This window comes from Camelus dromedarius, chromosome 24, assembly GCF_036321535.1.
Source record: "Camelus dromedarius isolate mCamDro1 chromosome 24, mCamDro1.pat, whole genome shotgun sequence".
NCBI lineage: Eukaryota > Metazoa > Chordata > Mammalia > Artiodactyla > Camelidae > Camelus > Camelus dromedarius.
In genome coordinates, this window is record NC_087459.1 from 29,377,357 (window position 1) to 29,504,705 (window position 127,349).

Sequence of the window (127,349 nt, forward strand, 5' to 3'; positions counted from 1 at the left end):
CTAAGTTGTCTGTGCCTTCCCCAGAGGCACGGCTTCTTACGCTCAGACTTCCAGACCTGGGAGCTCAATCCTGGGGAGGCTTCCACCTTTACCACTCCCAGCCCTTCCCTCCAACACACACTTGAGAAACGTCTCCTGCACGGAGTCGCACTTTTGTCTGGGGACATCACTTTTTCTTTTTAGTATCACTAACTCAGACACCTTCTGTCGTGATTATATTCTGCTGAGTTTTTGTTTTACAAAAGCTCACGTCACTTGATCATTTTGTAATATGCCTCCCACCCACCCTGCCCTCCAGGCTCCAGACTGGTTTTTTGAGGTACGGATTAACAGACATTAGTCATTCTTTTATTGAAAACCCCTGTTCCCCACCCCCCACAACTAAAATAAAAACCACTCAGGAAGTTCAGAAGAATTAAAAAAACTTTTAACAAATTTCAAACACAAGCAAGATAGAGTCCCCGTGAGCAGGGGCGTGGAGGGCCGATCCTGACACCCAAGAGCCTCATCAGAAGTGCGGAGGCTGGCCGAGGCGGGGGCCACCTACGCCGGCCCGCGGGCGCGCGCACGGCCCGACGGAGCGCAGAGCGCAGCCTAGCCTGGGCTAGATCATTGTTTCTTCCTTCAGCAGTGTCTCCTTTTGTATTGTGCTCAGTTCTCCTCCCAGACTCTCCAGGTTTTCCAGGTGCGAGATCCCTTGGGTCTCCTCAAAATTCTGGGAAATGGGCAACAAACGGCAGCGAAGGCAGGCTGTTTCTTGAACGAGGCAGATGGCACCTGGGTAACGGCAGAAGTTGGGGTCAGGAGAGGGAGGGTGCCAGGCGCCATGCCCCGGAGGTCGGAAACTCCCTCCTCTGATGGGTGACTCCCTCTGGCCTGCACCTGCCCTCCCCGGTTCTCCCCTCGTGTTTAGACCACTGCAGAAACAGGAGGGAAAACAGTCTGCGTCAAAGGACAAGGCATACAAATAGATGGACCAGCTCATGGAGCCGTGGCCAGGCTGAAAGGCATCTTAGCAACTGTCTAACCGTTAATAGGTCAGAAAACAAGGTTCAGAGAGGAAGGTCACACCAAACCCTGGGCCTCTTGATGCACGACTTGCTCAAGACCCTCAGTAAAGTAAAAGAAAGGAAGAAGAGAATGAGTGTTCTTAAGAACAGAGATATCTTGAGTGAATAATAAAGCTGTATTAAGGCTACGACTAAGATAAAAGACAACTTCTACTTTCAGCCTTACAGCAGACTAGACACTCTCCCACTGAGAACAACAAAAATCCTAACCATTTCTTCAAAAACGTATTTGCAAATACATCATCAAGCTGGCATCAGAGTAAGACATTCTTAGAGGCCAAAACCAGAGCGGTAACAGGAATCTAGAGTTAAGCAAGCACACAATTAGCCATCACCTTGGGGACATACGCTCAGCCCAGGGGATCCTGAGTTTCCATTCCACTGGCCGCTGGGGACACAGAAAATCAAAGGAAAGCCCGTGATGGGAAATCTAGTAAGAGTCAGCCACATGAAGCTGGAACTTCGAAGTTACCTGCATCGACTCAGAATTCATAAGCACAGGCTAGCTGCTCTGTGGGTCTGCAGCTAACGTCACAGTAGCTATGTATTCTGTCTGTGACCCAGGCAGGAGTACACCCAGACCCTGGGCAGAAGCAAATGCAAGTCCTTTTTTGAGGAAGCACTTTAAACACAGACCTCAAAGAATTTCCAATGATAACAACAAAATTCCAGAAAAACGAGTTCACGGTCAAAACCCACAGAACATTTCCAAAAATCAGGGCACCACAAGTAGGCAAGAGCCTGTAGAAACAGCGGCAAATAATTCAGTTGTTAAACATCTAAGACACAGAATATAAAATAAGTATGCTTAACATGTATAACAAAAATGTATTTGGAGAATAGATTTCAAGTTTAAGGGAAAAGGATATACAACGATGCGATTTAGAGGAAAATGCAACTTCCAGTTACAAAATTGATTCACTGAAATAAGCTTTCATGGCTGGGTCAGACAGGCTGCACGCAGCTAAAAAGCAAGTGGGTAAATTGAAGATACATCTATATAAGGTATTGAGAACGCAGCCCAGAAAGACAGAGACAGAAAATATGAAAGAGAAGTTAAGAGACACGTAGGACAGAGTATCAAGGTCTAGCAGAAGTCTTCCTGAAGCCCCACAAAGGACAGGAAGGGAAAGACCATGGGGAGGAGACAGAAACGCCCTAGAAGTGCAGGAAGATGCCACGCCTGATGCTCAGTTCACACACCAAACCCTAACGTGACGTCCACCCCCTGCAAAATACCACAGACAGTCTCAGAGAAAAGAACGTTGCCTCAAAAAGAACGGTATTTTTAAAGAGAACCAACTCCTCAAAAACAAGAATGGAAGTGGGAAAGGTATAGAATAAAATCTTGAATGCTGAGAGAAGAACTATCCACTTTAAAATGTATGTTCAGCAAAACTTAACTTTAATAAAGAAAAATGAAAGAAATTGCATACAAATAAAATACAAGAGAGTGTATCTCTAATTGACCCTCATTAAAAAGCACTATGGGGGAGGGTACAGCTCAGTGGTAGAGCGCATCCTTAGCACGCACGAGGTCCTGGGCTCAATCCCCAGTACCTCCATTAAAAAAGGAAAAAGAAAGGCTAGATGAAAAAACTCAGTCATAAGCTATCTATAAGAGACATCCAAATCATGAAGACGGAGAAAGCTTTAAAGTAAAAGACATAACAGGCAAATATTAACCTAAGGAATAGAGAGGTAGCTATAGTAATATCAGATAAAACAGACTTTACAACAAAAAGCATTATTAGAAATAAAAAGGGTCACTGCATAATGATAAAAGTTCAATTCACTAGTAAAATACAATTCTAAATCAAACTGTAAACAAGATAATAAACAAGCGTGGTGTAATGTTTATAGTTAAGAGGTTGCATTCAACATGAAACGTGAAAATGGCCCTCAGATTAGGCTATAAACCAAGTTTAAATAAATCTAAAAATATTAAGATTACATAGACCATGATCTCTCATCAAATTGAAATTAAATTAAAATCATTAACACAAAGATACACTAAACATTTTATGCTTGGAAACTTAAAACTATACTTTAGAGTAATTCATGGATCAAAGAAGAAATCGTAAGAGATACTGGAAAGCATTTGATAGAACAGTAACAAAAAATACCACACATAAAAGTGAGAGACGCAAATAAAGATGTAGCCCTTAGAAGGGAATTAGAGCTTCAAACGCCTACTTAGAAAAGAAGAAATAATCGATGAGCTTATTAGATCCTGACTTAAGAAGCTGGAAAAAAGAATAGGAGAATAAATGCAAAAAAAAAAAAACAAAAACAAAAACCAGTATTAGGGAGGAAAGTTGAAAGTAAGAAGCAAAAGTTAATTAAATAGAAAACAAACAAAACATGAAGGGTCAAGAAAGCTAAAAGCTGGTTCTTTTAAAAGACTGAAACATTTATAAACCTCTGACAAAACTGGCAATAAAAAAAGAGAAAACTAGGCATGAAAAAAGAATTCAGATGTAGCACAGATTAAAAAGTCAAAAAAGAAAACATTTTGAGTAACTTTATGTCCATAAAATTTTAAAACTTAGATAAAATGTACACATTTAAAGAAAAATATAAATTAGCAAAACTGACTCAAGAAGAAATAAAATACCTGAATAGTCCTATAATCATTAAAGAAACTGAATCATGAGCTTAAAATTCTCCCAGAGAAATGCCATGCTCCTTTCACAGGAAAGCTTAGGTATACAATTAAGTACTCAAGGGGGTAAAAATGAATGAACCTGAGTTCCTCCCATTAACATGGAGGAATCTCAAGGTTATAATGCTGATCAAACATAGCAAATTCCAGAAGAATAAATACAGTGTGATTATATAAAGCTTTAAAGCATGCAAAACTAAATAATACATTGTTTAAGGATGTCTATGCGTGTAGTAAACAGGACTGCCAAGAATTTCAGAATGACTGACTCCTGAGGGGAGAGAGGAAGGTGCAATCAGGGACAGCCACATGGTGGAGGGGGAAGGCTTCAGAACACTTAATGTTCTACCATATCTCATTAACCTTAACAAAGCCCAAAGCCCTTTTTTTTTTTTTCACATTTTAACATCTCTGAAATGAGGATGTGCCTTCCAAGCTACATACGGCACCTTAGAATTAGATTTGGCATCAATTCTTCTGTCTCTGTGGTACATAAAATAAGTGTGTAACTTACAATCGATGCATTCGACAAAATGTGGCTAGTATTTAAATTAGATGGTGGAAGCAACGGATGTATCCTTTATTTATAAGTAATTGTATTTTACAGAGGTATTCTCTGTTATATATTCAATGTATAATAAAATCAAGTTAAAATAGATTATGATTATGGATCTAGGTATATAGTGGGAAAAGGATTCAGAGGAGGGACAAAATTAGATGGATTAAGAATTTAGATGATGAGGGTGTGTAAAGATAAAGGGGTCAGAGTGAGGAGTAAGACCAAAGATTTCAAGATAAAGAAAGAGATAGGAACAGAAAGTCTTAGGAACCAGGATGGTGTAAGGGAGAGTCTGAAAACTTGGAGGTTTGGTTCTAAAGCCAAGGTGGATAAGATGGGGAGGATGAGGACGGGGCTGGGCTGAGGCTCTAAGCCGCGCTGCCCAGTAGAACTTTCTGCATCTGTACCATTCAACATGGTGGCCACTAGACAGGTAATAATGTGGTTTTGAACATATGAAGTGTGGCTAGCATGACTGAGGAGCTGAATTTCTAATTTTATTTTATTTTAATTAATTAATGCTAAATAGCCACAAGTAATGACGCCGGTCTTGAACAGCGCAGCTCCAGAGTATCCACAGCTCCCGAACGCAGAGAGAGGGCACGGAGAGGGACCCCTGCTGCAGACACTCACCGGCCACTATGAACAGGAGGATGCTAAAGCCCATGACGTAGTAAGGCCACTGCACGGAGAACTGCGGGGGGCTGGGCTTCATCCTCAGGTTCTGGATCTCCAACGCATGCAGCAACAAGGCCAGGAAGGCACAGGCCCCTGCGGGTCACAGGCGCCCTTGCTCTCCTACCGTGGCTCCCACCTTGGTGCCAGCCTTCCTACAGCCCGTGTGGCTCCTGCGTGGAGGGTCCTGTCTTGTGCCCGCACCCCTTGCCCTTTCAGAGCTGATGACCTCCACCCCACGCGCCTGTCTCGTCTTCCTTCCCAACTCATCTCAAAGCCCGTGTGCCTCACGTCCCAGGGGCCCCTTGAGCAGACATCCCTCTCCCGGGCACCCTCTGTGCCTGTTCCCTGGCTGACCCCAGGCGAGGCCCCTGGGTGTGACACTTTGGATGAAACTCAACCTGATTTTCCCACTGTGGGCGTTCCACCTCCTCCACCTGCTGGGAGCCTCCCACGGTAGGGCCTTGGCCAGCCTTTTAAAGTCAAAAGGTTCCAAAGGGCAGAGATGGTCTCTTCCATTCGTTCATCCAAGAAACATTTATATTTCACTTATATTATATAGTTCAATTATATCATCACTCTGTACCAGACTCTGTGACAGTCGCTAGGACAGAGACTATGGGGGAAAGGCCCCCGGGCAGATGCCGGAAGGGCTGTTCCCGCTGGACGTGCAGAGGGCCCAGAAGCCCCAAAGGAGCGGCATCACAGTCCCGGGGCGGGAGGAGCTACTTCACAGAGAAGGCAACAGGGGAGGCGGGCCCTAAAAATTCCCTCTCTCCGGACATCGCAAACCGAGCCCACCCGGCTCCCTGCCTTGGGACCCCTCCCCAGGCTGAGGCCCGCCGGCCTGCTCCACACCTGTGAGGAAGCTGACGGAGGCCGACACAAAATTGTGCTTCCGGGTCCTTGGGAAGAGCTGAGATGCAAAGGACACCATGATGAAGGTGGTGAGGAAAGACAAGACGACCGCAGACAGCAGGAAAACGCGGCCGAGGATGATGTAAACTGCAGGGGAGGGAGGGAGAGCGGGCTGGCGCGGGCACCCGGACCCGCAGGGCAGCACCCGCAGAGCCTGGGCAGGGCCCCACGGCTCTGCTAACCAGGCTGTTCCCCAGGCTAGATGCCCCGCCCACCCAAAAGGGTACCGTCTGCAGAGACTAAAGGCAGCCCATCCTCGGCGTAGCCACTCCCACCCCAGAAAGAAACTTCGCTGCTGAGGCATTTGCTCCTGACCCCAGTGTTCCACCTCTTATTATTAACCCCGTCCCAGCTGCCTACTTCCCTCTGACCCCAAGAGAGTGGAGACTCAGAAAAAATGTCCTGACGGGCGTATTAAATTCTGTCCTATCTGCCCCAACCAGTCCTGTCACCCCCTCAACTCCCATGCTGGCCCTACCTCCCTCTCCCCAACCCCCGCCGCCCCACCCCTCCCGTACCGGATAAGGGTCGAGGCTTCCAGCACTTGATATGGAAGCAGTTCTCGAACAGGCCACTGAAAAACACTTCCTGGGACTCCTCGTTCACGAGACGCACCCAGAAGGGAAAGATGGAGGCCAGCAAGATGAGCAGGTAGCCCAGGGAGGTCAAGGCAGGGGCCGTGGCCCAGGTGAATCCCTTCATGTCCTTGTCCTCTAAAGTCAGCATCACCTACACAGGGGAACAGTGAGGGCGTCTCACGCAGCTCGGTGTGAAGGAGATGACGACGCCTGCGGAAATGTCAGCTCGCACGTGAGGCTCAGGAAATGCTGATTTCTTTGCCCTGATTAACCTTACAGCCTTACAGATCTCTTCGGCAGGCCTAAAAATGCACAAAACATTTTTTGCCGCTAACTGATGGGGCAATCTTGAGTGTGCGGAGGTCCCTTCTCTGAGCCCCAGTTTCCACCTCTTTGGACTAGGCCATCCCAGACCTCTCCCAGCTCAATGGCTCTAACTTCTCAATTCTGTTAACACCTGCCCACTGGCCGCAGGAGAAACTCTCAAGTCAGCTGTCAGCTATTTGCCTTTTGAGGTTTCAGAGTGAGGATCGGGGGAGATACTAAGACCAGGGTGTGAAGTGCCTTTACTCAGTGACTATCCTTGTCTCAGGACCTACAGTTTTGATGGACAAAGGTCCACCTGGCCGGGAGGAGCCCTCAGCTGAAAAAGAAAAGATCATATACACACAGAATATTTCACAAACAGTTTTAGAGTTTACAGACCCTCCTGAAGTCCTAGGTACCCTCTAGGCCTGGAGGTCAAGGCCCTCAGCTAAGGATAGCTTCTTTGTCACCACATGTACTGAAGGATGTCTTTTTTGGAAGGAGCACTTGTGATGTGGGAGATAATTTGCTGGCTGGATTTCAGAATCCTGAGACCACATCCCAGCTTATCACTTGCCAGCTGGGTACCCTCAGGGAACTTCTAAAACTCTTAGTTAGGCACTTAGGTCCTCCAAGCAAAAAAGGGAGGAGATAACACCTGCCCAGTGAGGTCACTGGGAGGGGCAAATGAAATCCTGCAAACTGAAGTGCTTAGGGCCCAGGTGCTTGGTTAAAGTTGTGGGTGGGAGGGGGCTGACTTCTCCTAAAATGCAAATATGCCTGAGGGAAAGGAGTGGCCATTCACAACCTGAGAGCAAATGCAGTTAACTAGTCTGCTCTCCTCTCTGCCTCTGCCCAGAGGAATGAGTTTTCCAGAAGGGGAGGGGGACAAGCATGGAAGGGGAGGGGTGGCCAGAAGCCTGGGGTGCTGCAGGGAGGGTAGGCATCGTGATGGCACTGTGATGACCCTGGCTACCTGGTGGTGCAGAAAGGAGGGCGTCACGAGGTGGGAGAGAGACATGACACGGGAGGTGGAGGGCACTCCAAGACCACAGCCCTTCTTTGTGAGTCATGCCCAAAGCCAGGCCTGGAGGCTCCTGCCTGACCAGACCACGCTGGGCAGCACCAAGCTTCCAAGCTGCACCTGTGAGTGGGGAAGACAAGGCCCTGGGAGTGAGGGCACTTCCCTCTCCTCTCCGCGCGCAGGGCCGGGCACTGGGGCCTCTCCACGGGCCCCATGCAGGCCCCCTCACTGCAGCTGAGGGCAAGGAGTGTCTCTGAGACTTTGACAACTGCTGATCACCGTAGCAGAACAAGCCTAATGGCAGATGGCAGAGGAAATACGCTGTTTATAAAAGGACTAACAACTGTTCCTCTTTGAATGCTGTCAACAGTGCCTGGCAACTTTCTAAAGCACTTTCTCCTCTTTTGTTCACCAGTTTCTCTTCTTCCCACCTGAAAAATGTATCCTGCCCTCTCTCCAAAGCTCCCCTTTCGATCTTCCCTCCACCCTCTGGGCAGTACTGACAAGTCACCTGAACTTCAGGGCCTCAGCTTCCTTCACTCTAAAAGGATGACATCGGTATAGAATAGGTAAACAACAAGCATAGCACAGGGAACTACAGTCAACACCTTGTAATAACCTATAATGAAAAAGAGGGATATATATGTGTAATGAATCACTATGCTGTACACCAGAAACTAACATGACATTGTAAATCAACTATACTTCAATTTAAAAAAAAAAATTTAATAAAATAAAAGGATGAAGTTGGCTGGACTGGAGAGCACTGAGTCCTGGGTCTAAAGCTCTCCAGATAAGAGTGCCAGCTGCATCTTGACCCCCACCCTCTGGATGGAATGGAGGACACTGGACATTTCCATTTGATGGTCTGAGCCCCGTCCTGTTCCCCACCCCACCCCACTGAACCTCAGTTTGTCTAAAACCGACCTCAGTGTCTTCCCTATTTCAGTCATTCTCTCCATCACCCGCGTTAGCCTGGAGCTCATTCTGGCTTCCCCATTTCTCCCACACCTTAATCTCATTAGCCTTCCTTATCATCTCAGTTTTTCTCTCATAGTTTCCCAAGCACTCGCCCGCCCGCCTGCCCCCACACCCACCATGTCTCCCTCCACTCATGGAACACCACAGTCATCCCCAGCCTGGGTTCTTTCCCTAGGGGGTGCCCTTTCTTCTCCTCTAAACCTTATCAGTCCCACATCTGCAAAGCTCAGCTTGGTCCTGTCCACTCCATGTACCCTCCCAGTCACCAGCCACTTTCCATTCATTTCACAAAATTTAACTATGTACTTACTGGGCGCCCCATGCCCAGCTTAGGCCAATGGGGAGAATCAGGAATGAAAAAAGACAGGAACTTGCAGGCTCTTGGTAACTACTGGGGAGAAGAGACACATACATTTGTCACACGATGCAGTGCTTTCCTCTCCCTGCCTGGGGTTACTGACAGGCCAGGCACATCCCCTCCTGTCTGTTCGTCCCCCTCACCCACGCCAGGCTGCTCTCCAGGGATAGGTCAGCCTCCAGCATAGAACATCCTGAGTGCCAGTACTAGACGACTGTGTGCCAAGGATACACAATTTTGGGGACACACTGATATAATCTAGACTCATAGGACCACAGACATGTTAATATAAAGGGGGCTTCGCAAATTCCCTTGTCCTGATGAAGAACCAGAGCTGGAGAGAAGAACTGATTGGTCCATGATCTCTTGGTGGGTCAGAGCAGAGGCAGTGACCAGAATCCTGCAGGGCTGCCCTTCGCTCCCCACCAGCCGCCACTGGCCAGCAGTTCAGTTTGGGATTCCCAAATGTGCAAGACAGGGAGAGAATGGGGGAAACACAGGATTGCCGACGTTTGACTTTGCCAAAGGCATGCAAAACAAACTGCCATCTACTATCACTGATGGTTTTAATTATTATTTTTAAAAAGGGCCTTTGCTACGGGAAAGTAGAAGACTTGCATTCCCCATGGGGCCTGGACTGGCATCTGGCAGCCTGGGCCCTGGGTTCCCTCTGGGAGAGTGCCCCTGAGGCATCGTGCAGCAGCCCAGGGGCAGCCCTGTCACCAGCCCAGGCCCTGTGCACGCCAGCCGGGGGCAGCTGAGAACTACACTGGGCAGAGAAAGAGGGGCCAACACAAAGTGTATACCAGGCTAGAATGGGGCAGGGACCCGGAGGGAACCATCTGGGCCGCAGGGAGCCTCACTCCCCAGCCTTCCCGCCAGTAATTGTGGCTACTTGGGCTGCAAACTGACTTAGGTTTGGTCAAAGGTTCCTTCCCTCTGACAACCCTCCTCGGCCCTTCTGTGGCCCCAAAGCCCCAGTGACATTTTCTAGACTCAGAGATGCGCCCTGACCTGGCCATCTGCCCCCAAACCCCGCCCCGCGGGTCCCTACAGTCGTCGGGTAATGTTTGGCCTGGGGGCGGGGGGCGGGATGCTCCACACCCTCCCCTTACCGACCGGTGGCGCCACCTCGGCTCCCGTCCTCCCGTCGCTGGTCTCCCCTCCCTCCGCCGGGGCACTGTCGGCGTCTCCCGGGCGGCGCTTCCCTCCCGGCGGCCGCTAGTCCGCCCCTTTGGCCCGCGGTCCGGACCTTCCGTTGGCCCTCGAGGCCGGGCGAGGGATTGCTCCGTTTCCTGGCAAGGCCACCGAGCCCTCGGGGCCCTGCGGAGGAGGGCGGGGGGGCTCACCTCTCGGTCCGGCCGCCGCCGCCGCTCACCGGGCCCTCGACTGGGGGAACCTGGCCTCCGGGTTGGTTCGCGGTCCCGGCCTCGTTCACCGGTGCCGGGAACGGGTTGGGGCTGGAGAAACCTGAAGTCCGCTGAATTCGAATTCCAGCTCTGCCATTACCAGCAGGGTGACCTTGGATAAGTTACTTCTTCCTGGGTGTCAGTTTTCTCATCTGTGAAACGGGAATAAGAATAGTAAGTCCTCCTGTTGGGCGGCTTAAAGGGGCTCGTGAGAAGTGCCTGGAAGAGACGTCGCTGCGGACCCCGCACAGGGGCTGCACAAGCAGCAGCCTGAACCCGGAGCCTGGAAGAAGCCGGAGTTTCCTGAGCCCCCAGGGCCCCGCCAGTTTGCTCCCCTTCCCCGAGACCCTCGCTCCTCCCCCATCCTCCCCGCTCCCGGGCCTCCCTCGCCCTTGCCCTGCGCACGCGCTCTGACCCCCTTCAGGCCCCCCTCGCCCTCACATTCCTGTCCCCTGCTCTGTCCTCCAGTAAAAAGCTGTTTGCACCTCTCACAAAGCGGGCAGGTTTTAAACTGGGTTAGACTCTTCAGAGAGGCACTCTGGCTTATAGGCGTAGGGTTCGGGCTGGAGGATGGTTTGAGTGGCAAGAGCGGCCACACCGACCCCCTTGCTTTGAGTCTACACCCACCAAGGAAATGCATTTATCACTCATAACATTAAAATTTTAAAAATCCAGGACCGTGTCTGGCACCTCCTCACACCTCTCCACTAGCCACCACGATTTCAAAGACAACAGGAAGGGATGAGAGCAGGTGAACCATTAATTTCCTGAATCACCTGGGAGAGGCCCAAGACAGGTCTTCATACTAGTCAGGATTCTGTGTAAGCTTCAGACCCCAATTTGTAAGCGCTCAGGCAAGACAGGGTCTTTATTGGCTTAGCTGGGGCAGGGCAGAGGTACAGCTGGCAAGGACTGGAGCCAGGCCAGGGAGACCCCTGGATAGCTCCCCTCTGCCCTGATCTCAGAGAGATGGCTTTGATCCCCTGCACCCCACAGGCTTTCACTGTCTGCGTGGCAGGGGAAATGGTCAACTTCCAGTCTCACATCCTCACATTCCCACCCCTATTTGGTTGGAAATTTCCCAGGGAAGCATTCTGATTGGCTCAGTTCTGGTCACAAGTTCATTCCACTCTGGCCAAAGAAGATGAGTCCAGTGGCCAGGCAGGTGGGAGCATCTCAGAAGCCAGCGATTTGGGCCATCATCTGGAGCAGTGTAAGAACTTTCTAAAAGGAAGGGGGATGGTGTTCTCAGAAGGAGAAATTATGGCAGACCCATGACAGCATCTTCATACACACTCTATGTAATACTTTGAAATGTCATTACACAGCAAATCCAAATCACAGCCATTATTTTACCCAGATTGCAAATGAAAAAACTGAGTCTCAGGTTAAGAACATGCCCAAACTATCACATGGATAGCTGCTAAAAGATAGTGGATGATTCCTAAAAACATTAGGCTGTAGAAAAACAGATTCTTCACATGGTGCTGGAGTTCACCATCCTCACAAATTACTAACTGCAAAAGGAAAACATAGCTTTACACAGGGGACCTGGCAGCCACTACCTGGGGTGGAATGATCTGACAGCATGTGCCTCCTGAGGTGACAACAGTATGAAGGATACATCACCCGTGAGGTATTCTTGTCAAAAATTTATGTAATCGAACCTCTAAACCTTGTTCCAGTTTAGAGAAAACACAGAGGGCTGAGAAGGAAGTTAAATACCACCGCAAGAACACAAGGGAATCAATTTTGTGGAAAATTATAATAACTGTCCTTGACATCTCCAAAAGTCACTGTCATTAAAAAAAAAAGTGGAACTATTCTAGATTAAAATTCTAGATAAAAAGAAACTAAAGAGGCAGAAAGCCAAATGTAATGTGACCCTTGATTTTTTTTTCCCTCCGATTTGAAATAATATAGCTATAAAACACATTCTTGGGGCAACTGGGGGAAATCTAAATAGAGGCTGCATTTTAGAAGGTAGTATGGAATTAAATTCTTTTTCTTAAGTGTGTTAACAGTGTGGCGATTGTGCAGGAGAATGACCTTACTCTTCAGAGAAGCATGCCATAGTATTTAGGGTGCAGGTATCTGAACTTACTTAAATGGTTCAGAAAAAAACATAGATATGTAGAAAGCAAATATGGAAAAATGTTCATAATTGTTCATCTAAATGAAGGATATACAGGGTGTTCATTACACTATTCTTTCAACTTCTCTGCATATAATCTTTCAGATAAAATCAGAAAAAAATAAAAAGAGAACGTGCCTAAGAAAACACACAGCCGGAGCCTGAACCCGGGTCTACGGCTCAGTCGCTCAGCACAAGCGCTTCCTCTAATGACAGGTAAGATGCTCGCTGTCCTCATCACGCCTGCAATCAGCACAGAAGACAGGCGACTGAATTAGTCATTTTTTTAAAGTGTGATTGGTACACAAAGGAAGTAGAGCATGCTATGGGAATTGCAGAGCAAGAACAATTCAGTCCAAGGGAAGTCCTGCTAAGGAGGCCCGTCTAGACAGAATGTAACTCCCAGGAGGGGACTGCACTGCGCAAAGACTCTCACCTGCTCTACAGCGAGAGCCACCACTCGTGTGCTTTGCGCACATGCGCCCTTGCGCACAGATGGAACAGAAGTCTCACTTACCTTTGTAATGGGTGTTTTCCACGCCATTCTAATTCTGCCTACTTTTTTCTTTTACCCTTTGCTGGTTGCCACTCTTTACAACAAATTAACTTTATGACCCCCTCCTCCCCACCCTGTGGCTCTTGACCTATGTTTGAAAAATTCTGTGTTCTAGGATCCAGTGAATTTCAAAGTGACTGGGAGGAGTGGCCACAAGAGGGCTGGAGAAGTCAGTGGGCAGAGCTGGGATGTGAAGGGTCTTGTGATTTCATCCTGAGGGCCACGAGGGGCCTTCAGCGGGATTAAAGCAGTCACATCTGGGTGCCACTGCCAAAGTTCCTCTTCCCATTTCCTCTTTGCCCAAAGACTCTGACCTCTTCAACTAAAGCACAGGAAATGCCTCTCACCCAGGGCACCCAAAACTGTGTTCAAGGCATGGCTGGGGACTGCCAGGCCAGCCCCTCCCAGGACAGGAAATTTTAGAAGGTGTGCATAAGTTTAGGTGATAGCCTCCTCCAGAAGCGTTTTCATGTTTTCCTAGATTTAGGGTAAAGGGACAGGCAAGGGAAGAAGGAACTGTCTGCTGGAAGAGGGAGTGGAGTGCCCACAAGCTGGGGCTGGGGCCTTCAGAATTCTGACTCCCCCAGACTCTGCACTTCCTTGGTCCAAAGCTCCAAAGGGAAAACCCAAGTCCCCCACATCGTAGTTTTACTGCCCGTAACAGAACCAGAATCTGGCAAGGAGCAGGCCCTTGCTCCCAGCTGACTGCCCTCAGAGAACCCACCCAATAGCTGGCTCCACCCAGTGCAATGGTCCCCTCCCATCGCTCCTTCCACCCAGCCTGGGACCCCCTTTCCTTTCACATGGGCCCTGGAGGCTCTCTGTACCCCCAGCCCAGCCCTCTCACTAGCCCTCAGTGACAAAGCCATCAGATCCTATGTGGCCTCTTTGTGTCCTCTTGGCACTGATATCCTCTACTGTGAAGATTCTCAGCCTCGGCAGCACATTAGAATTACCTGGGAACCTACGAACTCCCAATACCCAGGCCACGCACCACACCACACACAGTCTCAGGACTGGGGCCAAGGCCTCGGCACTTGGAAAGCGCGGGTGACTCCAGCATGTGACCCAGGTTGAGAATTTCTGCTCTGCCGTCTCTTGCTGCATCTAGGAGCCGTGACGTGGGGGGGGGACGAGGTCATGACAGGTTCAGGGGATCAGCCACGCCGGTCTGTGGAGGACTGAACATTTTACAGAAACTTTCAAGGCCAAGACCGAGACGGTCCTGGCAAACTGGGATGAGCTGGTCGCCTTGTGCTCACCTGAGCTCCAACAGCTGGATGAACTAACATATCCATTAGTGATATTTGTGCCAAAGAACCAGAGTCCTGCTTTAGTGCTTCTGATACTGCTAGGCAAACTTTCCTCCCCTTTCCTGACCTCTGTGGACACCTCCGCCCTCGAGCCCTGGCCTGTGACCCCACACACATTCACCTTGTCCTGGGGTGTCCTTCTCTGTTATTTCCTCTGCCAACCAGAATCCTACCCTGCCTTCAATCCCAACTCATCAAGCCCTGCCTCACCCCTGAGGCTTCTCAGACACCGCAGAAAGGGCCCTTTCTGGGTACAAGGGGGTGGGAGGGACTTGAGGAGGGTCGCGTGCCAAGTGGATTAAGTGGGCTCAACGGCGGCTCAGAGCTCAGACCCGACCTCACAGAGCCCACACTCAGGGCATCCAGACGGCAGGGTGACCCTTACTGAGAGCTGATGATCACCTGTAGGAATGGTGGGGGAAGGCAGTGGAGTGCAGAGAGGAGAGCTGAGACAAACAAGACTTTGGTTTCCAGTAAAACAGATTCATTCCGCAGCCACTGAACACCTCCTGTGTGTACAGCACCAGACCAGGCATGGACAAGGCTACAAAAGAAAGGCAACTTTCAATGTCACGTCTCCAACACAAGTACAGTTTTCACTGATAGTTTAGATCATCATTAATCCATACCAATGGGAGGAACCATTAATCTGATTTTTTGCAATCAAAAAATAAACATTCACAACAAACTAGGTATTTCTCTTAGACCTAGAATAAATCTAACTATGTACTGCCTGGTAGTTATTCTGGAATTTCCTTTAATAAGTAAAATGCTCATGATAAACGGGTGCTCAGAAGTTTTGATTTTTTTTAATTTTTATCAGTCAATTACATATCATACTCTTCAACTGCTTTGCAAACTTTTCCCTCGACAAGTACACGGTAGGGAAGCTCTGCCTCGAGCTGTGATGGAATTTTTCTTACAAAGGAGTCTGAACAGTAGATGCTCCTGATAGCAAATCCTGAGACTTATTATTATTGAGGTTCTTTTTAAGAAACAGCCAGACATTTACCACTTTTCTCCACCCAAACTTGAAATAAATAGGTATTTTTGGTAAGTTAGCAAGCAGGTGTATGACCAGGATTCAGTTAGAGAAGTAAAGCCATAAGGAGAAACACACACACACAGACACACAGCCCAGGCAGGGAGACACACACACACACACACACACACACACACCTGGCCCAGGGAAGGCAGAACGGAAGCCGGGGCAGGCAGACCAGTGTCAGGCCCAGCTGCCGCTGCGCCCCAGGGAGGAGAGTCAGCACCTCAGCAACAACAGGTGTGGGCTGCGAAAAACTGCTGCTCCCAAGCATCTCCCTGTGGTTCACACCAACACAAAGGCAAAAAGACAGGACGGGGAAGTCTGACAAAAGCAGCTCCGCCCACTAAAGCCCACGACGTGGTATACTGAGAAATTAACTGGCTTGGAAAAGGTGCCCATTTATTAAAAGCATTCATGTCACACAAGACAAAAAGAGATCCAGTAGCCTACAGGACACTGAGGTGCAAAACACTGGTCCAAGAAGACTCCCAGAGCCATTTCCAAGTATAGTTACAACAGGTCAGATGACACAGGAGAGCTATTGGGTTCAAAGGTCAGCCCACCGCTTTCCTGATCTCTGGGCCTGAATCCAGAATCCCTGATTCCTTCTTCTCTGGAATGGTCCTAATTTGTTCCATTTTCAAAAGATGACTATGGAGATCTGACAGACAAACCAGGGAATCTCCCTCTGATGTAGATCCTCAAAATCAAATAAAAAGCAGAGCTACCTACAGGCTCTCCTTTAGTCACCCCCCCGGAGTGTCACACCGTGCCCCTTTCATGTCCCCCCGACACATGGCAAGGCTCTCCTCATGGCCATCATTCCTCCAAAGTGAACCTGCTGACGCTGAGTAAGGCAGGAACTCTGTCTAAAGGTCTTCCTGCATTGAACACGTCCAAAATACTTGGCCACTGTCAGTTTTCAGGTCTTAGTAAGACCTGAACTAGGACTGAAGGCTATCCACACTCACTACAGCCAAGTTTTCTTCCCAGTGCACATTCAATAAAAGCTGAATTCCCAGCAAAGGATTCACTCACAGTTTCTCTCTTGTATGGATTTCCAGGTGATCAGTAAGGTATGGACTATTCTTGAAGGTTTTCCCACATTCTTTACATTCAGAAGGTTTTACTCCACAGTGAGTCTTCTGATGCTGAGTGAGGTGGGAGTTCCGACTAAAGGCCTTCCCACAGTCACTACATTCATAGGGTCTCTCTCCAGTGTGAATTCTGTGATGTTTGATAAGGAGTGAACTCCTACTAAAAGATTTCCCACACTCATTACAATCATAAGGCATCTCCCCTGTATGGACTCTCTGATGTTCGATGAGGTGTGAGTTACGACTGTAAGTTTTCCCACAGTCACTGCACTCATATGGTCTCTCTTTGGTGTGAACTCACTGATGTTCTATCAGATGTGAGCTCTGGCTGAAGGCCTTCCCACATTCGGCACATTCATAGGGTTTCTCCCTAGTGTGGATTCTCTGGTGTCGAGTAAGACTTGAGCTCCGGCTGAACGCTTTTCCACATTCATTACACATATAAGGCATCTCCCCCGTATGGGTTATCTGATGCTGGATTAAGTGTGAGCTGCGCCGGAAGGTCTTCCCACACTGACTGCATTCATAGGGTTTCTCTTCAGTGTGTATTCTTTGATGCTGAATAAGATTTGAACTATGACCAAAGGCTTTTCCACATTCACGACACTCGTAAGGTTTCTCTTGCATGGGGATTTTTTCATGCTGAATAATGTATGAGCTCTGCCTGAATAATTTCCCACACATGTTACACATTTGGGGTTTCTCTTCAATAAGAACTTGTGGCTGGTGGATAAAGTGTGCGGTATTACAGAAGTTTCGTCCACACTCAAAGGGTCCCTCACGTTTGTTTTGTTCACATTCATCTCCTTCATGTAGTTGTGTCCCTACTTCAAGAGTTTTCTGCTTTATAATTAATTGATCCTCAGTCCAGGTCTCACCATCTGATAGAAAATACAAAAAAGGTATATGTAACAATAAAAACTCCTGGTGGGAAATGGGATGGTCAAAGTATTCCAGGCTATTTGGTTCCAAGAGGCATGAAAAATGGCCCTGCAACGTAGGGAAAAGATGGGTACAAGTGGAGCAGAGCTGGAGACGTGGAGGGGAAACCGAAGCTGGGGTTTACACACGAATACCTGACCGGACAGATACACTGGAATTAGCAGAACAGGAAAGCAGAGTCTGAGGGAAGCGGAGTTAACTCAGAATACAGGAAGGCTGATGCTGGGGGCTACGTGTGGGGAGGCACAGGGACTGAGCGGATAATAAGAGGGGAACCTCACAGCAGAGGCTCTGTCCACATGGTACCCTGGCCACATGGATTGTCACTGTGGTAACAGGAAAGGCTCCCTTCCCATAACCAGATCCCAGTGCCTTCCTCTCTCCTGTTGAGAATCTCTCTCTACACGCAGATGCTCACTTACAAACGTGGACATACTCGGACTTTTTATGCACCTTTTGGAAACTTTTTGCAAAATGGGGGGATTTGATAAAGGGAGGGGAAGAAGAGGAGGAAAGGTTGTTTACAATATGAAGCATAGGGTAGTGAGAAATACTTCCAAATCTTTTCAACTCTAAGAGAACACACAAAAGCCAATTCTGCACCCTGGCTGCATTGAAAGGAGATGACAGAAAAACATCTCCTGTTTACTTTAATTCTTTTCTCCTCTTAAGTTTTATTTATTAAGCATGGCTTACTAAAGTGCAGTGATACTAGAGAAAGCAGGCCCTCTGCTTACAGGGATCTTTCTGGAAGAGGGTGCCGAGAAATATCCAATGCAGCATTTCCATCAGCAGTAAAAGCCTCAAACATAGGCAGCCCTGATTTTATTGGGGGAATGGAAATTGCCTTTAAGGAATTTATTACCTGTGACATCTTATCACAGAAACATATTTACCCTTGTTCTCCATCTCCAGATATGCCCTCATCTTCTGTACACTCAGTCTAGATATTGTTTTGGTTTTGCTTTTTTCACACTTTTTTTCCTGTGATGAGAACTTTTAAGATCGACTCTAAGCAACTTTGAAATATACAATATAGTACTGTTAACTATAGTCACCAAATTGTACATTACATCCCCGGGACTTATTTATCTTATAACCAAAAGTTTGGGCCCCCTTCATCCAATTCTCCCACTCCTCACCCCCCACCTCTGGCAACCACTAATCTCTTCTCTATATCTGTGAGTTTGGACTTTTCAGGTTCCACATACAAGTGAGGTCATATAGTATCTCTCCTTCTCTGACTTATTTCACTTAGCATAATGCCCTCAAAGTCCATCCTTGTTGCAATGGCAGGAATTCCATCTTTTTTATGGCTGGATAATATTCCACTGTGCACATCTATAGCACATTCTCATCCATTCATCTGTCGATGGACACTTAAGCTGCTTTCATGTCCTGGCTACTGTAAATAATGCTGCAGTGAACATGTGGGTGCAGGTATCTTTTTGAGATAATGATTTCGTTTCCTTTGGATAAACACCCAGAAGTGGAATTGCTGGATCCTATGGCAGTTCTATTTTTAATTTTTTTGAGGAACCCCCCTACCATTTTCCATAGTGGCTGCACCAACAGTGCACGGGGGTTCCCTTTTCTCCCCGTCCTCACCAACACTTGTTATTTCTTGTCTTTTTGATGACAGCCATTCTGACAGGTGTGAATGGATGACTGGCTTAATGTTTTCACATCCCCTTGCACATGTGTCACCTTATCTGTCAGACTGCAATCTCGTGGGAGCAGGAACTAAGGTTTCTTTGATATGTCCCTGATCTGGTCCCCACCTGTCTTCCAGCCCCATTCTGATCTCCTTACACAAAGTTCTTTACCATCTGTTGAACCACTCTATTCATTCTCTCCCACAACATGCGAAGGCTTACATTCTAAAGGATGTGCCCTTTATTTGACCCACTGCCCGAGATTTGGCCGCCTGCCCGTCAAAGTCAAGAATGTCAACCTCGTTGCTCTCAGGCCCTGTTCAGTATCACCTTCTCCATGAAGCTGAAGGTGGCCCTTCTCCTACAAATCCAGAAATACTTCTCATCTTCACAAGTCATGTGACACTTGGCGCATTTTATTGAGCACCAGAAACATTCCATGTACAGTTCCAGACAGTGAGATACATCAGTGGCTGAAACAGACAAAAAAGCCTCTAAGATCTTTCATTTTAGTAAGGGAGATAGATAATAAACTACGTAAATTACATACTGCTGAAAGGTCATAAAAGTGCTATTGAGGGGAAAAAGCAAGGAACAAGGATTAGGGTGCAGGGGACAGGGGAGTACGCCAAAACGTTGCAACTTTAAACATCACAGTCAAAGAAGGACTAAGAAAATGGCATAAGCAAAGACTTGAAGGAGAGAAGTCTGTCTGGGAAATAGCTTTACCCACAGAAGACACAGCAAGTGCAAAGGCCCTGGGTGTTCAAGGAGGCAAGTGTGACTGGAGTGGAATAAGCAACAGGGAGAGTAGTACGAAATGAGGTCAGAGACATAAAAAAGGGGATCAGAGGACCCTTTTATGGGCTGTAGGTACAGGTCTGTAAGAGGTTTGCTTTCACTGAGTGGCACAGGAAGCCACTGGAGGTTTCCGACCAGAGGAAGACAAGATCCGACATTTTAGCGGGATCACCCTGGCTGCTGTCTTGTGTAGACCGCGGGAAGGCGTTGGACGGAGAACCAGCCAGGCTGCTGTAATAATCCAGGTGAGAGATGACAGCGACCTAAACCCAGGCGGTGGCAGAGAAGGTAATAAAATGTGCTCAGACTCTGGAGAAAATGTTGACGGTCGCACTGACGGGATTACTGACCGATAGACATGGATACGAAGGAGACGAAGGTTTATCTCTGGGTTGAACAGCTGGACAGACAGTGTCCCACTGACCAAGACAGGGGACATCTGTAAAACAGCTGCAGCACTTCCAAGAATCTAGGAAGATCTCCATGTGGCGGCTCTCACACCAGTCTCCCGAGAGCAACACGTCCCCACCCTGCACAGACACTGGCGTGTGAGTATTTGGTAGCGTATTCTTGCAACTCATCTGTAGCTTTAACATTCTTCAAAATGAAAAGTGGGGTTGGGGTGCGGTTACAATGATCAGTGACTGGGCCCCCACGTCTGTGCAGTAAACAAGTGCTACTGCTTCTACCTCCAGCACAACTTCTTGATTTTGTCCCTGCCTCCCTATTACCACTGCTCATACCTTAAAGTCAGGTCCTAATCACTTCTCGCACTAAACAAATCAGATTCTCTTTCTTGATTTGCAACATTCCCTGGCTATCCTCCTGTTAAGCAAAGCTAACATACTTCAACTTCTGCCAAACAAAATCTCAACTCTTTGGCCTGGCCTTCATTTTCCACGATCTAACTCCACTCTGCCTGTTTCACAGTCTCATCCTCTGTCACATCTTCTCTGCACTCCAGTTAATCTGAACATTTACATCCCCACACACCTGCTTCTCCGCTGAGCCTCCTCTCTCCACCCACAGGAGCCTTCCCTCCAACTTCACCTCTCAAACTCCTATCCACCCTTCAAGACCCAGGTCACAGGCAGCCTCCTTCCTGAAATCTAACCCTGCCCCAACCCCCAGCTGGAAGTGACCTCTTTCCTTTGAATCTCTAAAGCGTACGGTTCCTGCCTCCCTCATGGAGTCTAACCATATTGTCTTCGGACCTCTCCTTAGAAATGTTTAGTTGTGTGTTTGTGTGTTCCCTTCAGTATTTATACTGAAAGCATCTCTAGAGTAAAAGATATCTTCCTTTTCCTCCAATCCCAGCATTACACAAAGAACTCTGCACACATTACAGGCTTTTAAATGCTCTTGATTATTTCCTAGCAATCCATTAAAAGGAAGTTCTACTCCATCAAGGGAAGAATCTATAAATCACAGAGGGTCCCAAAAGGACCATTTATAAAACCTCTTCAGGACTGAGACTTAAATAGAATTCAGAGAGGTATTATCTCCTCATGGGTTTGAGCCATTTGCAGAAGAAATATCAAAAACTTGGATCCAAACTCTGGCAGGTGGCAGGACCCCCAGGAATGCCTCGACAGACAGTGGCCAATCTGAGACAGAGCGAGACAAGCCCAAGAAGAGAGCAGCTGCCTCTGAAAGAGTACGCACGTCAAATGTGTTCCTGTGGGTGAAGGTTTAAAAAAAATGTTTCTAGACTGATTTGCTTCTCACTTAAAGGGAGGGGGAGATCTACACAGCTCTTCAAGTGGTTTATCTACAAAACTGTGTGACCCCAAGCACACTGACTTCTAACAGCAGAAGAAATGAGCAATGCTTCCTGTACTGGGTCTGACGGTGCCCCACCTCCCCCAAATTCATGCGCACTTCAGAATGTGACCTAATTTGGAAATAGGGTCTTTGCAGAGGTAAATAGTGAAGATGAGGCCATAATGGATTAGGGTGAGCCCTAAACCCAATGACTGGTATCTTTATAAGAGAAAGGAGAGGAGGACTCAGACACAGAAACACGGGAACGAAGGCCCTGTGACAGTGGAGGCAGAGACTGGAGAGATGCAGCCACAAGTCAAGGAGCACCAGGGATGGCCGGGAGGCACCAGGAGCTAGAAAGAGTCAGAGAAGGATTCTCCCCTAGAGCCTTCAGTGCGAGCCTGGCCCTCTTGGACTCTAGCTTCCAGAGTTGTGAGAGAAAACAGTGCTGTTGTTTTAAGCCATGCAGTTGCAATTTGTTCCAGCAGTCCTAGGAAACTAAATACTTCCCTTCTGATTTAATCACTCAACAACCATATGAGCCACTTAGCACGCATAAGACACTGGCAGAGAGATGATAATGGTGCTTCAAAGCACAATTAGGAACGACAGCCCCTGCCTGGGTGACTTGGGGTTGGCATCCTCCAAGAATGAAACTGAGCTGCATCCTGAGCTACAATGAACAGGATCAACAAGGTAAAGAGAATTCCAGGCAGAAATAATAGCATATGTTAAGGCTCAGAAACATAAAAAAGGAATACTAAGTTTAAGGAGTAGTGATAAAAAAAATTCAGTGTGACCAAAACATCTACTCTAAATGTGTGGCAGAAAAATAAAGCCAGATAATGAAGAGACAAAAAAATAATAATTCACTCTAACCAATTTTTTTTTTAAAACACACAGATAATGAAGAGCGATATGCCGTACTCAGGATTCTGAACTTTATTCTATAGGCAGAGAATCAAATCATCAATTTGTTCCTGGGGAAGTTCTCTCCGGCAGCAGTACGGAGGGCAGCCAAGAGTGGGGGAGCCACCAATAGCTCGTCAACAACCCGAGAGAAAGACAACGTCCTCAGCGAGGAAGTGGAGGTGACAGGCGACAGACTCGGGCCTTTCTGAAGTAAAACTGACAGGATTTGGTAGCCAAGTGAATATAGAAGAGAGGAGAATGTAGGGGATGACGCCCAGTTTCCTGGCTTGGGAAAAGCACTTACTAAAATTAGCCAAGGTAGTCACTGGAAGGGAGGGAGGCGGGGGTGGCAGAACAGACTGGCCCGGAAGGACGCCTAGGAACATCCAGTTCAGTGGGAAGCAAGAGCAGCATACAGTGGACACTAAAGTCATAAGAAGGGGACAAGATCACCCACAGGAGGAAAAAGAGAAGAGGGCCGAGAACAGTCTTGGAGAAAATCGATGTTTAGGAAACAGGTGGAACAACAGGGGTGGGAAAGGCCCTGAGGAGGCAAGAGGCAGGACCAGGATAAAACAGTGCTTCCAAAACCAAAGAACAAGAGTCACAAGGAATAGTGATCACATCAACAAAAATATCATGGGGTCAAACAAATTAGGGGTGAAAAAAAATGTGTCCAGTGGATCCATCAGTCAAGCCACTGGCAATCCGGATATAACCTGTTTCCTTGGAGCAAAAGAAGTGCTCCGCACTGAGAAGTGAAGGGGAGTCACAAAGATAATAGTGACTGGTGAAGATTTTTTTTTTACGAGGTGTGACAGCAAAGGGAACAGAGGCAAGTGCACCCAAGTTCCCACAACTGCTCCACTACCAAGTCCTGCAGGTTTCCACGTAAATGTCTCTGTTTGTTTCCTTCCTCCAACGCGCCCAGTCTGATTCAGAAGCTTCATGGAGGAGGCTGCCCTGTGCCGAAGTTTCAAGCATGGGGGGCTGGGATGTGTGGGGTTTAGGTACAGAGAATGGAGAGGACGGCAACGCAGGAAAAGGGCCCAAAGGCACAACGGTGGATGGTGCAAAGTGTCTTCAGCATCACCATGTGCAGACACACCAGTCTTGCTGGTCTGTCTGGGGAAACACTGAGATGAAGACTTTAAAGTTGGGTTGAGACCACACCGCGGAGAACCCTGAATGCCAGGCTATGCAGTATGGACAAATATAAATAAGTGAGTATTTCAGGAAGGCAAATAAGGCACTTGGTCTCTTAGACTCACAGCGAGAAGCCTGTGCTAAGGCCTACCCCTCTCACCTAAAATCTGATTCTTCTCTTACTCTAAATTCTTTCAAGACCAAACTGTTGACTTTCTAAGGCTTCCTGGGCCAATACCCAGTTCATAAGGACCTCCTCTTGTGAACTTCTACACTGTTTACTGTCCTGTAGCCTCTCACAGGTAAAACTATTCCAACTCAACTCCAAGCTGGTAGGTGGGCAGAGATTAGGTTTTCTTTCATGTTAGTCTCAGCACCTTCTAGTAACAACTCAATAAATACTTGAGTTAAAAATCAGCTGAAAGCATCATTAGAAGGCTAAATGTGTAAAAGAAAACCCCCAAGCGTAAACCATCTCAAAACTCACGATGAGGGTTATATATGCCTTTGTCTCCCAATTAAATAATCCAAGTCCATTTTTTTTAAAGGCCAGGCACATACCAGGTAATCTTGGGACAGCAGATTGAAATTAAAATGCTGGTATTTACAGTTTAACTTCATTTTCCATCAGCAGGTGGCTGGCCTGTCTACTGTACTCCACAGGCAAGCCACCCTCTTGAAGTTTACACCTTGGGTGGAAAACATATCTTCCCTAATGATGAAACACAACTCGGGAGGCACTCTTTTCCTGGTACTTGGGGTATGGGACACACGTGGCTGGGTTCATTCATTTATTTATTCGCACATTTACCGAGCTTCTCTAAAGACCAAAAAAACTACCAGTGGGAGGAGAGTATAGCTCAGTGGTAGAGTGTGTGCTTAGCATGCACTAGGTCCTGGATTCAATCCCCAGCACCGCCACTTAAAAAAAAAAAAAAAAAGTTAACAGGTGTTGGAATGACAGATCCTCAAGACGGTGCTAGGGACAGTGCTGCTGCAGGTCTGCAGGTTTGTTCCACACAGTTAGAGAGGAAACAGTTATTGGCTTTATTTACGTGGTATAGAGCTTTGAATTAAAAACAAAAAAGAATCAGTGTCTGGCACCAGGACAATTCTAAGTGTACGGTTAATCGTGTCCATCTGATCTGAGGGCTTGGTGGGAAGGACAAAGTTTAGACAAAGAAAGTCAGCTAGGTCAGCTCCTCACCCTTGCTCTTTCCAGGCTCCTGCTCGGGGGATGGACACAGGGACTCCGGAGACATATGCTCAGGCAGCTTCTCCATGGGCTGGGTCCACTCCCCGGTGCCGCTCCAAGGCCAAGATCTTGTCTAAATGCTCTTCAGAACCCGACACGAGGGACCAGCAGTCACTTCAGGAAAGAGCGACAAGGGGGCAGATGTAGGGAAAACGGTGGGTGGCGTCTCCCGGGAGGCTCCGTCCGCCTGGCGGGCTGGCTGGGCCCCGCCGCCGAGGAGCCGCCCGGCCCGCAGCGCCCCCCGCCCGCGCCCCGCGGAAGTCCCCGCCGCCGCCGCCGCCGCCGCCGCCGCCGCCGCCGCCCCGCGCCGCCCGCCCGCCCGCCCCTCTCCCGCCAGCCCGGGGTCGCGGGACCCCGACACTCACTCTCTGCCCGCCGAGCGCCCAGTGCCGGCGACCTGGGCCTCCAGGGGGACGCCTGGAAACGCGGGTTCCTGGGCGCGCACTTCCGGGTCCCATCTAGGCAGCTCGGAGGTCTAATCTCGATCGCGGGTTCTCTAGGGGCCGCTGGGGAGCTGGATGGGGACCTCCTTCGGCGTTTGTCCTCCTCTCAAGGAAGGGTTGCAGGACACAAGATTTCTCCACTTGCCCCTCATCGCCCAAGTGGACTTAGGATCTAAACCGGTTGTTGCTTCCTCATCCCCACTGTCCCGTGTGCAGCCCACTTGCCTGCTCGGCTCTTCTCCTGCCCTGCTTTACCACCCACCTCCACATCCTTTCTTCATGATCACAGGCCACGCTGACCCTGCCGGGCCAAAATCCGTTACCTACACCCTCAGTCCAGCCTGTCCTTCTCTCCCTTTGCCGTTCCAACCCAGCTGGTGTCCCTTCCATACGCAGGCCTCCCAGTTTTGCCTGGAGCATGTACCATGGTACCAATGGGTTTAAAGAGAAAGAAAAACCTTAGAGATAGGGTCAGGGTCCCAACACCTACTGCACCTGGAGTACAGGGTTGCTGAGGCACATATGATACGCTGAGCCAGGAAAGAAGATTAAGGAAATGAGTTGTTCACGTTAAAGAGGACTTTCCTGCTAAACTCAAAAATAACTACTGAAACTAACATGATCTCATGAATACAATCCCGTGTAGCTGGTACTTTTCACTATCTTACACGCCAGAAGCTGCAGAGTTAGTAAGCAAACTTGAGGCAGGATTTGAACCCTGGCCCATTGAAACCAGAGCCTGGCAGCTAACCACACCTGCCAATGGAAAGACAATGGAGGAAGACTGCGGGAAATTTTGTAAATGAGCAACTGTGGGCAAGAAAAAAAGACAGACACCTGTAATTATGCCTCAGATGTAACTTTATAAACATGGGTGAAATACAAATATAAGAGGTTAACCATTTTCTTAAAAGTGAAGAGAGTGAATGCTATTGAGCAACAAAATAAAAAATTCCAGTTTGTATTTTCTTGTTGGTTTGTACAGGGTACCATCTATTTGAAACCATTCTTAACAGCCTTAGATTTAACATGTGGTTCCTTCATGCACTCCTGTTTTGAAGGGAGTGTAAGATGTGATGTCATAGGAAACAAACATTAGAAAGAAGGGACAGGTCACAGTTTGCTGACCCCAGCAGGAAGTGCCTGCCAGGAGGCAGTTACCACAGCCCACGATGCCTAATGAATGATTCCTCTAGTCATATTTAAGTTCTCCTAACCCAGGGTATCCCTCCCTGGACAATGCTAGTCCTCCACGGGTAAAGTCTGGCTCATTCTCTCTTTTTTAGATTTTATGCTAAGTGTCTCTCCTCTTACTTTAGTGGTTTTTATATTAGTATGTACATGAATCACTTGCTGGCACTCACTATATGACCAGTAGCTTTTACATTACCTCATTTAATTTTCATGCTATTACTAACTACGTTGGATAGACAAGAAAACTAGAAAGGCTAAGTAAAATGCCCAAAGTCATACAGCTAGCAAAGAAAGTTCAAACATAGGTATATCTAATTCCAAAGTCATTGCTTTGACTAACCAGTTTGTCTTCTCTACTCAATAGACTGTTTGATTAGGTTAACTGTACCCATCGGCTAGCACTAAATATCACAGTGCCTGGTAACTGTATTACTGAATGAGTGAAAGGACATACGAGGTTACATTTTTGGATGTGAGAACTCCATAGTGCTTTGATGACATAACACCCTAGGGGCTTCCTCTGAAGTTTGTTCTTAAACCCTCAGTTACTTAACATACTATTTCCTAGGGTGAGGCATTCTCCAAAGAGCTCATTTATTATTGCCTTGAAAATGCCATACTCTTTCATATGCAGGCCTTCTGACATGCTTTGCCTGAAATGCTCTCCCTGCTCCACTTTCAGTGCTCTCTCTCCAGTCTACCTCTATCTACTCTTGCTTAAGCCAAAAACCTAGGAATCAAACTTAATTTTCCCACTATCCACTTTGCTCCACTGCTATAATATAGCCAGAGGTAAGAGTAAATCTTGGTAGGAAAACATCCATCAGCAAGTTCTAGTTCCCAGAAAAAAAAACTAAGAGCACATCTGGCGCACTGAGAAATGGAAATACCAATCTAGTGATGGCAGTGGAGCTGTCTTGACAGGAGACAGTAATTTGGGAGCTTTGACCTATGGCCTGTCATCATCAAAATTGTCTAAGCCTGTTTCAGAGAATGGTGCGGGGGTAGGGAGGTTCTGAGTGGCTCCCAAAAGATAATGGGATATTTTCTCCCAGCTTCCCAGAAAGCTCTGGGAACATTTAGGATCAGCTGCAAACGAACAGTAAATCACTGGGTATGTAACAGGGAATGAAGAGCTATCAAAGAAAACATCTCTTCTCTGGGTTCTGGGATGTGTCTGATACCAACACCATGATGATGGAAAGCTTTGGAGTCAAACAGCTCCGACTTGGAGCCATTAACTTGCTGTGTGACACTAACAGGTTCTTCAACCTCTCTACACCTCAGTTCCTCTGTAAAACAGAGCTGGCTCCCTTGCAGAGGTGTTGTCTGCATATGTGCATACATACATATATGTAAGTAGGCAAGTGGACAGATGCATAAAATTAAGTGTCCCAACTATTAGATTTCTTCTCCTCCCTCCCCCATCTTCCAAGACTAAAAAGACTAAGAACACTAACTCATATTATATTGGACCGATTAAATATCAGTAAGCTTAAAGGGACAAGTTACTTGCCCTCAAGGATTGTTCTGGTTTCTCTTTTTTTTTTAATGTGGGGCTTTTATTTTTTAAAAAATTCTGCCTAACTCCACTGAAACCTCAAACTATTTATTCTTACTCTATGTTTGAACACCATCCCAATCGAATGACCCTTTAAATCTTGAACATTTATTAGACTTTTTTCAAGAGGTCTGTGGAAGAGCAAACTTTGTATCCATATGGAGAGTGACCTATTCCTGCTGTGAAGCAGGTTTCTAGAAGGAACTGAGTCACAGCCAGGAAGGTGATTCCAAGATTCCCAAATGCTTCTGGCTGAGGACTTCAGATTTTATTTGAAACAGATTCTCAGAGTATCAAACACACCTTTATTCAAGTGGAAGTATAAAAGCACATTCCTAAACCAAATGCATACATGTGATTTTTACATTTTCTTCTATTTAGAGATTACTTAATCCTCTGTTTCATAATCACCAGAGGTGACACTGGTCTCTATTTGTAACGGTATACATGTTCATAAACAGGAAAAAAAAACATGCATTTTTTTCATTTGCTTTTACATTTAGATCAATTCATTTAGGTCCCTGCCTTGCCCTGATGAGACCTTATGCTTGCTGATGGCTAAGAGGTCAAATATGGCTGGAGAACTATCCTAGAGGTTAGCCACAAGAGGCTTACAAAGCAATGCATTTCTATATATTTGTTAAGGACTCCCCAGTGAATATTTTAACATATGGACTATGAAAGCCTGAATCGCTGGAACAACTAGAATTTTAAGTAACACTTGTCTTATTCACAAAATGTTATGATGCTTAAGATGGGAAAATATAACGAAATGCTTTGACATCATCTAAAAAATCATGAACTCTTGCTATGTGTTATGACAGTGACCCTGAACTCTGGAGCCAACATCTGTGATCAGTTTCATCAGCCTAAAAAACCCATGTTCTTTTATATGGCCTCTAGACTCAAGCAAAATACAAAAAATATGCATGTAGAAACAACTATACACTTCAAATACTGACCTGAATTGATGAGGGGAGACTGAGTGCAGAAATCCAAACAGATAATAAAACAAATTTTGTTAACAGTTAAATTTTACAGGTATTTCCGCCATTCTTGAAATACGCTCTCTGGAAATATAAGAGCAGCAACACCTTTGATGGAAGGCAGCATTCCCTTATGAAGATCTCTGATTTCTTAAGTGTAAATTCTTTATGTTTTATCCTATCAAAAATAGACTTAAGCATTTTGCTGGCCTTCAGTGGACATAGATAAAATAATTCTAAACTTAGGCATGCAGAGTAGGTGCTGAATATAGCTAAGTCACCACCAGTCTTGTTGGCACAGATTGTTAACACAGCTAAGAACTTGGGTGTCACTTGAAAATGTTTAGCTGCCTCCACAAACTCAGGGGAAGCAGAATCCTTCATACTCATGGATGGACAGGATGTGTAAATCCAATTCTTTTAAAGGAAGATGCTTTACATTAGGAAAGAAGACACCATAACAGTAAGTAGGGATGGCATACCTGCTAGCGTAAAGCTTTTTAAAACTAGGAAACCATCACTGAAGGTGCTTGAGAGAATGGAGACATCAACAAGAATCCAAATGTTGTGGCCGGAAAGGAACAGGGTCCTCAGGAAAGAGCAGGCCTAAGAGTCTGTTTTGGAGAGATCTTTGGCTGAGAACAGCAGAAAAAGCTAAATGACAAACTTTTCAGAAGTTGGTATGTTTTAACATTGGTGTATTAACATATCTTAGGGAAGCTGTGAACAGTAAGAACCAATTTCAGGAAAAATAAAAATGTTTATAGGCCACATTAAAATAAAAATAGCTTAAATGAGATCCATAAATAAAGTATACGTACCTACTTGTAACACCTATTAAATAAAAGAATGCCATGAGAAAACAGTCACTCAGACTAGATTCTTCTGCAATGAAAAAGATTGGGACTATAATAATTCCATACACAAATAATAATTTTCTCTTCAATATTTTGATGTTGAGTAAAGCCTTAAATATGGTGCTAAATGTTTCCATTTACATCAGCTTCTGGTCTGGTGTGGATATTCTGATGAAAAGACTTGAACTCCTACTGAAAGATCTGTCACGTTTACTATACCCAAATGATCTCTCTTGGGTACAGACTCCGATGTTGAATGGCTGGAATATGGCTGAATCTTCCCACACATACACATTTATTACATTCGTAGGTATTCTGCATGGAATGAGTTTGATGCTCAACAAGGTAGTTTCTTTGACTGAAGGCTTTTTCACATTCATTACAGAGATGGAATTTTTTTACAGTATGAATCCTCCAATGGTGACCAAGGTACGAAAATAGCATGAAGCATCTATCACATTCAATATATCTGTAGGTTTTCTCATTGGTTTGGGTTTGCAGGTGTCAAGAGTTTAACACTGACTAGTAGCCTGCCTACATTTGTCACATTCAAAGGGTCTCTGGTGTGAATCCCCCAATGCTGAATAAAGGCTAAGCTGTGACTGAGGCTTTACCACATTCAGTCCACACACGATTTCTCCCTGGTGTGAGCTCTCAGATGTTGAATGAGGCTTGAACTTGACTAAATGTCTCCCCACTCTCATCACATTCATAAGGCTTCTCTTTGGTATGAATTCCTTGATGGTGAACAAGGTGTGCTCTCTGACTGAGGTTCTTTTCCCATATATCACAATCAAAGGCTTTTTCTCTGGCAAGGACTTCTTGTTGCAGGACGAGATCTGAGCCATGACTGAAGCTTTCCTCATAATCATTACACTCATAGGATTTCTCTTTCCTATGAGTTTTGTGATGCTGAATAAGGCATGAGGTTTGACTGAAAGCTTTTCCACATTCATTACATTCATGCGGTTTCTCTCCTGTGTGAATTCTTTGATGCTGAATAAGATGGGAATTCAATCTGAAGTCTTTTCCACATTCATTACACGTGTAGGGCTTTTCTCTGAGACGAATTCCGTGATGTTTAATAAAGGTCAACCCACGTTCATTGTAGTCATAGGACTTGTCTTCACGATGGACCTTCTGATGTTCGGCTAGGTACGAGGTATGGCAGAAGTCACTGCCACACACAGTACACTTACAAGACATCTCTCTGTGAACTCTCTGATGTTGAGTAAGGTGTACGCTACGACTGAAGACTCTTTCACAATTGCTACATTTATAAGATTTTGCTCTAGTGTGAATTCTCTTATGTTGAATAATGTCTGAGCTCTGACTACATGACTTATCAGACACGTCACAGGATTTATCAGATGCTTCACATTTGTAGGGTTTTTCTCTAGTGTGTATCCTTTTATGCCGACTAAGGCTTGAGCTCTGACTGAAAGATTTTTCACATTCTTTACATTTGTAGGGTTTCTCTCTAGTATGAATTCTCTGATGTCTAGAAAGGGCTGAACTCTGATAGAAGATTTTCTCACACGCATCACATTTATAGGATTTCTCAGTGGCAGGCATGCTCTCACATTTGTTAAGGTGGGAGAGTTCCATTAAACTTTCCTTATATTCACTACTATGAAAATCCTGTGTCAGATTTACTTGTTCGTGTTTACCAGCTGAATTCTGGTTGAGGTCCATGTCATACTTATCAATGTCATCAATATTCTGTATTCTAAGAACTCTCTGATCTGTATCAAGAGTAGAGTCCAGACTAAAGTGTTTTTCAGGTTCATTACATTCACTGTTCTTCTCACCAGTGAAGGTTTTCTTACTGATTGTTATTTGCCTAAACTCTCTCTCCAGGAAGAGAAATTTCCTTAGGATTTCCTGAAGCCTTTCTAATCTGTCCTCAGGCTTAGACACTTCTCTAGTCTCAGGAACCTGGGCAATATCCTTTTTGAGTCTTCCTACTCTCACTTTGTATGAATGTACTTCTTCTGGAATTTTCTGCTTAGCAATCAACAGCTTGTTCTCTTCTCTGGTCTCTCCATCTGATTCAATACATAAATAGAAAATGCAAATGTAATCTGTACCTGGCTTAGAAAAAGAAAACTTAAAACTAAATAATCTACAATCTACCAGGGTAAGTTTATTTACTCTAAAACACAGGCACAAAATCTCAAAAGCAGCTGTAAGGACATGAATCGGAGCAGGGAGGTAGGAATCAAGTGGTTCAGGTTGTGATAGAAACAGAAGGATGTTCAGCAGAATAAGAAGATAACCAATTAAGGTGTCTCAAAGGAGGTAATAGGGAAATAGTTCAACAGAATTACAGATAAGCAATTTGAATAGGGTCCTAGTACAATTTACGGATAAGGGATGAAATAAATGGAAAGAGCTCATTAAAACTGAAGGGAAAGAGCTCTCCACTCTGGGATGCAGACAGAGCTCTACACTGACTGCCAAAGCAGCTACAGCTTGGCTCAGCAACTAGACTTTAATCCTCTACTAATTCCATGTGATTGATCCTGCCTTACTCACCTGAGTAGTCATCTCTTAAGACTTCTCTATTCTTAGTTTCCAGATCAAAGACCTGTAGATCTTGTTCCAGCTGAAAGATCCCATCAGGCTTGGAAACTGGATATCCTGCTCACAAAGAAGGAAATGGGATGTGGCAATTTATCCGCAGATACTACACCAGCCACTTCTTCTCTTAATGGTTAATAGAGAAAGTAAATTCTTAGAAGACATTAGGAAGGCCTGGAGAGAAAGAAGGGCAAAGACCCTCAGGGAGCTCACATTTGTGCTCTAGAAAGAAGTGTGCTTAAGGGGCAAGTTGATGACTTTGGAGAGCAGAAGTATTCATTTAAACATTATTCAGACCAGGGAATCTGTACATGTGTGTACCTGTTTTCACAGAAATTATCATTATCACTCTTCATCTCTTGCCAACAGATCAGTCTTTGTATTAGACCTGGTCAAAATGGAGGTCATCAAAATAGAACTCTGCTGGACTGGAAAAAAAGGTGAATACTCAGGCACCTGTTGTGTGGTGAGCTAAACTAGCAGCAGAATCAGTGACTACTGAATAAATATTCCAAGGACCAATCTCAAGAAACAACTCATTTCAGAACACATGAGGAAAAAAATAGTATGACACCTCCTTACCCATTAGCTTATATTCTTGTTTATTCAACAAACATTTGTGGGCTGCCTCCTACAAGCAAAGTATGTAGGAGATAAAGAGCCCAAGCAGTTAAGGTCTATCCCCTCAAAAACCTTACACTCTAACTGCAGAGACAGAAAGAAAGAATGTGTTCTAACATGACATACTGAGGCAAGTGCAATAAAAGTGCGTTTTCACATAAAATGGTCTTTCTCTGGCTTGCATAATGGATGGCTAGGATCTAATTTCCTTTAAAGCAAAAGCAAGAAGCAGTCTGCTTCTGAGTGAGGCAGAACTATCACAGTATCAAAGGGGCAGTTTTCATCTATATTCAGCCCATAAAGCTTCTAGTAGCACACATACAAGGTCTAGTTCAAGCCCCTCACCTCCAAAAGCCTTTCTCTCTACTTACAGAATATCTACAAAGTGTATTATTTGTTCCTCTTACCCTGACATGTCTGTATATAATGGAGTTTATAGATTTCTTTAAAACTGTTTTCAGGTATTATCATCATTACTTGACCTATAAACTCTCTGATACCAGACTATGTATCTTGTATCTTGCACTTCATCCAATTCACTTACTCAAGAGATATTCATTGAGTGCCAATTTTGTGCCCAAGTGTGTCAACAGATATTCACTGTTTTAAAAAGGGCTCTGGGTCTAAAAAATATGATAAACCAACAGCTGCCCTATTGGGATTCCACGTGAGAGCCTATGAGCAGGGATTCAGAACAGATATAAGAAAGGCATTTACTGTGTTTCTGAATGGGCATTACTAGAGTCGCTTCTCTTTTTGGAAATTTATTTTAGTTAAGGACCTCCATGACAAATTAAATAGTTTTGCAAGTATATAAAAAAAGTATGGCATGAAGCAGCAACTATTCTGCTGAGAATTCTGATAACCTAATTTGCAAATTTTAACCAAGATATTTATTAAGGTGTTTCTAAGTATTTGATAATTAAAACAAATCTTTGTTATTTTCTCTATGTATACACTTAAAACCACATATGCACAATAAAAAGATCATCTACATGTGGGATGAGGGGTTGATTTTAGACACATGTTTAAGACAATGTAGGAAGGCAGGAGAGAGAATGCCTAGGGGGCAGTCAGAGATCCAAGACTGCAGTTCAGGAGAGAGAACAGAGTTCAAGAGATAGACTTAAAGTCACTTGTATTATCATTATCATCAAAATATTAAGCTCAGATTTACTAAGCATTTGGTAGGTAAGAAATATCACACCAAGAGCTTTATAAGCTTTCACTCACTCAATACTCACTATATCTTCATGAGGTAGGAGTTATTGTTTTTACCAATTTTTCAAATGGGAAAACTAAGACTCAGAAAGATTAAGTAATTTCCTCAAGGTCATGGTAACTGGTGAAGCTAGGGCTCAAATTCAGTCTTATTGCAGAAACTGGCTTTTAAATAATCTATCACCAAAAAATAATGATTGTGAATGAAATTGATCCCTTCCTCTAAATTTGTACAGAATGAGAACAGAAGACTAGCATATCGACAACGGAGCAAAAGATGAAAATAATAAAAAGAACAGAGAAACGGTAATTAGAACAATACATGGAGAGCCAGGATCCAACAGGCTTGGAATTATGGCTATTTTAATAAAAGGGATCTAAGAAAACATTAGTGTCAAACAAATGAAAATCTCTTTATAACAAAAATCCAAAACCCTAGACACAGTCTGAGTAATACTCAATCCCAGAAAATTCCATCGTAAGGAAATAATTTGAACACTCTCTCGAAATTTTTGTTTGTATTAGGGAATCTGGTCTGTAGCTCGTATCACTTGCTGTCCTTTCCAGAAAAACATTCAGTAACTACCACAAGCCAGGTTCTTACATACATAATCTAATTTAATCCTTGGCACAAGACAGAAAGTAGACATTATTTTTCATGTTTTATAAATGAAAAAATTCATTATAATCAGCTGAAATAATCTGTTCAATCACAGATGGTAAATGGAACCCATAGTTTATATTGTTTCCTATCTATGCTAAGGATCACAGAAAGCATTAAAGCAGGTTTTCTTATCACTGGTCTGAATGCCTTTTTCCTAAATTTAAATCAAAACTCAATGCTTTCAAAATATGTATTTGCTTTAAATTTTTATCTAAAATTACTTGATTTTTTAATTAAAACATTAAATCTTTTAAATTTAAACCTTGACCGTTTCCTAATTAGATTTATTTTAATTTAATCTGGTCTCTAAAAATAACATTTAAAATTTACCGCACTGTTTGTCGCCTGTATCAGTGTTGTGCTAAGATTTCAGCCATCTGAAAAACTTCATGCGTTTCTTCCTGGTCCTTAATAAACATACAAAATCTCTCCTTAGCAATATCATTCTTGTGTAGATACCAATATAATGGAATGGATCCCTTGACAATTCTACTTCTTGAATGCATACCCTTTCTGCTCCTAAATTGTACAACCTTGTGCCTGTCTGTCCAATTCATCATGGCCATTTAAAATTATCACTGGAATACAGGGCCATAAAAATATAAAAAATACCACATGTGGGTGGACTAACTGACCTAAGGCACCAAAGAGTAAAAAAGAGCATGGCCTTCAGAGACAGGTCTGAGTCCCAAACCTGGCTTTGATCCTGAGGGACTCACTTAACTTCTCTTAGCCTCAATTCCTCAGGTATAAAATAGAACAATATCTGCTCACAGGCTGTATAAGGATTAAATGAGATATATGTATAGTACCTAGTAACATACTGGCTGCTCAGTATATAGTAAATAGCTGTGGCAGTGAAAGACATTCTACACAAAATCATTCCTATCCCCATGAACTCAACTTCAAAAAACAAGGGGTATGTGCCAAACAGTCCTGATTTATCAGCTCACTCATCATTAAGCAGAATTTTGGTAAGCACGTTTCTAATGCCATCCTCTAACAGGGCACCTGCGACACTGCCCATGTGAAATGTAATCCGGGCCTTTTTCCCGGTCTTAATTTCCAACACTAAGTCACAGATAACTTCCCTTCGGGTGTGACCATCAAGCCAGTAATTCACACAATAGTATATGCTTCTTTTAAGATTTGGTAATGAAAATTGTGACTTTTTACCTAGTTTTTTATTCTTTTACTCTGTATATTTACTGTTATATAGTGAAAGCATTCAACCAAAGGGCCAAAGCTCTGATGTCTGTGATAACTACAACTCAGAGCTACCACCTTGGGAAAAAGATATGAACTGGAAAACGGGGCTGCTAAGTCAGAGACTGAATTATAAAGTCCTTATTTTACAATACCAAAGATTAAGCTAAGTTAATTAAGTGTATAAACTTGAATTTTCAGGTGGAATCTGCTGAACCCACAATTATAAAAATTACTTCCCAAAGACTGTAAAAAAAAAGTACTAAGGACATGCTGCTGACTTGGTCACAAAAGCAAGCTGAATAGGAAAGTTTCTTGTATGTAATCATGCCCAGTAGGTGTGAGTGTGTGTTTGTGTCCTGTGTGTGTGCAGAGATGACAGAGGAAATGGGATATAGTTCAGTCTAACAGCACACTGTGCTATTGGGCTGACTGAACTATGAAGTCTCTTTACTCCAAAACGTAGACAGGTTAATTGTTGGAAATTATGTAATTATTAGATAAAATTAACAGTAGTTTACAATTACATGTCACTTTACAGTTTACAAGTTGTTAAATACACATTCAATTTGTTAGCCGGAATAAAGAAATTGAACTCTTTTACCCTCCCATGTTCCCTCCATCAAGACCAGAGCTAAGGAACACCTGATCAGGAAAGGTCATATAAACATATCAATCTGTACAGTACCACAAAGAATAAAGGGGACGAAGGCAGGACCCTGGAGGGGGCTACAGCAATTTAAAGGAAGGAGAAGACTAGAATGTTAAATATGAGGAAGGCCCAAGGGTCCCAGGATATTTAGGCAAGAGAACTGGCAGCTCGTGTTCACTTCAGAACAGGAGGGGCACACAATATATGTCCCACATTCTAAAATAACATGAGAAGATCATAACCGAAGAGCTGGAGTTGAACTTTGTGGTTTCTGAGAACACAAGTAGATGACCACCAACCATGGCTTCTGAATGACCTCAGAATTCAGGGTTCAAAATTTTGGCTGCAATGGAGGGCTTCCTTGGCCCCCTTGAAATTTATCAAAGGTCACTTGAGGAGCTGCGATTTTACATAGTGGTGGCATCCTGGGAAGCATCTACTCCGTCAATCAATGTAATATCTCACAACCGTGGAAAAGGAGTTTCCGAGCAGGAACGAGCACTATCGATGGGAAGCCGATACCTGGGCCATCTCTTGGAGATTCCTGCTGAAAGGACTGCAAGTGTTTCTCCAGAGAAAGCACTTGCCTGGGTATGACTCAGGGCCGGGCAGGAATTCACACTAGGAATCCGGGTGGTGGGAAGGCGGAGAAGTATGCCTACAAAGATCAAAGAGCCAGGAATGGAAAACACACTATAAACCTGCCCAGTGGGCAGGCTGCATCCCCACTAGATAAGAAGACCTCTTTAATCCTGAGTGTAACCAAGCAGACAAAGCAACGCCCTGGATGCCACCAGCATACGCAAAGCAAAAAAAAAAGAGAGAGCGAGAGAGAGAAAGGGTAATTAAGTACATTTATATTTAGAAAAAAAAATGCAGCAGAGACAGGCAAAATAAGAAAAAGGAAAAGAAGCAATGCTCACATCAAGGGGGATGCCAACAACTCCCACTGATGCTTTTCTCCAGCATCATAGGTTGCCTAATCTCAGCAGCCAACTGCGCCACCCAAATGGCAAAGGAGAGACTCAGTCTAAGTCTGCGTCTTCCACCGCTCGGGTGACGTTATGCAGGATAACCATCTGGGTGACTCACTGAAATGTACTCACAGTGAGTCATGTCTTTAAATCAAGTCTCTCAAATTCTGCCTGGTTGCAGATGAATTTAGGGATCTTAAGAGGTGAGAGATTATTCAACAAAGACTTCAGTCTATCTTTAAAAAAGGTATTTCTTCTGAGAAAAATGGGAAATTCTGATACAGGGGCACTGAATTACCAGAAAGGAAAGTGTGTGGTTGTGGGCTGGGAGGCCCTAGAGTCTCTCTCATAAAAAAGGAAAAGATAAGGAAAGAGAGAACTTAGGCGAAGCACCAGCAGGTTTCCCTTTTCCAACAGGGAAACCAAAGCGCCACAAAAGCAGGAAACATTAACTGAGGAGAAGGAGTAGAACATCTCCTCCTCCTGAAACCCCCAAAGGAAAACCACTCCCAGACAAGATGACCTTAAAGATGGAGGATTCGGAGGCTCTAAGACCTGGAATCTGAGCCACCCTCAGAGACGTCACACTTACTGAGAAACAAGCAAGTAAAGAAGTCCTAACAAGTAAACTGAATAATAAGAAAGACAATCCTTACCCAGTGAGACCAGGTTCCCATAATTCTCTAACATCACTTCTCTGTAGAGATCCCTCTGAACAGGGTCCAGGCATCCCCATTCCTCTCGAGTAAGGTGCACAGCCACATCCTCGAATGTCACAAACTCCTGAAATAACATAGCCTGGCTGCTCTGGGGAATGAGGCCGCCACAGCATCATGGCCAGGGAATGAAGGAGATGGTATAGAGAGAGTCTACAGTGCGCATTAATGTTGGAGAGGAGGGAGAACAGAGTAGAATCTAGGGAATAGGTTCCACAACCCTTTAACATCTCATAAGCACCCATGATGGCACCAGGGATAAAGGAACAGTGTTTGCTGGTGGTACTGGGGAGATGGAAAGGTGGTTTGGGTGAAGTCCAGGTCTCTGAAGATGATCAGTTCCCAAACTGGGGTCTGCTACTTAAAAAAAAATAGAAATCCAGACAAGGTTTATGGATGGGATGAGGAAAGGGCCACATTCAATCAGCAGCAACAGTCCCTGAGGAAAAGCAGAGGGTTCCTCAGCTCACCTGGTACCTGGCTGTCAGGAGCGCAGCTGCCTGGTCTCCTGGGCTTCCCTCATGGGGAAGAGCAGGCACCTGGGGAACAGGTGGAGCTGAGGGAGGAGAAAGGAGCCAAGAGTGAGAGCAGCCCTTTCCCAGGGCTCCCTTAAAAAAGAGAGTCAGTGGGACCCTTCTTCAGGTCGACATTATAGTAAAACCAGTGAACATTTACCAAGTACTGTGCTCTCCACCTTCTCAGCACTTGCATGTCCTACACGTTTTGACCCATGATACACGGTTTTATTATAAAATCTCACATTTCACTATATCCCATGACACGACATTCCTCTAACAAAAGGATAAGCACTGTTACCTATTTGGCATTTGGGCAAAGCAAAGCTTAAAGACTTGCAGTGACTTGTCTGGGGACACGGTTATTTAGTAGACCTTTAACCCTTTCCCAGATACTGTTCTGTAAAGTTCATTAATCCTTCCTTTTGAGAATGGGCACTGTCTCTGCAACCAGCGTGTAAGGCCCCCAAGAATAAGGAATGGTCATCTACTTCCTCATAATCCGTTCTGCACTCTCGGTGTCCCACAGCGCTCTACACACTGTGGCACTGCACCGGTATTCCTGACACGCAAGTTATTTCAGCACTACCGTTGGCCACAAGAAATCTAAGACAAAGTTCATACAAAACAAAGGAGGTACAAGACAGATCAACCTATCCATACGTCTCATAAAATGTTATTTTATAGTCAATATGTGATACGTGTCCATTGTTACAGGCACTGGGCTCAACCAAAGAATTAAATGGTTGCTTTCTTGACCAAAATTAGCTTAGCCACAAATACTGCAGTTGCAACAGAAGGGCAGGTGGCAAAGCACAAGAGGTCAAGGAGGGAATAAAACTAAGTTAAGGGAACCAGGGGAGGGACAGGCCCTAATCTAGGAGGAAATGAAAGCAAAGCAAGGATTGTGAGACATGGCAAAAGCAGATCTTGGAAATTATTCTGAAATGTGCTAACTGGGATGAAGTGAAGGTTGTATGAAGGAAACACAGCCAGAGCAGAGTGAGTGAGTATCACTCTGCCAGCTGATCTCAACAGAGGGGCCCAAAGCAGAACTGAACTGAGTCACGTCTGTCTCACCCTTCCAGACCTCCCTGTAGGGGCCATCGTCTCATTGGAGTTCTGGCCTCTCTCATGCCAGGCCCAGGTGCCCCACTCCCAGTATCCTGGATTTAAGTGCTCTCTATGCCTTACCCCCGGTGAGTCCCTGCTCCATGTCGGTGTCCTGCACGAACTGAGGCTCTGGAGACAGACCCTCAGAGTGGGTGTCCAAAGACTGAAACTGGACCCTTGGAGATCCCGCTGCTTCTTGGGCCGGTATGTCCTCCATCCCTGTTCTGAAGGACTGTGGGGTGAGATCAGGAGAAATGATTGTCATAAGTTAAAACAGCTCATCATTTTACAGCCTCAGGACTTTGCAAAGTTATCTCACACACTGTAGATACTTAACGAAAATAGCTGATTAACCACCTAAAATAAACAGCAGAAAGAAAAATGGATTATTCAAATATTTAAGAACCAAATCATATGGTCCGAGTATGCAAGTTTATTTGAACTCCACTAATTCAGACTGTGTGGTATTTAAAAAAAAAATCAAGTAAGTACAATTTAATAAAAATTTGTGTGGAAATTTAAAATACTTAAAATGTACAAACTTCTTTCAAGGCTCAAGTATGTACCGAGAGAAACATGCTAGTTCCGATTACCCATTTTTTAAAAAGCTGGCCTCTCAGGAATTACGTGGTAAACACTGTGTCAGCCCACTTTGAATTACTGAACGGGCCTGATTAATAATTCCACTTCGGGGGTCAGCCCCTGCAGTAACTCAGACTAGGTAGGCAGGCCTTTCCCCTGATCCTGACAGTAACCCAGGGAAGGGCTGCGACTCAAACAGGTCTGACCGGTTGTCCTTCACTCCCAAGGACGCCACAGGGTTCCAACCCCCTTCCACACGGTCAGGAAGGGCCCTGGCGCCCGGTCCTCAGAAGGCCTCGCCTGGCAATGCCCTCCTCCCACTTCCCTGTGAGGTCAAGACACGGTCCCAAAAGGGCGAGGAGCGCCACAGAAACCCAGCTCACAGGAGGGCACGGTCACCGGGTCCGGATGGCTCGGCCCTCAGTCCGCGGGGCGTCCGGACGAACCCTGACTGAAGAGAAACGGGCCCTCGCACCCCGGCCCCGCGCGTTCCCGGAGACAGGAGCCACCGTCAGCCAGAGCCGGGCGACTCTTTCTCCTCCCGGGGGTGCTAAACAAGGCGCTGGCCCACCGCGACCCCAGAACGGCTTCCGGGGACTCACCCGAGCGGAGGGGCGGGCCAGGCGGCCGTCCCGTCGCGGACACCCTGACTCGCGGGGCCGCCCCAGCCTCTCGAGGGTCGCTCTAGACCGCTTGGAGGCCTGCGCTTCTCTGTGGTACTTCCGGAGGCGGAGTCCGATGACCGGGGGCAGGGCGGGCCCCGGATGAGGGCCCCGGATGAGGGCCCCGGATGAGGGCCCCGGATGAGGGCCCCGGATGAGGGCCCCGGATGAGGGAATTGAGGAGGCTCTTCTGCGAGGCTTTTTCACTCCACTTCTGTCGGCCTCACCTTTCCTGCTGATCCCGCTGGCTGCTCTGTAGCCAGTATACCGGTAATGACCGCGACAGCCCCGGACCTGGGAAAGCGCCCCCGCTGGCCCTTCCCTGGCTCCAGCCAACCCGCGAAACACCCCGCGGGTGGTGGCCCTCCCGCCTGGGTGCCTGTCGGGGACGAGGACGCATGCAGACCTAATGGTCCGACCTCCATGGGTCCGCCGGTCGGGAACTAGCACAGGGGTACAAAATATGCTGATTTTTAAAGCGAAGAGTTGAAGGTGCTTCGGTGATATGAGGACCACGGAAATCGTGAGATCGGAATCTACCAGGGTTCTTGGGGGAAGGTGTGGGCGTTCAGCACTTGGAGTGGAAGAAGGAAACAGACTGGAAGAGAGCTGCATTCCTGGTGGAAAGACTGGACTACAGGAAGCAGGGATGGGTAAAGCACGGAGCAGGTGGACAGGCCGGCGCGGGGCTAGAACACAAGACCCTAGGGCATTATGACGTCCTGGATCCTTAGAGAATGTGTTGTCCTGTGGTGGAACTAGACTGGCAAGCGCCTAAAAAATCAAAAAAGTGATTTGGAAGGGACTTTAGATACTACTCCTTTATTTAAGCTCACAAGGCAAATATTATCCTTTAATGATACTTGACATTTCCAATTAAGTATAAGAAAAATCAAGTGAAAATCAATACGCTTTTTCAAACCACATGAGCCCCTGGGAGATTCTGATATAACTGCTCTTTCTTTCTTCTTTGGGTAGCATTGATCTAAAGCAACTTCCTACCATAACACAATTGCTCTTAGCTACATTGTCTGTTCACAATGGTGTCAGCATCACAGATTGAAAACGCACTGCTTAGAAAAAAAAGAAAATGAAACGCTTAGTCAATTGCTTGTTGGACAGCTCCAGTTAGAAACGTGTGTGCTGCACAGAAATATACCTCCTGGCGATGTCTACTGTTCCTGTGTTGAGATCCCTGGGATAACAGATGACACATTACTTTCTGCTTTTCATTACCAGCTTGTTGCCAAACCTCGTTTGTTTGCCTGATGGGCAGGAAGCTGAACACTGAGACACCAAGGTTTGCAGCACAGTATTTATTCACAAGGCAGCCATGTGAGGAGATAGGAGCATGCATCTCAGATCCACCTCCCTGAAGGTGAAAGGCTTGAGATTTTTATAAGATAAAGAAACAGGTTGGTCTGAGGTGTGGGGAAAGGTGAGGTAATCTGTGTTATGCATATAGAACGTGTATAGAATGTCACATTTGATTTTTCTTATATTCAATTGGCGTATCTGAGTTACATACTCATGAGATGCATGTTCAAAAGTGGAGGCACTTTGCATGGTCTGAGGGTGGAGTTTTTGGCCCTCTGATGTCAAAAGTTCATTCATCAGACACCTACACTGGCCTGGTTTTAGGATCAGTGGCCCCAACGAGTCTTAGCCAGCTTGAACTGGACGAGAGCTGACTCCACGTTTCTGAAAAACAGCTCAAGCCCCCGTTACTATACCAACCCATGTCAGAGGTGTTAATCAATAGGGGTAGTTGAGTCTTATGGTATATATTAACTAGGCTACATGAAGCTTGGAGGATATGCACTGTGAAAAAATAATTAAGGCAAGCTTGTTCAGTGAAGGCAGGCTACAAGCAGAGGGGTTTTTTAAACAAGCTGTTGTTCTGTAAGACAAGCTTAAGAACTGGGGCACCATTTCAGGCTCTTCTAATGTTCTAGGATAGCTATAGGTTTGAAGTTCTTTCCTGAGTCACCATTTCCCCACAAGCTGTACCTCTTAGCAGAGTGTTGCATTTCTGCGACAGAGATGAGCAAACTATGACAGTGGTGCCTTTGTGTCTAAGTTTTAGCTGACTCAGCAGTTTCCTCCAGCGAGAGGACCATAGGAAGCACCCATTTAAGAGACCCCTTCCCTCCAATAGGCACAAATCCCTAACAAAGACTAGTAAGAAGCAGTAGCCACTGTTTTGCCCTTGAGCAAAATTTTCTTTCAACCATTCTTCAGATAATACAGGTGGAAACAACCAACTCAAAATTTGTGCTTTTGAACTTAAACTATATTGCTTTAAAGAAAATGTATGAGCAACTATTCCCAAGGGATTGAACACATCTTTCCCACATGCCCACCCCTGCACTAGGCATGGATACAAAAGAAGGAAAATATCACACCAGAATTGATACACAATCTGAATACGGGTTTGTCTTCCCTGACTGCTTTGCCTCCATCAGCACCATCATCTGAGGGCTTCCAAGATGGCTTACCCATTGGACATACCTTAAACCAAGGAACCTATTTTGTAGTCAGAGAGGTGTGACAGTGATCTTTTAACCACAGAACTCGTGGTACTTACTTATCTCCCAGAAGCAGCTAGCATGATCAAACTATGGAATGGCATGTTGAAGACTCAGCTAAATTGCTGATACATGATACAGCACCTTGCAAAGTTGGGGAGCTGTCCTCCAGGATACAGTATATGCATTAAACCAATAACATATATGCAGTAATGTGTCTCCAATAGAAGGACTACGTGGATACAGGAACCAAGGGGTGGAAACAGGAGTGGCCCCTATTGCTATCCTAAGCAGTAACCCAATTGTGGAATTTGTGCTTCCTGTCTCCAATCTAGAGTTTACTGGGTTATGGGTCTTAGGAAGAACATTTCTTCTAGGAGCTACATTAAGTGGTCTACTGAACTGGAAACTGAGAATACCACCAGCCCACCTTAGCCTTGTGCCAGTATATAAGTAGGCAAAGAATAGAGTTATTATAAATGCCCCCTACAGTCCCTTCCACACACACATCAATACAAAAACATACCCAGCCAGCTGCATTCAATAACCTACCTTCCTGAACCCTTTAGGCACTTTAACGTAGGGAAAGGGGTCAGAGGAGAGGGCAGGTTTAGACAAGATACAATGCACAATACAATGCTTTTAAAGATGACTTGCAACACTGGAAGGAAATAGGAGGAAGTATCTGGAGGAAGAAGTTCTGGGAATATAATGTCTTCTAAGAGGACCACAGGTCAGGTGGCCAGCCAGTGGTAAAGGAGCAAAGACCTACTCAAGTAGATCATGGAAGAGTCACGGAGAAGGAGAAAACGGTGGCAACCACAGCAAGGTCAGCCCTCATGAGGTGGAACGTTATTCAGAGCTGGGAAGGTTAGTCAGAATACCACCTAGTCATTGGTGGCCTCTGTAGTTGGTGGCTGTTCCTTTTGTGGGCTTTCCATTGTGGCCATCAAGCTTGCCTCAGAGCTTGAGTCATGTCAGATCTTCGTTACTGTTTTATAAAAGGTGAGGTATTAGTAAAAGATGTAGTTATTGTGATAATATTTTGACAACAGAAATGTCTCAAATTCGTGTTACTATAGTAATTCATTATGATCACTCTGAAAACTACCTGGGAACATTAGCCAAGCTCAGAATCTTACAACTATCTGATATTGGACCGAGTTGCCTGTTGCCTACTGAACAAATACTTGAAAATACTGTCCATGCAAGTAATATATAATCAAAGTCCTCGGAGACCCAACCATGTCGGTCTTGTGAAACCATTCACCCTTGACTTCACTGTGACCTTCTGTCTACGTTTTTCTTTCAGTTCCTCTGCCACAGACAATCACTATTATTGATAGTAACTAACTAGAATTATTACGGTTACTGGCATCAGGAGAAAAAGGAGAATTGTATAAGTATCTGTGTAAGGTGGTATCAAAGGAAACTTAACCCCCCTTTTCCAGGATGGAAAAGGATGAGCGAAGGAAAGGGCTCCCAAAAGCCAAACCCAGCGACTGGGGAACATGGTTGTGAAGCCCTCCCACTTTCCTAGAGAGGACGGCGAAGCGCGGCGCAGGCCCGGAAGGCGGGTGTGGACGCACTTCCGGTTTTTGTGACACTCTGGGTTTTGGCGAGCGGAGGACCTGGGTCTGGGTCCACGTCCCCTGCCCTTTAATCCCCACAGTCACCTCCCTGTTCTGTCCCAGCACCCCAGATCTCGCCGGGGCTCATGGTGAGACGTGGGTCCGGCCGGGGAGGACGGGCGGGGACACAGGTGGATGTGTACGGCCGTGTTCCGCGATTCCCCTCGTCACTACCGTCCTCAAACCGAGTGGCGGGTCCGTGTTCCCGGCCTTCGTCCCAGCCTCGGCCGTAGGAAGCGCAGTCGCCCCGGAGGGACGGCTTTGGATACAGGCGGGAAGGGAACGACGTTTCCGTTTCTGGGCTGGGATGAGATCCCTGTGGGACCGGGAAGAGGCAGACTGCGAGCCCCAACTGCGCCGCCTCATTCTCGGTTTTCTCCCCAGAGGGACAGATGACCCTAGTCTAATTTCTGTGCCCCCCAGTTGTCCCCATTTGCTTTCCTTGGGCCATGAAACTGGTCACCCACACACTCTCTGACACTCATTAGCGGATGCTCCAAACCTCACCAAAGTCTCATATTTATCAAACAAAACAGCAAGTCTCATATTTATCCTAAGTAAAATAAACTAGACTGTCTCAAAGGGCCCTTCCAACTTGGATATTCACTGATAAAGGGAAATTAACTGAACCATCCAGCTAGTGCCCCATCACCATTTCCTGAAGTGCCACCAGCATACACAAAGATGCTTTCATTACTGAGAGAGGCTGTTAAGTAGCAGAGGACCAAAGAAAACGGTTATACAAACCTGTACTAAACAGATCATATGCAATCAATAAATAAGTTGTGGAGAATGTATTTCAAGCAGATCAATTAAGTGTTCTTCCTCTTTGCTGGAGATAGGTTCATTACACAGTGTAACAGGAGACATATAAGTAACTTACCCATGGACGCAATATTTATTTCTGTATTTTAAACCTGCACTTCTATAATACTCTTCCCATTCTTCCTCAGATGTTTCATAAGTAACTTGACAATTTTAATGCAGTGGAATCTCTTAATTTATAAATGACATGCCCTTGCAAGTTTTGAAATACCAGGCCTATAATGAATTTATTGAACTTTCTACAAATGGGCAAAAAAATGTTGACATTGTATTTATTCAAACAGATTTTTTAAAAATATCTCCTGGTTGCAAGGAACTATGTTAAGTGACCTAAGGGCCACAATAAAAACAAAAGACAGTCTTTATTCTTGAGGAGTAGTCTAGTTGAGATAAGGCATGAAAGCATTAAAAATTAAATTTCAGGGTGAAAGCTATCAAAATATGTACCAAACTAGGGATGGAGACATATGAGCATAAAGTCAAGAGATGATTGGTACTGTGATCATTCAGGAAATATAAAGTAAAACCCAGTCTGCTGCTACTTGCCCAGAGTATGAGTAAGAAAACACTCCCCAGGAGGGCCTGTCCAGATCCTGACCTCAGTCCTGTATTTTTGAGTTTCACTTCCTTGGGGTCCCATCATTTTAATTCCTATTGCCGCTGGGAGGGAGGGCCTCTAGGAGTGTTTTTCCCCATCCTCCACTTTTAAATCTTTGACCCAGATGTCAAAAACCAAGTTTCCTTTTGCTTGATCTTAAAATATCTGAGATAGAACAAGATTTTCAGACAATATCAATATCACTAACAACGAATGAAAATGAGCAAAGAAAATACAGTTGTTGGAAGATGGGACCAGTAGCACAAGTGATGGCAGAGAATGTAAATGCTTTAAGATGGCTATCAAAGCTTAAATGGGTTTAAATATTTTTAAAATACAAATGCAAGGTTTAATTTTTTTCCCCTGAATAGTGAATAGTCTTGTGCCCCCTACTTTGGTGGTCACTTTTTAAGAGTGACTAGATGGTTATGCTCACTGCGGCAGCACATGGACTGAAAAAGAGTGACTAGATGGCAATGTAGCAGCTTAGTTAGGACTCTGGGCTTCAGACTTGGGTGTAACAGCGGGACCCACTACACTATGTTGTTAGACACATGATTTACTCTTTCTCAGCTTTTAAACTAGGAATAGTAATGTGTACTTCATGAGGTTTCCATGTGTATTAGATGAGCTGTGTATGTAATGTACTAATGTGCTGAATCTGCCTGGTACACAACTAACAGGAATGACAGTCACTCAACATTCACTGTCACACCACTGGATTTAGTGAGCTGTCTTTATGGATGAGGTGTTAGTAGTGTAGGAATACAAGGTTAATCTGGAGGAGAGGGTATAGCTCTGGTAGAGTGCATGCTTAGTACGCACAAGGTCCTGGGTTCAATCCCCAGTACCGCCCTAAGCATAAATAAATAAACCTAATTACCCCCCCCCAAAAAAAAACAAAACAAGGTTACTTTTTAATACTGCTATTAAATTTTTCTACCCCGTGGGAGAGCAAAACTTGCTCTCATAAAACGTCTAGAACAGAAAGGACAGTCCTGCAGACAGACCTTGTCTGGATCAAGTGAGCCAGTTCTCTGAACCCGAACAATGACTGCTGAGTCAGGGGATGCTATAGGTTTGTCTCCCCAGCCTACCCAGAAGATGGAAGGCATATTGATAGTGAAAGTGGAGAAGGAAGACTATAAGGAAGACCATTTTCAAAGGGAAAGAAAGAACACAGAATTGCCACCACAATTTCTTAGTCATTCTACAACTATGAATGAGCGAGCCTTGCTATCATCATATTTAGTTGCATATTGTGTGGCAAAAGAGAAGATGGCTCACACGGCTGCTGAAAAAAATCATTCTTCCAGCCTGTATGGTTATGGTATAGACAATCTTTGATGACAAATCAGCTGATAAATTAAGAACTATACCTCTTAGTGACAATACAGTATCTCGTCAAATCTGTACTATTGCAAAGCATTTAGAAGCAATGCTTGTCACACGGCTACAGTCTGGTATAGATTTTGCCATCTAGCTTGACAAGAGCACTGGTATTGCAAGTTGTCCAACAGTCTTGGTATATAACAGATATGTGTGGCAAGGTGATTTTATAGGGGATCTGTTGTGTTATTTATATTTAAATTCACAGCTTCCTGGATTAGATTTACTCACTGAATTAGAAAAGGGCATTGTTGGTCAATATAAATTAAAATAGAAAAACTGTTAAGGAATTTCAAGTGATGGGGCAGCAAACATGACAGGAAGACATAGCAGAGTTATTGAAAAATTGTTAGAAGCAACCTGTAACACTGATCTTTGGAATCACTGTTTTATTCATCGAGAAGCTTTGGTATCCAAAGAAATTCCGCCCAGCCTCATGGATGTATTGAAAAATGCAGTGACAATTGTTAATCTTATTAAAGGAAGCTCACTGAATAGCCGACTTCTTGAAATATTTTGTTCAGAGATTGGCGTTAACCATACCCAGTTACTGTTTCGTACAGTAGTCCATTGGTTGTCTCAAGGAAAAATACTGAGCAGAGTATATGAACTCAGGAATGAGATTTACAGTTTTCTCACTGAGAAGCAATCTCACTTGGCAAATACTTTTGAAGATGATATTTGGGTAACAAAATTGGCATATTTAAGTGATATTTTCGGCATTCCTCGGGAATTAAATGTAAAACTACAAGGGAAAAACAATGATATATTTCAGTATCTTGAGCCATATTCAAGGATTCCAAAAGACATTATTGTTGTGGCAAACCAGACTTAAAAGTAATCGCCCTAGCTACTGTATGTTCCCAACACTGCTGCAACACATTGAAGAGAACGTAATTCACCAAGACTGCTTAATAGAAATAAAATTAGAGACACTGTTGCATCTCACTCCCTTGTCTCAAACCTTTAATCATTACTTTCCGGAAGGGAAATTTGAATCGTTAAAGGAAAATACTTGGATGAAAGCTCCATTTGCTTTTTAAACCCCAGAATCAATAACTGAGTTAAATTTGGTGCCTGAAGAGGAGAATGAATTACGGCAGCTCAGTTCATCATTCACATTCTGTACAAGGAAGCAGGGAAACAACGAGCTTCTGACAGATTTGAGCACTGCGTAATTGTGTTCTGCATGCATGATTTCGAGCTATATTGAGAACAGCTGCTGAAACTGTCCATTTCAGTTCCAGAGAAGTGTTAGGGGTTGGTGGTTTGGTTTGGGAGTCACGTGGGTCCCATGAACTAGAATCCAAACCGGCCAGGATGGAGGCAAGAGAGACCAAGTCTCATCTCTGTGTCCTTAAGGCTTGCTTTGTTTGGTTTCCCCTGCCCAGCATCAAGATCTGTTTGGCTCCTGACTGATGATGGCTCCTGACTGGCCTCTGGCCAAGCTGTAAGATACAGGTTTGCACAAGCATCGTTCTTATGCCCCATGGCAGTTTTTGTGGGGTCTTTTCTGTTTAAAATCTTGGCAGAGCTCTGATGTGCCGGCAGAAGACCATGCTGGAGAGAAGCCCTACCAATGTAAGGAATGTGGGAAAAGTTTCAGCCAGACAAGGGCTGGGAGTCCACACGCAGGACAGGCTCTAAGTGTGCGGCAAGTGTAAGAATAACTTTACTTCTGGCTAATGCCTCACCATGCCCCACATGAGGGAGAGGCCATATCATTGCCTTGAGTTGAGAAAACCTTACCTGTATCACCCAGAAGGTTCATCAGAGAACCAACACTCAAATGAAACCATAAAAAGAGTGAGAGTGGTAAAAAGCTTCAGGCAGAGCTCAGCACCCTCATCACCACCAGGGGGCCACAGTGAGGAGAAATCCTGTCCTTGTGGGGAGTGCCGGGAAGGCTTCAGGTTAAGCTCACGCCTCACCGTGCACCAGAGAAACCAACTGTAGGAGAGCCCCTACAGTGCGACGGGTGTGAGGCTTCCAACTTCAGCATAACCTTTTTGATGCACGGGAGAGAGACCCTGCAAATCCTGGATGTGTGGCCCTAGCTTCATTTTACATTACCGCATCTACCTGGGAGAGAAAACTTCCCAGTGCTGTGCACAGGAGGTTTGACGGCAGCTCTGATCTTTTAAGTACTGCACCAGAAAACCCACAGCTCAGGAATGGTTTGACAGGGGAAAGTTCTATAAGATTAGATTTCCTTGATCATAAGCAACTACACTGGGCAAAGGAAATAATCAATCACCCAAAGGCGACTTGTCTTGTGAATAAGATACCACAGGAGCAAAGCTACCTACTGTCTTCCTTTACCCTGGGATGAACGGCATGGTGTTGGATAGATAGCCCAGGTGTCCTCAGGTAAGAGTATGTCTTCTCCGTCCCCATTTCCTATCTTTACATTTCGACCAATAGAGGAGAAAATACTGAGCAAGTGTCAGGGATGTTGAGACCAAAATCCATGGCCTGATACCCCAAGAGAAAAACATCCAAATTCAATTATAGACAGTTCACTAAGAAAGTGCAAATGGAATTTAAATGTATAAAAAATTTGAGTGCATTCATTTAAAAAAAAAAGCATGTTAAAATTATACTGAGTTTCCTCTTCCAACCCTGATGCAGTTACTACAACTGGACTGACTGACTAGACCCTTAAAAAAACTATCAAACCAGACAGAAGGTATGAAAAACTGTTTTCAGACCTTGGACAACAGTCAGTGCAGACCCATGACCCCCGAGGAAAAGGAAACAAGTCGGGTGAGGCCTGCGTTTGCCCTGACTTTCTAACTGGGCGCACTTTCCAGACCACAGTGCAGGGGAGGGGGATCCCACAGACCACAGCAGGCTCTCTGAGACATGGAGACAGAGATTTGAGTTCAAGGAGGCAGAGGTAGCGGGGTCTGGGTAGCAGAATCCTAGACAGCTAGAAGCCGCACACAGAAAAAGCTCCAGAAATCTCCATAAGGGTCCTCCTGACTTTGCTCCTGACAGAGCGAATGCCGGGCAAAGAAGGAGCAGGAAGATAGAAGCTAACAATCCCCAGAGCTCACACACAGCTGGGGATGTTCACGTCCTGACCAGCCATGACAGAGTCCTCCCTGGGCCCCCGAGGCGCTGAGCAGACACACAGAGGACAAAGGCCGAGTAAAAGCGCCAGACAGGCCCAGAGGGCCTCGAGACTTGCTCCAGCTTTCAAGCCAAGATCTCACCTTTCCTGGGGGTGACGCACCCTCACAAAGCTTCAAAACAAGCCTTGAAAGAATCCAGCTGAAGGTAACTTGAACTGCCAGGAAAGAAAAGCTTTTACTGGTAAAATACACATACCATAAAATTTACCTTTGTTAAGTGTACAGTTCAGTGGCACTAAGTACATTCACACTGTTGTGCAACCACCACCACGGCCCATCTCCAGAACTTTCTTCATCTTCACAAACTGAAACTCTGCACCCACTGAACAGTAATAAAAACAGTAACTCTGTTTCCCCGCCCACTCAGCACCTGGCAACCAGCCTTCCACTTTGTCTCTATGAATTTGACTAGTCCAGGTAACTTATATAAGTGGAACCATACAGTGTTTATCCTTTTGTGTCTGGCCTATTTCATTTGGCGTAGCATTTTCAAGGTTCATCCATGTTATAGCATTTGCCAGAACTTTCTTCCTATTTAATGCTGAATAATATTCCATTGTATGTAGACCACCATTTGTCCATTCATCCGACAAGGACACTTGCTTCCCCTTTCTGTTTTTTGTGAATAATACTATGACAAGAGCAGATGTACAAGTATCTGTTTGAGTTGCTGCTCTCAATTCTTTGGGGTTCTTACCCAGAAGTGGAATTTCTGGATTGTATGGTTCTAGTGATTTTTAAAGGAAGACAACAAACTCTAATACACAATGAAAAATTCATAATGTCTAGCATCTGATCAAAAATAAGTAGATATGTAAAAAAGCAAAAAAAGTAATCCGAACCCAGAAAAATAAAAAGTCAATAAAAAAAAAGATCCAGAAAGTACAGAAATTGTGGGGTTTAAGACAAGGACTGTAAAATAATTATTATGGATAGGCTCGATTTAAAAGAAAGCATGAACATAATGAACAGAAAAACACAACATAATAAAAAGAAATATATTGAACTTAGACTGATTTTTAAAGGCACCAATATCTGGAAGGATCAGTGAGCTTAAAAAGTAGCAGTAGGAACTACTGCTTACAGGACTTACAATTATTGATCTCCACTCCATAGTGGTCTTTATCTCATAAGCACTGGGAGACTGGAAAATCCCTCTCCCTTTCCCGGTGTTCCAGCATAGGTCTGTAGCAGTCTGCTCCATGTAGCTCCAGGTATCAGTAAATGTATTGATAGGAGAACTGTCCCTGGAGTTCGAGGCCCTCAGGTCTCCCAATGTTGACACCTTAGCATAGCATGATTGTCAGAAGCTCGACTGTGTGAGCATTTTTCTGCCTGAGTCAGCAGCCTTTCGCCTGGACCAAGCCTGAAATGCTTTGAGTCACATTTAAATGCATAATATTTAAAATTAAACAGTGCCTGGCACATTCTAGGCACTCAATATTCATTGAATTAATGACTTTCATTTTATTTCCTGATTTTCTTAATTCTCCTATGGAAACTTCAAACTGCTGCAACACTGAGTCAAAACTGTATTCATCTAAAGATGTTTGGAAAACTGAAGGTTTTCTAATACTTGAGGAACATTTATTATGTACCAGGCATTGTTTTAAGCACTTTCCATATATTAATTCATGTAAAACTCAAAACAACCTTATGAAATTCTTTTTTTTTTTTTTTTGGTGGGGGAGGAGGTAATTAGGTTTACTTATTTATTTACTTGTTTAGAGGAGGTACTAGGAATTGAACCCAGGACCCTGTGGATGCTAAGCAAGCACCCTACCACTTGAGCTATACCCTCCCCCCTTGAAATTCTTAGTACTGGTATCCTCATTTTACATGCATAGAAGATAAGGCACAGAGGACCTAAGCAATTTGTCCCAGGTCCAACAACTAGTATGACACTGGTAAAACAAACACTATACATACAGTGTTTTGGGCCCACAGGAATCAAGACTTGGAGGGAGATTTCACACAATACCTCAAAAAGTTTTGTTTTTATTTTTAATCTGTTTTCTCTTACTTTTAAAAAAAGTAAACATATGGAATCATAGCAAAGATTTATTAGCCCTACTATCAATTACAACTAATTGTCATTAAGTAGTCCTCTGTTGCTTTGTTCAAATACGAGCCTTCATGTGCAGAAAAGTAAATATTTTTGAATCACATAATTTCAGATAAATATCTATTCTCATGTTTCTATGTTAAAATGATACATGCATGTGTATTATAAATCATTATATTCAACATAGTATTTTTTGTCTGGTAGGGCTGTTGACGGTTGGCTCTCTAAAAAACTGGTCACCCTACATTAAACCACCAAGAGAAGCTTAAAAATACCCAGTAGCACGAGGGCTCACCCCTAGAGATTCCACTACAATTGACGCGAAGGGAGAGGGCTGGGAACTCGCACTTTCAAAGCGCCTAAACCATTCTTACTAGACTCGGGACCTCCGGGGTAGGCGGGACCTGCCGAGACCCGGCCTGGAAGTCACGTGGCCGAACCAACGCCCTCCGCGGCCGATGATTGGCCCCTGGCCAGGTGCGTGAGACGGGAGCTCCCGCCCCCTCCCTTCCCCATCTCCCCTCGGCTCTTACCCGGACCAGAGAGTTGCGAAGCCTCCGCGATTCCTAGAAGGTACGCGGGCTGGAACGCTGTGTCCCGCGCGCGCCAGTGAGCCAGGCGACAGGGACGCGGACCTTCCGCGTCGCGCCCTCAGGTGGGGTTTAGGTGAGAGGCTCCGACCAGATTCCAGGTCCGGCCCGGCACCTCCAGAGGGGACCCCAGCCCCCATGGCAACCACAGGTACATCCTGAGGACTTCCTGGAGGCGGCGGCGCGGCGGGAGTCAGAGGCGCCGAGGTTTGGGGAGAAGGGAGCTAGTGTGATGGGAGGGGTGGGTACCGCGAAAAAGCCACGGTGGTCTCGCCACAGAAGGTGTCAGGGCTCGAGAGACGCTCCCTCCTCCGTCGCCCTCCCCATCCCAGTCTTAAGAGGAAATCACAGGGCATTTGCGGAGCGTCTTCCTGAAGAGGCCAGTTTTTGCGTATTGAGTGTGTCAGGTCTTCAGCATTAGGGAAGAACAGAGTCCGACGAATGAATGTCTGGTTAATCCTATTGTTTGCTTTGGTTTTGTTATAGATTAACAAATTAGACCAAAGCTTCTGACTTCTAGGTGCACAATGATCACAGCAGGTAACCTAGTTTAGACAATGAAAGGGTTGAGATCCCTTCTTCAGCCTTGGAGCCGATGATCTGGACCGCCTGGGGAGTGCCTCCTTGCTTTAAGAGGCAGGAGGGCTTAGAAACAGTGTTGGGGGTGGGGGGCTTCCTTAAAGATGCACCTACATAAAGCAGAGTTCACTGACGGCCAGAAAAACACAAGAAAAAAATGAAACCCCCCTGTATCCCATCATTTGTGCACTCCCTGAGAGTAACAACACTGAATTTAGGTTAAAGAAGAACCAAAATGGAGTCCGCAGTTTGGGTATGCCCCGAGGCCAACCGCCCAAAGCTGGGGAACCAAAACTTAAACTGTCCTAATTTCCCTCAAATGCTGACTCTGTCCTTAAAGGAAACATGCTTTATTCATGTCAGGGTGGCCTTGCAGCTTCCCAGCCAGTCAGCTACAAACAAGTAAACCTGTACAGTGCTGCTATTCTAGAAGGAATGGAAGTTTCTAGTAGCCAGTACCAATAGAAAATAGTGTACTTCCTCACGCGTGTGCGTGGGAGGAAAGTAATTTTCTCTCTATCCTTCTGAATTCTTAGCTGAGACCCCTGTGATAAAAAGTTGAAACAAATTTCTTAACGTGTATACCCCATGTATATATGGGAGGTACCGGAGGGAAAATGATTAACTCCTGAGGTGTCTTCTAATTCAGGCCCACATACCATCTTCACAGGGAAAGCAGAGGCCGGAACTGCAGTTAGGTGAGGTATTTCAGTCTTGGTTTGCTGACATCGGGCTTAGCATGCGTGAGCCCCTTTTGGGCCTGGTGTCTCTTTTTAACAGCTGTTTTTTGAGTGCGTGCAGCCCAAAATAATCAGTATTCCACAGTGGCATATTGTGGGGTGGCTTCTTCTATTGCCACCCTTTCACATGCTTTATAAACTAAGCGGTAACGGTTGAGAGCCCAGCTTCTGCACACTTTCAGTTTTGAAGCCTCGTTCACGGTTTGGTTTTCGCTCAATAAAATGTTGCTATCAAGTGAAGTCCTCTGAATTTTCTCTTGACCATTACCTCTTTGTATATAATATGTAGCCTGAAACCTCTGACAGCTGCCTGAAAATCATTCTCACACCCTTTGAGCTGATTCTGTGTAGTGCAGAAATAAATGAAGACTCCCCCCTCCAAATGAGAACAGGTAAAGGTTCTTCATTCAGAGCTGGCTGTACCAAGGGACTCAGCCACTATCACTTGTGTTTGGCAGAGACTCGAAGGAAGCAGGGGAAGCTTTATAGTGGAAAAAAGGGAAAATTCAAATATGCCGTGTTTGGAGGTTATTGGCTTGGAAAAACTGGAAGCAGATTAAATAAATAGAAGCGGTACCTCCTGTGTGATTGGGAGGGGAGCATATTTGACTTTTCTGTCGGTTCTAGATGGAGGAGGGGTAGACGTATCAGGGATAAGCTGACATTGGTTGACCAGGTCCTGACTTGGGACCTGTTGCTGCATTGCTTGTGGTTTGGGTTCCAGGCTGGTTGCTGGGGGTTTCAGGTCAGAGTTCTGTTTTCTCCCATGGTCTGGTCCCTTGGTGTACTTGGTCTCTTGGCGAGTGCTGCAGAATATGTTCTAGGGAGGAGCAGGGGCAGAACCACAGGATTCCTTGGATAAATGTTGGAAATTGACCTAGCTTTAGAATCTCCTAAAATGACTATTCTAGTGGTTGCTTTCATTTATCACAAACACAGTGACTGTGCATTACTTGAGATTTGTTACCTCATTAGAATTTCCTGTCCCAGGGCTGCCTGGTGAGAGAGCTTCAAATTGGGGCTGGCCTTACTGGTTCTCTTTTTCTTTCCTTCAGCCTAGCCTGATGGCCGGGATCCTGCCCCGTCTCAGTGACCAGGCCATGGACGCTGTGTTCCTGACAGCCTGGTGGAAGGTGAGCTGGTTTCCTCCTCCACTTCCTTGGGTGAGTCCCTGCAGCTGGGTGATGGCCTTCATGTGGCTTTGACTCCTTCGTTCAGGGTGAGCCACTTTCATCAGTTAGGGGACTTTTCCTCCTTGGAAGCTGTGATGTAAAGAGCTTGAACTCCGGGGTCAGAAGATTCAGATCCAGGCTCTGTTCAGGATGTGTTACCTTCACAAGTTACATAATCTCTGTGGGCCACAGCTTCCTTATCTGTAAAATGGGATAATGACAGTATCACAGAATTGTGAGGATGAGATGGAATGAGGCTGGAGTACTTTGCAGAGTACCTGTGACATTTTGAGCACTCTGTTTTAACTGTTGTTACCGCTCCTTGTGTCAGTGAGCATTCTTGTGCACCTGCTGTATACCAGATAGTACCGTCCTTTGTGCTGGGAGATAAACTCTTACCTAAGGAGCTTACGAGCCGTTTGCAGAGGGAGATATATAAACCGACTCTTGCAATACAGGACAAATTCTGACTTCTTGGTATTAAAGGGTACAATGGAAGCTTAGTTATTGAATTTGTAACATTACAGAGGGGGATCATGAGAAGGTGAGTTGAAAAGTCAGGAGATACGTTAGGAAGCCACTGGGACAATTTGGAAGGAAGAGTCTGGGACGGGAGGGAGGGGGTTGGAGGGGCAGCAGTCCCTAGCGAGGCCCCAGCGTGTCCGAATTTGCTGAGCAATCGCAGAGCCCCGCCTGCCTCTCCCGTGGCATCTCCAGCTCCTCTGATGGCCCAGAATCTTCAGGCAGGGATGTGTTCGCTCCTCTTGTCCCCCATCCTGGTTGTATCCTGTTCTCTCCATCCACAGGCAAACTCACCTCTTCCTGTTTTAAGACTCAGTTTAGAAATCAGCATCTCTCTGACCTCCACTGTATACTACATTCTTCCTCCATGTGTTCCCAAGTGGGAGGGCAGGGCTGGGGCTTAGAACAGTCTCAGAGGAGCTCTGAAGGCAGAAGCCAGGGGGGAGGCTTGTGGAGGGACTGGAGGTGAGTGTGTAGAGTGTCCTTTACAGAAGCTGGTCCAGGAGGGGAGGAGAGAGAGGGGCAACCAGAGGAAGGAAGGCACAGGAAGCATCTTTTTAAGGACAGGAGAGGGTTCAGCCTCCTTGCTGGCTGAGAGGAGGAATGAGGGGTAGGGAGTGCTGGGTGAGCACTGCTGTCTTTCTCTACTTTCCCACCATGCTCACTTCTGACGTCAGACATGGGGGGGTCCCCCACACCAAGCACGTCTGTGACACCAGCAGGGCGCCCTGCAGTATAACTCAGTTCTGTCACTCTCCACCTGGCATTAGCAGTGGACCCACTGGTTAAGGGCTCAGTCCAACCAAGACCATCCAACAACCCCCCATCCCCATCCCCACCCCCGGCATCAGACACCAGTCACCAATTTGGGTTGTCATCTGTGCTTCTGACTCACTGGCTAGAAGTTGGGATTTCCACAACCCACTCCCTGGGTTCCATCGATTTGCCAGAGTGGCTCACAGGACTCAGAAAACAGTTTACTTACTCGATTGCTGGTTTGTTGTAAAAGGATGTAACTGGAGAACAGCCGCTGGGAAGGGATGCACAGGGCGGGAGGCGGGGCGGGGGGAGCAGAGCCTCGTGCCCCTCCCGGCTCCACACCTCCCAGCACCCTCACGATGCAGCAGCCATTTCTGGGTTCTCATGGGGGCCCTACGTGGGCGGGACGGGTCCAGTCATCAGCCTTTGACATGACTGGTTCGACCCCAGCCCCTCCCCTCCCCTCAGGGGGTGGGGTGAAAGCGCCCCCCTCTCATCACGTGCTCTGTTACCCAGGCCTCCAGCCCAGCCTGGGTGTTTTCCACGGTTGCCACGTTAGCATAAACTCAGGTGTCGTTGAAGGGACCTGTCAGGAGTAACAAGACATTCCTCTGACCTGTGCTGCTCGGGAGCTATTTCAGAAACCAAGGACAAAGCCTAGATATTAAAAGACACTCCTTTGCTGTTACAGGAAATTTCAAGGGTTTTAGGAACTCTGTGCCAGAAACAGGCAGGAGGATCAAATATCTGTTTCTTATATAAATTCCAGTGTCACAAGGGGAGGAGGGTGGAGAGAGAAAAGGGAGCATCATGGTCACTGGATCAAGGCCCTGGAGGAGACAAGAGAGGATGAGAGGATGGAGCCTTGACTCTGCTTATAACTTACGAGCTTCACCCACTGCCTCTTCAGCCCTCACCTGTAGAGCAGTAACCGCTCAGGAAGTTGGGTAAGAACCACGGATATAATTAGCACTGTGTTTTCAGGAGTCGCTGTCCTTTGAGGATGTGGCTCTGTACTTCACCAGAGAGGAGTGGAGCAGACTTGACTGGGCTCAGAAGGATCTCTACAGAGACGTCATGCTGGAGAATTACAGAAACATGATCGTCCTGGGTAATGGTTTGGCTTGAAGATTTCACTTTGAGTGCTTTGAATGTTGACACAAGTCTTCAGTCCCTTATCTGCAATCCCAAAAGCAGAAAAAGCTCTGAAAAGCAGTTTTTTCACAGCTTGTGTGGCTGTAAGGCCCAACCTGCAGTCCTCAGGTGGTAAAACCTGATTTCATCCTATAGGAAGCTGTTCATCACCTGCCATTTATCACCCTTTTTCTCATCTGTTCTTTGTATCTATACATACAGCCTCAGACGTATCAGTGTGCTTAATTAAGGTTTCAGGTCCAAACCCTGTTGGGGGTGGTCATCGTAGAAAACACACACCAAGTCACCTTTAAGAAATCTGGAAAGATTCCGAGTCCTGAACCACATCTGGCCTCAAGGTTTCCAAATAAGGGGTAGTGGGCGGTGAACAGTTTCCTTTTGCTTTAGGGCTCAGGGACATGAGTCCATTCCCCACCCCAACTCCGGCCCTCCGCATCTCTAAGTCCCCTAGGGGTTGAAAAGATTGTGGCCGATTTGGATTCCGATGTCTAGCATCTTACTCTCTTGCGAAGTCTTTTTCTCTCATCTCTCTGACAGTGGTTTCCTCTCTTGTTTACAGCATCACTGGGTGCCCAGGAAATGATTCTTCATCTCTGAACCTTCACAGCCTCCATCTTCCCAGGGACCCACCTCTGTCTTATTCCCACGCAGAGTCCCGTACTCTGGGAAGTTCCTGCATGAACTTTTCTGTCTGGGGCACATTTGACCCCACACTGACATTCTTGGCACCGAGTCTTAACCCCCTCTTGTGGGACTGTCCACCCATAACTGGATGTTTTAATGTTTATTTTTGTTTTAAAAGCATTACAAGAGCATACTTGAATACATGAAGGCATAGGAAAGCATGAAGGGAAGGGAAGGGAAAACATTCAGGGGTAACACTGTTAGTATTCTGGAATACTTTCTTCCTGTGTTTTCCCTATGCTTTAAAAATTTAAAAACAAAAAAGCTAAGCTGAGCATATTCTGTGTATAATTCTGTAACCCCTTTAAAATTTATTATAGTAGCATTTTCCCTGTGTCATTTTAAAAAACCCATAGAGCAGAAAATTAAAACCATCTGCATGTCCACTGCCCAGCACGAACCCAGTTAACATTTTGGTTTACTTTTTCCTACTCTTTTCATATATATATGAAGGGCCACATATACATATGGTACAATTTCTGATAGTTCAACTTAAGATTTTCGACTTTATGATGGTGGGAAAGCAACACATGTTCAGTGGAAAGTGTACTTGCATTTTGATCCTTTCCCGGGGTAGTGATACACAGTACCACACTCTCCGGTGATGCTGGGCTCAGAGCCATGACAGCCATGTGATCACATGATCACGAGGGTAAACAACTCTTACAGCCATTCTGGACCCAGACAGACATTCTGTTTTTCACTTTCAGTACAGTATTCAGTAAGTTACATGAGATACTCATCACATTATTAGAAAAAGCGCTTTGTGTTAGATGGTTTTGCCCAATTGTGGGCTAATGTAAGTGTTCCTAGCATGTTTCAGGTCGGCTAGGCTAAGCCATGATGTTTGGCAGGTGAGCTATTTTTAAATGCATTTCTGACTTAGGAAATGTTCAACTTAGGATGGCTTACCGGGATGTTACCCTGTCATAAGTAGAGGAAGATCACACACACATGTAGTTTTTAAAAACAAAATCTGGATCATAATTTGCTTGAGTTTTGAATCATGCTACCCATGACTCTTGTACTCTGCTTTAAAAGATCTAGGGAGCATTTTCCTATTTTAAGAAATGTCCTTTGAACACGTGCATTTTCAGTTTTTGCCTAAAACTTCTGCGTCCATTGTGTTCACGTGCTACACTTTAATCATTCCCCAACTGACATTCAGTTTATTTCCAGTTTTGCACTGTTAGAACTCTGCAGACGCCTCTGGTACCTTAATCTTTGTCCCAGTTTTTCCCTAGCCTACATTTCTAAGAGTGAAACTATCACAACCCAGAGTGTGGATATTGTTCAGGCTTTCAGTAAAGATTGCCAAATTTTCGCAGATTTGTGCCAATTTCTCACCTCACCAGCCCTCTTGATTATTGTCTTACCTCTGCTTGTCACTGTAGACCCACCACTTAGACCCCAAGGGGTAAATTGAGCTCTAGGACATCTGCAACTCACTAACCACCACGTCCCATTTACTTCCCCACGAGTAGGATTTCAGTTTCCCAAACCTGAGGTCATCTGTCAGCTGGAGCAGTGGGAAGAGCCATGGATCCTGGATCTACCAAGAGCTGGGACTAGGAAGGCTTCCGGTAGTGCCTGCCCAGGTGGGTGAGGAAAGGCCCCGCCCCGTGGGACTCAGGCAGAGGAAGGGAAGCCCCACTAACGAGCCCCTCCTGTGCCCCAGACACCAGGCTGGTGTTTGGCACGTGTTCTGCTGGTTCATCCCTGTTGCCCTCCGAAGGTGGTAGGTGTGATCGTCATCCCCTTTTCCAGGTGGAGAAAGTAAGGGGACACGGTAACTGTGACACCACTAGTAGGCTGTGGTTGGGATTTGACTTCAGTTCTGCAAAGCTCATCCTCTTTCTACTGCAGTTGAAGTGCCTGTGTGAAGCAGCCGGTCTGGTGTCTTCTGACAGCTCTTCTGCCATCCTAGGGGCTCCTTTGTCCTGACCTCGTCACTCACCCTTTCTCTCCACTTTCTCTTGTCCCCTTGCTTCCATTTTGTTTTCATATCCCCTCGGTGTTTCTTGATGTACCTACTTTTTCCTACTTACTATGTCCTGATCGCAGCTTGTGCCCTTGCGCACATCCCTCTCCTCCGTGCTTCCTCGGCCTCTGCACTGGAGGTTTGGCGCCGGGTGTCCTTTGTTGTGGGCTGTCCTGTGCATTGTAGGGTGGTTAGCAGCCTCCCTGGTTGAAAATCACTGCTCCGTTCCATTGGCTTTTGTATCTATTTCTCTCTGGTTCCTTTTCTCTCCTATCTTACATACTGAATCCATTTTTAAGAAGGTGTTTCTCCCAGAATTATTAAAAACATGCTCATCTAGGAAGTGTGAGATGCCATCTCCCCTACAGTTCTGTGACGCTGCCGAGGACCTAGAGTAGGTTGTTTTCCCCTCAGTGGTGATGGGTGGATTCAGGCCCACATTCTCTGACACACACTATCATGCATATTTTAGTTGGTCAGTTGATGTCAAGAGCTCTTTCTGATATGAAAGCTGAGAGTCCTGTGAGATTCCAGATACCGGTCTCTGCAGACAATGATGTCATTAGGCGAGCAGTGCTTGGCCTCGTCTGAGAGTCTTCTATCACAAACAGCTGGCTTCTTTCCTTCTCTTCCTTCTGTGGCGGTCAGGTCACTTATGTACTTCCTTCTTATTTGGCTAGGTTCCGAAACCAGATTCAAGACGAGAGAGCTAACTCCAAAGCAGAACATTTCTGAAGACTTAGAGTCACATAAGATATCAGTGGTAAAGCAGAAAAAGGCCAAGAAGCCTTCAGAAGAGTTGCGTGAATGTAACACATTTGTGGACATTTGTGGACTTTCGCTCTCTCCTCTTGGTGACGAATGCTATAAAAACTACTTCCAGAACTTTCACCTTATTCAAGATCAGAAAGCTCAGACAAGGACGAAGCAGGGCAAATACGAGGGGTATGAAAAACTTCTCAGCCAGAGACCACTGCTTTTGAGGCATAAGCGAATTCTTACAAATGCAAAATCCTATGAATGCAGCGAATGTGGAAAGATCTTCCGGCGTCAGGCAAATTTCCTTCGACATCAGAGAATTCACAGTTCTGAGGCTCCCTTTGAGTGCGACATATGTGGGCAGGCCTTCAGACAGAAGTCCGCCCTGATGGCCCACAAACAGTGTCACTCACAGAAAAAGCCATATAAATGTCACGACTGTGGGAAATGTTTCCGTCAGATGGCGTATCTTGTCGAGCATAAGAGGATCCACACCAAAGAAAAACCCTATAAATGCAGCGACTGTGAAAGAACGTTCAGTCAGAATTCCACCCTTATTCGACATCAGTTAATTCACAGTGGAGAGAAACCCCATAAATGCCATGAATGTGGAAAAGCCTTTGGCCGGCATTCAACCCTTCTGAGCCATCAGCAAATTCACGCCAAACAGCACACCCATAAATGCAGTGAATGCGGACAGTCCTTTGGTCGGGCTGTAGATCTCATTCAGCATCAAAGAATCCACACCAAGGAGGAGTTCTTTGAATGCAGAGAATGTGGGAAAACTTTCAGTTTTAAGGCAAATCTTCATCGCCACGAGGTCATTCACACTGGAGAGAGACCCTACAGATGTGACAGATGTGGGAAAGCTTTCAGCTGGCGCACAAGCTTCATTAAGCATCAGGGTACTCACCGAGAGCAGCCGTCTACGTGATGCTATGGGAAAGGCGACCATTTAAAGACCAGAACTTAACTCCTATTGCGAGTATGTATAACTCAATTGTTTTATGAAAATTAATAAACAGGAACTGAAATGGTTTCTCTGTGGGGACCCTCTTTTTGTAGCTAACCTTGCCGTCGTTAAGCATTACCTAACAGAAAAGTCACAGGCTCCCGAGTCCAGCCTCCCTGAGCTCCCTGTACCTGCATTTCCCCAAGTCAAGTTAAGGCAGGTGGGAGGCATGGAAGCTTTGCTCTGTGGTCCCCCAGGCTGGAGACCATTTCCTGGACCGTGAAAGATTTGAGGATGCCTTTCTTGGTTTCACATAGAAACATTATTTGAGGTTGCATCAATTTTGTTAAAATAAAGGGCTACTCACTAGTACTATTGAGGCAGTAAGAATTACTAAAATGTATCCAGCAAACTAAACTGAGCGCGCTACCAGATTCTACTGAGGGTCCCTGGTCAGCGTTCACAGCAGACGCTGCTGGTGCCCAGCCCCTGCGCCCCTGGCCTCACCCCTCTGTGTGCTTTATCTGCCTTGCACTCTCTCTGTCTCGGCCTGCAGGCTTTTTCTAAAACCATGAAAGTCCACTGATGGCGTCCGATGAACACCAGCTCTCCCTACCCCTAGAGTGGGCTATCTCTGAAGCACATGTTCACGCCGTCTTCCAAGGTTTCTCATGCTCCGTGGCAGCTCCCTTCTTGGCGCTCTCCCCTCCTCTGTGTCCCCTCACTCCCCTACCACTGTGTCGGCACCTCGCCTCCCCACAAGGACCTTGCTGCCATTTAGACCCTCTCATGTTAACCAAGAGTTTCCTCTTGATTGTATTATTTTCTTTCCTACCAGGACCATGATTTCTTCTATAAAAGAAATATAACTACAAAAACATATAAAAACAACAAAGTTCCACCGGGAATGAGAAAAAAGCAAGTGGCATCCCATGAAACAAGGGAACCTTGAGCCTTGCAGGAGGAAGACAGTAGGTGCTGGATTATACACGGGGCTCAATATGCCAGCACTTCTGTACTGGTCAGCAGGGCCCGGCTGGAAGGAGGGGCTGCCAAATTGTAGTTCCCTCAGCAAAATTAACAAGTGGAGACCTCTGACTAAGGAGGAAATAGTAAGCCAGTGAGAGAGAATTCTTGCTTACAGCAAACTTGGGAGCTGGGGACCCCTGAAAAGCAGATCTGGGCGTGAGTACCCAGAAGTCTGGCTCAGGCTTTTAAATCTACTCTGTGTAGAAAACGTACCTGTTTCCAGCTTTCCAGAGAGAGAGAGGGTCCAACCAAGGATAACGTGAGGTAACGTGAAAATGCCTACCACCAGCCACATCTGTCCCAAGGAGGAAAAGAGAGTTGCATTATTCAGTGTGGTGGCCACTCGCCGTATGAGCCTATTTAAGTTAAAATTTTTAAAAATTAAAAAACTAAGTGCCTCAATCAAAAGCCACATTTCAAGACCGGCACAGGTACAGGATGTTGCCATCCCCTCGGGCTGACTGGACAGCACTGTAGAGAGACCCCAAGGACTCCTGGTGGAGGAACCAGGGAACTGGTATTTGGTGCCACTTACTTCTCTACAACTGAATTAAATGGACTTCCTTCTCTATAAGTGGCCCCAAATGTTTGATTTGCTGAAAATATTTTTTTCAGTAGAATTCCTGGGACACAAAGGAGAGGGGTGGGGCTGGTCTGGAAGCCTTGCTGAACTAACTTGCTTTGGGAGGAAGGATTCCCCGGCTCAAGAGTGCCCAGAGTGCAAGCGAGACTTCCTGCCTTCCCCAGAGTGCGGACAGTCACCAGGCCAAGAGCACAGATTAGTGATGTCAACATCAGTGTATGGTCTCATCTGCCAACATTTAGCCAGAGGGCAAGAGCTCCAAACCAGGATGGTGATGGAGAAGAAATGCTCAAGTTTTGGCTTTCCTGTTTGGCTAATGGGCTGGACCCATTGACCCTCACGCCTGGCTGGACTGAGCAACCATCAGCTCAAACCATCAGCGCAAAGGTCACAAGAGTCTGGCACCAAGAGTCTAGAATACTCCACTGGACTAGAAAAGGTGCACTTTTTTTTTTTTTTTGACAAGACCAGTGAAGCTTTTTTCACCATATTTAAATCAAAGTGAAAATTTAATAGTACAAAAGCTGTTTCTTTAGCTAATAGTGCTAAACTATAAATTAAAAAGCAGGCTGTGTTAAAATTCGAATGACTGAAAAAAAAAAAGATTAAAAAATCACTGAATGCTTTCATTTTCTCCTATTTTCACACCCTGGGAATACAGTTCACTAAGATGTCACGTGGTCATATGCCTGGTGGGCAGCTTACACCTTTGACGACACCTGTGAGTCTAGATCTTGTTCAAGTTCATTCTCGACTACAGCTCTCATCAAGGTGGCTTCTTTGTCAGTATCTCTTAGCTGGTGGAAGTGTGGAGGGGAAGCATAAAGCACAAATACTACATGAAATTCTAAGTTGTAAAATAAGTTAGAAATGGATGACTTTCTGGCAAAATGTAAATTTTCAGGTAAGCTCTTCGATTTTTTCCAAATAAATTTATGGCCAGTTATTGTGTCATTATCATAAAGCGGTATTTTCCCCACTTCCATTTCCAAGTGTGTATTGCTAATATAAATGACTCAGTAGTGATGTTGTTGTTCTGAAATAATTTCCAAATTACAAAAATAATATAGAGAATCCTTTACACCATCTACCCAGATTTACCAAGTTTAAATTTTTTCCAGCTCTCTCTGGGACTAATTTATAGCAGTTTGAATCAACTGGGTCTATATGCATAAGCATAAATCAATCTTAAAATGGCAAAACTGGTTCCAACGTGACATTAGGAGTACAGTTATGTTCTGCATAACATTTTAAATCCTGTAATACTACATATATTGCTTATGGATACAAGATCTTGTAATTTATGTCTGGACAATATATTACCTGGTTCTGTTTTTTCTGGAACTCACATATGTGGAATCATACTCCTGTTCCCTCACTGCACGTATGTTTTGAGAATCATGCATATTTCTGAGTAGCTGTGGTTCAGTCACATTCACTGACTCTGAGTATCCCATTGCAGAAATACAGCACAATTTACGGATCTTTGGTTGATGGGTTTTCTGGATGTGTCCAGTTTGGAGATTTTACAAAATAGCATGTCACGCACAACGTGCCTCTTGGTTCCCTATGAAAAGAACTAGAAATAAGATATATACATGTTCAACTTTAAGAAGTACTGCCAAACTGTTTTCCCTAATAAATGTAACAGTTTACACACCCGACAGCAGCGGGTGGGAGTTCCCATCTCTCTACATCTTTGTCAGTACTTGGTACTAACAGATTTTGAAAGATCTGATAATCTATGAGGTGTGAAATTTTGTCTAATTGTGGTTTGATCTGTATTTCTCTTCATTACTAATGTCACTGAGCACCTCCATCTTCCTGAGCTGTGCTTCCTGTTTGTTTACTATAACACAGTTGAACTTCTCAACCTAATATAGTCAGTGCTTTTTGAATCTTGGTGCAAATTGCTACTAGTTTATCAAAAATTTGTTTTTCTCCTTCTGGACACACAGCCAGAGTACATTTCAGAGCTTGTATTGTTGTTAAATGTGGCTAGGCAGCTGAGTTCTAGCCAGTGGAACGTGAGTAGAGATGACGTGTGCCACTTTTTGGCTTGGCCCTTAAAGCCCTCTCACACCTCCGGGCCTTGTCTGCCAGTTGACTAGGTTAGAAAACCCCCAAGGAGGTCTTGGAAGCCATGTGTGAAGATGGCAGGGCTGCCATCAGATTGACTGCTTGGAGGAGAGCCTCCCTGCCAGTCATGTGCGTCTGCCTGAGGCGGTTACAGGTCTGAAAAACAAACTTCTATTGTGTTTGAGCAACTAGACCTTTGTAGGTCTATTTGTTAGAGCTGTTATCACTAAACTGACTTAATATACATTTAAGATATTCTTCACTAATCCGAGATCAGTACTTCCTGCATTTTTTCCCAAAAGTCTAGAAGAATCTCAATCAAGAACTGGATGAATTATTGTACAAATAACTAAACCTGGTCTTTTGGCAACTGCCATACATGTTGGGCTGAGTTGTGTCCCCATCTCCCAAAATTCATATGTTGAAATTCTAACCCCTAGTACCTCAGAATGTGACTGTATTTGGAGGCAGGACCTTTAAAGAGGTGATTAAGCTAAAATGAGGTCATTAGAGTGGGCGCCAATCCAAGCTGACTGATTTCCTTATAAAATGAGGAAACTTGGATACAGATCTACACAGAAGACCATGTGAAAACATAGGAAGAAGACAGGCATAAGCCAAGGAGGCTTCAGAAGGAACAACCCTGCCTAGACACCTTGATTTTGGACTCGTAGCCTCCAGAACTGTGACAAAATAAACTGTATGGCTGATTTCATTTCTGATGAGGTCTCTACCTGGCTACAGCCAGCTGGCCTTTCCTCAGTCAATGTGTGGGGAGGAAGAAAGCTCTCTGATGTGTCTTCTTATAAGGACACTAATCCTGTTGGATAAGGCCCCACCCTTATGTCCTCATTTAACTTGATTTCTTTAGAAGCCCCCGTCTCCAAATACAGCCACACAGAGGGCTTCAATACATGAATTTCAGGGGATGCAAACCTTTAGTCCGTAACAAATGTCTATGACTACATGCAACAATATGGATTAATTTCAAAGATGTAAGTAAAGCAAACCAAACAGAATACACACTGGGTGATTCCATTTATATAAAGCACAGAAGCAGGTGAAACTAATCTGTTGCTTGAAGACAGGCTAATGCTTCGGGCTGGGAGAGAATGACTGCTGTGGAGCCCAAGGTGGAGGGGCTTCTGGGGGCTGGTAGTGTTTGGTTTACTGATCTGGAAGCTGCTTACATGGGTATGTTTAGTTTGTCAAAAGTTGATTTAATTTGCTTATATTGTAAATTGTACTTCACTAAAAACTTTTTTTAAACCTGAGGGGTCCAGTGAGACAATGAATGAGGCACTTCCAAATATCAAGAACTTAAAATGCCCATATGCTTTAACTTCAGTACTTTACAAAAATTATAATTATTTGCTATTTCTTCAGGAGTTGCTGTCCTTTGAGGAAGTGGCTGTGTATTTCACCAGAGGGAAGTAGAAAGACTGGAACTTGATTCAGAAGAATATCTACAAAGATGTGATGCTGGGAAACTAGGGAAACAGAACTTGCTGGGTAAGGGCCCTCTGTCCGTACAATTCGGCCTTGTTTGTGTGTGTCTGGATACCTATTTAAATTTTTATTTAGATAGGTAGCTACATGTACATTTATACTTCTAAATATACATATGTAAATTTTCAAGGCCTTTGTATATGAATGTCCACAATCCCTTTTTTTCAATTTCATATTTTAAAAAAGCTCTTTCATCTCCTTAGGTAGGTTTATTCCTCGGTATTTTATTCTTTTTGATGTGATGGTAAATGGGATTGTTTCCATAATTTCTCTTTCTGATACTTCACTATTAGTGTATAGAAATGCAGATTTCTGTATACTAATTTTGTGTCCTGCAACTTTACCAAATTCATTGATGAGCTCTAGTAGTTTTCTGGTGGCACCTTTAGGATTTTCTATGTATGGTGTCATGTCATCTGCAAACAGTGACAGTCTTCCTTCTTCCTTTCCAATTTAGATTCCTTTTCTTTCTTTTTCTTCTCTGATTGCTCTGGGTAGGACTTCCAGAACTATGTTGAATAAAGTGGCGAGAGTGGGCATCCTTGTCTCATTCCTGATCTTGGAGGAAGCGCTTCAGCTTCTCTCCATCGAGTGCGATGTTAGCTGTGGGTTTGTCATATGTGTTCTTTATTATGTTGAGGTATGTTCCCTCTCTGCCTGCTTTCTGGGTGGTTTTTATCAGAAATGGATGTTGAATTTTATTGAAAGCTTTTTCTGAATCTATTGAGATGATCATATGGTTTTTATTCTTCAGTTAATGTGGTGTACCTTCAACTTGTTAACGTACCTATACTTAGAAAACTGTAAGACACTGATAAAAGAAATTGAAGACAACATAAAAAGATGGAAGGTTATACCATCTTCTTGGATTGAAAGACTCCATATTGTTAAAATGACCACACTACCCAAGGCAATCTACAGATTCAATGCAATCCTTATCAAAATACCAACAGCATTTTTCACAGAACTATTAACAAATAATTTTAAAATTTGTAGGAGATCACAAAAGACTTCGAGTAGCCAAAACAATCTTGAGGAAGAACAGAGCTGGAGGAATCACACTTCCTGACTTCAGACAATATTACAAAGCTACAGTCAAAACAGAAACAGTATAGTACTGGCACAAGAACAGACCCATAGCTCAATGGAACAGGATAGAAAATGCAAAAAATAAGCCCACATGCTTATGGTCAATTAATCTACAACAAAGAAGGCAAGAATATACAATGGAGAAAAGACTCTCTTCAATAAGTGGTACTGGGAAAACTGGACAGCTACATGTAAAAGAATGAAATTAGAACATTCTATAACACCATATACAAAAATAAACTCAAAATGGATTAAAGATCTAAATGTAAGACCAGATACTATAAAACTCCTAGAGGAAAACATAGGCAGAACACTCTTTGACATAAATCACAACAGCAGTATTTTTTGGATCCATCTCCTAAAGTAAAGGAAATAAGAGCAAAAATAAACAAATGGGACCTAATTAAACTTAAAAGATTTTGCACAGCAAAGGAAACTATTGACAAAACAAAAAGACAATCTACTGAATAGGAGAAAATATTTGCAAATGATATGACTGATAAGGGATTAATATCCAACATATATAAACAGCTCATGTAACTCCACATACAAAAAACCAAACAACCTGATTTAAAAATGGGCAGAAGAACTGGATAGACATTTTTTTCAAAGAGGAAATGCAGATAGCCAACAGGCACATGAAAAGATGCTCAACATCCTTAATCAGGGAAATGCAAACCAAAACCACAATGAGATACCACCTCACGCCTGTCAGAATGGCTACCAACAAAAATGTTGATGAGGATGTGGAGAAAAGGGAACCCTCCTACACTGTTGGTGGAAATATAAATTGTTGCAACCACTGTGGAAAACAGTATGGAGGTTTCTCAAAAGGTTAAAAACAGAACTACCATACAACCTAACAATTCCAGTCCTGGGTATATATCTGAAAAAACCTAAGACATTAATTTGAAAAGATACATGTACCCCAATGTTCCTAGCAGCATTATTTATAATAGTGAAGATATGGAAGCAACCTAAGGGTCCAACAACAGATAAATGGATAAAGAAGATGTGGTATATATATACAATGGAATAGTACTCATAAAAAAGAATGAAATTTTGCCATTTGCAGCAACATGGATGGACTTGGAAGGGCATTATGATAAGTGAAATAAGTCAGAGAGAGAAAGACGTACTGTATCATTTATATGTGGAATCTAAAAAATACAATACACTAGTGAATATAACAACAACAAAAAACAGCAGACTCACAGATACAGAGAACAAACTAGTGGTTACCAGTGGGGAGGGGGGTTGGGGCAATACAGGGGGACAGTGTGAGGTACAAACTATTGGCTGTAACAGGCTACAGGGATGTGTTGTACAACACAGGAAATAGAGCCAGTATTTTGTAATAACTGTAAATGGAGACTATTTATGGTGAAATAAAGACTATTGATCCCCAGTACATATTCACATATTCACACATTTTGTTCCAGAAATATTAACATGCTGAGTTATGGTGTACCAGCCCAAATCCCTAAATGATGTTGCATAATATATCTTACTTTTTTAAAAACGGAAAATTTCTGATTTTTGAAACATATACTCCCCAAAGCTTTAGATCAAGGATATCCGGCCTTGAGAAGGGCACGTGACAACTCAATGAGGAGCAGCAGCACCACCAGGGGATTGACAGTAACAACACCCCCCCCCCAAACCCGCATGCAAGAACCTTGTCAAGAGGAAGCCCTGATAAAGCAAAGGAAAAAAATGGCGGCTTTGTTTCTGATGGCAGCTCTCAGTTGTATGGAGGAGACCTGATCTGGAAATCAGCAATCTGGCCTGAGGAAGAGTCAATTATAGGCAGTAAACTTAGCTACAGGAGACTAGTCACATGCCCTAAAGGCTATTCTTAGGCTGTGGCCAAAAGCTAAGCCATATAATCATGCAAGTGGGCCTTGGACAATTTAAAAAAAAACATTAAAAATGGGGAGCCCAGTTATAATAAGCCCTTTGCTCACCAAAAGATTCCAGCATGGGTTCTGAGGACAGGATGCCAAGACAGACAGACGCTCTAATCCAGTCACTCGAAGTGGCAATGTGACATCTGCACACCAAGATGAATGGTCACAGAGGCCCCCTGTGGCCACATGCTGTGATTATCCAGTCATCCCACATCCATTGTGGCACCTGCTGGGGCGATAATGGTTACCACAGACTGTTCAGAATCCTGCCAGAGGGTAAGCATGTGAGAAGCACGGGCTCACCGTTCCTGCCTTGGTGGCCCCCAGTGCACCTGCCAGATAGCCCTTCCCTGAATCCTCTCTAGTAACTACGGATGCTTGTTACCCCGGGGTCGCTCCCTCTGTTGGGGTTAGTGGGAGGGCACAGACCCCACCCCTGTAGTTCCCACCCCGAGGCCCCAGAAGCTTCCCTTTTACCTTGGTGCCATTGCCCTCCAGACCCTGAAGTCCCACGCAGGGCCTAGGGCCTTCCAGAATAGAGCTCAGAAATTTTAAAAACCAAGGTAGGCTAAGACAATAGATTTAAATGACTTTATAACTTCTCTCCCGGCTCCAGTAAGGTCTTTTATCACTTTGTTTACAAAAATCTAAATTTACCATTTTGCAGGACACTGTGTTGGGTGCCACAGGAAAATACAAAGAGCAGTAAGATAGTTCCCAATTGTTCTGGACCGAATTGTGTGTCCCTCACAAAATCCATGCATTGAAGCCCCAACCCGCAGTGTGACTGAATCTGGAGACAGGGCCTTTAAGGAGGTGATTAAGGTCAAATGAGGTCATGAGGGTGGGGTCTTCAGGGATAGGACTGGTATCCTTACAAGAAGAACGGACACCAGGAGTGCATATACACAGAGAAGTCGGCCGTATACAAGCTGAAGGGCGAGGGCTCGGAGAAACCCACCCTGCGGACACCTCGGGGAAATGCTCCTGTCTTCTCTCCAATGCCTTTCCTAATGATCGCCTCACTTAGGTTAAGCCGAAGCACAAGGCTGCACTGGGAGAGGGGGCGGGAAACGAGGGAGAGGGGCTTCTCCCAACATCCTGCCGGGGACAGCAGCGACGCATCGCGCGTCTCCTCCACCACCCGGACCCGGGAACTGCGAGCCGCAGGGATAACGCGGGAAACTGAGGACAAGCGGACGGAACACCGAACCAGCAGGACAAACACAACAAGTTCCGGAAACGCTACCGGAAGCGCGTCACCGTTCCGCCCCCTCCCCGGGAGCTCACCCCCACCAGTGTTCTCTAGGAATCCAGGAGGTCTCGCGGTCTCGGTGGTTCCTCTACAAATCTAGGGAATTTAATCTCCTCAATCTAGGGAAAAGACCAAGATTCAGAAGCAGCTCCTCACTAATGAGAAGGAAATAAGGAATTGATGGGGAATCTAACCTGAGTGGAAGGTGCAGGTCACAGGTTTTGAGAACTAGACATGGCATGTTTCTAATTGTTCCTTCTGCAGGGAAAGGATCCGAAGCTGATGACCAGACTGGTCGTACTCAGATGGCTCTGGTACTTTTGTAAAAACAACAACGAATTTTGATAGCATCTATCACAGGCTTCCTCCCTGCCCCAGTACCTAGCATACACGTCTGTAGAATTCAGCCACGTTCTCCGTGCACCTTTACTGATACAATTGGAATGCAAATTCTACTGTTCCGTTCCTTTTTTACCCTTAGTCCTTTCCAACATTTTAATGTTAAAAAGGATAATGAAGCAGCGTCTTGAGCAAACATATCTTGATCTAACTCGCCCCAAATTGAGCAAAAAAAAAAAAATGTTTTGTTTCCCTTTCCTTTTGGAGGATGGATGTGATGACTGAATGGCAGCAAAAATCTTTGCCATCAAATGTTCAAATCATGAAACTCAACTTTTTCCTGCAATTAGAAGCAATAAGAAAAAGATGTAAGACTACAAATGAGAGTAGTCTTCAGCTCATTAAGAAGTTTCTGACAATCAGTTGTTTTAAAGAAGAGGCTTTAAAGAGGCTGCTTTGGGAGGCAATAAATTTCCCATCACTGCAAGTGTTTCATGTAGAAACTGAATAATCAAGATGCCACGAAATGTTTTCTCCAGTTCAACACAGTTACTGTTCCAGGCACATGCCTACAAACTGAATGGGGATTCCTCCATACGTGGGCAGTTGGGTTTTTATGGTCCCACTGAACCTTTTTCAACTCTGAGATTCTATTATTGTATGATTTTATCATATCTTGGATCAAAACTTTTTCACACAAACTGACAAGAACAGTTTCATCACTTCTTTAATGTTTGATGTTTAAATAATATGACATATTATAGTTTGGTGCTGATGAGCTTAGCATTTGGAGGCAAAGTGATCTTGGTTTAAATGCTGGTTCTGCCACTTATTGGCTGTGTGACTTTGGGCGAGTGAATTAACTATTCTGAACCTGTTTTTCCCAACTGTAAAATGAGGGTACTAGAAGTGAAACCACTTCATAATGGGAGGATTAAGTGAAGTGATCCACACAAAACACTCGGCATGGTGTTTAGAACACGGTTAAGTGCTCAACAGACATTAACACCATGTTTTGCTGAAGCTGTCATTCTCAACTATACCCGACCTTTAGCTCTAAGATTCTGTTTGCAGGTGACAAATGTCTTCTTAAAAGCTACCAAGGAGGCCCTCTGATACTCAAACGTTGCATTAAGTTGGTGGATATTTGTCCTGAGCGTGTCATTTTCTCTCTGCAACTCAGTGGCTTTCAGCAAGAAGCACTCGAGTCCATAATTCTTTTCATTTTGTTCCCCCCAAATTACCCAAGTCAGTATATCCCTTTCCACCTATATTCCATCCCAGTTCACCAAAGTGAATGTCTCCTAATCAAGCAGCCACCACACGCCGGGGACTATCAGTGCTCTGCCCACCACAGTGGTCCTCATTGCCTCTTGGTGAGTGGCCAACTCCACAACTCATTCTTACAAGACCACTCATGGCACCATCTCTTAGATCAGGCTCCCTAAGGCAAAGCTTGAGCCAGGGATTCAGAGCCACGTTGAGTTGCTGAGGGCATGGAGGGAACGAGACAGGATGGAGAAGGCCAAGAGCCTGAGTGGAGTCTGATAAAGCCTGTCTGATCAAGTCTAGCCTTGGCCTGATCCACAAACTGCACAGCTTCCCACCCTGAAGCGGGTGATCAGCCCTTGGTACCCCCATATCAATCAGTCATGGGCTGGGGGGCGGAGGGCAGCTAACTCCTGGGTGAGGCAGCTCCCACCCACTGAGGGTAATTCTCCAAAGGAGAAGGGGGAGAGTTGTGAGCACTTGGCAGCCAAAACTCAGAGCAGCTGGGGCACGGAGACACCAGCCTGTAATGGGGGTCTGCACAGGGGACCAGTGTACAACACACACAGTCAAAGTGTTTCTTGGGTGTTTATTGTTAAGCCAGGCAGTCAGCAGAAGCAGGACTTACTTCAGCAGCGCCCAGAAGCCTGTGTCCCTCTCTAGCAAACAGGCTCAAGTTAACCCTCATCCATGTAATTGTCTTTCCCCCACAATCCCACCCAGACCTTCCCACAAGGCAGGGCTCACCAGACCATAACCTCCTGGCTCCTAATTAATGTTTAGTTTCAAATCCAGCTGCAACTCAAATTGAAGCTCATTCTACACGCCATTATCCTATGGGAGAGCTCTATCTCCATGGCAACTGGGAGCTGGTACATACACTGCTTGGACCATAATTCTTCACTCAGCGTTGTCCAATTCCTTCTATGGATGTAGCTGCCCTCATTCTTGTGGGTAATAAGACTAAAAACCAGTCCACAGTTCTTCTCTTCTCTATGCCCCTAAGGTCCCGCTCCCCTCTCCCCAAGAAGTGACTGGCCAACACAGTTTCTCCTGAATTTACAAACTTGACTTCTCTTTCTACTAGCTAAACTTGATGCTAGGGAGAATCAAAACAAAACAAAAAGGTAGAGGGTGTTTCACGGAGAAGTTGTAGATTGAATAAGGCAACAAGAACACACCCCCGTCCAGCCTCCAAACCTCAACTTTACCAAAACATAAATACCTTAAGTCAGTTTCTTTTTGAAGGGTTTACTACTCAAAGGGAACGGAGCCTGGAGCATTCTAGTGGCTGGGAGGATCATACCTCGGAGATTCATTGCCGAGGTACCAAAATCAGGATCATGCTGAAGTCCTCTCTTCCTGTCACCATGCTCTTCCCTGAATAGATAAACTGTCAAATGAGGCAGAAACTACTAAAGCTTATTTCTACTGCATTCGTGAGGCCTTCCCCAGTGTCAATGTGCTGAGACTCACGTGAAGAATGAGTGTCATCTGAAGGTTTCCCTTCACCCCCTGTATCCCTAGCTTCTCTCTTGTCTAGATTCTTAAGCATGAAGATGCTAACGAAAGCATTTCTCAGTGGGAAGAGCAGCTACCTTTGTTGTGGATTCTCCAGTGTTCCTAAGTTCTAACTGAAGGATTGCAACACATCTGGAGGTTTGATGGTTACGTCAGAGAAGATGCTTGAAGTTGCTATTACGTTCATTACAGGAGTGGGGCTCCTTCTCAGGAAGGCTTCTCTAAGACTGTGTACGAGTGCCTCTACGAGAGAAACACCTACACACTCAAGGTGTTTATGGGATCTGTCCTCTCATGACTTCTCAGATGTTTAAAGAGGCTACAACTCCAGCTGAAACTCATTCCACACTCTTTGCACTGAAAGGGTTTCTCACCAGTGTGGGTTCTCTGATGTTGATTGAGATGTGACTTGAGAGTGAAGCCTCTGCCACACTCATTACACTGATGGGATTTCGGGTTGGAGCAGCTTTTTGGATGTTGCTTTATGTGGGAACACTGGCCAGCGATTCCTCGACACGTCTCACACTTGGAGGTTTTCTCTGCGGTGTGAGCTCTGTAATGCTGAATCAGGTCTGAACTAAAGCGAAAGGCTTTGCCACACACGTCACACTTATAAGGCTGCTCCTGTAACTCCATCTTCTTATCTTCAATCACGGTTAAGTTCCAACTATACGCTTCCTCACACATGCCGTTTTTTTCATTTTTCTGGCCCACGTGGAGCACCTGATGTTCAATGAGGCTCACGTACTGAAAAAAGATCTCCCCACATTCGTGACACTGATGGGATTTCTCTCTCGAGTGGAGCCTCAGATGCCCGGCGAGGTGCGAACGCCTCCCAAAGCCTTTCCCGCACTCACTGCACTTAAATGGTCTCTCCCCGCTGTGCACGCTCTGATGCTGAACCAAGTGGGACCTCACTCTAAACGCTTTTCCGCACAAGGGACAGGTGTAGGGCTTCTCCCCGGTGTGGACCCGCTGGTGCTGCGTCAGGTGCACGCGCTGGTTGTAGCTTTTCCCGCACTCGTCGCACCGAAATGGTTTCTCCCCCGTGTGGATGCGCTGATGCTGAATAAGATGTGCGCTCTGGATAAAGCTTTTCCCACACTCGTTGCATTTATGTGGTCTCTCTCCTGGGGAGGACTTTTTGTGGACGTACGTGACTTCGTTGAAATTCACCCTCTTTGAAGAGGCTTGTCCTAGTCTCTCTTTCATGGGAATTCCCTGCTTTCTCTCCAACTTGCCCTGCTGTTCATGGCCTTCTCCAAAATCTTGAACTGGAGGAACACTTCTCTGGATTCTTCCTGTGAGTTCCACGTCTGCCGCTGAAAACTCTGAAATCTTCTTCTTAACATTCAGTTTTGTATTCTTACTTCTTTTATCACTGCCTGAAAAAATAAAGAGGAGACACAAAAGTTATCAGTTCTTCTACAGAAGAAAAATGAACTACCGGGGGAAAAAAGGATAATCAAAAGGAACTATGATGTAACAGGAGTAACGAAGTGGGGGTGCAGGCATGTGCGTGAGGCCAGCAGAAATGAAAAGAATCTTCTGGGATCTGTCCGGTGACGAGAACAAGACAAAGAAGAGAGGCTTACTTGGGAGGGTGATGAGAAGGGTGGAGGTTAGGTAATCACAGGGAAAAGCCAAACAATGATGACACAGGAAGGACAGGACGGAATTCCGACATGGGAGAGGAGGTAGGAAACGTGGAAGGGTCATTGCCCCAACAGAAGCCCAGCAGACGGAATGAGATAGAACAAAGACGCACAACTGGATGGTGAGAACGGACAGAACCCGGAGGAATGGGAAGCAAAGGAGTGTGAAGGGGTGATGGAGTTAGAAGAACATCTGAATATGAGCCAGGAAAGATGAGAAATGAGCCAATAAAAACTATTGTCAAGAGGGGATGTGATGCACCAATCTCTGTGCTCTCGTCCCTCAGCCAATGCCCCAGCTTCCGTCCCTCCCATGGTGCCCAACATTCCTCATCTGGGAACGCCCATCACCTCTCACATCTGTTCCTCCCGTCAGACCACCAGCTCCACGCGGGCATGAACTGTGTCTGCTGTTTCCTGCTGTACCCCAAGCACCCAGCCATGGAGGCTCTCAATAAACATGGTTGGCTGAGCACACAAACTACCCCTCCTTCAGTCAAAAACATGGGGGAGGCAGGTGAGTGGTGGCTAGGAAACGAGGCCTGAGGACAGTTACTGGGGTGATGTGAAAGAAAAGATCCTATTTAAAAACAACTGCTTCCCAGGTCCAGGGTGCTGCTGGATTGGTTTCCCCAATGATGCAGTCGCCAAGTAGAACGAGATGGACCTGGCTGGGGAAACAGCTCAGCTCAGCTCAGCCCAGAACATTAAAGACACCGTGGGCTTCCTAAGCTTCAATTCCATGTTGGAAGAGGGGGCAGTGGCTGTTGGTGTGAATGACAAGTAGGTGGGCTTGGGGACATCAAAGGCATAATTTAAAAATAAACACTTTGGGCAGTCTTTGCATTTTCTAAAGAATATTAATAAGAACCTTTAAGTTCACAGCACAGTTTATGGTGAGCTCACCATTATGTAAATCATGTGAGCAGATAAAAAAATAAGGAAACAGGGAAATTACTCAAACTTACTCATCACCAAATTAATGAAAATGAACATAGCAAAGAATTCTCTTCTGCTGACTCAATTTGCTAAAAAAATGTTCTGATAACCCCGGAAGAAATGTCGTGCAACTGAAGCTCCCACATGCAGTATAACTGTTTTAAAAAGCAATTTGGTGATACATAGCAAGAGCCATAAAAATGTTTTTGGCTTTTCATCCACTAGCCTCGCTTCTGGGCACCTATCATAAGGAAATAATCTTAAATACAGAAAAAAGCATAAACACAGCTATCGGGACAAAAGAGGAAAAAATGAGAATTTCAACTGGGGAACAGCTGAGTAGATTATGATGTCCCCACACAACGCCAGGCTGTCAGAAATAACAAACAGGAGGGCCAAGCAACACCACAAAACGTGCCTAGTATTTAACTGTACACTATGAACACCTCGATATAAAAATAGGCTTGTGAAAAAAAGATGGAAATACACTAAAGAATTATAGTTCTATTAGTTAAGGTGGTGGGATTATGAGTGATTTATTTCCCTCCCACTTTCTTTCCCCCAAACTTCCTGAACAGTTGACCTATGAACAAGACTGGTTTGACCTGTGAGGGTCCACTCAGATGCACGATTTTTTCCAATAAACATGTACTGCAGTCCTACACGGTTCACAGCTGGGTGAATCCAAGGATGTGGAACCGGACACAGAGGGCTGCGGGTAAAGTTACACGTGGTCTGTGGACTGTGGAGCGGGGTGTCAGTGCCCCGAACCCCTGCGTTCTGCAAGGGTCAACTGTACTATTGTCTCATTTTAAAATAAATGAGGCAGGGGATACAGCTCAGTGGTAGAGTGTGTGCTTAGCAAGCACGAGGCCCTGAGTTCAATCCCCAGTACCTCCATTCAATACATACACAAATAAACCTAATTACCTCCCTCCCTGCCCTGAAATAAAATGAAATGAAATAACTCAATTGGGAAAAGGGGAAAGAAGCATGTAAGAGAGCTCAAATCCTCATTTACTAAACAGAAAGTCAGTAGAGGATGTCTGAAATTGATGAGCAGTATTATTTTAAAACATGGAATTACCAGAAGAAACAGGGGACTGCTGAGCCCAGGACCTCCGGGGAAAGGGAAGTGGGGGGTGGCAGGGAGGGCAGAGCGTTCTGCTGACTAATTTGACGGCTAATTCAAGCACGAGTGATCCCAGACTGTCCATCTCCGCCCCTCCCAACTCCTGCTCCCTGGATCTCAACCCGCCCGTCCTAGAGTTCTAAGCCTATAAGGCAACGTCTGCCTCCCTTTCCTCCCCGAAGGCGCGCTCCCGACACCTACATCTCTGGGATTTCTCTCTGAAGTGGCGCTTGAGGTGCTCGATCAGGTGCGAGTGGCGGCCGAAGCTCTTGCCGCACTCGGAGCAGCCGTAGGGCCTCTCGCCGCTGTGCACGCTGTGGTGCTGCACCAGGTGCGAGCTGACGCGGAAGGCCTTCCCGCACACCTGGCACTTGTAGGGCTTCTCCCCGGTGTGGACCCGCTGGTGCTGCGTCAGGTGCACGCGCTGGTTGTAGCTTTTTCCGCACTCCCCGCACTGGAAAGGCTTCTCCCCTGTGTGGATGCGCCGGTGCTGAATGAAGTTGGAGGCTTGGAGGAAAAATTTCCCACAGTCATTACATTTGTGACCCCTCTCGCGGCTTGGGTTCTGCTGACGGTGAACGTCCGTGATGGCACCCAGACCTCTTTTCTGAGGAGGGTTCTGCCTTGATCGCCCCACCGTGGGGTTTACCTGCCACCTGTCTACCCTGCTGTGAAGGTCACTGACTTCTGCAAACCCCTGGCTCGGGGGAACATTCCTTTCTGTGCTTCCTGAGGTCATCCATGGCGATTCGGCCTCCTTGGAAATCTGCTTTACCAAGACTTCCATGCTGTCATTCCTGGATTCATAATCTGAGATAGTGGAAGGAAAATGGAAAAGTTAGCTTATTCCCTGCATTCAAAGAAAAGAAAAATGACCGAGGAATACGGGATAATGATATGAAACCAACAGGTTCTGGCAATGCAGGACCTGGTAAAGTCGCCTGCAAAATGACTTTACAATACAGGGATGGGAAACACAATGCTGAAGCAGGAAACTGAGGCAGGTTAGGGAAGAAAGAGCCGGTAAGAATGGTTCGGAGGATGAGACTGGGAGTGTAGTCGTTCTATTTAATGAAGATGATACCCTCTCGGTGTGGTATTTCCACAGTCCTTGTTTGTGAATACCTGTTCACTATTGGGGGGGGGTCTGGTCATTTATCTACTTATTTATTCTCTAATGGAGGTACGGGGGATTGAACCCAGGACCCCATGCGTGCTGAGCATGCACTCTACCACTGAGCTGTACCCTGCCCCTTCAATGTTAACTGTTCTCAATCAAATTTGATATTGGGTTATGCAGCTAACCCGGGCTTCACTTTCCCCTTCCTGTTTATTCACAGCCTGGAGAAGAAAGAAGCTCTTTCTCACTTTTTTAATCCTCAAAGAATCTCAGTTTGGTGTGAATTCATATAAAGGAGAAAAGGCATTCTGTCTATACCCAGAGAAGCCCTTCAACTGTCAAGAGCTAGCTTAGCACACAGCAGTCACTGATGAATAGAGACCTTTAAGAGACTGATCAGTTCCTTGTGGAACTAGTTTAGCAACATACATTTCACTCAAAACACTGACATTTACTAGGGTTTGCAAAGACAAGCCTTCAGCAGTTAACAAAAAATAAGGAATGTTTTTTAAATGCTGGGGAGATAGATCATGGCCTACTGAGAACTTTCTAATAAGATTTTCTTGTAAAAGAAAAAAAAAGCTGTTTTCAAGTCTTAACACAAAAACGGAACTAAAGCACCAACAGTGGCTGAGTGCGCACCACGCACGAGGCACTGAGCCCGCAAGTGCTTTCCAGTTTTACGGCTTTCAGTCCTTACGACGACCCTCTGAGGTGGATGCTGTCCTTTCTTGACATAGTGAGGAGCTGTAAGTCTTGTACCATAAAGGCAACTTTAATTTATCTTACAACTATTTTTACTCAATTCTCTTCCTAAAAAGACATTTTTAACAGTGGAAACAAATAAGCATATAAACAGAAGAATTCTATCACAAAACCAGACTTTTGACATGTTTTTTCCTCCCCCATTTAACTAGGCAGGTAATCTCAGCTATCACAGTATTTCTCTCTTATTCACAGCCACTTATGCCCACACATTTTATTCATACTAGAATTCTCTCCCATTCAGCAAGTTGAACAAGCTCATGGCTTTCTTTTTCTAGGGGTGGACGTGAAAAAAATCATATGTGCTCAGTGCACCTCTTTGGGGCACTTAACGATCACCCTTTTCCAGAGAAGGTGATTATACAGGTTGTTTTACCAACTGGCTTACGGATTCGCTTTTCTCCTCTTTCCCCACCTCTTCTCTGAGGACATCATAAGCTTCCTGCTGACTCTCCTGGCTAACTGTATGTCTGACAGAGAACTGTGGTCCTTGCTCAATGCTATGCCTGGGTGCTTAGTGCTTGGGGGCGAGGAGGGGAAGTTGGTACAAAAAATGCCCAATCAGTGGATTTACTGCTTTACAAATTCACACTCTTCAATCTCACTGATACCCAGCTGGCGTTCTATGTGTCTAAGGGTGACTGGTTTCCCACTCATTCTTCTCAGTGCTTTCCCAGTAGCATTTAAGTAGGCTTAAAACCTCCCCCATTAATAGAGACGAAATACAAAATCATCCATCCATCTAAACCATGTACCCTTTCAGTGATCAGCCCTCTTTCACCTTCCCTTCACAGACAATGCTCTCGAAGGTTTTTCAAGAACAGCTTCCTCAAATTCCTCTCCTTTGCAATCTTCCAAGAAACTGTCTCTTGTTCCCCAACACCCCAGCCACTCCACTGAAATGGCTGTCTCCAATATTCATTCGCTAATTTTTAAAAATCTCGTTTCTAAATCTGATGGATACTTTTAGAATCTTCACCTTCTCTGGTGCTGTCAGGAACATACAGGCATGAAACTAATCTAATGCGACCTTCCCAGAGAAGTTATTGAGAAACCACTGAGTATGTTCTTAATGTAGAAAAATATGCTCAAGTTGTAAAGCTACTGTAATGAAGAGATGGATAATGAGAAAAAAAAAATCAGAAAGCAAGAATTCAAAACAGCCTGGAGAATGGTATACAAAAGAACTATGCCAAGTTCTGAAACTCTGAAACCCATTAAATACCTATAATGTAATAGAAAAAGATTAAAAAAATACTTATTGACTCAAATCAGACCAGGAAGGTATTTGAAATTAGTTTTAAAAGGAGAGAATGAAAAAAATTGCATTAAGTATAATATTTACACTACATAGATAATTCCTTGAGACTACCACTAAGATTCCAACAGATAAACAAGCAGAGGGCATGTACCTATAAATGAAAGAACACAAATATATACCAATAGTAATAAAAGAAATGGAAAATTTTAAAAAGCAGAAGTCAATTTTATTTTTTTTAAATAAAAGCCTGTGAGTGAATGAACACGTAGTTCATTTCAAAAAGAATGCTCTTCAAAAGAAATTTGGCATTATCATGTATGTACTTCTTCTAACGTCTGCCAGTGTGCTTGCTATATAGTCGTTCTTCCAAAATAGTTCATTCAAAAGAAGCTAAAAGCCTAAGCTCCAAAGTGTTGGCCAAGTGCTGAGATTTTTTTTTATAATTGCTCCAGGCAGCACAATCAAATATTAGTTTCCAGGATCATAACTTAGCCAGAAACAGGTTCAAAAATCTCATCTGGGGCGCAAAATTCAAGAAGGGATAAGATGTGTAAAATGCCAATGTCAAGGTGAACAACACAAAATAGGTACCAGGGATGTGAGAAAGGTAATGGGGTGGACCACTCACCATCCACGCGTGAGAAGAAAGGAAAAGAATTAACGCTATTGAGATACTGTAATAACTACTGTAATCAACGGTTATGCAGCGAAGTCTGAGATGCTTTCACACCTGAGAATGACTCAGTTAACAATTATTCAATTTGTCAAGGAGCAGAGCACAATAACTACTATAAATCTGTTAGAATCCAATCCTGTTAGCTTGAAGCTAAACATGACATTTGCTGGACTGCAAATGAGATCCCCAAAGCATTATCAGTCCTCAATCATAAACATATTATGATGGAAATCATCAGAATAAGCTGAACAAGGAAGAAAAGAGGGAGAAAGCTGATTCTCTCTTTCATAGGATAAAAAAATAAGCAAGGTCATAGCAATGAAAACATACACGCTTTTATATAGGACATGCTAGAAATATTCTTTCGAAGATAACAAAATTAAGATGTCCTAATCCATGCAGACGAAATAATTCTTACCCATGGAAGTAACACTCCCATAATTCTCCTTCCTGTCATCCCTATAGAGGGACTTCTGGGACTGGTCCAAATGTCCCCATTCCTCCAGGATGAAGGATACAGCCACATCAGCCACATCTTCAATTTTCACCAACTTCTGAAACACAAAATCACCACTAAATTCCCTACGTTCAAATTTGGAGTGAGGGGAGGAACAGGGGTTGGGGGTGGGCACTAAGGAAAGTAAAAGGGGAGGGACAATGCTTCACAGAGGCCAGAGGTGTAGACCAGAAAAAGACATTAAAGCACAAACGCGATGGGCCCAGTCTCTGGTTAAAGAGACAGAACTCTGATAAAGATTCAGGCTTAAGGCAGCTACTGGTTGAAGAATAGACATGGGTCCTCAATGTGGGCACAGGGATGCCAGCTCACCTGGGACCCAGCTGAGAGAAGTGAGGCTGTCAGCTCCTGGCTGTCCTTCAGGGGAAGGGAGGGAACTTGGAGAGCAGGAAGGGCTGAGGGGGGAGAAAAAGAGGTGTCAGTGAGCATCTCTCTGCCCAGTTCCAACTGCCATCATGTTCCACTTTTGCTCAGGAATCCACAATGGCGCCCAGTGGCATCAGGGCTTGGCTGTCAAGACCCTCTACTTTTTAGCTCCCCGGCACCTACCGTATACGCACTCTTCCCCTCCAAAACCAGACGCCCTGCTTTGGTCAGGCTAGTCCTGCTGCTGACCGCATATGGTGCCACTCCCCTACAAAGGATGCACTCTGCTCTGCCAAGGTCAAATCTAGTCGTCTCAAAGAATCTCCAAAGTCCCACATCTTCCACGAAGCTGAGAGCCTGAGGCTTCTCAAACTTTACTGTGCAAACAAATCACCTGGGGGTCTTGGAACAGGGCAGATTCTGCCTCAGAAGTTTTGGGGTGGCCCTTAGTCATTTTTTATGGCTTTTATATTATCCAAAGTTCCTTGATACAGAGAGGTTTAATTCTTACTAAAATTTCTTTTAAAATTCTTTTTCATTATCCTTTGACTCTTCTGTAAATTATTCATAAAATGACTTAAAAATATTTTTAAAAAATAGGATCCATCGACCCCAGCTATTAAACGGTGAGGACTATTTTCCCAGTGCACTGAGGGTTAAATGAGTTCATCCAGGTAAAGCTTAGAACGGCCCCTGACACACAGTGAACACCACGTAAGGAGTAGCTGCTGCCGCTTCAGTTACTGTTACCACAGGGGAAGGAAAGCTGGAAAAGCTTAGAGCCCCGGGATGTCAACTGAAAGGCCAGCCACTCCAAGAAGCCTGGAAGAAAGCCTGGGGCCAAGTAGGAAATACGGGTTCACAATTCTTATCCACATTCTGAAATCCCAGAGCTCAAAACATCAAGTTTTTTTGTTTTGTTTTTTTCATTAAGTTGGCCATTGAACTAATTTGACAGCAAAACCTGACCAGACCTGATGTGAAGCTATTTGAAGTTTTTATTTAATGCACTTACTGGAATTATGCATACATTTCACTGCCGAAATATTAAATTAATGTGTGTGATTAAGGGGTCCCACCTCAAATCCTGTTGGGAGTATGATGTACATATGTAAATCATCTCATCTCTCTAAATCTGAAAAATTCTAAATTCTAAAATGTATCTGATACCAAGAGTTTCTGATGAGGGACAGACTTGTGGAATACATCATCATAAGTGGGGTATTCATCAGGATCTGCAGATACGCACGACTGTATGTAAAGTAGGTAAACAACAAGGTCCTACTGTACAGCACGGAGAACTATATTCAATATCTTGTAATGGCCTATAATGAAAAAAAGTATGGAAAGGAATATATATACGTGAATCACTGTGCTGTACACAAGAAATGAACACATTGTAAATCGCCCATACTTCAATTTAAAAAATTAACAAGATATTTAACTGTTCACTTTTGTTCCTTGATGGATCTAACACAGTTTAATAAAAGCGAGAGCGAGAGCGAGGGAAGGAGAGACAGAGAGAACAGATGCTCTGAAGGTCATTGTGAAGCACAGCTTAAAACAAGATTTTGCAGCGAAGGTCTGAGCAGCCACAAGTGCTGTCAGGAACTGGAGGGCTCTGTCTGTGTTGAGTGTGAGGATGGCAAAATGCATGCAGCAGGGTCAGAAAACTGTTGCAAGACACTTAGAATACTTTTGTAAAAGACTTCTGCCAATCTTTTAACAGTACCTGCACTTAGAGTTGCCATCAGCTGCGTGACAGCTCTCAAGTGTGGTCAGGTGGTTCCTGGCCAGGCCTGTCTGCTGACCAGGGACTCGATTCCGGGTCTCCACCCCTTCCCAACCCCCAGATCAGGCTGACTACAGAGGGGCTGCCCCGCCCAAAGCCTCTCTCTACAGACACTGCTGACCGCGTGGCCTGGGCACCCACATCCGTTCCACCGAATCCCACGTCCTCACCGTCTTCCTCCAGAACATGAGGCTTCTGTGGCTCTTGTTCGGGCTGCGGGTCCACAGGCAGGAGCTGGTGACTGAAGGACTCGGGCCTGGCTCCAGGGGGCTCTATCTTCTGAGGAAGCCCTTCGGGAAACGCCACAATCTAACAACCACAACCACACCTGTCAGCACGTTACAGGAAAGGCTGCAGGAGAATCCAGTGAGCTCCCGTTATTCCTGCATCCCTCCCTTTGCCAAGTATTTACTGTGAATCTCCAGCGAGCCGGGCATTAATTACACAGTGGCTTGGTAAGCACGGTCTATGTCTAGTTGAACACAACTTCTATTAAACATATCAACACACAGATAAATAATTGCAAACAGTGCTATATGTTAGAAAGGAGAAGAAATGGCACCAGGAGGCAGAACAGATGAGACCCGTTTTCAATTGGGTGGCCAAGAAAGGCTTTTCTAAGGAGGTGCCACTGAAATGAACACCTAAAGGATGTAAGAAGCCAGCCAGGAGAAAGTAAGGGGTGTCCCAGGCACACAGCACGACATAAGCAAAGGCCCTCAGGCAGAAAGTGGGTGCTGGGGACGGTCAAGGAAACATAAGGCCGGTGTGGACCATGTTTAGTGAAGGGGGGTGAGGGTTGAGAAATGAGCTTGGAAAGGTCAACCTAGGACTCAGGAAGCCACGCTCAGCGCCCTGGCAGACCAGGTTCGACTAGGACAGACTGACACCAAGACCAGAGCAAGTTCACGCTGGTACATCCTCCATCTTTCTGTTCTTTGCTCTTCTACAGCCTGGGGACACACAGTCACTCTGCCACACCAGGCTCTAGAATCTGCCTCTTCTGGAAGGTACTAGCTCCTAGCAGGTAATAAGATCCTGCTTTGAGATAGAATCACCACCTCCCTCCCCCCTCCTCCCCCCTCCCGTAGGTTTCAAAGCACTTTCAATGTTAATCCTCTGAGTGCTGGCCAAATGTGGTCCAGGTGTCACATTAAGAGGCAGAACACTTGTGCAAGTATGACTCTGCAAGGGAGTGTCCTTGGGGTCCCACTCAGAACAAGAGTTAAGACGATGCCAAGTATGTCAAAGGGTAGTGGGGCACCAAAGAAGCAAAGCAGCCCTTGAGGTCCCCTGAGACCAGGACAGAGAAACCAAAGAGGAGGGGTAAAGGATAAAGCCTGGGAAAGGCTGGCCAGAGACAAGACCTACCTGGAGATTAAGTTGAAGGATAACGTCAAAATATGAAAATGAATGTATGTATGTACATACATGACTGGGACACTGTGCTGTACACCAGAAATTGACACACTGTAACTGACGGCACTTCAATTAAAAAATAAAAAAAAATTTTAAAAGAGTAACATCAGGATTCTGGAAGGCAGGCAGAGAGAAAGGCAAACACACTGAGCTTGGAGGCCCCAAATCCCTGACAAGAACTCAGAAATGATCGTTCTCTGTGTTCCTTCCACAGATGGGGTGTGTATCAAAATAGAGCGGTCAGTGTGTAAGATCTGCTGTAAATCCTCTATTTAAAAAGTGCTTTTTGTTTTCCACTATGCTTTTGAATATTTATTACTAGAAAAAAGTAGGGAAAAGTCTGTCCACTGGTGTCCCAAATGAGGCGTAAGAAAGGATAACTAGACGCACCACCGAACTTCGACTTCCCATCCTGACAGAAGCAAGGGAAAGGTTCTGACACTCCTGTTTGCAAGACAGGCATTCAGCACAGCTGCAGGGTTTGACAGCAGGGCCAGAGCAGCTCCCTCTGCTCCCCACTTGCCTAATGGGTGAACTAAACCAGCCAAGAGCCTGGGGATGTTCTGGAATACTGAAGTACCCTGGACCCAGAGGGGAAGAATAAAGATTCAGATACCTTACCCTCAAATGCAATGGCTCTGAAAATGAGGGAAATTCTCTAATTGGCTTCAAACTCCTGCAGACCTATGCTCCCACGATTTTTGTTTCTTTGCTATTAAAAAAAAAATTAAAGTTTAAGAGTGTGTGAGCCTAACAACAAGAGGGAGGTAGAAAGTCAGGTGATAAATGAGAGAGAAGGGACAAGAAGACAATAGCAACAGAAAGATAACGATCCTTCTTAAATTACTATATGATTTCATGCAGTCCCAACAAAAATACCAACTTTGGGGTGGTGGGAACTAAGTAACTCTCAAGTTTATACAGAAGAAAGGAAATACTGAAAAAAAAAAACTGCAAGGGGGAAGGGCAGACCTACTGAATACCAAATACTTTTCAGAGCTCAAATAAATACTGACATATGGACAGTAAGATCAATAAAATACAATAAAAGGACCAGAAATGGAGCCATACATGCAGAAATTTGGAATAGAATAAAGATAGCATTTTAATCAGAGAGGAAAAAAAGAGATCACCATACAAGTTGCTGGAACAACTGCACGGACATGTGAGAAAAACATTAAGCTACAACCACCCCAAACATCCTACACCAAAATGAATTCCAGATGGAGCAGTCATTTCAAAGAGTAAAACAAAACAATAACAACAAAAAAACTATGGAGAAGAAACTATTAGAAAAGTTTCTCGTAACTCTAGCAGAGGGGGCCTTTCAAAGCATGGCACAAAACCCAGAAACCATCAGTTAAAAGACTTCAACAACAAAAAAAAGATTTCAACTAAAAAAAAAAAAAAAAAAGATTTCAACTGACTGCATCAAAATAAAAAATCCTGTAAAGTAAAAATTTCCAGAAGCAAAAGCAAGGGGGAAAAATAACACTTGCGACTCAGATGACAGACACAGTGCTTACTTTATCTAAAAGGTTAGTATAAACGGATAGTTCAAGAGAAAGGGTATATGCATAGCTTTTTAAACTGTACTGTGGTCAAACTCATTCATCATAAGAAAAATGCATATGAGAATCACAGAAATGGAATATTGCATCTTTCAGATTGGCAATAATCAAAAAGTTGGATAACATCGTGTTATCACACTGCAAGCAAAAAATTTCTCTCCTCCATGGCTGTTGGGAAAATAAACTGGTCTGACCTCTACAGAGAATAGACTGTCCACAGCTGTCCAAATTACAAATGCGCATGGCCTCTGAGCCAACAATTTGACTTCTAAGCTTTTATTCTACAGTTAACGATGTACGTAAAGGATAGTCATTGCAGCAAAGTTTGTTACAGTAAAAATTCAGAAGCAATCTAAAGGAATAATTTAAATGGCTTTCACCAGGAGTTAAGTTACGGTACATCCACTCAGTGGAACAGAATGGTGAGACAGCTCTATCCACATTGACACAGAACAAGCCAAGATATATTCTAAGAAAAAAGCAAGAGGCAGAAGTGCACAGTGATATAAAAAAATCTGTTTTTTTAAAAAAAGTCATACACATAGATGCTAATATCTACAGAATACAGTAGATCTCTGTAAGGATACACATGTATCACGTGACAATGGTGGCCTCTGGTGAGAACTCAGGCAGCCAGGGACTCAGGGGTGGGAGGGAAACTTACTTTTCATTACAACCTTATGTACCTTTTGAATTTTGTATCATGTCATTCAAAAAATAAATACAGTGATTTAAAACACAAATAAAATCGCAGACTGTCTTCTCCAGGTTAACACACTGGATACTGCTTCTCTTTGCTGGAGTGGCAGGAAATCTCCACAGTGGACCTAATCCCAGGAGAACAAAAGAATATGAATGAAGCACCAGGGCGCTCAGGCTCTCACCCCTGCTCAGCAGCTCCTTAACTCTCTTCCTCTCCTTCCTCATTGCTCCAAGATCTCCTCTTTCACTCACCTGTTGTCTGCGTTCCTCTAGCTCTCTCTGGATATTTTCTACCACAGCCACAGCCTCTTCTCCACTTTCAGGGTGATGTTCTCTCACCCAGGTCTGGAACTCTTCGGGCAGGATGGTCAGGAACTGCTCCAGCACCAGCAGCTCCAGGATCTGCTCCTTGGTGTGCAGTTCGGGCCTCAGCCACTCGCAGCAGAGCACCCGGAGCTGGCTGAGGGCCTCCCGGGGGCCTGACGCCTCGTGGTACTGGAAGTGTTTGAAGCGCTGATAGAAAGTCTCAAACACTGGCGGGTTGTACTCTTGCATCCAGGTGCAGTCTTCTTCCTCTACCTTCACGATCAGAAGGTCTTCCTGCTCTTGTGAAGTCTCAGCCGGAGGGTCTAAGTCTATAACTTCCCCAGTTTCTGTCATTATCATTCCAACTGGGATAGCTCTCCAGGTAAGCTGGGTTACACTGATCAAATTTGCCTTTTGCTCTTTAAGATCTTCTGAAGGACACTCTCATTAGCGTGCAACCTACTGATACATTGGAAATCATTATCAGCAAAGAGATGATCGCTCAACAGAGTAATTTACTTAAAAATGTGTCCTGCAAGACAGCCAGCACTCCACTCACAAGATAATTACCAACAGGGGATATTTCCAACATTTAAAAAGGATACAGGAGAGCAATAAAAATCTGACATCTAGCCTACTCAAAGACAACCTTAGTAGTGAAGAAGAATAAATTTCATATAAATAGTAGGACAAGACTTACTAACTAGTTAGTCCAGACGCAGCCGCTCCTTTCTCTACCACAAGCCAAACTTAAGTCAGAACAGAGGTCAAAAACATTACAACGGTCAAAACTGGACCTGTCCTTCAAGCCGTAAGAGCTTGACAGATCAACGGGGGACTTCATGGGTCCCGAAGAGAACCGGGGTTCTAAGTACAGATTCTGCACTCGGATTCCCGACAATCGCCCCTGACCCCGAGCCACGGAAACCTGCCCGATCAAGGTTAGGGACAGGACCCTCGTCTGGACACAAAGGGCATCCCCCTTGCTCAAGGTCCCAGCCCCGGGGAGCTCTCCTGGAAGATCAAGCTCCCGCAGCCAAGGCTGGGAAGATGGGTTTCTTCTTACAAACAGAGAGAAAACCGAAGCCGACACTTCGCAACACTTCCTCGCCGGAAGTAAGCAAGTCCAAGCTTTCCCTGACCAACGGGGTAGAGCCGTAGATCCCACCCCCGAGAGCACTTCCGAGTCCTCTCTAGGAATCCCGGAGGCCCTTGCCTCGCAGCGGGCGGGACGTGCCTGCCCCAGGTCCCGCCCCGAGCCCCGCCCTCAGGGGCTGCGGGCCAATCGGCGGGGAGATAGGGCGCCGGCCTGGGATTCCAGTCCAACCTCCGGTAACGCGGCCGTTCCCCGCCCACCGAGCCGCAGGTATAGCGTTCCCAGAGACAGGGAGAAAACCGAGCCGCCCTCTTCCCCAAAACCACTTAAACAGCCCGAGCCCGCCCCTTTCCTTAGGGGCCTTGGGTGTCAGGAGCGCTTGCTAAGGCGACAGTCGCTTGTGTCTAGTTGGCCGTGGAACTTGCGCTCCCTCAGCCCCAACGCTCTGCGTCCCAGTTCAAAACAGGTCCGTACCTTTCTGCGAACCCGCAACCCTTACTTCTCTCTAATGGACCCTTCGATTTCTTCTCCTGAATCCTCGCCACTTCCCGCACCCTGTCTCCAGACACACCCACCTCCTTACCACCGCCGTCAGCTCAGACGGCAGAAATCTCCGACGTCAGACCCGCGAGTCGCGGGAGCCAGCAACTATCGGGACTACATCTCCCAGGAAGCCCCACGCGGGCCACGCCCTCCAGCCAATAGGACCGCGGCTCTCTTCGCAGCCTCGTCTCGCGGGCCTATCAGAATGCGGGAGGTCAGGGAGACGTTTCCTCGGCGCCTCCAGTGGGAGGCTGAGTGTCGGGACAGGGTCTTCTCCTGGCTGGAGACAGTGGGGACGGAGAGAGGAGGCGTCTCCTCAGGGCTTCTCTAGCCAAGGGGATCCCAAATTTAATAGTCTCTCATTTTTGTATCCGTTTACAAAGCTGTGCGACAGGCAGGGCGACAGTCACTGTTTTACATGTCACGAAGAAGGATGAGGCTCACCGACTCTACTCTGAATCAGAAGGCTTATATCCTTAGATACTCCAGGAGAGGTTTTGTTTGTTTTTTTTCTGTATGTTGTGAATTTTCACTCAAACCAGGAATGAGGTTTGGGGACTGTCTTGCCAGCGCCGTGGTCTACTTTATGGGAATGAAGAAACGCAGAAAATTCTCTACTATTTCCAGAGGGACCTATAGCGGGAGACGCTTAAACTGACACTGCGGTATGTTTGGCGCAATGTAGTATTTGTGTGGTTTCACTTTTTACAGTTAGAATTGTCAAAAGTTCAAACAAACAAACAAACAAACCCAGAAGTAAAACCAATGAATCACTGAATTAGTCATTAATAGTTTATTGTGCAGGCACCAAAAGGCAGAATGCAAACTGGGAGCACTCAAACCAAACTACGGAATGAGGCTCAGAAGTACATTGTTATAAAGCATCTTACATAATGTGGAGGCAGTGACTGGTTATTCTTCACGGTGATTGGTTACAATTTAGAATTTTCTTAAACGAAAGGAAATTGGGTAGTGATTACTTCATATCAAATTGGGGGAACAATTTAAGTTTTGCTGATGATTTTTAGAGGCATAAGCAAGAAATTATCCAGGTCAATTTAGCCTGGCTTGTTTTGCAAAATAAGCTAAATTAAGCTTTGTTTTTATGACTAAATTAGCTTTGTCTTCTCAGGGAATTTTCAAGTCTGATGTATGTTTATGTTTGATTTTAATAGAACATTGCATGGTTTCATTTTTAAACGTTGAGTCTTTGGTCCATTAAAAATTATCTTGGTGTATGATGCAAAGTATAGATCCAACTTTATCTTTTTCCAAATCATTACCCAGTTCTCCCAACATTTATGAAAAATTGTATCTTTATTCCTTATTTATTTGTGATGCTGCCTTTATCGTATGTTAAATTTGCCTGTGTTTTGAAGTTTGTTTCTAGATTTTCTATACTGCTGCATTGGTCTGTTTGTCTACATGTGTGATAATTCTATGTTGTGTTAATGTTATTGAGGATTAATAATTGGTCTTAATATCTGTGCTTTTGTACAATCTTTGGATCCGGAAGAGACTACCAAGTACTATGAGGGCGGTAGAAGCATTTTTCATCTCCTCCCAGTGAGAGGAGATACAGGTTCTGTCTGCTTTCCAGCTGATTAACAGTCTGGCTCCACCAATTCCTGTTTCTGGGTTGTATGACCATGGACTCCGATCATCATATAGTTATTTGCTTAGGTCTTATCTCCCTTTCTCCTGTAATGTAACTTTTGCCTTCATCTGCAGAATATCAAGTGCTTTCATCTTCTCTCACTGCTATCACTGAATGATATATTTCTGTGTCCCCAAAGCCTTTTCTGGTGCTTTGTTCACAGAAGTTAATTGAAAAATGCTAGCAGCCTCATCTTTTAAAAAAAATTAAGTGATAAAATAAAGTGAGAAAAGAAAAAATAGGGAAGGGATAAATAAGATGGAGCCAGGGATAAGGGGTTTACAAATTGCCTACTGTATGTAAACTCCTATACGCTGGCAAAAGATAGCCCACAATTTGGCTCTGAGAAGCCTCAGCAAGCAATGCAAGAAGGAAACAAGATCAGTTATGATTTGCAGTATATCTTGGGTAGAAGCCAAGTATTCATATTGACTTAGGAGAAATCAAGCTATTCTTGGTACTCAGAGGGAAGAGAAATTTCCACGACTGCCCAGGAAAAGGACACTATATGTATGACACAGTGGACAATATCTTAATAAGATCTCTGTAGTAAATAAGATTAATAGGTTTTAATGACCCTTCAATGTTAGCCGATGGCAGGTATCAAAGCACAACTCAAAAAAGCTGATTCTGTGAAGGAAGTAGAGTGTAGTTTAAGTATTAGGGTCTCTTGAGGTCTGGTTTGTTTGTTTGTTTGTTTTCATGGAGATACTTGGGATTTGATTGGATTGAACCCAGGACCTCATTCATACTAAGCACAGACTTTACCACGGAGCTATACCACAACTCCCTGCATGATTTGTTTTTCTGAACACTGGCACAGAAAAGGTGGGGCAGTGTCCATGCTGATACTTTAAAGTGAGGAAGAGGGAGTAAATGACACAACAGGGGAGTTGGTTTTAGAAGAGGACAAATCCTTGGCAACTTGGATAGCAAGTTCAAAGCGTTGCAAGGGAGCTTGGTGTAGAAAATCATAAAATTGGAGGGAATGATACAATCTACTATGGATTGATTGCCTATAAATTTAACCCATTTTTTAATTAAAAAAATGTCTTCAGTCCACATGGACTCTTTAAGCTTTAATCTCTTCTCTGAAGTCTCTTACTGTACCCTCCTCATCAGGCATGGTTGATCATTTCCACCTCTAGTTAGACAAATCAACACTGTATTCACTTCAAAGCATTTACTACACCATCCTGTAAGAATTTTTCTGTCTCCTTTAGAAGACTGTGAGCAACTTGAGGACAGGGACTCTGTCTTCCCAGTTGCGTATTTATACTGTTAAGCACGGTGCCTGGCATATAGATACGCTACGACACCTTCTTGCATAAATGAATATCCAATGAATTACCACTTGTACCGTTGGATCTTTAACTTTCCCTAAGACAAAATTTACAAAACTTTATCCACAGATAATGTGTTAAAGAATGACGTTCATTTTTAAAGGAAGAATATCCTGTAGTTCTGTAACCTTAAGGACTGCAAGCTCCACCCTGCAAGGTACACAGGTAGAGTCCCTCGCTAAGTGTGAGGACGGCAAACCACCGAGATGCACCTCAGTCCTCCGGGGCGCCTAGAGAGGAACCGGAAATGCCCGCAGGGATGTGCGCCACAGGGAGTCGGTGACGCACTTCCGGCATGGGCTGTTAGTATATTTTGTCACGGGCTGTAGCGACTTCTGGGGGCGGGTAGCTGCGGGTGGGAGTAGTCTGGGCGGGGGCGGGCCAGGTGGGAGCCTGTTTGGGGCGGGGCCGTCCTGAGCCACCGCTCTGGGGAGGTCCGATTCGTCCCGTAGCATTTTGTTGGGTTTGCTGTCTTCTCAGCGGAAGGCAGAACTTCGGGGAAGTCAGCGCGTGCGGGTGGAAGATGAGTTGGAGCTTGACCGCAAGTCCAGGAAGGGTCGCCGCGCCGCCCCTGCGTGAGGGACCTTGGATAGTGAAAGTGGAAGAGGACTCACCTGGAGGGCGGGAGGCCGACCTGCCCGGGGACTGTCAGGATCCCGAAACTTCCCGACTGCGTTTTAGGCGGTTCCGTTATCAGGAGGTGGCCGGACCCGAAGAGGCGCTGAGCCGGCTCAGGGAACTTTGTCGTCAGTGGCTGCGGCCCGAGAAGCACTCGAAAGAGCAGATCCTGGAGCTGCTGGTGCTGGAGCAGTTCCTGACCATCCTGCCCCGGGAGCTCCAGGCTTGGGCGCGGAAGCGCCGCCCGGAGAGTGGGGAGGAGGCTGCCGCCCTGGTGCGGGCTCTTCAGCGAGCACTTAACGGGACCTCACCCAAGGTGAGGAGTGAAAATGTTCTAGTGGTGGGAGGATGGGGAGTGGAGGTGTGAAGGATGCTGTGGGCTTCAAAAGTTGTCCTTATTACGTTTTGTGTGGACTTTAGGATGTGCATGAAACATTTTCTTTTCTGTAGGAAACAGTGACCAATAAATCCATCCCGGAAATGGTCCATGGGTTGTAGACATTTAGGCACAAAACCACCACAGGAGTATTGTTTACCCATTGTAAGACACCCTCTTGTCTAACTAGATAATTTGGGAAGAAAGAGGTCAGGAAGGAAAGTGTGTTACACTATGCTGTAACAGTTCACCACCGCTTCAAAAGTGAGCATCCGTTTTACTCCCACAATTGATAATGGTACTCCAGAGAGGAAAGAGAGGCTGGAAATGGAGTTAATACTTAATCATGCCTACGTGATGAAGCCACCATAAAATCCCAATAGTAGGGGTTTCAGAGAGCTCCTGGGTTGGTCAACACATCCACTTAGCGGGAGTGTGAGGAACCCCAACTCCAGGAGGACAAAAGTTCTTGTACTCGGGACCTCCCAGACCTTACCCTATGCATCTCTTCCATCTGGCTGTTTCTGACTTATACTTTTATCATAAACTGGTAATCTATTATGTAAACTGTTTTCCTGAGTTCTGGAGCCACTGTAGCAAATTAATCGAACTGAGAGAGAGGTCACGGGAACTTCAGATCTATAGCCAAGTGGTCAGAAGCAGGTCTATAGGTGACCACGTGGACTTGGTGTCTGAAGTGCGGCGGGGGTTGGAGGGGGGTCTTGTAAGACTAAGCCTTTAATCTGTGGGATCTGACACCATCTTCAGGTAGGCAGGGTCAGAATTGTTCAACTATAGTTCACCCAGCTGGTGTCGCAGAATTGCTTGACCTATGAAAGTGCACACCTGTGGTGTCAGAAGTGAAGGAGTGTTGTAGAGAAGACTTCAGAGTATTGAGAGGAGACACACAGGAGTGTGGTCGTCCTTTACAGGGAGAGAAGAGGCTCAGGAAAAAACAAATTTTATTATACTCAGGTGCTGGAAACAGGAGGCACCAAATGCCACTCAGAGCCTCATGGGAAAGATACAAGGGTGGTCAGGACGTAGATGACAGGAGGAAGGGGAAAGGTGAGGCCAGAGGTTATGTCGGGGTTTTGGAAGGAAAGGTAAGGCAGGGCGGGAGAACAGTTTAGAACTGGCTGGTGTGAATAATTTCAGTGCGCTCTAAATTATAGCAGTGGTCCCTGGTTGCCTGTACCCTGCCTTGGGGTGATTGAGGCAGGGGAATGTTACCTCCTGGAGTGTACAGGCCGGACAGAGGAGATGTGGCTCAGGATTAACTAGTTTTGGCTGATCCTTTTGCTCTTAAGAATTTGGCAGTCTCCACAGCCAGAAAGATTTGTTGTTGTTTTTAATGATGTCAAAACATAACAGAAAATTTTAAAATACATTGCTCTTAAATTGATGCAGCCACTATGGAAAACAGTACAGAGGTTCCTTAAAAAACTAAAAATAGACTTAATCATATGATCTAGCAATCCCACTCCTTGGTATATACCTGGAGAAAACTCTTAATTCAGAAAGACACATGCACCCCAATGTTCATAGCAGCACTATTTACAAAAGCCAAGACATGGAAACAACCCAAGGGCCCATCAAAAGATGACTGACTTAAGATGTATAAATACACACACACACACACACACACACACACACACACACACACACACACACACACACACACACTGGAATATTACTCAGCCAATAAAAATATTGACATTTGCAGCAACCTCAGTGGACTTACAGAATATACTTAGTGAAGTAAGTCAAAGACAAATATTACATATCACTCACGTGGAATCTAAAAAATAATACAAATTAATCTGTGTACAAAACAGAAAAAGACTCACAGACATAGAAAAAAAAATTAATGGTTACCAAAGGGGAAAAGGGAGAGGGGGGAGGGATAAGTTAGGAGTATAGGATTAACAGATAGAAACACGTAAAATTGATAAGCAACAAGGATTTACTGTATAGCATAGGGAATTATATTCAATGTCTTGTAATAGCCTATAATGGAAAATAATCTGAAAACAATGTAACTGAATCACTTTGCTGTACACCTGAAACTAACACAATATTGTAAATTAACTATACTTCAATTTAAAAAAAATACATTCATCGTCCCTGTCATTGAGAGATCCTTGGAGTCAGTTTGTGACCCGTTGCTGAAACCTGGACAGCCATCTCCCTGCACTATTTTAGAACCTTCCCTTTGTAAGAACTGTGGCATTACCTTCTAGGGATGATCAACATACATTTAAATAAACCATCTCAAAAGGTCATCTCGTTGGCTAACTATCTTATTGTGCAGTGTGGTCAGTGGGAGGGAAAGCACCTGCTGTTACCTTCATCTTTAGATAGATCTTTGGATCCATCTCTTACATGAGAAAACTGTCTGAAAGCCAGTATTGAAACTCGGGACTTGGGTTACCTGTATATTTTTAATCCATATCTGGTTTCCATTTTGATAAATCACAGTGATATAACTCAAATGAACAGTTCACTCTTACCCCAGATTAGCATAGACAGCCCACAGAAAGGCTTCTCAGGACTACCGGGGAATGCCAGCAACTGCCCCATCAGTACCAGGCTCGCCGGTAAAGACTCAACAGCCATGGTGGGGACTCGATTTCTCAGTGCTGCAGACTCCTCTCCGGAGTCCGGCCTCATCCTGACACTAGTAATGCCATCTGGGGACAGCAAGTGCTAAAGGGGGATCTCATGTTGTTTCAGGGGTTGGTGACAGCCCGGGATGTGGCTGCATCTCTCACCTGGGAGGAGTGGCAGCATCTGGGCCCAGCACTGAGGGACGCCTACAGGGAGGGCACGCTGCAGGGTTGTGGGAACACAGCCTCGCCAGGTAAGCGCCTGCCTTTGCTTGTTTCCAGCTGGCTGAGACTTGTGAGGGGCTGGCTTCAGTAAATCTGCGAGTAATCTTCAGTAAATGCCACTCAGACACAGGTTGAGAGCCTTCGGGTCCCTTTTGTGACCCCAGCGAGACTTTTCTGTTCTGTATTGTTAGGTGATAGATTCAGCTTTTTATTTTGGTTTATTTTGAATAAAATACATACAGAAAGTATTAAAAAAAAAAAAGTACAGTGAGCACCTGTGTATTTACCACCCAGGTTTATCAAATTTTAATATTAGCCATATTGGCTTCATTTTTTTTTTCAATGAAAGACTATATTACAGCCAAAACTGTAAGTAAAGCTCTGTGTACCCTCCCTAAAAGCTGTCCCCTCGCTCCTTCTCCAGATGTAACTAATATCCTGATTTATCATTTCCATGTTTGTTTTATATTCTCTCTACAAATGCACTCTCTCTATATAAATGTATGTAAGCATGTAAACATATATAGTATTTTTACATGTTTTATGGGATATAAATTATGTTACCATATATAATATATATAATGTATGTAAATATATATAGCATTTTTACATGTTTTTATGGGATATAAATTATATTGCTGTATAGTCCTTTCCACCTTGCCTTTTTTCTTACATTTTTGGGATTTAGCCCTGTTGATGTGAGTAGCTATAGTTTATTTGTTTGAACACCTGTATGTTTCATTGTGTGAATGTTCCAATATACATTATCCATCCTCCTGCCAGTGGACTTGCAGGCTTCTAGTGTTTCACCACTGCACGCAGTATTACACCAGACGCTCTCGTATCTTTCTCCTGGTGTTCCTCTGTAGGGGTCTCTGAGGAGAGTGTACTTAGGAATGTTTGCCCGCCTTGCTGTCCAGAATGAATGATTGGCACCAGTGTGCCCTCCTACCAGCAGTGCATGAGAATTCTTTCCCCACATTCTTGTCCACATTTGGTGTTCAGCTGATGGCATGATGTCCTAACACAGTCGCCCAAGTATTCCTTTTTTCTTTTTTGGGGGGTGGGAGTGGGGAGGACGGGCGAGGTAATTAGGTTTATTTATAAGGAAGTACTGGGGATTGAACCCAGGACCTTATACACACGAAGCTAAGCATGCACTCCACCACTGAGCTGTATCCTCCGCCACCAAGGATTCCTTTTTAAATGCTGGGCTGCGCCCCGCCTCTGCCCAGAATGTGCGGTACTCCTCATTTCACGCGGAGTAAAAGCCTGTGATGCCCAACGTGGCACGGCCCTCGTACCTCCCACCTCCCCTCACTCACTCAGCTCCAGCCTCACTGACCTTGCTGCTCCTTGGACGTGGCGGGCATCCTGCCTCACGGTCTTTGCTCTGATCACTCCATATGCCTGGAACACTCTCCAACCAGGTCTCCACCAAGCAAACGCCCTGACTGGCTTCACCATAGAGAGATTCATTCCACAGATACCCTATAGTGTCTGCAGATAAGCCAGGTGCTGTTCTAGATGGGGATACGGTAGGGAGTAAAGCCTGTGAAATCCCTGCCCCAGCCTGGAGGAGGTAAACTTTGGAGCCGACAGTTTGAGCCTGAACAGAGGACAGTGCCCTGAGGGTCTATCAGTTAGTGTCAGCTTTCACTTGATTCTCCAGATGGGAGAGTGGTGCCTGTCCCCTACTCTTAGGTGTGCCTGATGGCTCTAGTCCAGCGCTGATCTGGTTCAGCCTTCCGAGAGAGTGAACTGCAAGAATTCTAGACTGAGGGATGGGATCCCCTACCGACTTCCATCAGTCCTAGATTTATTGCCTACCCAGATCCTGCCTTCACACAGGAGGCACTTGGTATGTCTGTTACTGTCACTCATCACATGAATAGAATTTCTCCTGTTAAACCATCCTTCATGCATGGGATAAAGGCTGTACCATCTCTCTCCACCCCCCTTTCCTGATTTGCCTTCTGTGACATACTGACTCTAGGACAGCGGCGGCGTGGGGGTGGGGAGAGGCGGGTCGGAGGGAGTAAGCACAAGCTTCAAAGGGAAGGTGCGGGGTTTGTGCAGGAAGCGTGAGCACACCTGACAGGTTAATTAAAATACTTTCACTTCAAGAGTGGTTTTGTGGAGAATATTAAAAGGGTTTGGGGCGGGTGGTTTCTCTGCTGCCACTTTCTTATTCACTCTCCCCCAGGGACGGCCTGTCAGCAGTCTGTGTTTTAATGTTTCAGGTTCGGAAACCGGAACCGAGAACAGAGAGTTGATTCCAAAGCAAGAAACTCTAGACGAAGTGGAGCCCCAGGGGCAGCTACCAGGGTCCCAGGAGCACCTGTCTTGCGAGTGGGGTGAGGCGCATGAGGACAGGGCAGAAGAGCACTCAGGGAAGCCCTCATCGCTGAAACTTGAACATTCTCCTGAAGAGCCGGGAGTCCCCGGCATCTCAGATCTCCAGAACGGCCCCAGAGAAGAGAGAGACTCCAAAATCAGTGAATTGGGGAAGAGCATCAGAAGTTCAGACTCTGTTCTTTGTCAGCACGTGCAGACCGCAGAGAGTCCCCTGCTGGGTGACGGCCGTGGGGACAGCTGCAAACACAGCTTAGCTGTGGTAAAACCCCACAAAAATATTGACCAGGAGGGAAATTGCCAGGGTCCGGGCCTTTTGGAGACCCCAAGACGGTTCCCAGAAGAAAGACCTTACAAATGCGATAAATGTGTGAAGGGTTTTAAACAGCGTTCTGACCTCTTGAAGCACCAGAGAACCCACACCGGGGAGAAGCCCTATAAATGCCAAGAATGTGGAAAGCGCTTCAGCCAGAGCGCCACCCTCATCAAGCACCAGAGGACGCACACGGGCGAGAAGCCATACACGTGTCCCAGGTGCGGGGACCGCTTCAGGCAGAGCTCACATCTCAGTCGGCATCAAAGGATCCATCTGGGGGAGAAGAGCTACAGATGCGCCGAGTGCGGGGGCACCTGCCGGGTGGCCCACCGTGCCAGGCACCAGCGAGCACACGCCGGGGAGAGGCCCTACACGTGTGAGGAGTGTCACAAGGGCTTCAAACGGTGCTCCGACCTCGCCAAGCACCAGAGGATCCACACCGGGGAGAAGCCCTACGGGTGTTCCGCCTGCGGGAAGCGCTTCAGCCAGAGCGCCACCCTCATCAAACACCAGAGAACTCACACCGGCGAGAAGCCCTACAGGTGTCTTGAATGTGGGGAGAGCTTTAGACAGAGTTCCCACCTCATCCGACACCAAAGAATCCATAGAAATAAAGTCCTGTCATTTTGACATGCTTCTGCCTGAGCTGTTTTGTTTCTCTCTCTCTCCCTCTCTCTCTCTTTGTTTCCAGAAACCACATTCTTTGGCTTTGGAGTATTTCAGTCACTGTGGATGGAATTGCCTTGGGCAACACACCCAAAACAGAGTCCGACTGCAGCCTTGGGACGTACTTGGATAACCTATCGCCAGGACGGAGGGAGATACTCAGGTCGGGAGCCGCATCAAGGAGACGCTGACATGAGCGAGGGCTGACCCGTGACAGTCTGTCCTCGTCTCTTCACGCTTCCTACCTCTGCTTTTGGACCAAACCTTGCCCACTCCAGTTACTTCCCAGAGAATGGATTTCCGTCACTTAGAGCTGTCTTGCTACTTAGATGGTCAATATTTTATAACCGAAAACACCCTGTAAAGTTCAGTGCCTACAAGAAACACTCTATATTTTTGACTTTGTGAAAAACTAATTTTGCAGAGTCCCTGTTGCTTTCTCATTCTTTGCTTGTTTGGTTAGCCACAGCTACAAATTTGGATTAGAGCCTAAATCTTTCTTACTATCTCTCTAGTGCTGTACACAAATAACATATATTGCATCCAAATTCTTTTTGAACTTTTTTTATATTAAGGGAATATAAGTACATTATTTGATATTTAGGGACACAGTGGGAGAAAATCACCCATAATCCCAACGCCGTGATCCGCTTGTTACAAGCATTGGGATGTATTTCCGTCTGATTTTTTTGTGCATTTTTTATATAACAAAAGCCACAGGGTTTATATTTTGTATCTTTAGTATTATGTCTTAAAATTTTTACATGGTTTTCATAACCTTTTGCCTAATAGCTGCTCACTGTCCATCAAGTGGATGTAACAGTTCCTTTTCTTGGGCATTCCAGGCATGTCTCAGTTTTTATTGTTGCAAACAATGCTAAAGTGAATATCAATGTAATTTTAGGATAATTTGGATTGCTCTTTAGAATCTAAGGCTACATTCCCAGAGGTAGAATTCCTTGATCAGTGTGTGAGCTGTCCTGTGGCTTCCACTCCACCCTCCCAATTTCTCTCCCCAAAAGCAAGTGCTAAATTACATTCTACTGTGAGAGTGTGCCCAGGAAGAAGGAAAACAAATTTTTGATAAACTGGTAGCAATCTGCAACAAGACTCAAAAAGCATGAGCCTTATTAAAGATTGATAAATTCAACTACATTGCATTAGGAAAAGACAACATAGGAATTAGAGTCCATGAAGATGAAAAGATGCTCAATGACGTAAGTAATAAGAGAAATGCAATTTAAGCCAATTAGATACTATTTCACACCCTTCAGATTATCAGGTCTTTCTACATCTACACCTTTATCTCTCTCGTTCCTTCAGGAAATGTTTATTGAGCACCGAGAAGTTGCCGGTCTCCAGGCTACATGCCAGCAACAGAAACGCACAGAGGTTGCAGCTCCCACCGGGGCTACAGGATACAGCTACTCAGGCTGTGCACTGCTCAACTCCAGGGGATGCCCTCACATCAAAGCTGTGTGGACGGGGCCCCTAGAGCTGCTAAGTGCACAACCTGTACAACCCTCAGAGCCCCGGCCCTGCTTCAGGGAGTGAAGAGTCCAGTGAGGAAGCAGAAGTTGCATGGTATCGATCCAGGGGTCCACACTGCGAGGGGGCACAAGGGGCTGTGAGGACACCGGGCTCACCCCATCCCCTCCTCTCAGAAGGTACTGCCAGTCCTGCCCCAGAAAATAGCCCCTTACCTCCTCCCGCATTCCCACCTCCCCAGACAGTCCTGCGCGTGTCCTCGCCCTCTTCTCTCCTCCCCCAGAGGAAGGGGCTGCCCTTCTAGTGACCCTTCCTCTGCCTCCACTCCATCCTCTCTTTCTCCTGTCTCCTCCAGGGCCTAGATCCAGTGACCATGACACTCCCTTTTCTGTCTCCATCCTCCTCCCCTTGTGACACAGGGATTTACATAAGAAACAGATATTTGATCCTCCTGCCTGTTTCTGGCACAGAGTTCCTAAAACCCTTGAAATTTCCTGTAACAGCAAAGGAGCGTCTTTTAATATCTAGGCTTTGTCCTTGGTTTCTGAAATAGCTCCCGAGCAGCACAGGTCAGAGGAATGTCTTGTTACTCCTGACAGGTCCCTTCAACGACACCTGAGTTTATGCTAACGTGGCAACCGTGGAAAACACCCAGGCTGGGCTGGAGGCCTGGGTAACAGAGCACGTGATGAGAGGGGGGCGCTTTCACCCCACCCCCTGAGGGGAGGGGAGGGGCTGGGGTCGAACCAGTCATGTCAAAGGCTGATGACTGGACCCGTCCCGCCCACGTAGGGCCCCCATGAGAACCCAGAAATGGCTGCTGCATCGTGAGGGTGCTGGGAGGTGTGGAGCCGGGAGGGGCACGAGGCTCTGCTCCCCCCGCCCCGCCTCCCGCCCTGTGCATCCCTTCCACATGGCTGTTCCTGAGTTACATCCTTTTACAACAAACCAGCAAGTAAACTGTTTCCTGAGTTCTGTGAGCCACTCTGGCAAATTGATGGACCCAGGGAGTGGGTCGTGTGGGCCCTAATTTCTAGCCAGTGGATCAGAAGCACAGGTGACAACCTGGACTGGTGATTGGTGTCTGACGCCTGGGTGGGAGGGTGTTCTGACAAATGCTACAGCATGGATGAACCTTGAGGACATGAGGCTAAATGCTCAGGCCAGACACAAAAGGACAAACACTGTATGGTTCCACATATATAAGATACCTAGGCTAGTCAAATTCATAGACACCAAGTGGAAGGCTGGTTGCCAGGCGCTGAGTGGGCGGGGAAACAGTTAACTGTTTTTATTACTGTTCAGTGGGTGCAGAGTTTCAGTTTGTGAAGATGAAGAAAGTTCTGGAGATGGGCCGTGGTGGTGGTTGCACAACAGTGTGAATGTACTTAGTGCCACTGAACTGTACACTTAACAAAGGTAAATTTTATGGTATGTGTATTTTACCAGTAAAAGCTTTTCTTTCCTGGCAGTTCAAGTTACCTTCAGCTGGATTCTTTCAAGGCTTGTTTTGAAGCTTTGTGAGGGTGCGTCACCCCCAGGAAAGGTGAGATCTTGGCTTAAAAGCTGGAGCAAGTCTCGAGGCCCTCTGGGCCTGTCTGGCGCTTTTACTCGGCCTTTGTCCTCTGTGTGTCTGCTCAGCGCCTCGGGGGCTCAGGGAGGACTCTGTCATGGCTGGTCAGGACGTGAACATCCCCAGCTGTGTGTGAGCTCTGGGGATTGTTAGCTTCTATCTTCCTGCTCCTTCTTTGCCCGGCATTCGCTCTGTCAGGAGCAAAGTCAGGAGGACCCTTATGGAGATTTCTGGAGCTTTTTCTGTGTGTGGCTTCTAGCTGTCTAGGATTCTGCTACCCAGACCCCGCTACCTCTGCCTCCTTGAACTCAAATCTCTGTCTCCATGTCTCAGAGAGCCTGCTGTGGTCTGTGGGATCCCCCTCCCCTGCACTGTGGTCTGGAAAGTGCGCCCAGTTAGAAAGTCAGGGCAAACGCAGGCCTCACCCGACTTGTTTCCTTTTCCTCGGGGGTTATGGGTCTGCACTGACTGTTGTCCAAGGTCTGAGATCATTTTTTTCATATCTTCTGTCTGGTTTGATAGTGTTTAACAACGAGTCTAGTAAGTTAGTCCAGTTGTAGTAACTGCATCAGGGTCAGAAGAGGAAACTCAGTAGAGTTTTAATGTGCTTTTTTTTTTTTTAATGGAGGTGCTGGGGATTGAACCCAGGACCTCCTGTGTGCTAAGCATAGGCTTTACCACTTGAGCTATACCCTCCCCCCCAATGTGTTGTATCTGTATGTTGATTATTTTGTGATATTCTGATTCACCTTGAAATCTAAAGGTTTGGGATTTTAACGCCATTTGGTTTGTACAATGGACCTTGTCAGGAAGCTCGTTCCCCGAGGATGAAGCTGCCAGAGTCCCATGTGGAACATTCTGGAATGACACTGGTAACAAACGGATGTCTCTGTTGATTCCTTCAATTGAAAAGATGAAGATCTGAATTTCCCAGTGACTCTAGGCCATAGTTCTGAGTAAAAAAAAGTACAAATGAAACATCAGAATTCTCTTAAACATTCCACTATATTTACAGTCCCTTAGTGACATTTAAAAATTCTTTTCCTTTTTTTTCTTCTAGTTTTATTGAGATGTAACTGCTGTACAGCACTGTGTAAGTTTAAAGTGTACGGGATAGTGATTTGACTTACATCATGAAATGGTGACCATGGTAAGTTTAGTGAACATCCATCATCTACAAAGATAGAAAGGTAAAGAAAATTTTTGATGGGTTTTCTTCCCTGTGATGAGAACTATTTAGGATTTACTCTCCTGATGGCTTTCCTTTATAACGTACAGCACTGTTAATTCTATTATCATGTTGTACATTACATCCCTGGTAGTTATTTATCTTATCACTGGAAGTCTGTGCCTTCTGCCTGCCTCCATCCAGTTCCCCTCTTGCCACCCCATCCCTCTGGTAACTACAAATCTGATCTCTTTTTCTGAGTTGGTTCATTTGTTTGTTTTTAAGTTATAATTGACCTACAACACTATGTTAGTTCCTGATACACAACATAGTGATTCAGTATTTTTATACATTTCAAAATAACCACCATGATAAGTCTAGTTTCCATCTTCACCCTACAAAGGTATTACAAAATTATTGACTGTTCCCCACACTGTACATTTCATACCCGTGACTCATTTATCTTGTAGGTGAACGTTTGTACTTCTTAATCTCCTTCACACCACATCAACAAATTGAAGAATAAAAATCAGAATAAGATCTTCTCAACAGATGCAGAAAAATCTTCCAACAAAACTCAACATCATTACTCTAAACATTTTGATCTTTTGAACATTCTGTATTTACAGTATGTGTCTTTCAGATACAGTTGGGCCATTCTTCTTTATTCAGCCTGACAATCTGAGTTTCATTTCAGGCATTGTCTTTACAGTTAAGGTAATTATTGATATGGCTGAGTACAGTCTGCCATTTTTCTGTTTACTGTTTGTCCCATCTGTTTGTTTGTTTCTCTCTCCCTCCTTCCTGCCTTCTTTTGGGTTAAACATTTCTTAGTATGTCATTTAATTCCTCTACTTATGCCATCTCTTAACAGATGTTCTATAGGGATTACAATGTCATCTGTAATTTCTCGTAACTCCCTTTAGAGTTACGGTTGTACTTCCTGTAAAATGTAGGAATGAATGTTCCTAGTTTACCCTCCCTCCCACCTACATCCTGCGAAGTTCAGTATTAGTTCCTGCACACAACTGAAGTTTACCTCTTTGAAAGTCCCTTACAGTCACTTCTTCAGTCCTGATTTCTGGTCTTTAGGTCCTTCTCTAAGACTTTTTCTTATGGTTAATATTTGCCACCACTGGGCCACGGGTGGCAAGCATTATATATGATCCAGGTAGTCAGAAGTGGCTGAGAAAGCTGTAACTGGGCTTAAAGGAGTGCACTTAGCAAGGGTCAGGGCCAGAGCAGACGTCAGTATTGAGCAGTTTGGTTCACATGAAGTCAGAGAAAACAAGGTCCAAGCAAAGAGATCCAAAATCAGGTGGAAAAGATGATGTTATATAATTAGTAAGAGAAAAGAAAAGGTGGAAGCAAGAACACAAAGAGCTCTCGTGAGCTAACGTGGACTGTTTTCCCCTCAGCTGCCTGTGATCCTGTCTCACTGAGTTGATCCTTGTGCAGAAAGAGTCTAAATCAGTGGCATTTAATCTTGGCTGCACACTGGAATTGCCAGAGAAGTTTTAAAATTCCTGATGCCCAGACTACACCCCAGTCCAACTTAATCAGAATCTCTAAGGCTGGGATGCAGGCATTTGTTTAAAGTTTCCCAGATGATTTCAGTGTGCATACAAGGTAAATCACTATTGGTTTAAATGTTTGCAAATGTGCAAGTGAACAGGTGGCGTGTAGGGACAGAGGAAAGGAGGCTTCTGGGCTTGGATTTTTCTCTCTCTTTTCGCCTCTAGAAACTTCCTGGTGATTTTCCTTCTTGGGATCCTGATCCTCCCCACTTTGACTTCAGGTTGAAAACTGCTGTTTAGAGAGCCCTCAGCCTCAAGCAATGTTCAGTCTGCTCCTCCGATTAACTTTTCTACTGATATTAGACGCTCAGCTCCTTACTCTGTTTCTCCAGCTAAACTAGACTTTCTCCTCCGGGCTTCCCTGGAAATTCTCTTCTCTGCTTCAGCCATATGATTTGTAACTGAGACATCCATGGACCTCTTGCCCCCTTCCAGACCTAATAACACTTCAAGGAAGAGAGCCAGTTTCTGGGAGGCACAGCCACACACGTTTTTGTGACCCGCCCTGTGATACTTAGAGCAGGTCTATACAATCAGGAGAAGATACACAATTACCTCATGAGTTTGCTGCGTCCTATTCAGCATGAATTCCTTTATGCTGATGAAAGGCTGAACGCCCACGGAAGGTTTTCTCACGCCTCTTACATTTATAGGGTTTTTCTCCTGTATGAATTTTCTGGTGTTGAATAAGAGATGAGCTCTGGCTGAAGGCCTGGTCGCAGTCACTGCATTTATACGGCTTCTCTCCAGTGTGCGTTCTCAGGTGCTTGGTCAGGGATGAGCTCTGGCTAAAGGCTTTCTCACATTCTTTACATTTGTAAGGCTTCTCCCCAGTGTGAATCCTCTGATGTCTTACAAGAGCTGAGCGGTCACTGAAGGCTTTCCCACATTCATTACACTTGTAAGGTTTCTCCCCAGTGTGGGTTCCCTGGTGTTGAATAAGAGCTGAACAGTAACTGAACACTTTCCCACATTCGCTGCATTCGTACGGCTTTTCCCCCGTGTGAGTCCTCTGATGTTGAGTGAGGCCTGACCTGTCGCTAAAGGCTTTCCCACACTCGTTACATCCGTAGGGTTTTTCTCCTGTATGAACCCGCTGATGTTTAATAAGGGAGGAGGTGTCATTGAAAGGTTTCCCACACTGCTTGCATTTATAGGGTTTCTCTCCAGTGTGTATTCTGTGATGCTGGATAAGGTACGTGCTTTGGTTGAAGGCCTTCCCACACTCATTGCACTCATAGGGCTTTTCTCCAGTATGAATGATGTGATGTTGGATGAGGGCTGACCGGTGACTGAAAGCTTTCGCACATTCGTTACACCCGTAGGGTTTCTCTCCGGTGTGAATCCTCCAATGCTGCATGAGCGATGAGCTCTGGCTGAAGGCCTTTCCGCAGTCCGTACACACATAGGGCTTCTCTCCCGTATGAATCCTCTGATGCAGGACAAAGGCTGAGCAGTAAGTGAAGGACTTCCCACACTCAGTGCACTTCCAAGGCTTTTTCACTGAGTAAACTTTCTGATGTTTAACTGAGTTTGAACCTACCCCGATTCCGTTACAATCCTCCACGGGGTTTCTCCTGTGTTTAATTATGACTTGCCTTACATCTTTCTTCGGAATTCTTTGCTGCCTTTCTAATGTGCCTCCACATTCCCAGGCATCATCCTTTTCAAGTCTTTGAATTATCAGCTCCTGTTCAGGGGGTATTTCTTCATAAGCGTCCTGCTTTGAAAGGGACACTTTAGTTTCAGGTATGGCATCGGAATCTGAAATAAATAAAAAGTACAAAGGTTGGTGTTCTCTGTGCTAAGAGAAAGAAAACTGCTGAGGTGGCAAGAAGCTAGAAAGAATTAAAATGATGCCCATTAAAAATGCTTACTGGAATGTTCTCAGAAAGACCTTCATGGCAATAGCAGACAACAAAGTTTCAGTGAATAACAGAGATGAGAGAACGACTAATATGAGGGACAATAAGACGTCAGACAGTGAGGACGCTCTACCTGAGAGAATGGAAGACTGAACAGAATAACCACGGAAGAGGATAAGCAGACGGGATGAGAACAAATGTTAAAATAAAATAACGGAGGGAGCAGGAAGGAGAGTGATGAAAACACGGGTTGAGATTGGGCAGTACTGAAAAAGTATTAGACAAAAAAATTACTTATTAAAAAAAGAAGAAAACAAAAAAAATCACTTACAATAATACCACCTGGAGACAACCACTTTTGACTTGTTTCTTTGTTTTAGTTTTTGTTTGGGAGGGGTGATAATTTGTTTTTTTTTTAAATAGAGGTACTGGGGATTGAACCCAGGACCTCATGCATGCTAAGCACGTGCTCTACCACTGAGCTACACCCTCCCCGCTACTTTTGACTTTTTAAATAGTTCTCTAGTCCTTCTTTAAAGGCACAGATTTTTTGTTTGTTTAGCATAGGCTTTAAGATTTTGTGTCTCCACTAACCACTGACCTCTCCCTCCTTCCCTCCCTTTCTTCATTTTTCCTTTCTTCTTTCCCTTCCTTCTTTCTTTCCTTCTTTCCTCACCATAAGGTAAGTTCTCTGAGGACAGGAAGCACACCTCTTTTGCTCACTGATATTTCTTAGGGCCTCTGACAGTGTTGTAGAGAGCAAGTACATGCTTAAATATATGCTGTATGAACCCAACTGAACACAAATAATACAGCAATGAGGCAAATCTAGAGGGCGCTAGCCATTCTTTTTTGTTTGTTTCTTTTGGGGGGGGGCGGTTAGGTTTGTTTATTTGTTTTTAATGGAGGTACTGGGGATTGAACCCAAGACCTTGTGCATGCTAAGCATGCGCTCTGCCACTAAGCTATATCCTGCCCCACTGTGATAGCCTTTCTTAATATCCTTTTATCCCATTATAGAAACATAACTGATGTTTCAGTAAAACATATTTTTAATGCTGCCATAATTTTCACAAGTTGATAATATCACAGTACATAAAGTTTAACATATGCTTTGAACTATAATATTAGACACTTACGCAGTGTTTATTATCTGTAAGCTACCAGTCTACTACTTAGTACATATCTAAACCTAACAAAACCTCAAAAAGATTTTCTAGCTGAACGTCAGAAACCAGCCACAACAAAGAAACCAAGTTCTATGGATTATACCCCCCAAATCTCTCTCAAATACATCCTGTATTCTTCCTCCCTGTTATTACCACACCAGTTCAGCCACCATCACCTTTCACCTAAACTAATGCAACAGCCTCACAAGGGGTCTGCTTGCATCCTCTCTCCAAGCACCCCTTCCCAGCCCCACTCAAATCAGATTGTATAAAACCATATTCAGAGTAACCAACAGAGCCAGATTCAATGATTACCCGGATATTGGACCCAGGAGGGGATTTAAAATAACTATGATTAATATGTAAAAGGCTCTAGTGGAAAAGGTGCACAATACACATTAATGCTTGGGGAATCTTAGCAGAGAGATGGAAACTATAAGAGAAAGTCAAATGGAAATTCTAGAAAGGAAAAAATATAGTAATGGAGATGAAGAATTTCTTTGATGGGCACATCCATAGAGTCAACAAAGCTAAGAAAAGAATCAGTAAACGTGCAAATAGGTCAACAGAAATTATCCAAACTAAAACACAAAGAGGGAAAAAGACTGAAAAACTAACAAAGCAGAAGAGAGCAGCTAAGAGCTGTAGGACAGTATCAAAGGCTTAAATGCACACGGAACTGCAACCTTGGAAGGAGCAGAGATGGAGTGGGCAGAAACAGTGCCTGATGTGTCAATGGCTGAAAACAACTAACAGAGGACATCAAACCAAAGATCCAGGGAAGCTCAGAACCCCAAGTAGAATGAAACACACTCACACACCTAGACACATCATATTCAAACTGTAGAAAATCAAAGATTCAGGCAAAAATCCTAAAGGTAGCCATAGGAAAAAGACACATTTCATATGGAAGAACAAAGATCAAAATGATAGCAAACTTTTTGTCACAAATTATAAGCCAGAGACAATGAAGTGACAGTTAAGGTGCTGAAAGAAAAAAAAAACTGTGAATGAAAATAAATATAAAAGTCTTTTTTTTTTCGTTTTTTAAATTGCTCTGAAAGATAACTGTCTTAAACAAAAATAGTAGCAATGTATTGTGGTCTTACAGCATATGTAAAGGTCAAATGCATGACAATTACACAAAAGATGGGAGGGACAAATTAGAAGTTTACTGAAGTAAGGTTTCTCATACTATACATGGAGTTTTATAATATTCTTTAAAGGTATATTATTATTAATTAAAGAAGGATATTGGGAACTCTAGTATAACCACTAAAAAACTTTTAAAATAAGATTTAATGCTAAGTTAATAGTGGAGATAAAATGGAATAATAAAAAATAATCAAAAGACAGGCAGAAAAAGATAAAAATGAACAAAGAAAAGTTGGAGCAAAAACAGAACAACTAGCTGCATAGAGGATTTAAATACATCCATAACAATAATTACTTTAAATGGTCTATACACACCAACTGAAAAATCACACAGATTGTCAGAATGGATTTAAAAACCAGACCCAATTATATGCTGCCTACAAAAAACTCACTCTGAATAGTTTAAACAAAAAGAATGGGAACATATACTATGTAAACAAAAATTAAAAGGAAGCTAGAAGAAACAACAACAACAAAAAAGGAAGTTAGAGTGGTCATATTAATGTAAGACAAAATAAACTTCCAAATAAGGAATATTACCAAGGTCAAAGAGGGACACTGCATAATGATAAAGGGGTCAATTCACCAAGAAGACGTAACAATTCTTAATGAGAATATACCTAACAAGAGTTTCAGAATACATCAAGAAAAACTGATGGAACTAAAAGGATAAGTAGAAAAGCCCACAATTATAGTTGCAGAATGCAACACTCCACAGTTAGTAATCAGTAGAGGCCAACAGGCAGGAAATCAGTAAAGACAGAGAAAACCTACAATACTGTCAAGCAACCTGACCTACTTAACATTTATTTCCAAGTGTGTATGGAACATTATGCACTTATAAATAACACAACAAAGCTCAAACATTTTAAATAACTAAAATCATACAAAGTATCTCTGACCACAACAGAATCAAACTACAAAATCGAAAACAGAAATTTGTGTAAATAACCATGAGTCAGAGGAGACAAGTGAAAATAGAAATTATTTTGAATTGAATGAAAATGAAAATACCATGTATCAAAATTGTGGAATGCAGCTAAAGCAGAAGGAAATTTACGGCATTAAATGTTCATAGTAGAGAAGAAAGATCATATACCAGTGATCCCCTTGGGAAACTAAAAAAAAGGAGAGCAAATTAAACAAAGCAGAGGAGAAAAATAATAACGGTAAGAGCATCAGTGCATAACGCGGCAAACAGAAAACAGCAGAATCGATGAAATCAAAAGCTGGTTCTTTGAAAAGATCACCAAAAATGTTAAACTCCTAGGAAGACCAACAAAATTAAAACAGAAGATACGGATTACCAGTTACAGAAATGAAAGGCAGGAAACTACTACCAGAGCTCGTTCAAGAAGAAATAGATCATTTGAATAGTCCTATAACTACCAAGGGACCTGGATCGAAGGTTGAAAACCTTCCAAAAAAGCAAACTCAAGACCCAGATGGCTTTACTGGATTGAGCTTTTGGTGTCATAGCTAATAAAATTTTGCCTTATAAAAGGTCATAAAGACTGCCTCTAATGTTTCTTCTAGAAGTTTTATAGTTTTAGTTTTTATACTTAGATCTGTGATCCATTTGAGTTACTTAGTATATATGGTGGGAAGTATAGATTTAAGTTCATTTTTTTTGTATATGGATGTCCAACTTTTTCAGCATCATCTATTGAACGTTTTCAGCATCATCCTTTTAACGTTGAATTGCTTTTTCATCTTTGTCAGAAATTAATTGACCATACATGTGTGGGTCAATTTCTGGACTGTCTGCTCTGTCCTACTGATTTACATCTGTCCTTTCACCAATACCACATTGTTTTAATTAGTATAGCTTTCTAAGTCTTAAAACCAATATAATAATGGAGCTGTCCTTTTTCAGTCCCATATATGGCAAACGTTTACTTGCCAAAAGAGAACAGAAGCCCAACTTTGAGCACAAAATGATCATGAATCCCCTAGGGGATAAGAGGTCTCTGCGTCTTAAGCAAAAGTATGGCATTTTAGATGCCATTAGCTTATGTCCCAGTAAGCAGTATGCATTGAAAAATAACTTCCTTACCCCAAAATACCAGGCTCCCACAATTCTCCACCTTCATATCCATGCCCACGAATCTTTGGGCAGAATTCAGCTGTTCCTCCTCCACATGGGTGAAGTCCATTTCCTCATCCTTGACTGTCACCAGTTCCTGGAAGAACAGCACATTCTTATAGGACTTGGTAATCCCTGAGGGAAGAGAACAATCTAGAACAGGAAGAGTTTTTTAATCTGAAGGTTAAACCTTTATTTTAACTATTTTCATGGAATATTCTAAATTTTCTAAGTATTAATCTATGTTAGGGAAAATAATAATAACTAACAATTACAATGTTTTCTATGTACTAAGTCCTTTGAACTACCTCTTGTAATAATAATGATGTTAGGTAAGTACTATTATTAACATTGTTTACAGATGTGAGGATCAGATCTGAGATTTGGACACAGGCAGTCTTTTTTTTTATAAACATTTCTTTTATTGAGTTATACTCATTTTACAATGTTGTGTCAAATTCCAGTGTAGAGCACAATTTTTCAGTTATACATGAACATATATATATTGTTACTTTTTTTTTCACTGTGAGCTACCACAAGATCTTGTATATATTTCCCTGTGCCATACAGTATAATCTTGTTTATCTGTTATGCATTTTGAACTCCCAGTCTGTCCCTTCCCACCCCCCACCCCCTTAGCAACCACAAGTTTGTATTCTATGTCTATGAGTCTGTTTCTGTTTTGTATTTGTTTTGGTTTTTTTTTTTAGATTCCACATATGAGGGATCTCATATGGTATTTTTCTTTCTCTTTCTGGCTTACTTCACTTAGAATGACATTCTCCAAGGACATCCATGTTGCTGCAAATGGTGTTATGTTGTTTTTATGGCTGAATAGTATTCCATTGTATAAATATACCACATCTTTTTTATCCAGTCATCTGTCAATGGACATTTAGGCTGTTTCCATGTCCTGGCTATTGTAAATAGTGCTGCTGTGAACAGTGGGGTGCAGGTGTCTTCAAAGCTATACTCTTAATTATACTCTTCTCTTACATATTTTACTAAGTAAACCTAATATAAATGAACCATTGAATGACAACGAAATGTTAATTACTGATTATGCTGTAGATGGGATAAAGCTCAGAAATATAATTTATACCGATTTCTGGAATATTCTGAGATTTTATAGAAATTCAGCTTGATATCCTAAATGTATATAGACGGTCATGCTGTTCTAACAGAGGCTGCTTCTTTCTCAGTACTTTTCTTCTTTCTCGGTGCTTTGGGCCATGACTCAGATTTATTTAGTTATCCTCTTGTAATTAAAGTTGTTTTGAATGAGTGGATTTGCTGATTTGAAACTGAAAATGGCCACCTGTTCTAAGACTCCTACTCTGTTACATTGACAGCCATGTGAGTGTACTTTGTTGACCATAATTAATTGGAAAATGCTTTGTGGGAAAGCCAGTCAACAGAACAGAGTGGTTAGAGGCATAAGATTTAGAATCAGACATACCTGGGATCTGATTAGGGTTCAAACCCTTTTATGATTCTGAGCAGGTTACCGGGAGCCTCAGTTTACTGTGAAATAGGCATCACCCCTAACTCACAGGAGTATTTGTTTAAAATCAGTAAAGTAATGTTTGAAAAGTGGTTCTAAATGTTGGAGTTCCCCAGCACTCAATCTAGACATCTTCTCTTTCACCTACTCTTACATACCTATAAACAATCCCTTACTTCTCCCATCTTAAAAAGAAAACAAAAATCCAAAAAACCCTCTTTGGTCTTAATACTCCTTCCAGCTATCATCCGACTCCTCTCCTTTTCTTTAGAGTAAAACTCTCCAAACTAGTTGTCTGTAGCCTCTGGGGCCAATTTTTCTCCTCCCATTTTCTTCTGAGCCCGTTCCAGTTAGGCTCTCACTCCTGTCACTCCATGAAATTGTTCTTGGCAGTCACCAATGGTCTTCCTATTGCCAAATCCAACAGTCAGTGCTCACGTATCGTCTCACTTGACTCAGCAGCTGCTTTTAACAAAGCTGATGACTCCCTTCTCCTTAGAACACTTTCCTCAATTGGTTACCAGGATGCCACACTTTGAACTTCCCCCGCCTCACTGGCCACATCTTCTCAGTCTCCTTTGCTGGTTCCTCTTCACCTTCCTGACCTTGAAGTGTTGGAAGCTACAGGGCTCAGTAATAAGATCCCATCTCTTTTCTGTCTACACTTATTCCCTTAGTGATCACAGTTTCATACTTTAAAGTACCATTCACACCGATTACTCCCAAATTTAAAGCTCCTGCCTGAGCTCTCCCTAGAGCTTCAAGTGGTCAGGGAAAAATTACTTTGGTTCAGTTCTCCGGATGGGATTTCCATGAACCTCTGAAGCAAGATGAAAGAAATAAATTAGAACACTCTATGAACACCAAGCTGAAATTTCAGGGGAGGGAAATTAAACTCAGACTCACTTGGAATTCAACAGGAAGGAGCTCTACGGTAGGACTCATTTCTTCTGTGCTCTGTTCTTGGGGCAGAGAAGCATCCTTAGTAGTCATGGCTGGAAGGAGTAGGAAAAAAGCCATGAGGGAGGTAAATACTATCTTCCCACTTCCAAATCCAGTAGGACAAAAGCTATCACAAGACAGGTGAATTATATACATAATCCCTACTCTACTCAACTCCAAAAGCTCTAATGAGGAGAAAGACAATAACAACATGAAAGTGCTTTGACCAAGTTAAACTCAAGGACCCATAATATGTCAACCTTTTGCAACAGTCTAACAGGGCTGAAAAAGTGTGACCTGCTCTTTTTTACAAAAGCAAGCACTATGGAATATCCTCCCTTCCATGGCTTCAGAGGGAATGTGGATGAGCACTGAAGTGCTGAAAGAGGAAGATGGGACAGGGAGATGTATTACAAGGATTCTACTTAGTGATTTCCAAGCATGGTCATTGCCTGCGTTTCTCTACTTTGGGGCCTTCTCCTGATGTGTGTCTGCTGCACTGTTCCTATCATGCAAGGTCACCTAACCTTTTCATTCCCATCAAGGGTATTTCCTCCACTTGTCCCCACTTTCAATTCCATGTTTATTTCTGTAATTGTTACCTTTTTCCTCAAGTTCAGTGGTCCATAATCAGCTTCTCTTCCTTGTCCTGTTATTGCTGACTTCCTCTGTACTCACTGTTTCCGATGAAATAAACATGGGCTTCTCAGCAATACCTAATCTGCTTCTTTCTGTAAATCATTCAACTCTACTCTGAAGCCCTGGAGAGAGATGTGGGGGTTAGGTTTGCCACCACCAGCCCCCCACTCTGGAATTGATTCCCACTCCCTGGGGCACCTCCCTCTCCCTCTTCTCCTAGGAAAAGTTAAGTCCTAGGGCCTCAGAAGTCATTTTACTTTGCTTGGATCCTTCATTAGTCTAGATCAACCTCCGCAGCTGGAAGGGCATCCTTTGGAGTACTCAGATCAGTCATTATATTCCACACCAGGGCAAAAATAGAGAATCAGGACAGTGAACTGTGAGCCTCAGTCACACACCTGGTTCCAGACGGTCCAGACACTCTCATGAGACCCTAAAGCACAGAAGTGGCCATTAGCTAGCCTGTGATTATTGCTGCAGTAACTAAAAGCAGGGCTCCCACAGTTGCTTCATCCTTGTGATTCATAAACACACTGAAACTGATAAATGGGGCCGTACATCCGATTCCTCACTCGCTCCATAAGACTCTGAAAATATACAGGCTGGGATTCCCTTCCACGCTCAGAGTCGAACCCTTTACCCAGGCCCTCTAAAACTCTGACAGAGCAAAACACAGAGGGGACATGAGTAGGACACGGACCCCATTTTTTTCTTTCTGTCCCCAGAGTTCAGAACTTCAAGGCTCTCAGTGCAGTGACAAAACCTAAAGCCACCACCAGCAGGAGACGCTCGCGTTCTCCGCTCCTCGGAAGCCTGGCTCTGCGACCTCCTCATTCCTCTTCCCAGAATCCCCCGATCTGCCACGCCCCCTTTAGTGCCCGCGGACTCCATTTCCCAGAGTGCTTAGCGGCAACCTCGCTGCTGGGACGCTCCTCGGCTGAGAACAAAGCTCACAAAGCGGGCTCGCTACCCAGCCGAAAACACCTCAGAGGAGTGTGCGGAGCGCCCGGGGCTGTGGGACGTAGGCCCGGTCCAGCGCGGCCCAGCCCTTCCCCGCCCAGGCCGACCCGACAGCCCCGCCTTCGCTGCGGTGGGAGGCGCGGGAGCCGCGCGCCCGACGTGCGGGTCCCCGAGACCGGCGCCTCGGGCCCGGCTTTCTCTTACCCCGGACGCCCTGCGGACCCGGCTCCGGGCCTGGGGCTGGTTCCCCGCCGGGCTGCGCTCTGGGAGGGGCGGGAGAGGCGGACGCAGTCGCCGTCCGGACCCTCGGAGCTGCGGGGAGACAAAAGGCTCGAGCCCGAGGCTCCGTCTGGAGTTGCATCTGCGCACTTGGAGGCGACCGCGCCAGGTCGGGGGTCCCGGCGGAAGGACTCCACTTCCCAGAGGGCTCGGGGACACCGATGCCTGTCCCGGTGGGCGTCTGCAGCGCGAGGGCAGAGAACTGCGGGCCGTCACTGTCGGCTTTAAAATGGAGACAATTCCCCATCGGACAGGTCTCTTCTGAATAAAATGAGAAGCTGTCAGCGGGAGACGGTATAAGCTCAGTGGTAGAGCGCGTGCTTAGTATCAGCGAGGTCCTGGGTTCAATCCCCAGTACCTCCATTTAATAAATAAACCTATCCCCTCTCCCGCCAAGGAAAACAACAACAACAACAAAAAGCTGTTCTTTAAAAGCTCCAAGTGATTTTAGTGTGTAATTATTAATTGGAGGTGGACGATGGGGACTTGTGACACAGTGTTTTTCCTAGCATTTCTGTCTTGTAATAAAGCCGCAAATCTGGAAACCGAGTGCTAGTGCTGATTTTGTTGAAAGCTTTCCGGCTGATTTAAAAAGCATAGGCAGACGGGAGAAGCCATTGCCCTGATAGGAGAGATAGAAAAGAAGAAACACGGTTAGGAATGAGTTCACAAGGAAGTCAGATATGAGAAGCAGCAGCAGCTTGTAGGGAGGTTGGCTCTGAAGTGGAGAACTGTGCGGACCTAGAGTTTAGGGACATTAGTCCTGGAAGGGTGGCTTCCTGGAGCCAAAGATAAACCAAAACAGAGACACTTCTTTCTTCCTTGTTGAAAACACTCAGGGCTATAGCTCTAGGTCTTCACAGAAATCCAGAGAAACCGTTAGTATCTCAGTTGTCATTTCTAGTCCACGTTAACATAGTCACTGGAACAGTCTCCACATCTCTTCTTGCCTTTCCTCAATCTGTGCTATTCAAAGCAGGCAAGATTAACTTTTAAAAGTTAAATCTGTCAGTGTCACTCTTCTCAGAACCCTTCAGTGGTTCCCTGTGACCTGGAGTAAGATGTAAATTCCTTAACACAGATAATAAAACCCTGCATAATCTGCCTCTGCCAATCCTAGATTATCTGTGGCTATTTCCCTATCTTTATACTCAGATCATGTGGCCTTTTTAGTACCTCACACAACCCAAACTCTTTGCTATCCCTTAATCTGCACATTCTCTCTGCTTAGAACATTGCACTCTAATCATACTTTAGATTTCAGTTCAAATGTCACTTCTCCAGAGAAGCCTTCCCTCCCCCTCCCTTCCCTTTAATTCACATTGTTTCACAGAACCCTGTTCTTTATCTCCATAGACTTGCCACAATTTATAATTACACATTTTTCTCCCTGTTATTTAATGTACATGGGCACACCAGAATGGGTGTCAACAGCTTGGAAGAAAATCCCAGAGACAAGAGTGGAACATACTTAAGAACTGCTATATTCCAATACTCTTGGTGGCAAGGAAAACGATACTGAGTGTAAAAACGTGCACGGACAACGCTGAATGGGAAAATGGTTCAGAATAGAATTCAGAATGTGAAGAGTTAAGCAATACCTTCACCATTTTATTTTCCTTTTTATGTGAGTACAAGAGGCATATATCATTTTTAAATGTATGATTAAAATTATGGCTAGTAAGTCTAAAAGGGAGCTATTAATAGTATGAAATAAAAGGTCAAAGTGATAAAGTATTCTATTGTCATTTAGTTGGCTTTTTTTTTTTTCTTTATTGGTGGCTCAGAAAGTAATGGTGCCTCTTATACCACCATGATGCCTTAGAATCATGGAATATTCCAGCGCTGCTGGGAGGATGGCCAGAGCCTCAAAATCCCCAGGGACCTGAAGGTTATTTCTGGAGTCAAAAGCAAGTGTTCCCTGAGCCCCTTCCCCTCACCCTGTCTAATTCTACCTTGTCCACCTTTGCATCCTGCTTTGTACATCCCAGTGATGAAAGGACAAGAAACCCAGAGGGAAACCCCCAAACTGTCCGGACGCCCGAGGATAGCAAATACTGAATTCTGCAACTGGGAAGTGAAGAAGTTAGCATGTGATAAATATACAAAACAGGTGGGCATTTGTGACTTTGTGGTACAGCAGTAGCACATCTGATTTTAGATCAGATAGTTGAGCATTCAAATCACTTTGGCGTCAAAGCAGGTGTTATGCTGTCAATTCTGAGATTTCACCAATCATTGGCCTTTAAAAACCACACCTAAAGGAGGCTTTTTTTTTTAAGCTCAGCAAAGGACAGACTTACAGACGTTTAAACCGAAGAGGGAGTGGGGCTGTCACAGTGAAAGCTTAATCCTGATAAATCCACAACGATCTCCATTTCTGCTAACCTGGGGTTTTCCCCACTCAGGTCGTGAGCGAGGAACTGGTTTGTATCTGGGACTTGATTGTTTCATACCCCTCTTGGAGGATTTAAATGAATCCTAAGTAACAAGGTGGTAAATGCCAGGGTAACTTTCCACTCTCATAGAGTTCAAGAACTCCATCATCAACATAAATTTTGAATCAACCTCACAGTATTTTCTCTTTAGCTGTAATGTTCAGAGGCTTTTGACGGAGGAAGCTTAAACTGCGTGGTAATGGTGGTTGGGGTGGGGAGCTGGGACTGGGGAACTGACTTCATCAAGATGACAGAAATATCAACAAGGAGACAGTGCCACATCTGTCTGGGGACCAATAAAACTGTTCACACCAGAGTGAATTCATTAACAAAGTCTCTGCATGCCCTGTTTTAATGTCCTCCCTGATTGCTATCTGAAGAATAGTCCTAATAAGGATAGGTTGGAAACGACCTAAACGCTGGCTCACGTGGGGTTTTCTTCTCTTCCAGGTCATCCTTGCCCTGCAGCTCAAGTCCCTTTCCATGGCTGAGTTGTTCATAAGAAGTCTCTTTGGACTAAAGAAAAGGTAAGAGAAAATCCACTATTGGGAGCCCGCGGACAGACACCACTTCCGTTTTGTTCACGACCGAATCTATTCCGGTGGCTAAAAAGACACGCCCTTGACCCCGACGTGATTTGAACACGCAACCTTCTGATCTGGAGTCAGACGCGCTACCGTTGCGCCACGAGGCCCTGGGGACAGCGCTCTTTTTTGTGCCTTAGAGGGACAATTTCAGCGGTTGTCAGATACAGTGTCCAGTATTTTTTTCCTAACACTGCCTTTATTGTGGCTTGGGGTTAACTGTGAGCTCTTTGCCCCTTTTATAACGAGGCTACTCCAAGCGAGACGTAAATGTAAATGAAGCGGGTGGGAAACTGAGGGCTCAGGGACTACTCGCCCTCCTAATCCAGGAATCCCACCTCCCCTGCCGAGGCTTTTAGGGAGCGATGTTTGGGGAAAGACTGGAAAATGAGAAGTTCAGCTCACAGGGAAGGTGGAGCGCGGTGATCAGGGCTCTGGATTCTCTCTTCCCCGAGCCCCCCTGCGCCCCGAGCCCCGCGGGGGTTTGCAGTGAGCCACACCTATGGGGGACACTATTTCCCTTTACCAAACGGAGGCTTAGAAGTTTCCGGTTTTCTTTTTCTTTTTTTTTTTTTCCTCTTTTTTTCTTTTCTTCTTTTTTCTTTAAAAATAGCATACTCCCTTTAGAAATCTCGTCAGATACAAGACAAAACAAAACAAAACCCACTACCCTAAGAAGCATTGAGCGCCCGCAGGCACCGGGGTCTGTACGACGTCCCACCTGACTTTTCACCTTTTTCAAGCGAAAGAACAGAGGGGTGGGGGAGGGGAGCCCAACGCTTTATGGCTGGGATGTCGCGCCTGCCCCACCGGGAGCAGACTTCAGCAGTAGCGCTCGGTGCGCTGCGCTCAGCAGGGTGGGGTGGAGTTGGCATCTGGGAGACCTGGACGCGGGAGTCGTGGGACAGCCAGTTGTCCCCGACTTGGGCATCATACAAGCTTCCTGGATGAAGTACGAAGGCTGACTCTCCATATCCTTGGTGGTATTATGCGAGACGCTCCATTTCTGAGTTTTAGGACACGCAGAGAGAATGCTGTTTGAGTCGGGAACCAAGAATGGTTTAGATAGTCCCTCATTTGTGTGTCACGACTAGCCTGGCTGGGAGCGCTTTGGGCTGAAGACTCGAGGGCCTCTGGTTCTGCGCGGGGTTCCACAGGGCCTTCCTTCTCCCCCCCCCCCCCCTATCCAGGCCTCCTGGGTGTCATGTCATTTATAAAAGAACGGCCATGCCCGGCAGTGTACTGTACGCCCTGTAGTGAATTTGCTGCAGCAACTGGAGAAACAGCCTTCATCGCACCCACTCCCCTCCCCGCATTTCTCAGAGCTTGGACGGCGCCAGTTCAAGGTGCAACACGAAGAAAAGTAATTTTTTGTTGTTTCAAGAATGTATTTTATTTTCAAATTATAGCAAATGATGCTAGTTTCCCTTTATATTGAGATATAGAGCCACTGGATGTAAAGGATCTCTAGATGTATCTCCTTCTAAGATAGATAGGCAGACAGACAGATAGACAGACATTTCTTTTTAATGAGAGTCGATTTAAAAATAACAGAAGGAGGTGGGGAGGATATAGCTCAGTGGTAGAGCGTGTGCTTAGCATGCACAAGGTCCTGGGTTCAATCCCCGGTACTTCCGTTAAAAAAAAAAAAGTTATTTAAAAATAACAGAACGGTGAAGTGAGCACCTTCAGGACACAGACTTGGGAATCTCACGCCTGATACGAGGAATTCTCCCCAAACTCCAGCCGAGGTGTGTGGGGAGGGCCAAAGAGAGCCCCCGCCCCCCACCCCGCCATATTTCTTTTCCCCCAGGAAGCCCCCTAACCCCGATGCCCTCGCAGGTGGGATCAGCCGTGGGAGATTTTCCGCCCGATTGGGGTCAGCAGCTGCGCGCCCACCCCAGTAGCGCTTTTTTGTTCTCAAGCAGTTTCACTTGAAAAGGGAAAAAAAAAAGTTGAACGGATTGAAACAAGAAACTTTCTGTCATCAAACAATGGAAAACTGCTATACTTGATGTCTCAAAAAGCGCGTTTTTATTCGAATAAAACCACGGTGTTTCCCTGGAGGCGCCCCGTCCCCGCTGGAGAGGCCTTGAAGCAGCTCCGCGCCTGCACCTGCGAGGGGGATTATTAGGCTGGAAATGAAGCAACTGCATAGCGGTCGGATTTAAAATGGACACCCTGCCCCCAAATGTCGCTAAAGCTGGAACCTCCGGATACATAGCCTTACCCTTTTGCGCCCCCCAAGAACTCAGACTTGACCTTGACGCCCAGGAGGTGGGAGGAGATATCCTTGCCTTGTTCCTGATTTTAGGGAGAAACTGTCCAGTCTTTTACCATTAATGTGTAATGTGGGCTATAGGTTTTTCATCAATCACAGGAAGAACTCTGTACTTTCCCTCAGGTTGACAATGCCTGTGGGTCTTGAAGACTTTGGGGCCATTTTTCAGGAGTTTTCTGGGAACTTATTACATGTTTACTTGAAAAACAAGAGGTGATTCCTTCAGGGGTCCCACCTGTTGCTCCCACTGGGCAGTGAGCTGGGGCACTGGGAACCAGCTGGCTCTCAGCAGGGCACCATGCCTCACCCAGTGTTGGATCCTCTCCCCAGCGGAAGGAGATTCTATCATTGAGGTGAATTTTGTTCTCCAGAACATAGGAAAGACAAGGACGTCTGCTTTCATCTCTCACATGCCTAAGTCACCATCCCCAACCCCACAGAGACCCACAAACTGCTGACCCCACCCAACCACAACCACTGACCCTCGAAGACCCCAAAATCACAGATTGCATGGGTTCCTGCTCCCCAGCCATATCAGACACCGACCCCAGAGCCCCACAACTCAACCTCACACCCACCACTGACCAAACTGCCTCAAGTACTCTCCCACACAAACCCTAACCACCCATGTCTGCAGTTCCCCCAACTGTCACACCCTGAATTCCTGTGTCTTTCACTGGTCAAGACCCCTGGTCTCCCATCTCCCTCTCCCTAGCAGATACTGCAGGTGTGGCTCCCTTATCCTTCCTCCTTTCTTTGAGACACTGAGTCCCCGTTGAGCCTTTACTGGACTCAGAGATGTGTCAGAGGTGAGGAGTTTTGAACAGGGAGCAGCCCAACAATGCTTCTCTCAAAGTTTGCTTTAGGCCAGCAAAGGGGGTGGGAAGGGAGGAGGCAGCAGACTCCTGTCTAAAAGCCAACTCCCCTCACCTCACCCTCTGACAATTAGTGGGCAGGTGCATTTAAAGGGGAGTGTCAGGGGTGTACAGACAGAGGGAAGGGGCTATTACACTCAGCTCTGATAGTCATCTTGAAATTAGTCATGTGGTGGGCAGATCAGTGTCATCCTGATTGTTTTAAGTACAGGTAATCTTCAGTTCCAGGGTCAGTCTGTTCCCATCTCTTTAAGGCCAGTTCTCTGAGTTGTGGCAGCTTGTGTCACGGCTACAGTCTGGGCATCACGTAGTTAACTTCCTCCACCTGGTGGGGCTTGTAGTATCTACAGGACCGCTCAAAGGACAGGGCTCAGAATACTAGTTAGAGCCCTTGAGGAGGAACTAAAGGTCTCTGACGTTGTTTAATGACTAAACTATTATTATTTTCTTTAGCTTGACTATTTTCCTTTGTTTCTGTATTTTCTTATTTCTCTGATTAAACTTACTCTTTGAGGGGGAGGGCATAGCTCAGTGGTACAGTGCGTGCTTAGCATGCACAGAGTCCTGGATTCAATCCCCAGTACCTCCATTAAAAATTAATAATCTAATTGCCTCCCCCTCAAAAAAGATGAAAAAAATTAAAAATTTTTTTAATTAAAAAAAAGTCAAAGGTTTTCTGTGCCTATAGTGCCCCCTGGTGGGAAGATGTGAGTAACAACCCACACCTAATGTTTGAATAGAAGATGTGATGTCACGAAGACTTCTTGGGGAACTTCTCCATTAGAGTACACCTGGGGAATTCCCCAGGGCACACATTCAGATAACTAATATATAACTTCAATGTAAGTTCCCCGAGGATGAATGTTTGTGTCTCTTTTGCTCAGGGTTGTGGTCCCAGTGCCCATGCACATGCTCACACAGGAGTCTAACAGATGATCTATACATACTTGTTGAATGGCTGGAAGAGTCAAGTGCCCACTCTGCACATAGTAGTGTTTCAATGAATTCTTGTGGTCATTCCATCAGTGAACTGTTATTAATAACGTTCTGTGTGCAATACACAGAAGAAGAAACATACTGTCCAAAGCCACCTCAAAGAGCATTGGATTTTTATTTTAAGAGAAAGAAGGAAAGAAAAGCATTCCTCATGGGAATCCGTTTTCCTTCTTTTTTTAAAATTGAAGTACAGTCAGTTACAATGTGTCAATTTCTGGTGTACAGCACAGTGTCCCAGTCATGCATATACATACATATATTCATTTTCATATTCTTTTTCATTAAAGGTTATTTATTACGAGGAATGCATTTTCTTGATGGACCTGTGAAGAAGTAAATTATAGCCCACCTGTCCAGTGTTGTGACCCTGGCACCAAGCTTCAAGGCTAGGGGGTTTACCTGGTGATCTGGGGACATCACTCCATGTCCTTACTTCCTTCTGAGGATGAATAGGTCGGGCTTAGAAATCATGAGTCTTGGGGAAGCCCATGCATGGTGGCCCCAGGGTCTGCTTAGACTCTTAGTTTTAACATACCCACAAATCCTTTTGGTTTTCACACTTGGGCTCTTTTTTGAATAGGGAAGATAATTGTACAGTTCTCAAAGTGCCTGGATGCAGGCGGCTCTAACCAAGCCTGCCCCTTGCCGCTGTCACTGGTGCCAGCTGGCTGTGACTTCCTCCACTGTGGTCTCACAGGGGACAGAAGTTGATTAAATCGCCAAATGAATCTAAAAACCTGCCACGAGAGAACATCTTTTAAATACAAACCAACCATTCCAGAACTTACATCCTCAACCACCTCTTTTTTCTGACCCTTACACTCTGGGCCAATATCCATCTGCCCTAATCACCCCAGAACCTACACCCTGGAGCCCCCTGAAATTATTCAGATTTGCCAATCCTACATCTGTTTACCCTGCCATGAGCCATCAGGATGAACTCCGCTCTTCACCTAGTATTCACAGCATTTATGTTCTGACCCTTGCTTGCCTCTTCAGTCTCACTTCCTATCTCAACCATCACTTTGTACTTTTTTTATTGTGGTACCATATACCTACCCTTAATTAAGGAGTTCCTGGCCTCCTGCTGTGCATACATAGATACACTGCTGTGCTCTCACCTGTCTACACAGCTGTCTCCTGCACAACACTAGAAATCCTAGAACACAAAGACTTTGGTTGATTTCTGTGTCTCTAGTACCCAGTAAATAGCAATGTGTATTCAGTGAATGATAACAAATGAGTTTGATAATTAACTGCCCAAGTCACTTTCTTGAGGAAAACCAGTTCACTGGTCCAATTTCCACTACCCACTCTCAGTTCTCAATCCTTTATTTTGACACATATTGTTTAATTCCTACAACAAGGAAGCCAGGTAAGCAT

General features: G+C 44.9%; 6 protein-coding genes, 2 long non-coding RNA genes, 1 other non-coding gene and 1 pseudogene across 30 annotated transcripts; 3 read left to right on the forward strand and 7 right to left on the reverse strand.

Moving 5' to 3' along the window:
• Window positions 1–410: 410 nt before the first annotated feature.
• On the reverse strand, window positions 411–10,538 carry TMEM225B (transmembrane protein 225B). Of its 3 annotated transcripts, none has more exons than XM_064478683.1 (6): window positions 10,484–10,538; window positions 9,087–9,167; window positions 6,406–6,616; window positions 5,828–5,974; window positions 4,928–5,065; window positions 411–777 (listed from the first exon to the last, which is right to left on the reverse strand). In XM_064478683.1, exons 2-6 carry the CDS (start codon window positions 9,096–9,098, stop codon window positions 605–607), a joined length of 681 nt encoding a protein of 226 aa, XP_064334753.1. In that variant the 5' UTR covers window positions 9,099–9,167; window positions 10,484–10,538; the 3' UTR covers window positions 411–604. The 3 variants fall into 3 exon arrangements, with proteins under 3 accessions (XP_064334753.1, XP_031288405.1, XP_031288402.1); XM_031432545.2 differs by lacking the exon at window positions 10,484–10,538 and adding an exon at window positions 8,307–8,414 and having other exon boundaries at window positions 9,087–9,110; XM_031432542.2 differs by lacking the exons at window positions 9,087–9,167; window positions 10,484–10,538 and adding an exon at window positions 7,748–7,877.
• Window positions 10,539–10,576: 38 nt separating this feature from the next.
• LOC116147163 (zinc finger protein 239-like) lies at window positions 10,577–25,255 on the reverse strand (annotated as a pseudogene).
• A 3,388-nt stretch (window positions 25,256–28,643) lies between these two features.
• On the reverse strand, window positions 28,644–41,758 carry LOC105099352 (zinc finger protein 655). Of its 5 annotated transcripts, none has more exons than XM_031432514.2 (6): window positions 41,654–41,758; window positions 40,551–40,701; window positions 39,312–39,397; window positions 38,782–38,908; window positions 32,743–32,847; window positions 28,644–32,252 (listed from the first exon to the last, which is right to left on the reverse strand). In XM_031432514.2, the coding sequence occupies exons 2-6, from the start codon at window positions 40,684–40,686 to the stop codon at window positions 30,859–30,861; spliced, it is 1,848 nt and encodes a 615-aa protein (XP_031288374.1). In that variant the 5' UTR covers window positions 40,687–40,701; window positions 41,654–41,758; the 3' UTR covers window positions 28,644–30,858. The 5 variants fall into 5 exon arrangements, with proteins under 5 accessions (XP_031288374.1, XP_031288375.1, XP_031288377.1 ...); XM_031432515.2 differs by lacking the exon at window positions 41,654–41,758 and adding an exon at window positions 41,435–41,643; XM_010992173.3 differs by lacking the exons at window positions 28,644–32,252; window positions 32,743–32,847 and adding an exon at window positions 36,971–37,809.
• Window positions 41,759–54,571: 12,813 nt separating this feature from the next.
• On the forward strand, window positions 54,572–77,101 carry ZNF789 (zinc finger protein 789). Of its 9 annotated transcripts, none has more exons than XM_064478681.1 (7): window positions 54,572–54,627; window positions 56,851–56,928; window positions 59,233–59,365; window positions 61,572–61,685; window positions 62,749–63,812; window positions 64,618–66,295; window positions 68,857–69,518. In XM_064478681.1, the coding sequence occupies exons 2-5, from the start codon at window positions 56,860–56,862 to the stop codon at window positions 63,759–63,761; spliced, it is 1,329 nt and encodes a 442-aa protein (XP_064334751.1). In that variant the 5' UTR covers window positions 54,572–54,627; window positions 56,851–56,859; the 3' UTR covers window positions 63,762–63,812; window positions 64,618–66,295; window positions 68,857–69,518. The 9 variants fall into 9 exon arrangements, with proteins under 9 accessions (XP_064334751.1, XP_010990483.2, XP_064334746.1 ...); XM_010992181.3 differs by having other exon boundaries at window positions 59,233–59,359; XM_064478676.1 differs by lacking the exon at window positions 54,572–54,627 and adding an exon at window positions 69,976–77,101 and having other exon boundaries at window positions 56,857–56,958; window positions 68,857–68,982.
• Window positions 56,927–73,070, reverse strand: LOC116147164 (uncharacterized). Its single transcript, XR_004130629.2, has 4 exons — window positions 72,940–73,070; window positions 72,036–72,204; window positions 65,022–65,103; window positions 56,927–57,168 (listed from the first exon to the last, which is right to left on the reverse strand). It is a non-coding gene; the product is annotated as an uncharacterized LOC116147164 (long non-coding RNA).
• ZKSCAN5 (zinc finger with KRAB and SCAN domains 5) lies at window positions 75,417–92,332 on the reverse strand. 8 transcript variants are annotated; one of them, XM_031432510.2, is made up of 7 exons: window positions 92,255–92,332; window positions 90,530–91,042; window positions 86,756–86,894; window positions 84,740–84,822; window positions 84,329–84,464; window positions 80,290–80,898; window positions 75,417–77,747 (listed from the first exon to the last, which is right to left on the reverse strand). In XM_031432510.2, the coding sequence occupies exons 2-7, from the start codon at window positions 90,941–90,943 to the stop codon at window positions 76,621–76,623; spliced, it is 2,508 nt and encodes an 835-aa protein (XP_031288370.1). In that variant the 5' UTR covers window positions 90,944–91,042; window positions 92,255–92,332; the 3' UTR covers window positions 75,417–76,620. The 8 variants fall into 8 exon arrangements, with proteins under 8 accessions (XP_031288370.1, XP_031288371.1, XP_010990479.2 ...); XM_031432511.2 differs by having other exon boundaries at window positions 90,530–91,045; window positions 92,255–92,299; XM_010992177.3 differs by having other exon boundaries at window positions 92,154–92,274.
• A 3,268-nt stretch (window positions 92,333–95,600) lies between these two features.
• On the forward strand, window positions 95,601–102,998 carry ZNF394 (zinc finger protein 394). Its single transcript, XM_010992174.3, has 3 exons — window positions 95,601–96,156; window positions 98,953–99,079; window positions 101,294–102,998. The coding sequence occupies exons 1-3, from the start codon at window positions 95,746–95,748 to the stop codon at window positions 102,349–102,351; spliced, it is 1,596 nt and encodes a 531-aa protein (XP_010990476.2). The 5' UTR covers window positions 95,601–95,745; the 3' UTR covers window positions 102,352–102,998.
• A 122-nt stretch (window positions 102,999–103,120) lies between these two features.
• On the forward strand, window positions 103,121–106,242 carry LOC135319241 (uncharacterized). The gene is made up of 3 exons (XR_010377710.1): window positions 103,121–103,604; window positions 103,711–105,421; window positions 106,212–106,242. It is a non-coding gene; the product is annotated as an uncharacterized LOC135319241 (long non-coding RNA).
• A 96-nt stretch (window positions 106,243–106,338) lies between these two features.
• Window positions 106,339–118,893, reverse strand: LOC116147162 (zinc finger protein 501-like). Its single transcript, XM_064478674.1, has 6 exons — window positions 118,718–118,893; window positions 117,517–117,675; window positions 116,879–116,967; window positions 114,439–114,565; window positions 108,749–109,957; window positions 106,339–106,400 (listed from the first exon to the last, which is right to left on the reverse strand). The coding sequence occupies exons 3-5, from the start codon at window positions 116,963–116,965 to the stop codon at window positions 108,768–108,770; spliced, it is 1,404 nt and encodes a 467-aa protein (XP_064334744.1). The 5' UTR covers window positions 116,966–116,967; window positions 117,517–117,675; window positions 118,718–118,893; the 3' UTR covers window positions 106,339–106,400; window positions 108,749–108,767.
• A 2,959-nt stretch (window positions 118,894–121,852) lies between these two features.
• TRNAW-CCA (transfer RNA tryptophan (anticodon CCA)) lies at window positions 121,853–121,924 on the reverse strand. The gene has a single exon. It is a non-coding gene; the product is annotated as a tRNA-Trp (tRNA).
• Between the last annotated feature and the right edge of the window lie 5,425 nt (window positions 121,925–127,349).

Bases quoted from the DNA above. Each gene is read 5' to 3' on its own strand.
- LOC105099352 (XM_031432514.2), bottom strand. From the start codon at position 40,686: ATGGAGGACATACCGGCCCAAGAAGCAGCGGGATCTCCAAGGGTCCAG. The intron at 39,398-40,550 runs GTAAGGCATAGA...CTCCTCCCTCAG, and splicing joins GGAGCAGGGACTCACCGGGG to CTCCACCTGTTCCCCAGGTG. The intron at 32,253-32,742 runs GTGAGTAAGGCA...GTATTGAATCAG, and splicing joins CTTAAGAGATGACTACTCAG to ATGGAGAGACCAGAGAAGAG.
- ZKSCAN5 (XM_031432510.2), bottom strand. From the start codon at position 90,943: ATGATAATGACAGAAACTGGGGAAGTTATAGACTTAGACCCTCCGGCT. The intron at 84,465-84,739 runs GTGAGCTGGCAT...TTTGTGTTTCAG, and splicing joins TTCTCTCAGCTGGGTCCCAG to AAGTTGGTGAAAATTGAAGA. The intron at 80,899-84,328 runs GTAAGAATTATT...CCACTATCTCAG, and splicing joins TGGGAGTGTTACTTCCATGG to ATTATGAATCCAGGAATGAC.
- ZNF789 (XM_064478676.1), top strand. From the start codon at position 56,860: ATGGCCGGGATCCTGCCCCGTCTCAGTGACCAGGCCATGGACGCTGTG. The intron at 59,366-61,571 runs GTTTGGCTTGAA...CCCCACGAGTAG, and splicing joins CATGATCGTCCTGGGTAATG to GATTTCAGTTTCCCAAACCT. The intron at 61,686-62,748 runs GTGGGTGAGGAA...TTATTTGGCTAG, and splicing joins TTCCGGTAGTGCCTGCCCAG to GTTCCGAAACCAGATTCAAG.
- LOC116147162 (XM_064478674.1), bottom strand. From the start codon at position 116,965: ATGACTACTAAGGATGCTTCTCTGCCCCAAGAACAGAGCACAGAAGAA. The intron at 114,566-116,878 runs GTGAGTCTGAGT...CTGTTCTTCCAG, and splicing joins TCCTTCCTGTTGAATTCCAA to GAACTGGTGACAGTCAAGGA. The intron at 109,958-114,438 runs GTAAGGAAGTTA...TATTTATTTCAG, and splicing joins TGGGAGCCTGGTATTTTGGG to ATTCCGATGCCATACCTGAA.
- TMEM225B (XM_031432542.2), bottom strand. From the start codon at position 7,792: ATGTCTCTCTCCCACCTCGTGACGCCCTCCTTTCTGCACCACCAG. The intron at 5,975-6,405 runs GTACGGGAGGGG...CCTCCCCTGCAG, and splicing joins GAAGCCTCGACCCTTATCCG to TTTACATCATCCTCGGCCGC. The intron at 5,066-5,827 runs GTGTGGAGCAGG...TGTGACCCGCAG, and splicing joins CTCCGTCAGCTTCCTCACAG to GGGCCTGTGCCTTCCTGGCC.
- ZNF394 (XM_010992174.3), top strand. From the start codon at position 95,746: ATGAGTTGGAGCTTGACCGCAAGTCCAGGAAGGGTCGCCGCGCCGCCC. The intron at 96,157-98,952 runs GTGAGGAGTGAA...ATGTTGTTTCAG, and splicing joins TTAACGGGACCTCACCCAAG to GGGTTGGTGACAGCCCGGGA. The intron at 99,080-101,293 runs GTAAGCGCCTGC...TTAATGTTTCAG, and splicing joins TGGGAACACAGCCTCGCCAG to GTTCGGAAACCGGAACCGAG.